Source organism: Muntiacus reevesi, chromosome 19 (assembly GCF_963930625.1).
Source record: "Muntiacus reevesi chromosome 19, mMunRee1.1, whole genome shotgun sequence".
Taxonomy (NCBI): domain Eukaryota; kingdom Metazoa; phylum Chordata; class Mammalia; order Artiodactyla; family Cervidae; genus Muntiacus; species Muntiacus reevesi.
The window spans coordinates 31,188,726-31,291,047 of NC_089267.1; the positions used below are offsets into that span (position 1 = coordinate 31,188,726).

At 39.8% G+C, this 102,322-nt stretch overlaps 2 protein-coding genes and 1 pseudogene across 2 annotated transcripts; 1 reads left to right on the forward strand and 2 right to left on the reverse strand.

The window, feature by feature from the left end:
* The first annotated feature begins 13,059 nt into the window (after positions 1–13,059).
* LOC136150745 (heterogeneous nuclear ribonucleoprotein A1-like) lies at positions 13,060–14,741 on the forward strand (annotated as a pseudogene).
* A 14,819-nt stretch (positions 14,742–29,560) lies between these two features.
* NUS1 (NUS1 dehydrodolichyl diphosphate synthase subunit) lies at positions 29,561–52,564 on the reverse strand. Its single transcript, XM_065911458.1, has 5 exons — positions 51,991–52,564; positions 38,098–38,223; positions 36,546–36,695; positions 34,925–35,024; positions 29,561–32,366 (listed from the first exon to the last, which is right to left on the reverse strand). Exons 1-5 carry the CDS (start codon positions 52,403–52,405, stop codon positions 32,276–32,278), a joined length of 882 nt encoding a protein of 293 aa, XP_065767530.1. The 5' UTR covers positions 52,406–52,564; the 3' UTR covers positions 29,561–32,275.
* Positions 52,565–73,058: 20,494 nt separating this feature from the next.
* Positions 73,059–95,546, reverse strand: LOC136150738 (nephrocan-like). The gene is made up of 3 exons (XM_065911446.1): positions 95,358–95,546; positions 81,522–82,423; positions 73,059–73,506 (listed from the first exon to the last, which is right to left on the reverse strand). The coding sequence occupies exons 1-3, from the start codon at positions 95,544–95,546 to the stop codon at positions 73,059–73,061; spliced, it is 1,539 nt and encodes a 512-aa protein (XP_065767518.1).
* Between the last annotated feature and the right edge of the window lie 6,776 nt (positions 95,547–102,322).

Here is a 102,322-nt window from a genome sequence, read left to right on the forward strand (position 1 = left end):
GTAGCTTAAAACAACAGAAATGTATCCTCTCAAAGGCCTAGAAGCCAGAAGTCTGCAGTCAAGGTGTTACAGGGTTAGTTGCTTCTGGAAGCTCTGAGGGGAAACCTGCTCTGTGACTCTCTCCAAGTGTCTGGTGACTACTGACCACCCTTGGCGTTCCTTGGCTTAAGGCTGTGTGCATGTTTGCTAAGGCACTCAGTCGTGTCCCACTCTTTGTGACCCTATGGACTGTAGCCCACCAGGCTCCTCTGTCCATGGGATTCTCCAGGCAAGAACACTAGAGTGGGTTACCATGCCCTTCTCCAGGGGATCTTCCCAACCCAGGGATCAAACCCACATCTCTTATGTCTCCTGCATTGGCAGGTGGGTTCTTTACCACTAGTGCCAAGCACTGAATAAGCGGTCCCCACCATAACAATGTTAATAATTACTGTCATGATTATAATTACCATGTAAAATGAAAACCCAGTATTGAAACTATCTTAGACCCTTATACATCAAAAATAACCTCTCTCAAATCATTATCAAAAGTAATATTCCCAGCTCATATAAAAGTACTATAGATACTTTCTTGTGATCATTATGATTAAAATCAGAGTTATGGAGAGACAGTAAGTAAAATGGATAAGCTTGTTTTTTTTTTTTTTTGTAAAAGCAAATATCACAGTGGAAGCCTGCCACTGCATCTGCTTAATGTCTTCTGAACTCAGCACCCTAAGAGTTAAACATGAATTAAAGGAAGCTTCCACAAAGATGACAGTGTTCTGTCATTGATCATTTGCATTTTAAGGCCCCAGGAGCTAACCTTGTCTCCCAGGAAGATTCAGTGACATTTAGCTTTTTGACCTTTCAAAGAAAAGTCAAAGTCAAAGTCATTTGGTTGAGTCTGACTCTTTGTGACCCCATGGACTGTATAGTCCATGGAATTTGCCAGGCCAGAATACTGGAGTGGGTAGCCTTTCCCTTCTCCAGGGGATCTTCCCAACCCAGGGATCAAACCCAGGTCTCCCACATTGCAGACAGATTCTTTACCCTCTGAGCCACCAGGGAAACCCTTTGACCTTTCAAAGGAAATGACAAAATCAGTCCCCAGAAGGCTCTCTCAACCTGATTCTCTGCTTTTGCTGATGTGAAGTTATTTCCCACAGCCATCATTGACAGACTGGAATGGGACCATTCTCTCACCCACAGACTGTTCATTTGTTCACATTTTCATAAATAGTCATTAAGCATCTACCATGTGCTGGGCATTGAGGACACCCTGGTGAGTCAGACAGGCCCTGACTCTCAGAGCCCCCAGGACAGCAGGAAAGACAGGCAAGCAAATGAGGGATCCGGGATGAAACTCAGTCCTCATCCTTGGTGGTGAAAAACACATACTTGTTTTGCAAATCAAAATGACAGTGAGATACCACCTCCCACAAGTCAGAATGGCCATCATTAAACAGTTGACAAATAACAAATGTGGGAGAGGGTGTGGAGAAAAGAGAAGTCTCCTACACTGTTGGTGGGAATATAAGTTAGTGCAGCCACTATAGGTAACAGTGTGGAGGTTCCTCAAAAAACTAAAAATAGAATTACCATATGATCCAGCAATCCAACTTCTTGGCATATACCCAGACAAAACTATCATTCAAAAAGATATATGCATCCCTATGTTCATAGCATTATTCACAGTAGCCAAAACATGGAAACAACCTAAATGTGTATTGACAGATGAATGGATAAAGAGGTTGTGGTACATATATACAATGGAATACTACTCAGATATTAAAAAAGAATAAAATAATGCAATTTGCAGCAACATGTATGCAACTAGAGATTATCATACAGAGTGAAGTAAGTCAGAAAGAGAAAGACAAATACCATATGATATCACTTATGTCTGGAATCTAAAATATGGCACAAATGAACCCATCTAGAAAACAGAAATAGACTCACAGACTTAGAGAACAGACCTGTGGTTGCCAAGAGGAAGCGGGTGGAGGAGGGAAGGACTGGGAGTTTAGGACTACCAAGTGTAAACTATTGTACATAGGATGGATAAACAGGGACCTACTGTATAGCATGGGGATCTATATTCAATATCCTGTGATAAACCACAATGGAAAAGAACATAAAAAAAGAATGTCTATATGTATATAATTGAGCTACTTTGTCATACAGCAGAGATTACATGAACTATACTTCAATTAAAAAAATTTTTTTAACTATACACATTTCTGAATCTTAATCTACAACCTAACCTACTTTCTGTTTTAAGCTCCCACTCCCCCAGAGTAGCAGAAACATCATCTCAGCCCATCCGAGGCCTCCTCTTTCCACAGCTTGCATATAATTTTGCAGATGGGTCTTAATAAAGTGTTGAAGAGTCGCTAGGGAGGGGTTAGGAGGGGCAACTCTGTCCTTGAGGTCACCTGCGATTACCTGCCCGCTTGCATCTGCTGAGACATCCAGCATTCCATCTAATGCTTGCAGTCAGCCTCTGCAGTCACCAGTGACAAGCGGTGGTCATTTTCAAAGTGCCTGATAAGGAAACTCCAAACTGGTAAACGTGCCACTTGGTATATTCCCTCCACTTGTAGAGACACATAGGCGGCCCTGACCGACCACCTGGAGATGTTTGTTGAGGGCTTACCATGCACCAGCATTGTCCAGCCACTCTAGGTGAGTTTTTAAAAAGATAAAATCTCACACCCAAAGTTCTCACACTTGTAATTTAGTTGTAGAAATACTGCTAACAATCACTTAACTTTTATCTCACTGTTTCCACTGTGAGGTCCTGACTAAAAGAAGATCAAAGATGACAGAAAGCAGAGAAAGGTTTCATTGAAAGGAGACAAGCTGACCCCTCAAAAGAGAAGGGTGCAGGAGGGGAGGGAGCAGCTTCTAGGAACTGGTTTCAGTGGACACCAAGTTGCAAGCGAACACAGTGGCAAGAGGGGAAAATACGGTGGGAAGGAGATGAGGACCGATCAGGCCGCTCATTCATCATAGCCTCTGTCCCACATTCCTGTATCCTGTGCCTGAGCTGGGCTGCAAGGGGTTCGGGGACTCCAGATTCACTCCGTACATGTTCCTTTGGCAGAGTTCTCTTACCAAACTTTCCTGGTGGCTCAGACGGTAAAAGCGTCTGCCTACAATGCAGGAGACCGGGGTTCAATCCCTGGGTTGGGAAGATCCCGTGGAGAAGGAAATGGCAACCCACTCCAGTACTCTTGCCTGGAAAATTCCATGGATGGAGGAGCCTGGTGGGCTACAGTCCATGGGGTCGCAAAGAGTCAGACACGAGTGAGCAACTTCAGTTTCACTTTTACCAACCTGGTCTCCACGTTCGTTTTCAGGCTTCACCTGTTTGTATCAGGTCTTTCTGTCCCCCAGCTCATCCTCCATCCTCATTAGGCAGTTCACTGGAAGTGTGCAGCAGCGGATCTCCCACGTGGTGATTTAGGGAACTATTTTCCTTCCCTTTCATGGCTCCACCATCCTCTGGGTTCTTAGGGTCCTCTGCATGCAGCCAGCAGAGGTAGAGAGATGGAGATGGGGCTGCTAGGGAGGTTTCTTCGGGCCAGGTATGGAAGGGGCCCGGGTTGTTTTCATCAGTATTCCATAAGTCGGATTTAGCCATGGTCTCATCTGACTCCAGGGGAGTCTGAAAAACATCATCTAATTGCTGTGTCCCAGAGAAAAACGAAATGGGTTTCGGTGAGTACAACAGCAAATTTCACTATAGGGGAAGCCCTTCTACTTCCAGGATGTTGAAGAAGACTTTCGCTTTCTGCTCTCTACACTGCTCCTCTGAAGCAATCAGGGAGGCTGTGATCGATTATCCAGTCACACACATAATTTAAACGGTTGTAAGTGCTTTGCTAGCAGAAGTATGGGATGCTCTGGTAGCACACACAGGCCTTAGAAAATTTCAGCAAGTGAAAATGGAGACAGGGCTGTGACTGGGTTGGGTGTCACAATGCAGATGTTGGGCAAAGGACTGGGTTTGTTTAGGACAGAAGAAAAGTAGGGCGCAAAAGACCACTGAGTAACTTTAGCCCAGGCTTGTGATTTACATCACATCGTCTAACTAACTTGGCGCTAAATGACACCAAAGTATTCCTCATGTTAAAGAGCCTTTTCTCGCTAAAGAGTCTTAATCTACATGTGCCTGGCAGATGGCAGACCTCACCCCGTTCACTGTGTTGGTCATTTTCAAAGTGCTTGATAAAGAAACCCCAAATTGGTAAATGTGCCATTTTGTACAGTCCCTATTCTTGTATAGACACAGGCAGCCCTGACCAGCTACCTGAAGATGTTTGCTGAGGGCTCACCTTATGTCAGCATCCTGCAGCCACTCTAGCTAAGTTTTTGAAAAGATGAAATCTTGTAACCAACCTTCTTGCACTTGTAATTTAGTTGCAGAAATACTACTAACAATCACCTGTCTCACTGTTTCAACTGTGAGGTCCTGACTAAAAGGAGTCAAAGGTGACAGTAAATAGAGAAAGGTTTCATTGAAAGGAGACAAGCCGATCCCCAAAAGAGAAGGGTGCAGGAGGGGCAGGTCAGCTTCTAGGAATTGGTTTCAGTGGACCCCAAGTTGCAAGAGAACACAATGGCAAGTAGAGAAAATAAGGTGGGAAGGAGATGAGGACCGATAGGGAAGAGAATTGGGACCATGTCAACCACACCCAGGTGGCTTAGTAGTAAAAGAATCCGCCTGCCAAAGCAGGAGACACAGGAGATGCAGGTTTGGTTCCTGGGTGGGAGTAGGAGGCAATGGAAACCCACTCCTATATTCTTGCTTGGAAAGTTTCCATGGGCAGAGGAGCCTGGCAGGCTATAGTCTATTGGGTCCCAGAGGGTTGAACACGACTGACTGAACACGCACACATACAACCACTCCATCATTTGTGCAGAGAAGCCATTTGTTGGTATTGGATTGGACAAAAAGTTTGTTTGAATTTTTCCATAGCATCTTATAGGAAAATCTGAACAAACTTTTTGGCCAACCCAATACATTTTCCTTTGGTAAGCTAGAGACAATTTAATAAAACTCTCAAACTGGGGATATAGAAAAGAGAAAAATCCTCAGTAGAAAATACAACTGGTTAAATATTCTAACGTATCAACAAAACTATCTCTAATTTCTCATGCATGTCCACGTATGCATATATGTACAGAGTACCCTCCAAAGCAGTTTACAAGAGACGCAGAGAATCCATTGGGAACCACAGTGAAACTTTTAAGAGAAAAAAAGTCAATACCAAGAAAAAAGAAAATAAATACTAAATTTCATGGTACTCCCTAGTCACAGTAAGATGTAACCTTGTATAGAAGAATAATCACGGGTTTCCCAAAGCAACCGTAACTGGATTGAAATCCCTGCTCTGTGGTCCGTTGGTCAAATCAAATTACTTAAGCATTCTGAACCCTAGTGCACTTATCTAACAGGATGAAAATAATCTCTGCATCGCTGGATTATGGTGGGAATTAAAACAGGACAGCTCATATAAAGCACTCAGTTCTGCCTTAGTACCCTGTGTGATCAATGAGAGCCAATTTCCTGCATTCCTTAATAATATGAAACCAACCAACACCAGGCTTGCCATTGACAACATAACACAAGGTGTAGTGGTGAGACCTAGTGGAAGAGAGAACGTGAGAATGGCCTGACACAGATAACAAGTTCAGGAAACCCCAGCAAGGATCCAGGATAGAAGAAGAGTTACTCTGCATTTCAATCACAAGCCAAATTTAAATTACCACCAGGTGGTATTTGTCTAACAAAAATAAAATGCTCTGATACAATAAGCTTGAATTTCTATGTTAAGAATTTGAGAAATTCATTTTTTTAACTTCTTGTGAATCTCCTTTGGGGGGAAATAATGAGATGAAATAAAAATACAAGAGCTAGGGAGGAAATATTTTAACCACACTTTGGACAATAATTTAAAAGACAATTCTGAAGAAAGGGTCCTTTTACTTGTGTGGAGGTTAATATTGCTCCAAACAACTTTGCCTCCTCCACTGACTAAAGGAGGCCAAGAATCTTTATTGCTCACAGACTGTTTTCCCCACATGTTGGCCACCACCCCCATGTCACCAGAGGCGCAGAAGGTTGAGTCTCTAGGAAGTGTAGCGTCTGTCTGTAACATTGATAGCTTAAATCAAATGGTTACAGGCAATGCAGGATCCAGAAAAATAAACTAAACTGCAATTTATGTCTAGAACATACTTTTGATGTAACAAAGTTACAGGGCAAAAGAGAAACACATAAAAATAAATAATTTCATTTTACTGAAATGACTAAAAGAAAAGCAGGGTTTGTGAAGGCACTAAAAATATCACACAAGAGGAATGTGAGACTATAACTTTCAACCATTCTGCTGTTATTTCTACTCCAGGAAAGAAAAATCCAGAAAGGAGGACAGAGGCAAATGAAAGGAACCTAAAGCAGATGGGTATGTTTTGGCAAAGCACAGAGACAGGTAGAGTCAGTCAGTCAAGATTCATTAAGCATCCACGGGTACCAGGGGAAGGCAGCAGATGTTCACAGAGCTCTCCAATCGATTTTAAATTCTCAGGAACTCCCGAGGGACACTGGGTGTCCCGATACTTCCCCCAAACACTGAACAAAGATCAGGTAGTGTTCTCTGCATTGCCAGTTTCAAGTCTTTCCAAATGCTGAGCACAGTCTGTACAGTAATGATGAACACACCCAGGGTGTTCCAGCCTTCCCACTTGGGGTGATCAGTTCTTCAAATCTGTAAACACTTGCTGAGCGTCTACTGAGTGCCAAGCACAAGTCCAGACTGCCTTCAAGGGCCTCACGTGGCAGGGAAGAGCTAGAGAGGTAACCAGCTAGAAGACACAGTATCTCTTGGTAAGTGGAATGGAAGAGGCCGTCGTGAGGATGAGACTGGGGGAATTCACGTAGCCCACAGCTGCACACTGGGGATCTCAAGACAAATCCTCCTAAAAGAAATGCATACCTAGTTTTTAAAGATAAGTGAGAGCTATTCTAACAAAGCGGTCAGGGTGAGTTGGTGATGATGACAGTGGATCAGGTAGCCTAGAGATGCCGTAGAAATGGACAAGACACAGTTAGCATGACTTCGATAAAGCATCTGCCTGCAACGCAGGAGACATGGAGAAGCAGGTTCAATCTTTGGGTCGAGAAGGTCCCCTGAAGGAGGAAATGGCAAACCACTCCAGTATTCTTGCCTGGAAAATCCCATGGACAGAGGAGCCTGTTGGGCTACAGTCCATGGGGTCACAAAAGAGTTGGACATGACTGAGCGGCTAAACAACAACAAAACATCTGGTACCTGTCATCCTTCCCATCCCAGTCAGCATGCCCACTTGGACTTATGAAAGAGGTTTGGGACAAGAGGCACAGCCCAGGGACAAAGGTGACTGTGGATGCCCTGGAGGCAGGACTAATGTCAGCTGGTATGCTCTGGCATGGCTAAATCTGATGCTTATGGCCAGGATCTGTTCTGTCAATGTCCAACTGTGCCAGCTGTTAAATATTGTGACTCTCACCTCTGTATGAGATGATCCAGAATAACAATAGGAAAGGGTGGAGGACAGACCCCTGAAAAATGTTCATGTGTTTATTGGAGGAAAGGAGAAGCAGAGAGAAGAAAGAGGAGGACCAGGAGAAGGAAGAGGAGCGGGAAGAGTGGGAGACAAGGGGAGCGGGGGAAGGAGAGAGAAGGAAGAAAGGGGAAAGATTTATAGCAGGAAATACCAGGAGACGTGTTTCAAACAGAGAACACAGCCAAGAGTGTCCGGGAAGGGGATCAGCTGAAGGAGAGAAAATCCTGAACTTGTTTGTATTTTGAAAGAGACAGCAAGCAGGTGGAAGAAGGGTAAAGCAATGAAGACAGCAGAGACGGATAGTGGAATGACATCCCTAAGGAAGGATAGAGTACAGAATCTTCTGCTACAAGAGCACGTGGATCTGTATCATTGGAGGAGGAGCTGGGAAAGGACTGAGATGTGGGATATAGCAGGAAGTGAAGGAAGTTTCTTTTATGATGTAGATGGCAAGAGTGTAGGAACTCAGCAGGAACTTTCAGAGAGGTGACCTGAAGGAGGGGAATGTTGTGGGTTGAAACATAAGACATGGCTCAGCAGCTCCCAGGGCGAGGCTGAAGGCCATGAACCTGTAGATCCTCACTGAAGTGCAATTTCATTTTTCTAACAGCTCTCTGGAGACTGGGCATAAAAACAGAACAGGAAATCACCTGGTTTGATTTAGCACTAGGGATTTTGTTAGAAAGATGCAGAGGAAAGACGAGAAAGCAACTGTCAAAGAAAGCTGTTGACAACATCTTGATGTCTGCACTCCTTTGAAACATAAGAAAAGAGAGGGCGGAGAACAAGGAGGAATTGAAGATCAAGGGAAGTTGGACAGAGAAATAAGAGGGATAGAATAACAGAAAAATGTGGTGTAAAGAAGGTAGATTTTTTTAGGATCTTGCAGGAAAAAACGATTCAGATTGCTAGCGTGTAGCCCAAAGCTGAAAGTGACTGGGTGATGCGGAGGTTGACTGTCGACATCACAGCAATCCTCATAGGCAACATTTGTTTATCAGTTTCTATGAGTTGTCCATTGTGATAAGCAATTAACACGTCTCCCCACCTTTTTGAGATAAGCACCATTATTAAGTTTTACACGAGAAACTAAGGATCAGAGACGTTATGCAATGTGCCTATGGTCACACACTTGGTAGAGGGCAAAGCTGTGTTTCAAAACCAGTTGTCTTTGATTCCAAGGCTTGCGCTTCTTTCAAGAATGATGGTGGAGCCTGGGATGAAGAGGAAGATGTGAGTCCCAGCCCACAGTCATTACTGAGTGTGATCAAGTGACCAGCTAAGACAGAGATGAAAAGGAGAAAGATGAAAAGCCTGAGTTTTCAAAAAGAAAGGCTTGCATGTGAGCGTGCAGCCATGGTGCTTTTACTATGATGCTGGGCATCTGGAGAGGGTCCTTCAGCTACTGAGGCTCTGTTACAGAGGACAGTGTGTGGTGGTCAGGTTCTAAATAGTGTTGGAAAGAAATTATTGTGTTGCCTCCAAAGCAACCTGAGTCCAGATTTGAAGGCAGAAATGGGATTGGATGGTTCTATAGGCTGGACCATACTCTGCAAATATCTGGAGTCCCCAGGAAATAGACAGAGAAGGACTTGGGTTCTTTTGTTGTTGTTCAGTCTCTAAGTCGTGTCTGACTCTCTGTGACCCCATGAACTGCAGCATGCCAGGCTTCCCTGTCCTTCACTACCCCCCAGAATTTGCTCAAATTTCTGTCTGTTGAATCGGTGATGACATCCAACCATCTCATCGTCTGTCATCCCCTTCTCCTCTTGCATCAGAGCCTTTCCCAGCATCAGATTTCCAACAAGTTGGCTCTTTGCATCGAGGTGGCCAAAGTGTTGGAGCTTCAGCTTCAGCATCAGTCTTTCCAATGAATATTCAGAGTTTATTTCCCTTAGGGTCTTTTTAGAAGTGGTCAGTTGTGGCCTAAATGATCACATTTCTGAGGGAGTGGAACAATAGCTTGAAAAATAAAAAAACAAAAACAAAAATCTAGGAAGCTACTGTGAAGGTTCCATAAGGAGAACGTGCTTAGACTCCTGGGTAAATTGTTCTCATCAGTGAAGATTTTTGAAGGCTTTGCTGCTGACCTCAGTCATCTTGATTGCCATCCTTTCAGTTCCTACAGTCCCTGGTTTTGTCTTCTATCATGCTGTATATTATTCATCATTGTATACTTGCCATTATGCAGTGCCTAAATAAATGGTTTATTCAGCCTGGCCAAGTACTAAGTGCACCATAGGTGCCTAATAGGTATATCTTTCACTCTCTGGAGAAAGTGATAAAAGCTGTAAGTGTACCATTTTGTGTTTTTGTCATCTCTTAAGATACATTTCTATGGCTTATACATGGTCATTTTTTCCCTGAGAACTTAAAGTCCATTAGGCACGATGTGCTCTGAGAGAACTATGTAAGTTAGCACACAATCTCCAGGAAAGGTAACCTAAGCTTGGCTTAATTCTGTCCACCATGCAGAGACAGCTGGAAGAAAGCATACCATCGAGATGGAACTGGGCCCTACAGACTCTGCACAGACCCAGGCTCTCAGACACGACCCAAAGTTAAGGAGAGGTTAGAGTCCACTTTTGTTATTTAGCCAAAGAGAAATGATTTGCTTTGCTAACACAGAAATTGCTTTTTCCAAGAGCACTGAGAATGATTAATAACTCTATTTTCAGGATTTTGGAAATGGTGTATTTTTACCTTTTTGGGGGGCGGGGCACACCATCCTGCATGCAGGATCTTAGCTCCCCAGCCAGGGGTCCAAGCCATGCCCCCTGCAGCGGCAGTGCAGAGTCTTAACCACTGGACCGCCACGGAAGTCTTGATGGTGTGTTTTTTAATCAAGAAGATGCATCTCCTTTCTAAGGACATGGCCAATGGGGGGCTTCCAAGGTTGTTGACGGGCAGGTTATTTATGAAAACTAGAAGATTTCCACATGCGAGGACTGGTGAGTTGAAGGAGAGAGAATTTAATAACAAATTTTCCTCAGGCTCACAATCCACTGTCCAGTTCCTAAATACCATGACATATCTGACCCACAAGTGTTACTGCTAAACTTCATCAAATAGATAAACATCATCAGTCTTCTAAATCTCAACAAAAATTAGCTGAACAGCCAAACAGGTCATCTTTACTCACCTTGGAGAGAAGCAGAGAAGTCTGCATTTATCTGCTTCCCACACGAGGTTCTTAATTATATTCAGTCATTTGACAGAATGAACTAGAAGCTAATACATGAGACAGAAGCTGAACAGATCCAGGCAAAAGCTTATGGGAAAAGGTGTCTATTAAAAACAAGCAGTATGCACACTTAGACCACCTTGGGGAGATGTACTTTTTTTTTTTTTTAACTCACTTGTCCCCTTATCAGGGTGCTTGCCTCATCTGAACCAGGCTCTGGAGTTTAGTAACTCTGAGGACAGAACAAAATGCAGACAGAGAGAATGAGGGGTGAGTGGAGCGGACCCTGGAGGGCTGGCTCAGGATCACTAAGACGCTTCTGCTTTATTCAAAATTGAGTGAGAAGCTGTGGGTAGGTCTTGAGAAGGGAGTGGGGTGATCGGACTCTGTTTGTTTGACAATCACTCTCCTGCATTGCACAGGAGGGGCTCGAGGGTCAGGAGAGGCAGTGGGCAGGGGTGGTGGGGCAGCGGGGTGGGAGGTGTTATTGGGAGATTCCGGCAGGGGTGCAGCAGAGACAGACGCACTGTCGGCTCCAACCAAGATGGCAGCGGTGGGAACGGAAGGGCAATCATCCTTCCATTGAGACCCAAGACAGAGGAAACGTTAGTCAGTGTTGAATGCCTACTTTTTTTTTTTCAAATGGAAGGAGACATAGAATGAAGAATGAGACATGGATGTATCATTTTTGTTCATTTTACTCAGATTTTATCTCAAACTTGAAAATGTTTGTAATATTTTTATTTTCCAAGTCCAATAAATACCATATTCTGACAACTCAAAATAGCAAATGAGCAAAAATTCATTTGCTCTGGTCTTTTTACAGCATTTCACATATTGGAAAATAATTAAGAAAAAGAATATGAAGTCTGGTGGAAGCACTGATTATTGTTCTGGAACTAATTCTACCTAACATGATTTAATAGGCTTTACAGAATTCTACAAACAACCAATTTAAATTAGACACACCAAGATTTAAATCCATAAATGCAGTTTGTTTAAAACATTGGTATTCAGTTCAGTTCAGTCACTCAGTTGTGTCTAACTCTTTGCAACCCCATGGACTGCAGCATGCCAGGCCTCCCTATCCATCACCAACTCCCGGAATTTATTCAGACTCATGTCCATTGAGTCAGTGATGCCTTCCAACCATCTCATCCTCTGTAATCCCCTTCTCCTCCTGCCTTCTATCTTTCCCAGTATCAGGGTCTTTTCAAATGAGTCAGTTCTTTGCATCAGGTGGCCAAAGTATTGGAGTTTCAGCTTCAGCATCAGTCCTTCCAATGAATATTCAGGACTGATTTCCCCCAGGATAGACTGGTTGAATCTGTCTGCAGTTCAAAGGACTCTCAATAGTCTCCTCCAACACCACATTGTTATTAGTCCCCTTTCAATACCATATCTACTCTTAAAGTAAGCAAACATTAATAAATACCATGAGTGACTATGACTCTCAGTCCATAAATTTATATGGGTGTGTAAGAAATACCCATTTATCCTTTAAATGTACTTAAAATCAACTCTGATCCCTCACTCCATGCAAACCAAGGGCAGTAGTTCTCGACAGGTTCCTTGACTTCCAATTTCTCTACTCCTGTGGAAATCTCTCCGGCCCTGCCTTCATCACTTAAAAAGCATTCTCTTCTCTTCTCCTCTGTCCCTCAAAGTAATCAATTCAATATGGTCAGACTGGGACTTCCCTGGTGGTGAAATGGATAAAAATCTGCCTGCCAATGCCGGGGACAGTGGGTTCAATCCCTGGTCAGGGAAGATGCTACATGCTGCGGAGCAACTAAGCCCATGTAGCAAAATTACTGAGTCCACAGTCTAGAGCCTGTGAGCTGAAAATGCTGAAGCCCCTGCGTCGAGAACCCACGCTCTGCAACAAGAGAAGCTACCGCAAAGAGAAGCCTATGTACTGCAACGGAGCACAGCCCTTGCTCACTGCAACCCGAGAAAGCCCACGTGCAGCCATAAAGACCCAGTACAACCAAAAATAAATAAATAAAACTATTATTAAAAAAATAAGGTCAGACTTTTTGCAAAACGAAAGTTATTAAAGTTGACTTCAGTTTTCACCCCTAACCATGATTTCTCTTAAGGGCTGGACTTAGAGACTTCCTTTTAACAAACAGAATATCATACAAGTGTTAGGACATTATGTTATAAAAAATTGTGACTTCTGTCTTGATTATGTTACATAAGAATGTGACTTCCGCTTTCTGCCCGTGGACGCCACCGAGAAAGCATCGTTGAAGACTTCCCCGCCTCCACTGCCGTCATGTCTAAATCAGAGTCTCCCAAAGAGCCCGAACAGCTGCGGAAGCTCTTCATTGGAGGATTGAGCTTTGAAACAACTGAGGAGAGTCTGAGGAGCCATTTTGAGCAATGGGGAACGCTCACAGACTGTGTGGTAATGAGGGATCCAAACACCAAGCGCTCCAGAGGCTTCGGGTTTGTCACATACTCCACGGTGGAGGAGGTGGATGCGGCCATGAATGCAAGGCCACACAAGGTGGACGGAAGAGTTGTGGAACCAAAGAGGGCCGTGTCAAGAGAAGATTCTCAAAGACCTGGTGCCCACTTAACTGTGAAAAAGATTTTTGTTGGTGGCATTAAAGAACACACTGAAGAACATCACCTGAGAGATTATTTTGAACAGTATGGAAAAATTGAAGTAATTGAAATCATGACTGACTGAGGCAGTGGCAAAAAGAGAGGCTTTGCTTTTGTAACCTTTGATGACCATGACTCTGTAGACAAGATTGTCGTTCAGAAATACCACACTGTGAATGGCCACAACTGTGAAGTGAGAAAAGCCCTGTCTAAGCAAGAGATGGCTAGTGCTTCATCCAGCCAAAGAGGTCGAAGTGGTTCTGGAAACTTTGGTGGCGGTCGTGGAGGTGGCTTTGGTGGGAATGACAACTTTGGTTGTGGAGGAAACCTCAGTGGTCGAGGTGGCTTTGGTGGCAGCCGTGGTGGTGGCGGATATGGTGGCAGTGGGGATGGATATAATGGATTTGGTAATGATGGAAGCAATTTTGGAGGTGGCAGAAGCTACAATGATTTTGGCAATTACAACAATCAATCTTCAAATTTTGGACCCATGAAAGGACGAAACTTTGGAGGCAGAAGTTCTGGCCCCTATGGTGGTGGAGGCCAATACTTTGCCAAACCACGAAACCAAGGTGGCTATGGTGGTTCCAGCAGCAGCAGTAGCTATGGCAGTGGCAGAAGGTTTTAATTACTGCCAGGAAACAAAGTTTAGCAGGAGAGGAGAGCCAGAGAAGTGACAGGGAAGCTACAGGTTACAACAGATTTGTGAACTCAGCCAAACACAGTGGTGGCAGGGCCTAGCTGCTACAAAGAAGACATGTTTTAGACAATACTCATGTGTATGGGCAAAAAACTCGAGGACTGTACTTGTGACTAATTGTATAACAGGTTATTTTAGTTTCTGTTCTGTGGAAAGTGTAAAGCATTCCAACAAAGGGTTTTAATGTAGATTTTTTTTTTTTGCACCCATGCTGTTGATTGCTAAATGTAATAGTCTGATCATGACGCTGAATAAATGTCTTTTTTTTTTTTTTTTTAATGTGTTGTGTAAAGTTAGTCTACTCTGAAGCCATTTTGGTAAACTACCCCAACAGTGTGAAGTTAGAATTCCTTCAGGGTGATGCCAGGTTCCATTTGAAATTTATTTACAACTTGCTTGGTGGAGAAGCTGTTGTCTTCAGAACCTTGGTGTAGTTGAACTGACAGTTATTGTGTTGTGACCTGGAGTTCACCATTAAAAGGGTCACCCATGCAAAGTCGTGGAGGTTTTTTTTTTTTTTGGCTATTAATGATTGTTGGCACATCCTATGCAATATATCTAAATTGAATTATGGTACCAGATAAAAGTTATAGATGGGAATGAAGCTTGTGTATCATCCATTATCATGTGTAATCAATAAAAGATTTAATACCCTCTTGAAAAAAAAAAAGAATGTGACTTCCACCTTGCCGGCACTCCCTGGCCCTCCTGTCTATCTGCTCTGATATAAACTAGCTGCCGTGTTCTGAGCTAAGGCAGAGAGAAGCCTATGTGGGAAGAAACTGGGATCAGTCTCCAGTTAACAGCCTGTGAAGAACTAAGGCCCTCAGCCCAACAACCATGAAGGAAGTGAATGCCGCCAACAACCACCTAGGAGACTGGAGCAGCAACTCCCTGCTCCCCACACCCCTGACAAAACCTGTAAGAGACATTGGAGTAAAGCACCCAGATAAGCTGAATCCAGCTCTCAACCTCCAGAAACCAGGAGATATAAATGCTGTTGTTTTAAGCCACTAAGATTTGGTGGGTTGACTTGTTATGTATCAATGATTAATACAAATTTCCAAGTATTTGTGGTATCCTTGTCAAAGCACAAAGTTCAGAGAGTCAGTGAGAAGGTCTTACACTATTTGCACACTGCACCTACCAAATGTCCTATTCACTATAAGTATTTAAAACATTTATTGATGAATGATCGAATAAATATAAACAAAACAAAGGAACAGACACATCATACCCAAAGATCTTAAATAGGGTTTTTTGGTATTTTTGAATTTTTTAAAATAAATTGATTTAAAACATTTTTTTTAAATTCATTTGACTGTGCTAGATCTTAGGTGGGCACTTAGGATCTTTGTTTCCTCATGTGGGATCTTCGTTGTGGTGTGCAGGATCTAGATCCCCGATTGGGGATCAAATAACCACTGGACCACCAGAGAATTTCCTTTAATAAGGTCTTTGAGATAAATGATGATATATGAAAATGTATACCAGCATATAAGCAAATGCCGTATTAAAAATGAAGTAATTAAATGATCATTTATTATCAATTATCAATAAATAATAATAAGATGGTATTGTTAGTTCTTTTAACATCTTCCAAGCTGCACTTGGAAGAAACCCACCAGGGCTGATGAAGAGAAGCTTCTCTAAGTGACAGACAAGCAATGGGAAGGGAACCTACGTTTTAGGCCAAGTCAGACCTGCCTTGGGGAAATGTGACTCTGGAATCAACCACATTCCTCATATGTGTTTGACCCTAGAACAAAGTCTGTGCTGCCGATGACAGCTAATGGCCCAGGGAGTAGTTGTCAGACAAAGCAAAAATACACAATGCCCCATTAAATTTTAAACTTCAGATAAACACAAACAGCTTTTAACATAAGTATGTTTTTCCAGTAGTCATGCACAGATATGAGACCTGGACCATAAAGAAGGCTGAGCAAAAAAGAATTGATGGTTTTGAACTGCAGTACTGTAGAAGACTCTTGAGGGTCCCTTGGACAGCAGGGAGATCCAACCAGTCCATCCTAAAGGAAATCAACCTTGAATGTTCATTGGAAGCACAGATGCTGAAGCTGAAACTTCAATACTTTGACTGCTTGATGTGAAGGGCTGACTCATTGTGAAAGACCCTGATGCTGAGAAAGATCGAAGGCAGGAGGAGAAGGGGGCAACAGAGGAAGAGATGGTTGGATGGCATCACTGACTTGCTGGACATGAGTTTGAGTAAATTCCGGGAGATAGTGAAGAACAGAGAGCCTTGGCGTGCTGCAGTCCATGGGGTCACAAAGAGACAGACACAGCTGAGAGACGGAACAACAACAAATGTTCCTGCAAATAAGCATTATCTACTTGGTGGGGAAGAGTGGAGTTTCCCAAGAGAGGGTAGACTAGTCAGTGAGGAGATCTGGAGGAGGGCTGCTGAGTGAGAGGGCTGGAGAGAAAGGTAGAGGATGAGGAGGGGTCCATAGGGGACACTCCAAATAACTAAGTGGGGAGGCACCAGTGTTCTGTTATGAAGCATGAGACAGTCAGTTATATTCAGTTATAAATGTTTCACCTCTGACTTTGTTGTGCTTTGAGTTATTTACTTCAGTTCAGTTCAGTTCAGTCGCTCAGTAGTGTCTGACTCTTTGCGACCCCATGGACCACAGCATGCCAGGCCTCCCTGTCCATCACCAACTCCCGGAGTTCACCAAACTCATGTCCACTGGGTCGGTGATGCCATCCCACCATCTCATCCTCTGTCGTCCCCTTCTCCTCCTGCCTTCAATCTTTCCCAGCATCGGGGTCTTTTCAAATGAGTTAGTTCTTCGCTTCAGGTGGTGAAAGTATTGGAGTTTCAGCTTCAACATCAGTCCTTCCAATGAACACCCAGGACTGATCTCCTTTAGGATGGACTGGTTTGATCTCCTTGCAGTCCAAGTGACTCTCAAGAGTCTTCTCCAACACCACAGTACAAAAGAATCAAATCTTTGGCGCTCAGCTTTCTTTACAGTCCAACTCTCACACCCATACATGACCACTGGAAAAACTATAGCCTTGACTAAACAGACTTTTGTTGGCAAAGTAATGTCTCTGCTTTTTAATATACTGTCTAGGTTTGTCGTAACTTTCCTTCCAAGGAGCAAGCATCTTTTAATTTCATGGCTGCAGTCACCATCTGCAGTGATTTTGGACCCCCCAAAATACTTACTTCAGCCCACATCTGAGTGACACCGTTCACATTGGAGACCTAATAAAGTACATGGCTTACCACAAGTTTCCAGCAGAGGGCAGTAAAATGTCCTTGAGGAAGGAGTAGGTTATCAGCCAGGCACCTAATATACTGTACACCAACTATATTTCAATTTTAAAAAATGTCATAGACCCCATCTTAAACCATTTATATCAGAGTTCCTGGGGCTAGAGTGCTGACATCAGTGTTTTTAAATCCTCCCCAAGGGAAGTGAGAAAAAAAAGTATTACTCTAAAACTTCTTATGAGTAGTAGCAATGCCTTGTTTATTTTATAGCTCATGTATTTTATGCCATATGTACAGTTCAATATTTAGTTGAACTAACTTGAATCAAATAGCTAAAGGGGATAATTAATGAATGGGAAAAATTATAAAACCATATTTTGATTATACAACTTGGAAAGATTTAAATGAAAAACAAACAAAAAAAAGAATAGTTTCCTTAATTAACGCTTTTTTCTCTGAATCTGTAAAGGGCATAGGACCCCTATACTTTTCTCAATTAACAGTGCACACTGTTTTTCTCAAGAACCACATATTCAACAAAGCATCAGGAAACGGAGCAACGTCCATCTACATCCCATGAATAGCATGTGCATTAGAGGCAAGAAAATCATGGATAGGAAGACTTCATGAGAGGGCATCCCCGGCATGGGTGCACCCTGACTGTGACCTCAGTGATGGTAGAAAAGAGCAGTAACAATGTTTGAAGTATCCAGAATGGGAACACAGCCCTGGGGCTGCAGAGAAACAAAACGTAGGCCAAAGCAATAGAGCAAGTTGGATCACTCTCCTGTGCTCTGTACATTTTCTGACTTCCTAGGTTGAATAAACCTGTAATGTGGATCTGGGCTGAGCTAAAAGGATTTCAAGAATTTTTATGGGGCTTCCCTGGTGGCTCAGTGGTGAAGAACCCACCGGCCAATGCAGGAGACACAGATTTGATCCCTGGTCTGGGAGGATCCCACATGCCAAAGAGCAACCAAGCTCATGCACCACAACTATTGAGCCCAAACTCTAGAGTCCAGGAGCTGCAATAGGAGAAGCCACTGCAATGAAAAGCCCACACACAGTAACTAGAGGGTAGCCCCTACTCACCGCAACTAGAGGAAAGCCTGCGCAGCAGCAAAGACCCAACAGAGCCTATAAATAAATAAATAATTGTTTTTTTTTAAGTAAAGAGAATATTTTAAAGAAAGCATTTTTATGAAGTAGTGCATTTCCAAGTCTGTGATATTTATTTGCATGAGATGATCTGAATGGGGGAGGGGTGGGTGGAGAACATCTGCTAGAGGAGCTTGTCCTAGGGGGCCTCGAGATGGGGAGAGAGCATGTGTCTGTCACCAGGAGGACAGGAGTCAGAGCCCAGAGGAGGGAAGATGTGAAAGGGTGAGAGCCAGCAAGACCTGGGTTATGCTTCCTGATGGAGCCTGAGTAACACACTCACCTCATCTGCAAAACTCTGTGATTTAACACATGCAAAGATGAGATCCACCTTTTTAGGACAACCTAAATATGACCAGCTAAGCTATTTAAAGATGAAAATAAGTAAAGGAGGAAATTGGAGTTGGTGAAAAATGAGGCTAAAAATTATAATATGAAGGCAGGATTGATTCTCACACTCAGTAGAAGTGAGGAACACTTCTAAGCATCCTAGTAATCAGTGCAGAGGGAGAAACAGGATCTGCAGCCTGAACATGGATGACAGGAGAAACATCAGCCAGTAACTCAGTCTGGCAACAAATTCTTCACTCCAGAAGCCCCGTATCTGAATAGTTTCGGGAGACACCAAAGGAAGCTTTTCAGTCCTATGAAGTAGGGGCGTATATGTCTAATAAATTCCTATATTCTGATAGAAGAATTCAGTTCAGTCACTCAATCACGTTTGACTCTTTGTGACCCCATGGACTGCAGTACGCCAAGTTTCCCTGTCGATCACTGATTCCCGGAGTTTGCTCAAACTCATCTCCATCGAGTCAGTGATGTCATCCAACCATCTCATTCTCTGTCATCGCCTTCTCTTCCTGCCGTCAATCTTTCCCAGCATTAGGGTCTTTTCCAATGAGTCAGTTCTTTGCACCAGGTTGGCAAAGTATTTGAACTTCAGCATCCATCCTTTCAGTGACTATTCAGGACCGATTTCCTTTAGGATGGACTGATTGGATCTCCTTGCTCTCCAAGGGACTTTCAAGAGTCTTCTCCAACACCACAGTCCAAAAGCATCAACTTATTGATGCTTTTGATGAAGAATTAGGTTTTTCCTATTTCATGTAACATATGCCAGAGAAATGCAGTTTCTCCAAGTAAACTGCCCTTAAATCATGTGGTGGTGGTTCAGTCGCTAAGTTGTGTCCAACCCTTGTGACTCTATGGAAAGTAGTTTGCCAGACTCCTCCATCCATGGGATTCTCCAGGCAAGAATGGGTTGCCATTTCCTCCTCCAGGGGATCTTGCTGACCAGGGATCGAAACCAGGTCTCCTGCATTGCAGGCCGATTCTTTACCAACTGAGCTATGAGGGAAGATTAAATCATGTATCTGGCTATGAAAATAAAACAAGAAAAATGAATCACAATGGATATGACTCCACTCTTAATGAAATAAAGAGGCATGAAGGTGACCCCAGAATTTTATTTCAGTTGACTGATTTGTCAAATGCCATTTGACACAATATCACTGGGAAAAATAAAGAAAACATTAATATTCACTACACAAAGGCTAGCATATTCAAAACTTGCTAGTTTCCGTCTGATAAAGATCACGAGGAAGTGACTCGGCTGCATGAAGAGCCAGATATGCTTAATAACCACGATGTTGAAATCTGCTGATGCTGCAACTCTTTTTGAGAAATGGGATTTATAACAACAAGCCATGGATAGCGACAACATTACTGCATCAAAATTGGCCCTTATTTCATCTATTTTTAAAGCAGGTTGAAGTGATGTCAGCAAGATGGTGCGACAGGAGTTTCCAGCACTGGTCACTTCACAGAAACATCAATTTGAACAACTCACAAAAATACCTGCATAAGAGCTAAGGATTCAGGTGAGAGATTGCAGGACCTGGATGGAACAAATAAGAAAAGATGCACTGAAGAAGGGAGGTAAGTTTCACACTTCACCCTTCACCCTACCCCAAACCCAGGCAGCACAGCAGAGTCATCCTGCCTTGGGGGAAGGAGAGTGAAGTGAGCATGGTGGTGGACCCCAGTACCTGCTCTGGGGCACCACCAATTTGGCCCTCCAAGAGACGCAGTTTAGCTTTAATGACACACGAAGCCTGGAAGTGAAGGGATGGGAAAAGATATTCCATGTAAATGATAACCAAGAGAGAGAGAAATGACTATGCTTATGTCAGATGAAATAGCCTTTAAGTCAAAAAAGACAGATAACATCACTGTGTAACGACAAAGGGGTCAATTCATCAAGAGGATATGATAATTGTAAATATATATGCACCCCAATATGGGAGTTGGAGAAGGAGATGGCAACCCACTCCAGTTTTCTTGCCTGGAGAATCCCAGGGACAGAGGAGCCTGGTGGGCTGCCGTCTATGGGGTCACACAGAGTTGGACATGACTGAAGCGACTTAGCAGCAGCAGCAGCAATATAGGAGAACATAAATATATAAAGCAAATATTAACAGGACTGAAGAAATAGCAATACAATAATTGTATAATTATATTCTTAATTTGATTACATCTGCAAAACCGTTTTTCCAAATGTTAGGATAACATTTATATATTCCAGGGTTTAGGACTGGCTATCTTTGGGTGGCCATTATTCAGCCTAGAACACCATCACAATCTGTTGCTAAATTGTATTTTTTAAATTTCCATTTCCTCGGCATGTTATATGAATACCAAAGACAAAAGTGCCCAGTTAAAGAAGAATGACACATTCAGCTTAAGGGGAAATTGAGTTCAAGGAAATGATGAACAGTAGTGTTTTAAATTCTCCTTGAAAACAGAATGGCCAGATCATGTCGAGTCATACAGTGTTGTTGGTCTCTATTTATATCACAGATTTCGTTCCAGCAGACACATTCAAACAGGGATTAAAGTTGCCTAGGGACAGTCATTCATGAAATTTACTATTCGCCAAATACCCACTATGAGCAGGTGACTACTATGGGGTGGGAGAAGGTATAACAAAAAAGGACAAAAGAAAATGACAATGAAAATATCAAGCGCTTTCCTGGTGGCTCTGACGGTAAAGAATCCCCCTGCAATGATGGAGACCTGGGTTCGATCCCTGAGTCAGGAAGATCCCCTGGAGGAGGGCCTGGCAACCTACTCCAGTATTCCTGCCTGGAGAATCCCATGGACAGAGGAGCCTGGCGGGCTGCAGTCCAGGGGTCCCAAAGAGTGGGAGAGGACTGAGCAGCAAGCACAGCGCAGATTTTTTTAAAACTGTTGCTAAAAAAAAAAAAAAAATTAACACAGGAACCTCAGTTGTATAGAGTTGGGAGACCAGCAGGGGGAGCTCTCACGCCCTGCAACAATAGATCAATGGAAGAAGAAAGACCGCTTTCCTGACTTGCATGACAGTAAAAAGCCATGGGCTTTCTGCTACCACAGCCCTACCAACTTCCTTTGGCCTCTCCGCATAAGGCCTCTCCTTCCCTTGCTGTGGGGGGACTTGAACAAGGCTCACTGTGATTGCAGACCCAGAACTGCAATTGTTTGCTGATCCCACATAAATCTACCTTTGCTGAAGAAATACTTGTCAGTCTATTTATTTCAGGTCAACACTGTCAATCAAAGAAAAAAAAAGTCATGCAAAACATTTTAAAATAAAAAATATTATACATATATAAACTCTATATAAGTAAAATTAAATATATACAATGAGTACACGCATGTGAAGTCACTTCAGCAGTGTCCAACTCTTTGTGACACTTTGAATGGTTGCCTGCCAGGCTCCTCTGTCCTTGGGATTCTCCAGGCAAGAATACTGGAGTGGGTTGCCATGCCCTCCTCCAGGAGATCTTCCCAACCCTGGGATCAAATCCACGTCTCTTATGTCTACCTGCATTGCAGGTGGGTTCTTTACCACTAGTGCCACCTGGGAAGCCCACGCACATAAAATATAAAACCCCGGCTCTTCTAATATAAAAGTTTACTCGATATAGGTGTTCATCTATAAAAATAATACACATTATTGAAAACTTAGGAAGCATGAATTTGGAAGTCTTCGGCAAACTGTCTCCACATCAATGCACAGATTTACCGAGTAAGATGTACCAATATATGTAAAGAGGCTTAACCAACTACTTATTTTTTCCATATAGCTGAACAAAGTAAAGTCCAAGCTTATGCTGTGTCCAAGAGACAGCCCTCAAAAAGGCTAAAACTAGAGAAAGAGGCAGAAGAGACTAGGCAGTTGCAAGCAAAAGGAGAGCGGAGCTGTGAGCATAATGTCCAACAGGGCAAATTCAGGCCCCAAGCATTGATCAAAGATAAAGGACGCTGTGTGACCTTAAGTCCATAATTCATAATGAAAATATAGCAGTTTTGAGTATCTCTATACCAGATAACATCACGGCCACCTTCATAAAGCAGGAACTTCAGAAGATGCACAGACTGGCAAGGTAAATTAATAACACATCATTATTAGTCCAAGACAGATAAAGCAAAAATAAATACATCTAAGTATATAAAAGTCCTAAATATTAATGACATACCTAATAAGGTAGGTACTTATATATATGAATGTATATAAAAATTTGTACTATGATATTAAACAACCTATCTTTTTCTCAAGAAACATGAAACATTTGAGAAAACTGGCTATGTATTATGTCAAAAAGAACATTCCAAAAAGTTGTATAAAGTAGGAAAACACAAAAGATATTCTTTGATCACAATATAACAAAATTATAAGACAATAAACAAGTTTTTAAGAGCATAAATGTCACTTTACCAGGAGAATTTTAAAAACCACTTAGTAAACAAACAACTTACATAACAGCAAAAAGACAAGCCAAAATTGCCAAATTTCTTTAAAAATTATAATAAAAACATCACATTATCAGGATACGTAGGATACAACTAAATCAGTGATAGGTGAACAATTTAAAGCTTATAATATAAAGTATATATACATGTATATATGTATACATTAAGAAAAATAAAGAATAAATATACTGCATTAAATATCCACTTCAAAAGCTATAAAAATAACAACAGAGAAAGCTGAAAGAAGAAATTTGCAATAATAAAGATAAGGTACAAATAACAGTTTAGAAACAAAATGAAACAATAGAACTAACAAATTTAAAGGATGGTTTTTAAAAATTAATCAATGAAATAAATGAGGGGACTAGATAATTAATCAAAAAAGAAAAATAAAACATAAATACACAACATAGAAATGAAAAGGAAAAATGGAAACAAAGGCTGTATTTAAAAAAGAAAACACTGAAAGACAACTTAGTTCATGTCTTTCCAAACAAATTTGAAAACTTGAATGAATATACTAGGAAAATATATTTTACCACATTTAGCATCTATTCATATAGAAAATATAAACTGAAATTACAAACTTATCAAAGAACTAACCCCAGAACAAGCACCAGGTCTGGGTGGTTTCAGAGGGAAATTCTACCAAATCTTCAAAGATCAAATAATACCAACCCTACTAAACTGTTCTAAAAGAAGAAAAACATCCAGTGTATCCTTGTGAAATATAACTTTTATTCAAAAACCTGAATTATATTGCAAAGGACAGAAAACTTCAGACCTATTTATGAACATCAATGCAAAATTTGAATTAAAATATCAGCAAATAGAATCCAATAGTTCATTTTTAAAAACAGGATAATGTATCTCAGTGTGGTTTATTCCAGGAATACAATGATGATATTAGGAAACCATTAGTATAACTCACCATATTAAAAGATCTAAGAAGTAAAATCATATGATCTCCCCTATATAGCCTAAAAAGTCTTGAACAAAATTTAGCATCCATTCTTGACTTAATATTTAATCAACTGTTTAAATAGGAAATGCTAAATATTTATCATAATTTATATGTATAAACACAAACATATATATATGCTTAGCTTTCAAATCAGCATCTAATAAGAGGGGAAACAGGAGAGGCATTCTCATTGAAGTCAGGCTTAAAGCACAGCAAAAAACAGCAAAAAGGCTGTCTGAGGAGGCCTTAAAAACAGCTGTGAAAAGAAGAGAAGTGAAAAGCAAAGGAGGAAAGGAAAGATATACCCATCTGAATGCAGAGTTCCAAAGAATAGCAAGGAGAGATAAGAAAGCCTTCCTCAGTGATCAGTGCAAAGAAATAGAGGAAAACAATAGAATGGGAAAGACTAGAGATCTCTTCAAGAAAATTAGAGATACCAAGGGAACATTTCATGCAAAGATGGGCTCGATAAAGGACAGAAATGGTACAGATATGACAGAAGCAGAAGATATTAAGAAGTGGCAAGAATACACAGAAGAACTGTGCAAAAAAGATCTTCACAACCCAGATAATCACGATGGTGTGATCGCTCACCTAGAGCCAGACATCCCGGAATGTGAAGTCAAGTGGGCCTTAGGAAGCATCACTATGAACAAAGCTGGGGAGGTGATGGAATTCCAGTTGAGCAATTTCAAATCCTAAAAGATGATGCTGTGAAAGTGCTTGCTGTACTCAATATGCCAGCAAAATTGGAAAACTCAGCAGTGGCCACAGGACTGAAAAAGGTCAGTTTTCATTCCAATCCCTAAGAAAGGCAATCCCAAAGCAAGGAGATCCAACCAGTCCATCCTAAAGGAGATCAGTCCTGGGTGTTCATTGGAAGGACTGATGCTGAAGCTGAAACTCCAATACTCTGGCCACTTCATATGAAGAGCTGACTCATTTAAAAAGACCCTGAGGCTGGGAGAGATTGCAGGCAGGAGGAGACGGGGATGACAGAGGATGAGACGGTTGGATGGCATCACTGACTCAATGGACATGAGTTTGGGTAGGCTCCAGGAGTTGGTGATGGACAGGGGGGCCAGGTGTGCTGCAGTTCATGGGGTCACAAAGAGTCAGACGCAACTGAGCGACTGAACTGAATTGAACTGAACCCATTACCTCTACCACTTATTACATTGGAGGTAATGGCAAACATAATTAGAAAAGTTAAAATAATTAGAAAGGTAGAGGTAAAATTATCTCTATCTGGTGATGATATGACAGAATATCTAGAAAACCTAAGAAAAACAAAAGCAAAACTACTATAAATAATACGAGAATTCAATGAGGTAGAATATTAAAAACATACAAAAATCTATACAAAAGAAAGTGAAAGTCACTCAGTCGTGTCCAACTCTTTGTGACCCCATGGACTATACAGTTCAAGGAATTCTCTAGGCCAGAATACTGGAGTGGGTAGCCTTTCCCTTCTCCAGGGGATCTTCCCAACCCAGGGATCAAACCCAAGTCTCCTGCATTGCAGGCAGATTCTTTACTAGCTGAGCCACAAATACTTGTATGTGAACTTAGAAATCTGCAATACTTACATTAATAAAATTTTAAAATAATCCTGAAGGATTAAAAACCTCAAGAGTTAACTTAAACAAATGAATGATGTCCACTGGACCTGGTCAATTCAACACCATAAATATATCAGTTCTCTCCAAGTTAATATGTAGATTTAACCTGAAACAAATAAAAATAACAAACAGAAGTTTGGATTAAAATAAGGTCTACGCAAGGGAACTGACTGATGTCTTTTAAATCTCCATTTATAGCCCCTTTTAAACCTCTCTCTTCCCCTTCTTTGGCTGAGACCTTCCCCCCTCCACCCACACGTGGTCTCTCCAGTAAGACAGACAGACCTCGTTTATGTGATAGTTCAGCACTCTGAGAAAAAGGAGGAAGAAGCAAGATCTTTAAGATGCAGCCTTGCAAGCTGAGTGTCACTTCTGACACATACATTAACCACAGTCAGTCACGAGGTCAGCCCAGATTCAAGGAATAGGGAAATAACAGGGAAATAGACTATGTATCTCATTACGAAAAACTGTCAAAGTAACATAGTTAAAAAGTACATGAGGAAAAAAAAAAGCACATGGAATAGAAATTATTCTTGCAGCCATCTTTGCAAACACAATCTACCATAAAATGCAAATTAAAAGCACAAAAAAAATTTCTTGTCCATCAAATTGCAAAAATATAAGAGCTGGCAGCAGGAGACTCTAGGAAATGGCAATCTCATACACTGCAAGTGGAAGTAGAACATGGTATAAAGGTGCTATGAAGAGGGATTTGGCAATAATTACCCTTTGACACAGAAATCAATCACAATCTTACTTCTACCTGCATGAATAAAATAGGTACACACGCTGGTTAACTTCACTTTTCTTCTTTTCCTGGGCTGTAGGAGTAAGTAGTAGGTAAGTTATGATTTTCTTTTCTTTTTTTTTTTTTTTATGATTTTCTTTTAAAACAATTAAAAGCACCATCAAATTGACATGCTGAGCATCATAGCTGGTCTTATATTCCATCTGGTCAGCTGAGAACTTCAGAGTGTAGCTGCTAAGGACTGATTTTGCAAACTTAATATTCTGCGTATTTATATACAGATGAACTTCACCATTTTCACGTATACATACATATATCCCATGAACACCCAAATATAAGGTTTGTATCTAATTATCCCTCAGAGAAGTCCTGTGTCCAGGTCAAGCAAAATCTCTTCACAAGGGGCACTCTCAATTATTTATTTGAATTGCAGGTATTTGGGGAAATCACATTAGACTGAAACCACTTCTATCAATATTTTCAGAGGGCTAAAAAAGGTAAATTATTTAAAAACAAGAGGTAAAGAAATATAAAACCTATTTATTGTCCTTGGAGATAGGATCTCAAAAATAAGCATACAACATACATATAAGCATTTTAAAGGTAATTTTTTGTGTGGCTGAGTCCCTTTGCTGTTCACCTGAAGTTATCACATGGTTAGCTGGCTAGACCCCAATACAAAATAAAAAGCTTAAAAATACATATAATTTTTAAGAACAATATAAATGGTTATGGAGATGAATTACCTACAGGATGCATGAAAGAAATTGCTAACTTGTTTATACAATGAGTAATTTGAAGCATTAGATTTCTTACAGTATCATACCTGTTATAACACCATCTTTCAAAAAACATGACTTTCAAATAAATTTAGACAAAAGCTGACAAGCTTTGGAAAACTGGTATCTCAAAATGTCAAAGATAAGTGTAAAAATAATGAATAGAACTCATGAGTGGGAAAGTTAATATATCATCATATAATTATAATTAAAATATGCATATAAATATTTCATCTCTAAACTGTGCTCTATGGATTCAAATCTAAACAAATTGCATTTTCCCCCCACAATTACGTACAGCATCTTTCAGGCAACCCTCCTCAAAGATTCTGAGCCTCAGCACTACTGACATTTGAGGCAGGACAGTTGTTTTGAAAGCTGTCAGATGCATTGTCGCACTGCCAGCAGCAGCCTTGGCCTCTTAAGATACCAGGGGTACTCCTCTCCTCCCCCAGCTGTGATAAGTAAAACTGCCTCCAGACATTGTCAAATGTCCAGCAGTGGGCATAACCACTCCACTTGGAGTAAACAACTACATTCGACAGATGCTGTCAAATATCTCTAGTTGAGTCAACTTCCACATTTTGATGTCCCATTTTCTAATTATCTGAAACCTAATTAAAATATAGGTTCCTCTCTGGGGAAACAGTTGGCTACTATTACCATTACCCATTACTTCTCCAGTAAATTCTGTACAAGTATCTTTAAGCAGTTGTTACATACGGCTGTTACTGGGGAACGACATGGCAAAACATACTTATCAAAATAAAGGAAATGGTTCACGGACCAATTTATAAAAGATTTAGTAGCTGAAATCAATCATCAGAAAGGAAATATATATTTTATACAAGTAAAAATATTACATTGACACTTAGATATCATTCTGATTTTATCATTTTGGTCAGGTTTTCCTTCCCTGAGACGTATTTTTTTCCCTGTCCTTATAAGGGCAAGTTAAATTATTAGTGCTAATGAAGAAAAGTATAAAAATGGTCAATAGCAGATAAGCCAAATAGTTTGACCTGGGAGCACATATAGTTTTTACCTTTTTTTGCATCATCTGGATGCTACATCCAGATGCTTAATTTATAGTACTTGAAACCCTAGAAGATAGAGGGAAGGAAAATAAGTACAAAATTTCTTGAGGATTTTGGACCAAGGCTAAGTACTCATTAAGGACAACTCAATGTGGACTATAATTTTTTCAAACATTTTATTTTCATGTGATGTAACTCTTTATATCCAGACACAAGAGCCAAACACAAAACAGAATGCAACACTCAATTTGGGGTTTGCAGTTTAAAAGGAATTTATTAAACCTGTTACAGTAAGATCCATTTAGATATAAATACCAAAAAATTCTAGGATTGTCACCAAAAATGTAATCAATGAATGATGGTATTAGAAGTTTTTTCCTTTACATTTGCCTCTCTGAATTCTCTATTTTTTTTTTTTTTTAACAGTGAATGCATTTTTTTAAAGTTGCAAGCAAATTCTTTTTGCACTTCCCTTTTCCACCAATTTTATCAAGTATATGGCCTATCAACTAGGATTCTTGGACAACTGTTGACAGCATCCTTATTTCCTGGGTTTTATTTCAAACTTTTTTGAACTTCCTCTACACTAGCTTTTGTTAACCCCACTTCCTATTTACTAAAGTTAAAAGGTGACTTTTGAGAAACTTGATTTCAGATGAAAATTATGCATAAAAAGCCAACTACCTTACAATTAGATTCTCAAGTTAGAAAGTGAATACTCTATGCAACGTAAGAAAAACTATAGCTCTTACCCTTCTATTTTCTGGTTTGACGAGAACTGTCAAATTCCTTTCTAAAAGAGTACACATATACATTTTCAATTTGGCATTCCATATTCAGTAAAAAAAAAAAAAACTATTCAGATTCTATTTATTCTGGAATTTTGACAATTTTAGCAATAGCAAAGCTCAATTTCACCTTACTTTTACCTAGCAAAAAGCAAATTAACATTTTAAGATTCCAAATGTTTAATCTGGTAAAAATGAGAACATACTTCAATCAAGAACACACCATCTAAAAAAATAGTATTGCTATCCTGTCATATGAGTTTCTCATTACATTTCTGCAGTCCCTACATGTTCAGAATAAAGGTAGCATTCACATAATACTAGTCCATGAAAAGAGTATATTCTTTTATTGTTTTTGTTCATACACATTGTTTCAACCTTCAATAATAAAATTCAATAATTTGATTCCTTAATCATAAAAACTTTACACATTATTTACATGTTGCCAAAGTCTATGCCATACAAAACATCACAAGGATTTGACTCTACGCATGGTACCATCACACAGGAAGAGGGGGCTAATCCAGTAACATACATTCAAAGATTAACTTGTAGATGTGCACAGTGTATTTGGCACTGTTCATCAACATTATAACACATTCCTCTCTTAAGACAGGCACTATTCAGCCTTAGTCACAATATATCAGAATTTGCTATTCACATCAGAACCAGCTTTCAAACTTTCTAACAATAATCAGTGTTAAGAAACAAAATACAATCAGAATTGGGAATGGAATTCAAACCCTCAACCTCTTTCTGGCTCCAAGCTGCCATCCGTAAAGTAGGCTTAATTTGGTAATTTTTCCATTGTGGAGAGTGTCTAGAAGAAACAATATAAAGATGATATTCTTCAAAACACATAAAGACAAACAACACTTTAAAGTTTTCAGTTCTTCTTGGGAGTGCAAAGAGAGCCCTGATAATGCATAACCAGTAGGTGATTTTGGCAGGAATTATAGAATGATTGATGTCATTCAAATTGTGGAGACTGTACTGGCAGTTAACCTCATGGAAAGAAACTGGAATGCCTGATCTGAAATCAGAATCCTTAGCAGCTTGTTTTAAGGGTTTCTTCCTATCTAGGACAATAACAGACTCACGTCAGATTATAGATTTACTCTGATAGGTAACAGTACACTGCTATGAAATATAAGGACCAAATAAAAATATAAAAACTCAACTGTTAAACCTGTAGGGCTTTGGCTCTATCCCAGTGGGTAATTTATTTGACTAACTTCATTTCAACAAATATGAAATCCCTTCACTTCAATTGGGCCCATTAAATTCAATTCATTAAAAGCATATATATTCCAGAATGTCTAAAAAAGACACATATATAAAAGGCATAAATTCAGTCTTCAACTAAGGCCAAAAAGCCTCAATAGAACATGGATGACAGTACAGGGGGACAGAAATAAAAAAATTTTCTGGTAAAGTTTAGGGATATGATGTCGCATCACACAAAGCTTTTAGCAATAAATTAAGACTTGAAAAAAAAAAAGTCTCACAATGTACAAAGAACTATAATGTGCAAAGTAATGTCACTGAACCAAAATTTAGTTTATAATCATTTTATTTCAAGTGTATTTTTAAAATCATAAATGGAGTTTTGGAACCCAAAGTCAAAACATTTATTCTTCATAGACTCAGAATTTGACGAGCAATTCCAGACCTTGCTTTCCAAACCCAGTGTTCTCTGCTATTTTTCAGACAGAGACCTAGTCTTTAAACCTACTCCGTTCTAAACATATCATTTTGGATAACTGTTGTGCACTTGCTGTTGATAAGATTCTTCTGAAAACAGTCCATCAAATATATAAAGAATGGTTTCTGTCCAGGTTATCAACACAGAGGGGAGAACTACTAAACACTTATCAAAAAATCATCTATTCATTTTAAAAATAACAAAACCAGTGCTGTTCTCTGCATGAAAGAGAACATGCAAAATTAAATTACTTTTGTAGACTGTGGTAATATTTTATTACCTACACAGGCCTCAATCTCACTTATAGATCTTTCAATGCAAAGTCACCATCAGGATTTACTCAGTAAAAATCCTGGGTACTAACATGGCCCTACATGTGCTATTCCAAAGAGGAACAGGTTACTTTCAAGGAAAAGAGCTGCCTTGGTAACTTCCCTCAAATGCTTATTTTAAATAAACATAGTTAATGGGAATATTTTTTAAACCAACTCTGGGTACTATCTCGCAAACTGCCTACCAAATGGAAAAGGAAATCAAAACTTTCTCGCCTTATTTGGGAAACTTTCCACTGTTACTTTTCAGATTATGACTTTTTACCTTTTTTTTTTTTTTGACTGTCTCATAAAATATTTAAAATTTTTTAAATTCTGTATTCCAATGTACCAGTTTTTTTTTCAAATGATCTTCACAACCCAGAACACAGACAACAGAGCAACATTTTCAAGTCACATTGATGATAATGAAGAGATGAAAATGGACGGATGTCTGAAAACAAGTATTCCCTCTGCTCCAAAGGTGAGCAAACTTTTAGTATGTGAACACCACGGAACTCCATCCCTCAAACTCAGAATGCCTCCATTTCATGTGTCAATATATTATCCTTAAAACTTAAAGTTTGGTCACTTGGAAAGACTGAACAAAAATTACTCCCCCACCCCCCTAAACAACAAAATAGCTTTAATTGCCCCTTTCTCTCCCCACAAAAACAGGGAAGTAGTTAGGGCTGAAGCCTTTAAATCTGAAATTTCAGCTCCTAAAACATTGCTGCAATCTGCTCAAAGGTGCAAGTTCACCATGTGTCCTTCTCCGCTACTTCCTCATTTATAAGTTTATTCCCACACACACATACACACACACACGCACGCGCGCGCGCACACACACTCGCTCACACGTACTCTTACTCTCAAGTAAGACACTTTTTTGTGTTTGTTGATAAATTATGAGGATTATGAACTAGGTGTGTACAGGGTTTCATAGGTGCTTTGTAAACATCAGAGTCACTTGAGTCCTTTTCTCCAGAAGCCTGAAATCAAATCACGCAACCAGCGAAATCACTATTTCCCCAGACGCTGTTCACAGGCTGCATACTGACGAAGGGCAGAGAAAAAGTCCTCATAACTGATGTTTAGGTGGGAAGGCAAAGAACTGGAAAAAAAATCAAAGGGGAAAAAAGCAATTAGATGATATGCTATAATTTGGAGGAGGAGAACCAGGGTAATGACCAAAAAGTTTAAGAAACAGAAGAAAGATAAATTACAAGCATAGAGCACATCAAACTATTTCTACTAAATGATTATTAAACTCACTGTGAAAGAGTTCAAATAAAAAATAACCCCTCTATACATTTTTTTTTACATTTTAAAGGGACTTGTAAAAAATAATTATAATCTTAATGGAGTATAGCTGACTTACAATGTTGTGTTAGTTTCAGATATACAGCCAAGTGATTCAGTTATACATATACACATTCTCTTTTAGATTCTTTTCTCATATACATTATTACAGAATATTGGGTAGAGTTTCTTGGGTTATACAGTAGGTTCTTGGTTTACATTCTACACTTCCTAGGTACTGATAAGTCCCAAAGATCTACCCTTACCCGTGACTTTTCGTCCAAACACCGATCTTACATCTTTAACTGCCCCCTTAAGTCTAAACAGACCACGGCCTCAAAATCTTCTTATTCTTGAATTCAACCTGTTCCCTTCAAAATGAATGGTTCTTTGACTTTCCCATTTGTCTCAATAACACTGTAGTTTATCCAGTCACTTAGGCTTAAAAACTCAGGACTCATTTCATTTCTACCCTAGTTTTTACTGCAATTAGTAAAGTGCTAGGCCTGCAAGTATATTTGGTAATTAGTTCTCATGAATAAGAGAATTCATAGTATATTCCTCCTAGGACCCAGAGTTAAAATATATTTTTAGCCTCCTAAGTTTCTCCTTTTTTTTTCTTTTTTGATTTCCACATGTGCTTTATCTCATGCAGCAAATTCTATCAACAGTATTCCACAGTGTGTATTCTTTTATTTATATCTGGGCTTTTTTTCAATCAATATTATGTTTGTGAGATTCACCTGTTGACGCATATTTTTAAAATTTGTTCATTTTCATTTTTATCCAGTTTTCCCTTCTATAAATACTCCACAAAAGCGGCATGGGACAGCAGCCGGAGCACGATCTGCCCCAGATGGAGGTAAGAAGGAGGTGAAGCATCTCATTTTCTCTCCTCCTTTTCTACCCAATGGCATCCACTTTCATGAAGTAAGTATAGCTTTTAAATGTATCAAACAGTGCATATTATTTTGCAAACTTGTTTCTTTCACTCAGCCATGTTTTTGAAGGTTTATTCAGTAGATACATGTGGCTTCTACATCTGGTTTATTCAGTTTAAGTGTTACATATATCTCACTGTATGTGTGCACCATAGTTTAACTATTCTACTGATGGACACTTGGTTCTTTTTTAGTATTTATTTTTATTTATTTTGGCTGTGCTGTTGTGGCACAGCCGCTTAGTTGCGGCATGTGAGATCTGCATGTGAGATCTTCGTTGTGGCATGCAGAATCCTTAGTTGTGGCACCTGGGAATCTAGTTTCCTGACCACGAAATGAACCTGGGCCCCCTGCACTGAGCTTGGAGGCTTAGCCACTGGACCACCAGGGAAGTCCCATTGGGTTATTCCTTAATTTTCTGGTATCCCTCACCGAGCTGCCCTTCTCCTTTATTTTAAATCAGGGGTCTGCAATTACAATCCAAGAGACTGCCACCTATTTCTGCAAACAAGGCTTTATGAGATCATAGTCACACACATTTGTTGACATAATCGTCCACGCTTGTTTAGCTATACTGGCCTGTGTTTAGTTGCAACAAAGAACAGCAGTTCTGAAAGAGACACAGCTTCCAAGATCTAAAATATTTAGTCTCTGGCCCTTTATTCAAAAAGTTTGCCAAACTCTGTTCTAAATTAAATAAGCAGTTTCATTCTCATCCATGTACTCTCTCATAAATTACAGGTATGGCCTCTTCAGTTGTCATTTTAGCTCATTCTTAGCCAGACCCAATCTACTCTAAAACATAGCTGTGAAACACATCTTCCAAAATCACCATTCCTGATTTCCTACTGCCTTTCTAATAACTACACACACTCTTTATGCTTATATTTAAAGCATTCTCAATGTCAACAGTCCCAACCTATTTGATTTCACTGTATACTACTAGAATCTAACACTAAGTCTCTGCACTGGTGTGGCCAGTTACCTATTTCCTTCTAACGTGATGCTCATAACTTGCCCCTTGGTTTTTTTTTTGTTCCCTGCAGCTCACTCCCTACACTTTCTACCTTTTCTCTAATTATAAAAATTCTACCCCCTTTACACACCTTGGATCAACTTACATCTTTTCTATAGAATCAACAACTCTGGCCCACAGAGATCACTCCTGATCTCCTATGATGATTAGTTTTATTTTATTTATTTATTTTGATGATTAGTTTTAATACCAAATATCTGCACAACCACAAAAACTCTTGTGTCTGAGTCATTTATATAGGTTTTTATTTACCATTGATACCGTCAAACACCTGAGGGAAAGGATCCAGCATTACAGTAATTCTTTGGGAATTCCCACGACATCCAGTATGGTGCTGGGTTCAAGAAACACTTGCTGGACCAAACTAAAGTCAGTACACTTTTAACTACTTACATAATCTCAGTCAACCTGATGTGCCAGGGAAGAAAGCCTAGTGTGCTGTCCACAGGACCAAACTTCAATACTAAATCAGGGTCAGGGAAACCATTTGAACCTTGGAAAGAAAAAAAAGACACATGAAATTAACATACACTGCTTACCAAAAAATGACCTATGGCAAAATCTGTTCATCAAATTGGTTTCTTATGTTTTCATGTATCTGTTCTCTTCAGAAACTTTATTCACATGTTCCATACCCCAATTTCTTGGCAAAACATATACTTTTATATCTGTTATTTCCAAATGTGGAAATTTTCTCTAAAGGCTGTTTAACTGGACTGATCACCTGACAAGGAGGGGTATCCCAACTCCCACCTACTCTACAGGTAGTCCCCAAATCCCATCTATCTTTCAAGACTCAACTTATGTGTTCTCTTGGCATCCTGAGACCCGCACTGCTTTAAGGACTCAAATACTTATTCTGGCCACAGAACCAAGTAACTTCAGGGAAGAAAAGCAACTTTATAAGTTGTCTGTTCTCCTTCCCTTTCCACGTGCCGATTTTACAGAGCAAGGCCAACTCCGAGCTATACAGTACAAACGGTCTCAGTATTCCCTAGAGCCCAAGCTTCCCAGGAGGGGAAGAGGAGACTATACACCTGCCTCAACCAAGATCTGACCATTCTTTGCTCTGCAAGTTGGCTTCCATATGAGATCTGGCTTGAGAGAAAAAGGGGATAAAAATATTTCAACTACTAAAAAATAAAGTTTAAAATAAATCTTAATATAAAGAACCAATGATGTAGCAGAAAAGATGCTATAATCCAAGGGACCCAGGTTCTAAGAGTTTCTAAAACCTCAGTTCAGCCACTAACTTTCTGGTCACAAGGTAAATGGAGAATTTATCTGAATGAATCAAAAATACATCTGAAATTATATGGCTATAAAAGCTAACAATGGGCATGAATTTATTAAAATTATTGCCTTTCTTCAAAAGGATAAAGGATAAGGCTAGTAAGCAGAAGGCCCATAATGTTAAGGAAAAAAGTTCCTAGGGAACTCAGGAAAGAATAAACAAACTAAAGGCTTTTACAAGTAATTGAAGAAAAATAGATAAAATATAATGTTACATGTGGTATAACATGACAAAATCAGTGGTATAGCTGGTATAACAGAATAGAAGGAATACTAAAAAAGGAGTCACAGATGATAGTAGTATTATATTCCCGGGACTGTTTCCTAAATAGCTGTTGAGTTCAAACTTAATATCAAACTTAACAGAGAGTTCAAACTAAGAAGAAAGAGGAATGTTGTATGTCATTTTATTTCAATAAAACTGAAAGATAAAATAAAATAAGGCAAAATAAATTTGAAAAGGAGGCAGAAGTAGAAGTTCTATTTTTAAGGACTGCCCCTCAAATCTTTTTAGATCCTCTCCTTTACCAATAATTCTGAAAGCAAATGAGTTGATTACAAATTTTATTATCTCAAAACTATCTTCATATGTGGGTTTCTAAACTTTAGAAATATAATAGGTACAACAAAATCAGGCTTTATGGTAAGAATGAGACATAGATATTCTCCTTCACACAGCATCCTTGTGAGATAAAACTAAAAACAGACATATGCGACTTACTAAGTAAACTGTCTAACATATCTACATCCAAATCTGTGGATTTCTTTTGCTGCTGGGCTACTAACTGGCAGAAGTCTTGAGCAGCTCTTACAATATCTGCTTTTCCATCTTCTGGGGACAGCACCTTCACTGCCGACTGGCAATTTAAAACTGGAAGAAAAAATAAGATATTTTAAAAAAATACCCTCTTCCAAATATATTTCAAAATCAGTTTCAAGAAAAAGTACAGTTCTTATAGTAAACAAGAATCTTTTACGCCTTCAATTTTAATATCGAAGCATACCTAGCTACTCTGTTCTGAAAGAACCTGTATATAACATTTATGTATGTATTTACATACAGTCTTCTTATGAAAGTGCTCAGAATGACCTTGTATCTATGAATAAATCCTCTAGAAAACAGAAATTTTAGTTATAGTTCAGTTCAGTCGCTCAGTCACGTCTGACTCTTCTCGACCCCATGAACTGCAGCACACCAGGCCTTCCTATCTATCACCAACTCCTGGAGTTCACCAAACTTATGTCCATTGAGTTGGTGATGCCATCTAACCATCTTATCCTCTGTCGTCCCCTTCATGTCCTGCCCTCAATCTTTCCCAGCATCAGGGTTTTTTCAAATGAGTCTGCTCTTCGCATAAGGTGACCAAAGTATTGGAGTTTCAGCTTCAGCATCAGTCCTTCCAATGAACACCCAGGACTGATTGCCTTTAGGACGGACTGGATGGATCTCCTCGCAGTCCAAGGGACTCTCAAGAGTCTTCTCCAACACCACAGTTCAAAAGAATCAATTTTTCAGCACTCAGCTTTCTTTATAGCACAACTCTCACATCCATACATGACTACTGGAAAAACCATAGCCTTGACGAGATGGACCTTTGTTGACAAAGTAATGTCTCTGCTTCTTAGTTATAGGGTAACTTACAATTTATGCTCACCCAAAATGCCATCTACAATTACAGTATAGTTAGTAATAACACAGATAGAAGACAAAAATGAAGGCTGTAGGAAGAAAAAAAATTGCTTCAGTGGAAATGAACTGTCTATAGTACACAGATCTACCCTACCAAATTCTTATTCTATGAAGCTGTTTTATAATTCATAGGATTCTAGATAACTATAGCTCTGCCTAATTCTTGTTTACAGACATAAAATTCTTTGTCTGGTAGAGGTTCAATTATGTTCATTTTAATCCTATAGAAAAATAAGTTTTGTCTCTAATCACATATTTATTTTAATATTTTTGATCTATAAGTGTGTCCACTCTTTGGATTCTCTTTGAACAGGCTATAAAATCTACTGATTCCTGGTTGTTTGAGTTAAATAAAATCTTTAACATGTGTTTATATTTTAATATGTATGAGAGTCATTATTTTCTTTTTCTGAAAATTATCTTTTAATCAGATTAAGTAAGAAAAATCTAACTCTGATGATTAAAGGTAGTGATAATAAACACTAGGGCAAAATGAATAGATAAAGGAGTAACAGAATCTGCCTTGAAACACAAAAAACATTATCCACATATGTTAAATATTCAATTTTACACTCATGCTTACCTTGATCATCTTTGTCATTACTATTTGCAAACTCTGGTGAGTATTTGGAACAATCTAAGCCCAGAAGTTCTTGCTGTTGTTTTAAAATTTCATCCATCAATCTGGAATTATTTCTTTTGAAAATACCTTAAAAAGAAAAAAAAAAGTAAATGTCAACTAGGTTAATTTATCCTCATCAATAATTAATGGATGCTTGTTATGAAAACAACACTGGATCTAGAACTGAAAAAATTCCAAATGAAGCAATGATGACTAATCCTAAACCAGAATCTAAAAGGAAAACATAACAACAAAACTCTGTTATTTTAAGAGTCTGGCCTCGGACTAAAATAAAAAAAAGGACAGGAGTAGCAATTCTGTGTCAAAATGAATATGAGAGAAATTCAGACCTATAAAGAAATTTTAAGAGACCATTCACTTGACATCTTCATTTACAGGTTAAGAAACTAAGACCCAGGTCTCAGAGAGACCCTTAAGGGACTTGTCAGAGCATTTAGAAACTGCAGCAGAGGTCCAAAGTTTCTATCTTCCTCTCTCCCAGACTACTTTCCTTACAGATTCACTCTGTGCATGCAATACTGTTACCTCAATTTGATTAGTTTTTTTAACAGTAAGAATAATATGAATTATGTAAAAAGGAGAAAAACAGAAGGGGCTGAGAGCCTGGCAGGCTACAGTCCATGAGGTCACAAAAGAATCAGACACAACTTAGCGACTCAATAACAAAGAGAACAGACAAAAGCACAGAAATCAAAATTTAGTAAATTCAAGTAAAGCATGAAAATATACTGCATAAAAGTCTTTCTGATCCTCCAACCATGCACATAAAAGTAAAAACTACAGTTACTATCATATCACGGAGAAAGATGAAGGAACTATTAACAAACTTAACTAATATAGCAAGCTCTAATAAAAAACAATTTGGTTATTTTCAGAGAGGCCAGCTTTCCAGTGGCCATTGCCTCTTAGACCTTTATCAAGGGCTCCTTCTCTGTACTCTCAGTCAGCTCTGTCTTTAACAAAACAGCTCAAAGATTAACTGGGAGAGAGAACATAATAAATAAATATATATATACAGTAACACAGAATCTGCTGAATATGCTGTATAATGCCAACTTGGTTGAGTATGTGTTTATCAGTAGTTCAAAGATAAAAGCAGTCTCTTTGGTTAAGAAAAGGCTTTGCAAAACAAGCAAGACTTAAGTTGAGCTGACCTCAGAAAGTTAAGAGAAAAGAAAACAGAGAAGATAGATCGTGAAGAAAAAAAGCACTGAATGCTCAAATGACAGACAAATACTACTTTTGATTTGAGAAATCAAGTCAAATGATTTGAGAAAAGGAGCAAAGGAATGGGCCTAATTTTTACTTCATTCTGCCTACCCAATGGGTAACCAACCTTTTCTGGGCAATGTATAAACGTGTAGAAACGTTCATCTTTAGGAAAACCAATCTGGCAACAGTATCGGTAAGGACTGGCAGCAGACTACTGCAGTAGTCCACACATAATTTGATAAAGTGGTGAAAAAGAATTCATTGTAAAAGAAGAGCTGAGAGAAAAAAGAACATGACTTGAACAGAGGTAAACACAGAAAATTCCACGGCTTTAATCCTGGGAAACAGAAAATGATAATATTCTTTAAAAGTAGGGAAATTCTACAAAGAACTGGTTTAAAGGAAAAGACTAGTTTTAGATAGCTGATGACAGACTATTTAGGTGGGGTCACTGTAAAAGCGTTTAAAGATATAGGGGAGGGTGTTCGTGACAGGGGGAGGTCACACACGCTCGGTGGGCAAGGCTCTTACTGTTGCGCCTACAAGAGGCTAGCACAGTGCCAAGCACAGAAAAGTGAAAGTCACTCAGTCACAGCCGACGCTTTGCGATTCCATGGCCTATACAGTCCATGGAATTCTCCAGGCCAAAATACTGGAGTGGATAGCCTTTCCCTTCTCCAGGGGTCCTCCTGACCCAGGGATCCAACCCAGGTCTCCAGCATTGCAGGAAGACTTTTTTTTTTTTTTTACCAGCTGAGCCACAAGGGAAGCCCAGGCACAGAACAGACACTGAACAAATAAAGGTCTGCGGAAAGACCATGACAGGTCAGAGAGCTTGCTTCTCAAAACCCTATCCTCATCCCAGATTGCTTGAATTATCTTCTCCGGATCAATTCCCAATCTACTCCTTGAAGGGCCTCTTCTCACTCTGCACTGAATCTTTTTCCTCTCTCCACCTCTAAATGGAGACTACTCCTCAGCGTTTCTGCCTCAGCCCTCTTTCTGTCCATGTGCTCCTCCTCCTCTGGTTCTTTACGCGACTTTAAAACCCCAGCAACAGGACCAGGGTAAGATGAATGAGGCAAAACTGGGGGCAGGAGGCTGTGCGTTGCAAAAACCCCAGTAAGAAACCCCAGTAACTAAAATTAATAACAACTTAATTTTTAACTTAATAATAACAATAACTTAATAAATAATAACAACCTTAAAAAATTTAACAACAATGCGAAACATCCATGATGAACAAAATATAAAATTTTAAGTAAAAAAAAGGATCAGCATTTGGTTCCCAACATTTTGAGTTTATTCAAACATCTAATCCCACATTGAAGTTCTGTAAGCATCTGAAAAGGAACAAATCTAAAACTTGGTAGCTTATCTTTCAAAAAAGCTCTCAAACACTTATATTGCATCAAGTTAAAAAAAAGAAACAGTACTAAAGTGTAAAACTTATACGTACTTAGGGACAAAGCCTAAAGCAGAACAGTAAATATAGAAGGTTGATGGGACAATGGGTGATTTAAAATCACAACTGCTATAAAGCTGCTCATATAATTTTAAAAAATCACAACCAACACCAACCAAAATAAAACACAGCCCTTCTTGTTGCTGTTTTCTTTCTAATAACATCATCAGTAGCTGCCCAGTCACCCAGACATGGTCTCTGCTCTCTGGCATTACCACCACCAGCCCTATCAGAATGCAAACCTTTGACTCATCTACAGCAATGTCCCCCTGAACCTATTTCCCTTTGTCCACTGTCCCCATTGTTTCAAGCAATAGTCTTCTTTATAATATTACAACTACCCTCTGATGGGTCTTCTGCCCCTTCTAGCGTGTATCACTACAGACGGATCTTCCTTGGGTACATCTGTAAGCCTGGCATAGTCCAACTTTAACTTCTTCAATGGCTCCCAAAATGCTTACAAAAATCTACAGTATTAGGAACAAACTATGCAGATCCCCATTAACATTCCATGTTATGCTTCCACACTTGGTAGGTAAAAATAATTTATGTTTATAACATAATTGAATCTTCCAATTTCTCTATACTTCTCTACCCAGCAAATCTGATTGCTTATATTGCCCCCAAAACACCTGAAGTGACTCTAACTTTCAACCTTTGTTACCTCCCTAGCCCCACATCTGTAAAATTCTCCTAATTCTTCAGGTCAGCTGAAATGTCATTTACCCTCAAGAAGCTGCTCTGAATCTCTAGCCAGATATACCCAATTCCTCCTCTGACTTACCTCCCTCCTTGCAAATACAAACATCTGCTCAAACTCCTTAACAAACCAATATCTACTTTTATTAGTTATAGCTTAACTCTCCCCCACCCCCACCGAACTATAGTCTTACTTGTGAACTTGAGTCTTATTATCTCTCTTCCCCTAAGGTGCCTTCCACGTAGCAGGAGTTCAATGTTTATTTAATAAACTGAATTATCAGTGCACAAAGTGACACCTAAAAACAATGAAACCTAAATGGACATGACACTGAATGGAATTTTTAATAAGTTTCCAGGAACCTCTCACAATAAAAGGAGACACTTCCTTATTGCACATAGGCAGAAATGCTGTTCAAAAGGAAAATTATTACACAGAGATGCAAATACCTTTTATAAAAAAGACCTCCAGAAAGTTATTTTAAACTGAACCTTTATCTTGGCTGATTTGGATGGAAGGATGAAATTTAAAAGTAGTTTCTGAAAACTACTAAATGCAAAAAAAGTACTAAATGCAAAGACAGATCACCAGCAAAATAATTCCCGATACCCCACAGCTTAACCGCCATCCAGAAATCTGATTACACTCTATGGTTCTTATCTTGCTGATACTTCCCATAAGCAATATTCTTGGGCTACAGTTTTCTTCAGGATTCAAAGTCTACACGTAAACACTTCACATAACAAGATCTGCAACAATATATAAGAATGCCTCTGACTGAGATAGGCAGTTCCTCTGGCAATATCGTAATATACCCTCTTTATATCATAATCTTGTTTGTCTTCACAGAATCTAAACCAAAGCCAAAATGACGTAATAAAAATAAAGAAACCATAATAAAAGTCCTCTTATGCAAAATGAAGTGGCACACATTTAGAAATAACTGATCTAAGGCAAAAAAAATTAGCAAATACTCAAATTCATGAAAAACCTGTGTTTTACAGAATTAATATAAAAATGAAATGCAATAATTTATTTTATCCCATCCTTTGACAGATGGCGAAACAGACCCAACAAGGCCAAGCAATTGCCCTTGGTCAAGAGTCTAAGCCTTTGGATTAAAATCCAGGTCTCCTGACTTCCAAATATTCAGTTCAGTAACTATGTAATGCTGATAAACAGTGCTAAATTCATCTTACTATTAAATTCTGAATTTCCCTCCCTCAAAAGTTAAATGAAAGTTGGCCGTTTTACAAATGAACAGAATCTTTAAAAACAAAACAAAACTAAGACTAGAGCTCTTTTTAAGGTTTTTAACAGAGGGATGGGATGGGGAGGGAGGTGGGAGGGGGGATCAGGATGGGGAACACATGTAAATCCGTGGCTGATTCATGTCAATGTATGGCAAAAACCACTACAATATTGTAAAGTCATTAGCCTCCAACTAATAAAAATAAATGAAAAAAAAAAAAAAGGTTTTTAAGAAGTTACAGGGTAACAGATACTTGAATTCTTTAAAGATGACTTAGGAATCTAAAGTTAGGGTTTTGTCGTAATGATTTAAAGACCTTTACATTATCCTTGTTGCTCTACAACTGTATCTCATGCACAATTTCCCTCATGTAAACTATCTGGAAATATATACATATGGAACAGATATATGAAAGAGCCCCAAAATTTAAACAGACACACACGAGAGTCTATAATTTCCATGAAAGAATAAAATATTATGCTAAGAAAGCAGACCTCAGAAAGACAACAATGTTTTTGGTATTTTTGATAAACACTATGCCAAATGTAGATCTCTTCTTATATCTTAAGAAAGAGCCTTTTTAAATTCTAGTATTAAAAACTGTATAAGATGTTCAAAGTGTATACAACAAGGAAATGTCCCTTAACCTCATCATCATGAAATGACTATTTCTGGTTTTTAATATTTCCTAGACATACCTGACCAAGCAATTTTGTATCCTGCTTCTCTCACTTGTATAACATGTATCCTTCTTTGGTGCTAGTCTCAGGATTATTTTAACAACTGCATTATTTAACAAAAAAGGCCTCTGAATTCAGTAACCATTTCAAGTACAATGGGAAGCCACTGGCAAGTTTTATTTCAAGTTTGAATAACATTACCAAAAAAGTTCACTTTGTTGATGGGTAAAGAATGGATTATACAGGGACCAGCACAGAACTGAAGATAAACTAAGAGGCCACTACAGCAATAATCCAGGTGAAAAGCAATGAAAACCCAAACTTGGGTGGCTGCAGTGAAGAACCACAACCAGGTGGCAGACTCGGAATATATTCCAGAAGATCAAGGAGCCTGAGGACAGAGGAGAGGCAGAACATATAAATTTTTAGCTTGAGCAGTTGGTGGGAAGGTAGTGGCTTCCCATTTTCTGAGATGAGAAAAAACCCAAGTAAGGCAGGGTCTGGTGGTGGGGGCGGACTCAAGAGTACTGTCTTGGACATGTTAAGCTTTTGAGATGCCTAATAAAATAAACACGGAGATGTTAGGTAAGGAGTTAGATACAGGAGCCTGGAATTATAGAAAAGATAAGGACTGGAGAGTCAAACCTGAGTGTGAGCATACAGATGATATTTAAAGCGAAAGGGCTGGGGAAACTACCTGGGTCAAAGGTCAGCAAACTACTGCTACTAGAACACAGTCACACCATTCATTTATGGCCACTTTCTGACTGTAGTGGCAGAGCTGAGTGCTTGTGACAGGGAACACATGGCTCGCTAAGTCTAAAATATTTACTAGCTGGCCCTTTAAGAAAGTCTTCTGACCCCTGATCTAGGAGATAGGTGAACATCAGAAAGACAAGGGCATATATACAGCACAAAATTCTAGGGCATCCCAACTCTCAGAAGTGGAGCCAACGAACCAGAAGGAAAAGGCAGTGAGACAGGAAGATATCCAAACACACGTGATGTCATGGAAGCCAAGAGAGAAAATGTTTCAAAGAGAGTGGAATTAAGTATGCCCTACACAGATTATGAAAAGCTATAACCAACCTAGACAGCCACAGTAAAAAGCACTACTTTGCAGACAAAGGCCTGATAAGTCAAAACTATGATTTTTTCCATTAGTCATGTATGGACATGAGAGCTGGACCATAAGGAAAGCTGAGTGCCGAAGAACTGATGCTTTTAAACTGTGGTGCTGGAGACGACTCTTGAGAGTCCCTTGGCCTGCAAGGAGATCAAACCAGTTTATCGTAAATCCTTAGCACATTACCAGTCAAGAAACTGAGATTCAGAAAACCAGGAACCCACATATAGTAAGAAAAGAAAGTGAAGTCACTCAGTTGTGTCTGACTCTTTGCGACCCCATGGACTGTAGCCTACCATGGTCCTCTGTCCATGAGATTTTCCAGGCAAGAGTACTGGAGTGTGTTGCCATTTCCTTCTCCAGAGGAACTTCCCAACCCAGGGATCGAACCTGGGTCTCCCGCATTGTAGGCAGAAGCTTTACCGTCTGAGCCACCAGTGAAGTCCTTAGACTACATATAGTAAGAGACGGATCTTAAATATTACTTCTTCTAAAATTTATATGAACTGAATAATCAATTTTAGAAAGTGACGCTTTCAAAATACACATGTATTTCTTTTTTTAATCTGAAATCTAAACTTGTGCTGTGACTGTTGCTTGTCTTCAATAGAAACAGACTTTTAAAGAAATATCTAACAGCAAGTGTTTATAAGGACATGATAAAGAAAGAAAAGAAAAGCGAGATAAACACTCAACCAATCTCTCTTGTTATAATCGCCCTCTCATCTCACCAGCTAAGGAACTAAAGTAATACTTTTTTTTTTTTTAATAAACAAATACCCATCCTTTGAAATAGTCTACCTTTCTTTTTAAACGAGATACCTAAGTAAGTTATCTGGTGGTTACCCTCATTTAATTCTCTAACAATCCAATGATAACACTATTAGAGGCAATCTTCAGAGAAGAAAACATATACTTATAGGACAATTTCTTTTTTAAATGTACCAATAAAATTTTACATGACTGAAGTACTCATAACAAAATAAATCTCATAAGCCAGTAAATAATTTTGGTTCTGGAGAAAGCCCCAGGATACCTCCTAGAACAACAATTACCCTGGAATGAGCATGCTGTAGCAAATGGAGAGATGCGTGTGGCAGTTACGCAGCACAATGGGGTGAGGGCTGGGTGTCAGTCCCAGCGCTTCAGCGAGAGACAGACAAGCCGCGTGGGTCTTCTAAGCCTCTGGCTGTACATCTTAAAAATGAGAATACCTTCACAGACTCTGCTCATCTGACAAGGAAGAGTTCAACCCAGAGCAGGAGCTCCATAAAATTAAGTTCAGTTGATTAAAAAAAAAGTCAAGTGTGTCCTACAACTCACAGCATGAACGTTTATATTAGTGGATGAAGAAAACTCTATTTAGCTTTAGATACCTTTTACAAATTATCTTTATCACCTCTAGATAAGTAACACTTTACCAAGGCTTTAAGATGACCCAACATAACCAGGAATAGTACTAGCGTGCCTGGATTATGGTTATACTCTCTTATTAGTGGAAGTTGGTACAGCATAATGGGTTAAGTACAAAAACTTTGGAATAAAACCTGGTTCAAATTCTAGATCTGTCCCTTACTATATGTGGGTTCCTGGTTTTCTGAATCTCAGTTTCTTGACTGGTTAAAGTGCTAAGGATTTAATGCACTTCTTTGCACAGCATCTTTACATAGTAAGAGCGCAACAAAGAATAATTATTACTATTAAGGAAATGTTTGTTTTCATACATAAATCCAATACTATGGTTAAATAGAAAGCTACTCAGAAAACAAGGTCATTTCAAAAACAGGATAGAGCTTTTCAAAGACAAAGCAAACCTGGGATAGTCAAGAGAAGCTACCTAGCAGCTAATAGTGAGAATGATTTACAAGGATCTATTGATAGCTTTTGACAGGTTGCTAGCCCTTTGTAGAAAAAGGGGAGAGGACATCACAGGATGTTAAGGTAAATGTGAAATTCTGTATTATATTTGCAACGTATTATATGAAGGTGAAGATTAGAAATAGAATCCCTTAGAGAGAAGACAAGTACCCTAGTGTGTACTGTCTGTTTATCAAAATTTAATCACATTTATATTTAGACTTTCAACACTTCTGGCAACTCCGTATTTCAGCACAAGGAGCACAATACTTGATAAATTTATATTTCCCAACAGCATCTGTGTCAGTGTGCCAAATAAGTAAACTAGGGCAAACTATGTTCATTTCCCTCCCACTATTTTAAGGCTTCTGGGTATTGGTCCTGGAAAACAAATTACAATTCATCATCCTTAACTATTAAAAAATGCAGCCTCTTCTTTCAATTCAAAGAATACATACTGACCTACTCATTACATGCAAACGCCAACCTACAATTTGTAGGAAAACCAACAATGAGGATAGATACTGTCTGCGGAGCTTACAAACTAGTACGAAAGTTTGAGCACATATACATACAACTGCTACTTCCCAAGATGGAGAACTTGGAGATATATAGTATCTAAGGAGATTCAAGGATACAGCAAGATTAGGAATGGGATAGTTGAGAGAGAGTACCTAAGCAGTGATAGGACGGACTTAAAAGAGCAATGATAGCTTTTTGACAGGTAGAGAGCCATTGGCAAGAAAAGGAAGAGAGGACACTCCAGAAGCGGGGACATCAGGTACCTGATCATGGATAAAGTAAAAGGCATATAAGAGAATGAGAGATGGGCTGGGAAGGCAGATTATTTTTAAGGATAGTGTGAGAAATCTGAACCCCAAAACCATTTCATAAGTATCTAGTATGGATGTACAATCATGGAAATAACACTAAAGAGAGTAATACAAAAGATTTGTTTTGTTGCTAAATTCTCACAGAGAAGCAAATGCCTTATTCCGGATGACTCCAATTTACAGCAATAGTAAGTAACAGTTAACCGCAGCACTAGTTACAACTGCCGAGACAAGGAAGCAATCTAGATGTCCGTCAACAGAGGAATGGCTAAAGAGAAGATGTGGTATGTGTTATACACAATGGAGTACTACTCAGCCATAAAAAGGAATGAAACAGAGCTACTTACAGAAACAGGGATGCACCCAGAGAGTGTCATACTGAGTCAAGTCAGTCAGTCAGAGAAAGACAAACATGATATCACTTACATGTGGAATCTAAAAAACACGGTATAAATGAGCCTATTTACACAACTGAAAGAGAGCCACAGCTGTAGAAAACCAGCTCACAGGGGGAAGGGTGGTGGGAACGGATAAATTGGGAAACTGGGATTGACATGTACACTCTGCTATATATAAAATAGATAACCAATAAGGGCCCGCTGTACGGCACCGGGAACGCTGCTCAGTCCTCTGTGAAGACCTACATGGGAAAGAATCCAAAGCAGAGTGGATCTATGTACATGTATAACTGCTTCACTTGGCTGTGCGCCTGAAACTAACAAAATACTGTAAACTACCTATACTTCAAAAAACTAAAACAGAAAGAAAAAATATTAACTGAAATATTAAGACCCACCCAAGATCATCCTCATTTATGAAAAGGAATATAAAAGATGAATGAATAATCTGATGTAATAATAAGTAGTGGCATGTCCTTACATCTGTGGTAGGGTCAAACTTCAATGTGTAAAAGTATCATGTAAGTAGCTTAATAAAAATAGAGGTGCTCAGGTCCCATTCCCCTAATTTGGTCTGACCAATAACTCTGCTGAATCTGTACTTTTTATAAACGCCCCCAATGACTCATTCACAGATGGCCCACAGACCATGTTTTGAAAATACTGCCCTACAGCAAAGTTCTCAGCATGGCACCAATACAGTTGAGCAACATGAACAGGTTCCATCCCTGAAGATAAATGATACACCTCCAGGTACCTTGGATCGAAGCATACTTTTAGGGAGATCCAGGCAAGTACAGCATCCCTAAAGCTAAAGCACCAAAAGCTCCAAACTCCAATTTTTGTTCCAACCCAATTATGGTCATTGCTTAAATGATAACAGTGTAGACAAAATTGCCAAATTACCCTGCTAGAATTCTGAGCTCAAGAAATTCTTGAGAAAACAACTCAAATTTCTTACAGGTGAAAGAATTATTGTAGAAATTCTTGATTATAATCAAGAAGTAGTGCTGGTACATGGAAATGAAACGATCAGTGTGTTTGCAGAGTCAAACGAAGGTAAGGAATTCCCCATTCTCTCTGTATGCGTCACATACTGAACACTGTACTGATTATGGTAATCCAAATTCTACCTATTTTTGCAAGGTCCGTCTCCGATGTCACCCCCTTCCTTACTATGGACAGGGGTAAGGAAGTACCGTGTTCTTAGGAATACTTCTCAAGCATGCATGTTGAGAAGTAACCCTGTTCCTCATGGATTTTTCTCTTTCTCTCTTTAAAGTTTCTGTCATCCACTAGCATTTATACATTAGCTTATAATAATGTTTAGTAACTATCCCTGACTTTAGAATAAACTCTTTAAGAGACACAATCTCTTGTACTTCTTTGTATCCTACTGCTTTATATCATAGCAGGTACTCAATAAATGTGACATTAAAGAGTATGCCAATAGGCTTTTTAAAATAAGTTAAATATTTACATAGAAATAGGCTCAAGTGAAAGTTTGAGAAAACTGAATAGAGCTTAAGTATCTATATAGTTCCCCAGAAAAAGGATACGTTTTCTTACATAACCACATGGCTTGCTCACTGACCTCCTTCATGTCTACTCAAAAGTCAATGAGGCTAAAGAGGAAGGGGACATACGTATACTTATGGCCAATGCATGTTGATACATGGCAGAAACCAACACAATATTGAAAAGCAATTATCCTTCAATTAAAAATAAATAAAAATTTTTAAGAAGTTCATGAGGCTTTCTTTGGCCACTCTTTTTAAAACTGTACCCCCCCCGCAACTCCACCATTGACTTTCAACATTCCTCTCCCCCTCCTCTGCTTTACTTTTCCTCACTGCATTTATGATCTAATACATTTTCCTCATTTATACTATTTGCCACACTTTCACCAAAATGTAAGTTCCAAGAGCATAAGAATTTTTGTCTTTTTCACTGGGACAACCTCATGCCTAGAACAGTATCTCCCAATTTGTCGGCTGTTAAATGAATGAATCAGTCAGTCAATACCAAGGATGAGTAAATTCAAAGTCTCTTATTTCAAACAATGAAATTAATCCCTATCCCATTAAAAACTCATCAAAATTGCTTTTACAGTAGGACAAAGAGTGCTCTGAGTCCATGCACTGAAAATGCTCCATAAAACTCTTTTTGATTATCAGTCAAGACTTGGTTAGCCTGACTTCTTCCTTTTCATTACCATTGGTTTCTTTAGCAAATATGATAGGATATTTCTGAATCACACCAGCGATTCAAGGACAGGAATTTCCAGAAGAAGGAAGTGTGGCAATACTATAAACTGTGTTCTATTTAATTACTCATTTTCTTTCTCTACTAGAACATAATGGTACTTGCTTTATAAGAATTACTTGAATATAAGTGATTCACTTAAAATCAATTCACCACATTGCTCAACGGCTTTAATTAATTTCCCCCCTGCTTCACTTACTCTTCCCTCAGACAATATTTCTGTTGCATTGCTCAAGCAAAGACTGTGTCGCCTTATAACAGTCTAGTGATTTCTATTGGTCTTTTGGCAAGTTCCATATAATCTCAGTATCTGAGTACATCAACTTTAACCTTACAGGGTAAACTATCACTTGATGATGATGGGCTATGAGTCACCATGTTCCTTGCTGGCTGCAAGGAAGGTGATTGGTCAATCAAAGATAACCTGCAAGAGTTGCTGTCTGACCCCAATCTACGCTTTCTGACAAAACAAGACACGTAAACCTGCCTATGTGGTAAAGATTTAAAGGCTAAAAATCAAGTTGTAGTGAGCATACCATTAATTTAAGGCATTGAACGGAGACTAAAATATTAGTTTTCTTTCCTTCATACCAACATTCCTCATTCTATTTTTTTTTCCCCCTCAATCATTCTTAGTGAAGTGAAGTCGCTCAGTCGTGTCCGTCCGACTCTTAGCGACCCCATGGACTGCAGCCTCCCAGGCTTCTCAGTCCATGAGATTTTCCAGGCAAGAGTACTGGAGTGGGGTGCCATTTCCTTCTCCACAATCATTCTTACTTGAAAGGAAATGCTATTGCTTTCGGCATTTGACTGAGACCCAAACAAAATGTTTATCTCCTACTCATTCCTCAAAGCCTGGCTTAAATACTATCTCCTCTGTAGGAACTTTGGGAGTTCCTCCAATCAGAATTTCTCCTCCTAAAGGAGATCACTCCTGGGTGTTCACTGGAAGGACTGATGTTGAAGCTGAAACTCCATACTTTGGCCACCTGATGCAAAGAGCTGACTCATTGGAAAAGACCCTGATGCTGGGAAAGATTGAGGGCAGGAGGAGAAGGGGATGACAGAGGATGAGATGGTTAGATGGCATCCCTGACTCAATGGACATGGGTTTGGGTGGACTCCAGGAGTTGGTGATGGACAGGGAGGCCTGGCGTGCTGCGGTTCATGGGGTCACAAAGAGTTGGACACGACTGAGCGACTGAACTGAACTGATCTTCTCACAGCATTTACTAACTCTCAACATCTGTTGCTTACCTTGCCACTCCTATGAATGTGTCTACCCCCAACAAGCCTGAGTCTATGGAACTAAATGTTAAGAATCCAAAGAATATGCCTAGCACTGGGCTTTAACTTTGTTGCTACCCAATAAATGTCCAAATTCTGTACCTATAAAAATTTCCTTAAGTGAAAATTTCCTCAATCAAAACTTATGGGGGGGACAAGTACTGTGTTGGTCCCTGAGGATCAAGGATCGTACAACATCCCAGGCAACTGAAAAAGAAGGTGACCACTTTCCTGGCCGCCTATCCAGGCTCTCAGGTACTTTTCATAAGCCTACTTCAAATGCCACTTGTCCCCAACCACTGAGCTGTGACTTAAAAACAGTGCTTTGGGCCTGCCTCTCTGAGGAACCACTGCGGTGTAACAAAAAGGTAAACCAGAAGGAAAGTTCAGACTGGCTAAAATATCAATCCTCCTCTTACTACCTCTCAAACTTTGGACAAATTTGTAAATGTTAGCGACCTCAGCTCCCGCATTTGTGAAACAAGGGTATACAAACACCATCCACTTTACTAGGACGTGATAACGAGTAAGAAATAATTTTAAGTATGTAGAAGGCAATGAATCGAATTCAGAGATTTAGCAGGCGTTCAACTAAGCCTATCTCCCCTCCTCGAAAAGTGCTAGCACCGTAATTTGCACTTACGGGCCTCGGGGCACAGAAACTCGCGAAGCCGAGAGGCGCGCTCCGATACACCTGCCGGATGTGCGGGCCCCACGGCCGGAGAAGCCCCGGTCCCCCGACCCACTCCGGGTCTCACCTTGATGGTCGTAGACGCTAATGTAAGAGATGCCCACGGCCATACACCACACCACGAGGCTTGCGATGTCCGAGAAGCTGGGTTCCTGCTCCTCCTCCGTGATCACCAGGCCCATGTGCACAGGCAGCTTCTCCAAGGAACGGCCGTCCGCGCGCCAGCGTAGCCGCCGGTGGGCGGCGGCCGGGGCCGGTCCCCCGCGCGGATGCCGGTGGTGACGGCGGTTCCTGCCGACGGTCGGGGGCTTGCGGAGCGTGAAGCCGAGCGGCGCTAGGACCGCGGCGGAGGCGGCGCGACAGCAGCGCCGCCAGATCCAGTTCCAGGTGCCGAACCGAACGCGGAGCCAGGAGGTGAGCGTGCGGTGCAGGCAGAGCAGAGCATGCAGCACCCGCCACACCAGCTCGTACAGCCCCGTCATACTCTCGCGGCGCCCGGGCGCCCTCCTCTCTCCCTCCCACACCCGCGGCGCGACCGCTTCTTATCCGGCCCGGCGGCCGGCGCGGGCCATCGCTCCGCGTTCCCCCGCCCCCTGCACCCGAACCCCTTTCTACTGCCAACACCTCACCTCGCCCCCGCCGCCATCTTCCTCCTGCCTCGGCAGCCCCGCCCCCGCTAGTACATGGACAGTCCTGATTGGTCGGCGTGGAACTCTGACGCGGCCTTTGAGTCCGAGGATGTGGCCCAACCCGGCGCGGGGAGGGAGGGCATGGGCCTGCGAACGAACTGGGCCGAAGACCGAGGGCGCCCCCTGTTTGTGTGGAGGCCGAGGGGCGGTCGCCCGGCTGGCGCGCGTCTTCTTGGCTGGAATGGGCGATTCCTGGAACCCCGCTACCCTCGGATCTTGGACGTTTTGTGCGGTCTGTCTCTTCTCACAGCCCCGCCAGAAACGGCTGCCAAAGAGTAAAAATGGCCCAAGTGCATTGGAAATTACCAGAAAGAACCTAGGGGTAGAAAGTAGCCCTCAGCAAGTGTTGATGCTGGAGGTCAATCAGGGTCGCCAGAAGGACGTGCCTGAAGAGGCGGAAGGGTGCCCGGTAGAGAGGTCTGGCTATTGTTCTTCGGTCATCTTCTAGCCGAGGCTAATTCTTCCAAGAGGGACAATGAAGATATTTAGTAATACCCCTGAAACTCAATGCTTTCTGCCCAGTTATTCCTCTCTAGACTCTATCCTTACAGGCTGTTCATTGCTTAGCACAATACATAAAAGAGGCTCTGTCGCCTGGCACTCCGGTCATTTTTTATTCATTCATTTTTTCAACGATTAACTACCAGCATAACTGAGCTCAATCACCACCTCTATTTGCTGTGAACTGCACATGCAGCAGGACCCTCCCGCTCACACAGGCAATCTGGACTGCAGAGTGGTCCTCCAGGCCAGTTCTGTTCTTCCTTGCAGCTCTCTGTACCATTTTTATCCTGTTAGGTCTTGCCTAAATCCCAGCCCATTTCTCAAGTCTCATCCTCCAAGCTGCCTCCTCAGTGAAACTTCCCTGATTGCCTAGCTTTAAGTTCTCCCTCCCTCCTTGTAAATCTCAGGGCTCATAAATTTTATGGCACTATTAATAGCACTTCTCATTCCTATATGTGGATCTAGATATAGTATTATTACATGTTATGTATTATATAATTGCATAGTATGTATACATGTAAGTAAGCTGGGTCGTGAAGCTCCCTGGACTAGGCAATGGCAACCCACTCCAGTATTTTTGCCTGAAAAATTCCATGGACAGAGGGGCCTGGCGGGATACAGTGCATGGAGTGGCAAAGAATTGGAGACGACTGAATGAATAAGCACGCACGCGCGCGCACACACACACACACACACACACACACACACACACGCACAGCCTATATATGAAATCAAACAGTTGTATTTTGTGATAGCTACCTAATCTTTGTTCTTTCAGGCCCCCTTTTCCTACTGGGAAACATCTGTTAACATCTTGGCTTCATGACTTAATGTGTCAGTCATTATCACTTTTTCAACTCATCACATTTTCATTTCTAAGACTCTCTCCATCTTATTTTAAAATTTGAACCTCCTATTCATCTAAAAATTTTTCTCCCTTTGTCAGCTCAGCCCAAGGAAGTGAGGGCTGGGCAGCAGGCACTTCCTGCTTTGCCGTCTCTTGGTCTCCTCTGCACCCGCTCCTCAAGTGATGGGCAGCGGAGAAGGAGCGAGGAAAGCTTGCAGTCTTCTTCCTCGCTGGCCACGCTGTCGAGTACGTGCCTCCAAGGTGCCCTGCTAAGGAAGCTGTCCGCGCACCAGTGTCCCTTTGAAATCTGGCTACATAGTCCACAGGACACCTGCCACATTTCTCTGCTGTACTCACCTTTTTGCCCTACCGTTTGCCCCTTCTGCCAAGATGAGAGCCATCAGTCTCATCTCCCCATGGCCAGCTCAGATGTGAAAGCACACGCAGGCTGCAACTTCTTGGAACTGAAACCTTTAGCAAACTGTCTCCATCTGACAGTCCCCCCGCCACCACCCCCAATATGCAGGTCCAGCCATCTCTCCTGTTGTTTGTTTCCTCCTAGAGAAGCCAGAGGTAGGTTAGCAGGTCTCCTGGCTTAAGGGGTGTTCAGCCACCTAAGAGGAGGTGGGAAGAAAGGGGGACCCATTTCTCTCCTTTGGCACGTTTTAGTGGGCTAAGAATGAAGGTGGCCGGTGGTTACTCCCATTTCTGGCTGCATTTCTGGAGGTAGATTCAATTGCCTTTTCAGACACAAGTCTAGGACAACAGGAAAATGGCACTGCATGTCCTATTATATATATATATATATATATATATACATATATATATATATATATATACATATATATATATATATATATATAAAGCCAAAGAAATTTATGAGCTTCTTTCCTAAATGATTTCTTATTTTGACATTTTCCTCCCAAAAGGGAGTAAATATGGCACTTTCAGAATGTGAATGGTTCAGAATACAAATTCTGGGCTTCTTACGTATATCTAAACTCAAATTCTACCATGGAGAGAAAAAGGCAGAAAGAGTTCCACAGTCCCAGAAAGATGTTAAGTCCAAAGTATTATGGGAACAGTATTTGATTTCTTTGCAGTTTAAAAAAAAAATATTTTAAGTTTAGCTTAATCTTCACAACCAAACATATGATATGTGTAGGTCAGGTAGAAGCGTCTGTAAAATTTCTAATTTTACAGAAAAGGAAACTGTTAGAGATGAATGATTCAGGATAATGTGTAAGAGGCTAGGCTCTAAGGAGGGTCCTTTCGGCTTGCTCATCCTCTTACTCCCTTCACTGTATCCTTAACTGTAGTGTGGTGATGGTGCCATGAAAGTGGTGCTATTCCAGTCCTCATCTGATTGTTGTAAGGATCAGAGCAATAGTGGGCTTGAATGATTTAGCATAATGTCTGGTCAATAGTGAGAGTTCAGTCATTTAATCTACTGTGGGGAAAAAAAATCAAGACAAAGTTTTGATTTTTTTTTAAGAATGTTATTGTTTACTACAGTTTTCATTATTGACAGTTGTCACCATATGGTAGAGTTCATACACATAGCCCTTTAGATTATTTTCTAATAAAAAGTGAAAGTCTCTTTAAGTAAAATTACTGAGGCACAGTCCAAGTTCAGCTGCTGGATCTTGAAGCATAAAGAATGACAATATTAAGAGAAAAATGTTGACTCAAAGGGTAAACTTTGATTTCCGTTGAGTCACTTTCCAAGAATAGAGCTAGATACGAAAATTTTAAATGAAAATTATTTTAAAATATATTTTTGTCAAATACATGAGTACCAAGAATGAGACCTTGAACTTTTAAAAATATTTGTAATGATACTTTGCAAACAAAAGTCTAAAACCTTCAAAAAAATACTTGGAAGCATGCTGAATTTTTCAATAAGGTTCTTAAAATTAAACAAAGGAAAGAAAAAGACAAATAGTTATGAGAACAATTTCTTAGCCATTCAAGAGAAAACTTCAATATCACCACATTTGGTAGCATATCTATTATAGAGCAAAAGAGAAAATGATCTATACAGCTATTGGAAAGTTATTCTTCAAGCAATTATGGATCTAGTACATAGAATTTATACGATCAATCAACTGATAAATTAAAAATTAAACCTGTTCATCTGAAGAGCATTTAGAAGCAGTGCTTAACATTCCGTTAAAACCTATTATGGAGAGTGCAGACCAACATGACAGGATGGATTTTGCAAGCTGTATAACATTTCAATTTGTGTCAGATAAAAGAATGTGGCAAGGCATTTTTTTTTTTTTTTGGCAAGGCATTTTTATGTCAGATGATTGTGTTGTCTATATTTAATCCCACATCCAACTAAATTAGATATATGTGTTTAGCTTGAAAAAGTGCACTGTCAGTACATATTAAACTGAAAAAAAAAGTAAGGAAATTACAGGTGACAAAGAAGCAAATATGACTGGAAATATAGTATAGTGGAGTTTGTTTAACTTTTACGTGAACAATTTCAAATATGTTAAAGCGTGATGAACTTCCATATATCATCACACAGCTTAAACAGTTACTGATTCATGGGCAAACTTATATCCTCATTCACTTCTCCTCAAATATAAAGTTAGTTCAGTTCAGTTCAGTCACTCAGTTGTGTCCAACTCTTTGCAACCCCATGGACAGAAGCACGCCAGGTGTCCCTGTCTGTTCATCACCAACTCCTGGAGTTTACTCAAGTTCATGTCCATTGAATCAGTGATGCCATCCAACCATCTCATCCTCTGTCATCCCCTTCTCCTCCCACCTTCAGTCTTTCCCAGCATCAGAGTCTTTTCCAATGAGTCAGTTCTTCGCATCAGGTGGCCAAAGTATTGGAGTTTCAGCTTCAGCATCAGTCCTTCCAATGAATAGTCAGGACTGATTTCCTTTAGGATGGACTGGTTGAATCTCCTTCCTGTCCAAGGGACTCTCAAGAGTCACCTCCAACACCACAGTTCAACTGGAAAAACCATAACTTTGACTAGATGGACCTTTGTTGGCAAAGTAATGTCTCTTCTTTTTATTATGCTATCTAGGTTGGTCATAACCTTTCTTCCAAGGAGCAAGTGTCTTTTAATTTCATGACTGCAGTCACCATCTGCAGTGATTTTGGAGCCCAAGAAAATAAAGTCTGTCACTGTTCCTATTGTTTCCCCATCTATTTGCCATGAAGTGATGGGACCAGATGCCATGATCTTAGTTTTCTGAATGATGAGTATTAAGCCAACTTTTTCACTCTCCTCTTTCACTTTCATCAAGAGTTGAGTCACTCATAATATTTTAAAACAAATGCTACACATCATTAATTTTCATCCTACCTCAAATAAGAGCTCTTTTCAAATCTGTCACCATAATAGATTATCCTACTTAAAAAGTTAAGAATATTTCCCAAATGTCATTAAATATCAAATCAGTGTTCAGATTTTGAACTGTTTATATAATCCTCAAATTTTTAAAATTTTTGTATTTTTGCAGTTTGAATCAGGATCCATGTGAGATTCACATTTTGTATCTGATTGCTGGGTCTCTTAGGTCTCTATCAGTCTGTTCATCTCATCTCCTTCCCTGTTTTCCTTTCCAATTTATGTTAGAAGAAACAGGATTGTCCTGTGGAGTTTCCCGCTGTCTGTATTTTGGTGCAGTTTTACATGTTCCTCCATTGTCTGAAGGATATTAACAATTTAGACCAAGGGTCAATAAACCATGACCGTGGACCCACTCTGCCTGATTCCATGTTTATTTCTTTCTTTAATTGACTTTAGAGTAATTTTAGGTTCACAGCAAAATAGAGCAGAGAGTACTGGGGGATCCCTTCTCACTTTAATGTGTTTGAAATAGTCTACATAAATGGTAAAACAACAGCAGCAACAAACTCCATTCCTTCTGGCATTCCAGATGATTAATATTTCATTATCCTTTAGTTACAAATATTTTATTTCCAACATGATGTTTTTGAGCATGCCTTTTTTCAGAAACATATTGCTTAGTTTCCAAGCATTGGGAACAAAGGAAAAGCTCCCAAATGCTTGGAAATTAAGCAATGCTTGCATGCATACTAAGTTGCTTCAGTCGCGTCCGATTCTCTGAAACCCTATGGACTGAAGCTCACCAGGCTCCTCTGTCTATGAGATGCTCTAGGCAAGAATACTGGAGTGGGAGGCAACTTAATTACCACGTTAAGAACACGTTGTGAATGATTTCCATGATCTGACGTGCTTTGACCTAACATGCAGTCAATCTTGATAAATATCCCATGTGCATGTGAGAAGCACGTGAGATGTGCAGTTTGATCCGACAGCTTTCCTGTCCTTCCCCAGCTTCCTCCCTATGTCCCCTCACAGGCCATGACCTCATGGTTCTCCTGCGTGGCTACTCCAGTCTTATGATCTGCTTTTAGAGGACCTGGACTAACATAAACCCGCTCACTCCCTACTGCCTTTCCTGCAAGCATGCAATGTATTCACTTGCACATATGTTTTATATCCCACAAGACATTATTATATTTTGCATTATTATTAAGACTATTTTTACAGCAGTTTTAGGTTCACAGCAAAATTGAGAGGACGGTACAGAGATTTCTCATCCACTTACTGCACTCACACATGCACAGCCTCCTCCATGACAACAGCCCCACCAGACTGGTCCATTTGTTACCAGTGATGAACATACGTTACCACCCAAAGTCCATAGTTTACATTACAAGTGGCTCTTGGTGTACATTCTGTGGGTTTGGGCAAATGAATAATGACTGTGCCTATCACTATGGTATCATACAGAGGACTTTCACTTCCCTAAAAATCCTCTGTGCTTTACCTGTGTATCCTTCGCATCCCCCACCCTCAGCTCCTCACAATCGCTGATCTTTTTACTAGCTTTATCAGTTCAGTCGCTCAGTCATGTCCAACTCTTTGCAACCCCATGGACTGCAGCACCAGGTTTCCCAGTCCATCGCCAACTCTCAGTTTGCTCAAGCTCATGTCCATAGAGTCGGTGATGCCATCCAACCCTCTCATCCTCTGTCATCCTCTTCTCCTCCTGCTTTCAATCTTTCCCAGCATCAGGGTCCTTTCAAATGAGTCAGTTCTTCACATCAAGTGGTCAAAGCATTGGAGTTTCAGCTTCAGCATCAGTCCTTCCAATGACTATTCAGGACTGATTTCCTTTAGGATGGACTGGGTGGATCTCTTTGCAGTCCAAGGGACTCTCAAGAGTCTTCTCCAACACCACAGTTCAAAAGCATCTATTCTTCAGCGCTCAACTTTCTTTATACTCCAATTCTCACATCCATACATGACTACTGGAAAAACCATAGCTTTGACTAGATGGACCTTTGTTGGCAAAGTAATGTCTCTACTTTTTAATATGCTGTCTAGCTTGGTCATAGCTTTTCTTCCAAGGAGCAAGTGTCTTTTAATTTCATGGCTGCAATCACCTTCTGCAGTGATTTTGGAGCCCAAGAAAATAAAACCTGTTACTGTTTCCATTGTTTCCCCATCTATTTGCCATGAAGTGATGGGACCAGATACTGTGATCTTAGTTTTCTGAATGTTGAGTTTTAAACCAACTTTTTCACTTTCCTCTTTCACTTTCATCAAGAGGGTCTTTAGTTCTTCACTTTCTGCCGTAAGGGTGGTGTCATCTGCGTATCTGAGGTTATTGATATTTCTCCCGGCAATCTTGATTCCAGCTTGTGCTTCATCCAGCCCAGCATTTCACGTGATGTACTCTGCATATATGTTAAATAAGCAGGGTGACAATGTACAATGTTGATGTACCCCTTTCCCAATTTCTAGATCATGTGGTAAGAATATTTCTAGCTTTGTATGTTTCAAAGTGGCTGTGCCATGCTGCATTCCCATCATTTAAGATTGAGAGTTGCTGTTGCTGCACATTCTTTTTCTTTTTTTGGAGTATAGTGGATTAATAATGTTGTGTCAGTATCTGATGTACAGCAGTGTGATTCAGTTAGACATATATATCTTCTGTTTCATACTCTTTTCTTTTGGTTTATTGTAGGATCAATATAGTTCCCTGTGCTATACAGTAGGAGCTTGTTGCTTATTTATTATATATATAGTAGTTTGTATCTGTTAATCCCAAACTCCTAATTTATTCTTCCTCAACCCCGTTTCCCCTTTAGTGACCATAACTTTGTTTTCTATATCTGTGAGTCCATTTCTGTTTCATAAATAAGTTTATTTGTGTCATATTTTAGATTCCACATAAAAGTGATATATATGGTTTTTGTCTTTCTCTTTCCGACTTATTTATTTAGTATGAAAATCTCTTAAAAAAAAAAGAAAATGTCTAGGTCCATCTGTGTTGCTGCAAATGGCGTTGTTTTATTCTTTTTATGGCTGGGTAGTATTCCATTGTGCTTATATGCCAATTATTTCTTTTATGGATGGATGGTAGTGTTGCTCACTGTCTAAACAGTCATTGCCATACACAAGTTTCACTATGTTTTCTCTTGCGTGATATTCTAAGCATGTCTTAGCATTGTGTTTTAATTTAGGTTTATGATATATCTTGAGTGATTTTGGTGAAGGGTGTGCAGTCTCTTTCTGTATTTGAATTTTGCATGTAGATGTCCTATTGTTTCAGCACCATTTGTTTAAAAGACTATCATTTCTCCATTGAATTGCCTTTCCTCCTCTGTCAAAGATGGGTTGACTATATGGGTTTATTTCTGGGTTGTCTATTTTGTTGAAGAGGGGAATGGCAATCCACTCCAGTATTCTTGCCTGGAGAATCCCATGGACTGAGAAGCCCAGTAGGTTACAGTCCGTGGGGTCACAAAGAGTCGGACACAACTGATGGACTAACACTTCTCTATTTTGTACCATTGATCTATTTGTCTATTCTTTCATGATTGCCACACTGTCATGATTACTGTGCTGTAAAATTGAGTGGTATCAGTTCTTCAGTTTTGTTCTTCTCCTTTAATATTTAGGTGGTTATTCCAGGTCTTTTGTCTCTCCGTATAAACTTTAGGATTCAGTTCAGTTCAGTCACTCAGTTGTGTCTGACTCCTTGCGACCCCATGGACTGCAGCAAGCCTAGCTTCCCTGTCCATCACCATCTCCCAGAGCTTGCTCAAACTCATGTCCATTAGTAAATACATATTTGGATATATTTTTATATAAAAAAATTGACTTACAAGGATTTTTACTGGGATTGCACTGAATCTATAGATCAAGTTATGAAGAACATCTTAACAATATTGAGTCTTGCTGTACAAAAATCAGAGATATTACTTTGCCACCAAAGGTCCATCTAGTCAAAGCTATGGTTTTTCCAGTAGTCATGTATGGTTGTGAGATTTGGACCATGAGGAAGGTTGAGCACTGAAGAACTGATGCTTTTGAACTGTGGTGTTGGAGAAGACTATTGAGAGTCTCTTTGACTGCAAGGAGATCCAACTAGTCCATCCTAAAGGAAATCAGTCCTAAATATTCATTGGAAGGACTGATGCTGAAGCTGATACTTTGGCCACCTGGTGCAAAGAGCTGACTCATTGGAAAAGACCCTGATGTTGGGAAAGATTGAAGGCAGGAGGAGAAGGAGATAACAGAGGATGAGATGGTTGGATGGCATCACCGACTCAATGGACATGAGTTTGAGCAAGCTCTGGGAGATAGTGAAGAACAGGGAAGCCTGGTGTCTTGCCGTCCATAGGGTCACAAAGAGTCAGATACGACTGAGCAGCTGAACAACAATGATACATGGACCTGGAACACATCTCCTCATTTATTTAGTTCCTCTATTTCCTTCATCAGTGTTTTGTGGTTTCTCTCATAGAGATCTCATATGTACTTTGTTAGATTTATACCTAAGTATTTCATTTTGGGAGTGCTTGAATGGGCAAGAGTTGGGTAAGTCATCCCTCAGTATCCCCAGGAGTTTGGTTCCAAGACCCCCTATGGATACCAAAATCTTCAGATGCTCAATCCCTTATGTGGAATGGCATGGTATAACCTAAGCAATTCTCCCATACACTTTCTCATGTCTAGATTATTTCTAGTACCTAACACAAAGTGGTGTTCTGTAAATAGTTGTGAATACAATATAACTGCAATGCAAATAGTTACTGGAATGCAGCAAAGGGTCAAGTTTTGCTTCTGGAACTTTCTGAATTAAAAAAAAAATATTTTCAATCTGCAGTTGGTTAAATTCATGGATGTGGAATTGGTAAATACAGAGGGCTAACTGTATTTCCCTTCCCCCATGTGAAAGGCTGGAGTGGGCTGGAGTTGAGTATTTCCCTTCCGCCAGGTCAGTTAGGTTCTGATAAAACCCCAACAGTTTAGGCTCTGGAAAAACAGCCTGTTGAGAGCAGGTCTTGTTAGAAGTAGAATTTCTGGCACATTTCAAAATGGTCCTTTCCCCCTCCTCTTGCCAGAAGTATGAGGGACTATTCTTCTAGTATTCAGTTGTGAACCTGGTTGAGTTCCTGAAGGTAAAACTCACAAAAAGAGGGGCCTCCGTATATCTGGGCCTCCCCCACCCAGAGTTTTTAATTCTCAGACTTGTCCACTCTGAGTCTCCAGCAATTCATCAATTACAGGCCAGGTGTTCCTACCAAAGGACTGGCTCCCGTGGAGGTGTCGGCTCTGATAAATTGTAATTCTCTGTTTTCCCTTGTCTGTCTCTTCAATTTGGGGGCAGCAGTTTGCCCTATGACCTCACTGCTCTTGTGGATCTAAGAAGAGTTGTTGATTTTTTCAGTTTGTTTAGCTTGTCACTTGTTGTTACAAATTCCAGACACCCTGTATTCTGAACTGTAAACTGGAAGTCTACCACCGTTTTTTTTGTTGTTGTTTTATTGGAAGGTAGCCACGTCCACTCATTTATGAATCGTCTCTGGCAGAGTTGGGTAGTTGCAACAGAGACCATATGGGCCACAGCATCTAAAATTTATACTATCTGGTCATTTACATGAAAAGTTGGCTAATACCTGACTTAAATTATAAACTCTCTTAAGTAAAAGGAGCTTTATTCTGATTGGTTTACAGAGGCTAAGAAGTACTTACATAAATCTAATATTACTAGAATTTCCAGAACATAAAGAAAGTAAACTATGTACTAGTTTTTGAAGGGAAAAAAAATTCACTTTCTCACAGAAACTGCTAAATCCTAATCATTTTTATACAGGAATCCAAAATCCTTGGGGAAATTATCCTTGACAGTTTGGAATTTTTTTTTAATCTGTAAATTTATTCTCTGGATTTGTCTTCTCATAAAGAGACTAGTTAATCTGAACTTCCTGAACTTTTTATACCATGTTATTGATTAAATAAGTTTACCACCACATAATGTGGAAATCAGGAAAAATGTAAACTTGTATGTTTAACAACTTAGAACTCAAGTCATCTCTCGCTATCCATGGGGGATTGGTTCCAGAACCTACCATGGAAACCAAAATCTGACAGTGCTCAAGTCCCATAGTTGGCCTTCCATTTCCATAGTTCCACATCTGTGTATTGAACCAACTACCAATCGTGTAGTACTGTATATATTTGTTGAAAAAAATCCACATAAAAGTAGACCCACACAGTTCAAACCCATGTGGTTCAAGGGTCAACTGGCTATAAATTTTGATGAACTTATTATGTCAACATTTACTGTGTCATTTTAAATAGAATTTCTAAGACTCTTAGTTAACTTTAGCAGTTGGAAATAATATTAAATAGGGTTAGTGATGAATCCATTTGAATTCCATAGATAATTTCTAAGTAATGTAGAATACTGAAATATAGGTCACTATGTTTCATAGTAATATATCTATACCATAGATACAGATTGTAGATATACATACTATATATATGTGCATATATACAATATATTTGGAGAAGGAAATAGCAACCCATTCCAATATTCGTGCCTGGAAAATCCCATGGACAGAGGAGTCTGGCAGGCTACTGTCTGTGGGGTCACAAGAGATGGACATGACTTAGGACTAAACCACCACAACCATACAATATATTACATATAAACACACTAAAATATATCTTAGTGTATGTATATGTATATATATCAATACATATAAGTGTATACTTTATATATGAAAGATTGACTAATTTGACTATCTAAAGGTTAAAATTTTCTGTAAGGTAAAATATACCATAAACCAAGCTGAAAGAAAAATGATGGTCTGGGAGAAAATATTAGTAATATAGCTGACAAAATAGAGGGAATATTTCTGCTATACAAAGAAACCCAACACATTGATTTTTAGAAAAAACAAAGAACTGAATGTTAAAAAATGAGTCAAGCATATGAGCAAGTCATAAATGAGGAAATGCAAAGGCAAACAAATATATAAAAAACATGCTCAACCTCACTAGTAGTCAGGAGAGTGGAAATCAAAACAATAAGATACAGCTTTTTTTTTTACCAGTCAGACTGGCCACATGTAAAGACTGAGGATAAATGCTAGTTAGAAATAAGTATCTATAAACATTGCTGATAAGCTTATATGCCATTCAAAGGAGGTAATCTTTGTAAAATAATCTGTCGGTATTAATTTTAAGTAAAAATACACAGTCTATCTTACACTCAAAAGTTTGTGCCTCCCACCCCTATATTGCCCCTTCCCTCTCCCCACTGATAACCACTAATTTGTTCTCTGTATCTGTGAATCTGCTTCTTTTTTGTTACATCCACTGATTTGTTGTATTTTTTAGATTCTATATATAAGTGATATCCTACAGGACTTATCTTTCTCTGTCTGACTTATTTTACTGTAATGCCCTTCAAGCCCACCTATGTGCCACAAATGGCCAAATTCTATGCTTTTTTTAGTGACTGAGTGGTAAGATAGGCTCAAGGATGTATTGTATAACTAGGGAAATACAGCTGTTATCTTGTAATGACTTTAAATGGAAAGTAACCTTTACATTAAAAAAAAATTGTTTAAATACACATAGCTTGTAACACAAGGATCTTATTTTGGAATTCCATTACATTTCCAAGTGAATAATTATTACGAACTACTCTTCATATGGGCTTCCCAGGTGGTGCTAGTGGTGAAGAACCTGCCTGCCAATGCAGGAGACCTAAGAGACACAGTTTCCATCCCTGAGTCGGGAAGATCCCCTGGAGGAAGGCATGGCAGCCCACTCCAGTATTCTTGCCTGGAGAATCCCATGGGCAGAGGAGCCTGGCAGTCTACAGTCCATACAGTCACAAAGAGTCAGACATGACTTAGCATGCCCTCTTCATATAATACATGTACTATATTTTGACTATTCAGATAGTATTATTTTCAGTGGCATTTGTGATTTCTAAAAAAGGAGTGGGGGGAAAGAGATTGATAAGTCCTAAAGCAGAAATGAATACTGTAAGCCTGGATAACAGTGATCCAACACTGGGTCAGGGGGCTTGGGAGGGTTTGTGTTGTGGGGAGAGAGGAGGGGAGAAGGTGGGAATATATTAAGTATTTTCCAGGAACTAAAATAGATTGGGATAAGAACATTCTTAAGGCAACTGTCACTTACTGTTCTGAACATTGAATAACATCTATTAGGTTAAATCCTCTATATTAGGTTCCTTAAAAAAGTGTTTTGTGAAAGCTTACAGAGAAACAGTATTTTGCCTTAGAGAGAAAAAAGATAGGGAAATCCATCATACCAGCTTTTTTCTGTCAAAACCAGATACCATCCACAATATAGGCAATCCTAGTACTCAGAGATAATGCTAGTAACATTCCTCAATCAGAATGTTAAGATAAGCCATTATTATTACTGGAATGACATCAGTTCCACATAAAACTGTGCTTTTGGACACTTTAACCATCTTGTAAGGTTTCAGACTGATAATCTGGCAAACATCCAATTTTTAGCATTCACAACACAATTATTGATGGGAAAACATCAAGCTTCTGGCTGACTTCTAAAGAAAGTAGTTATTTCATTTGGGTACATACATCCTCTGGATCATTGAAAAAGCAAGAGTGTTCCAGAAAAACATCTACTTCCACTTTACTGACTATGTCAACAATTTTGACTGTTTGAATCACAACAAACTGTGGAAAATTCTTGAAGAGATGGGAATAACAGACCACCTGACCTGCCTCCTGAGAAATCTGCATGCAGATCAAGAAGCAACAGTTACAACTGAACATGGAACAATGGACTGGTTCCAAATCGGGAAAGGAGTATGTCAAGGCTGTATATTGTCACCCTGCTTATTTAACTTATATGCAGAGAGTACAAGGAGAAGGCAATGGCACCCCACTCCAGTACTCTTGCCTGGAAAATCCCATGGATGGAGGAACCTGTGGACTGCAGTCCATGGGGTCGCAAAGAGTCGGACACGACTGAACGACTTCACTTTCACTTTTCACTTGCATGCTTTGGAGAAGGAAATGGCAACCCACTCCAGTGTTTTTGCCTGGAGAATCCCAGGGACAGAGGAGCCTAGTGGGCTGCTGTCTATAGGGTCGCAGCTAAGCGACTTAGCAGCAGCAGCAGAGAGTATATCACGCAAAATGCCAGGCAGGATGAAGCACAAGCTGGAATCAAGATTGCCAGGAGAAATAACAATAACCTCAGATACACAGGTGACACCACCCTTATGGCAGAAAGTGAAGAAGAACTAAAGAGCCTCTTGATGAAAGTGAAAGAGGAAAGTGAAAAAGTTTGCTTAAAACTCAACATTCAGAAAACTAAGATCATGGCATCTGGGTCCCATCACTTCATGGCAAATAGAAACAATGGAAACAGTGACAGACTTTATTTGGGGGGGGGGGGCTCCAAAGTCACTGCAGATGGTGACTGCAGCCAGGAAATTAAAAGACACTTGCTCCTTGAAAGAAAAGTTATGACCAACCTAGACAGCATATTAAAAAGCAGAGACATTACTTTACCAACAAAGGTCCATCTAGTCAAAGCTATGGTTTTTCCAGTAGTCATGTATGGATGTGAAAGTTGGACTATAAAGAAAGCTGAGTGCCGAAGAATTGATGCTTTTGAACTGTGGTGTTGGAGAAAACTCTTGAGAGTCCCTTGGACTGCAAGAGGATCAAACCAGTCAATCCTAAAGGGACTCAGTCCTGAATATTCATTGGAAGGACTGATGTTGAAGCTGAAACTCCAATACTTTTGCCACCCAGTGTGAAGAAGTAACTTATTTGAAAAGACCCTGATGCTGGGAAAGATTGAAGGTAGGAGGAGAAGGGGATGACAGACGATGAGATGGTTGGATGGCATTACTGACACGATGGACATGAGTTTGAGTAGGTTCCGAGAGTTGGTGATGGACAGGGAAGCCTGGCATGCTGCAGTCCATGGAGTCACAAAGAGTCGGACATAACTGAGCGACTTAACTGAACTGAAGAGTGAAATAGCTAATTAACCAAGTAATGAATGATATTACTGAAACATGACTCCTGGTAAACTAGACCTTAACAAAAGTTACTATTATTATTCAGTTTCTCAGGGCTGGTGAATTCGATATAACCTATATATAAAAGGGATGAAACAGTCAAATGTCAATGGATGCCCGTATCCAACCTTCACCACCTAAACACACACACACACACACACACACACACACACGGCTGTTTTATGAGAAGGAACATTTTTGGCTACAGCCTCAATACCAGAGCATTTTTTATTTTTTGATGATGGGATCTAATAAAACAAACAAACCTTTAGAGAAAGAAAAGGACACCTTCAGGGGAGGAGGCTTCCCTGATAGTTCAGTTGGTAAAGAATTCGCCTGCAATGCAGGAGACCCTGGTTCGATTCCTGGGTTGGGAAGATCGGCTGGAGAAGGGATAGGCTACGCACTCCAGTATTCTTGGGCTTCCCTTGTAGCTCAACTGGTAAAGAATCCACCTGCAATGAGGGAGACCTGGATTCAATCCCTAGGTTGGGAAGATTCCTCTGGAAAAGGGCAAGGCTACCCACTTCGGTATTCTGGCCTGGAGAATTCCATGGACTACAGTCCATGGGGTCACAAAGAGCTGGACACGACTGAGTGACTTTCACTTTCAGAGGAAGAAGGGTTTTCTCAGCATCAGCCTCGAAAACGTGTGTGTGTGTGTGTGTGTGTGTGTGTGTGTGTGTGTGTGTGTGTGTGAGATAGTCTCTCAGTCATGTCTGATTTTTTGCAACCTCCATCAACTGCAGCCTACCAGGCTCCTCTGTCCATGGAATTTTCCAGGCAAGAATACTGGAGTGCGCTGCCATTTCTTCTCCAGGGGATCTTCCGGACCCAGGGATTGAAGCCCAGTCTCCCACATGGCAGGGGGATTCTTGACCGTCTGAGCCCCTGGAAAGCCCTAGTTCCTTGTAAGACCAGGACATAGTTCCCATCTAAAACCAGGACATAGTTCCCTTCTAAAACCAGGACATAGTTCCCGTCTCAAACCAGGTTCTCCATGAGTCTCCTCCTTCGGAAGTGAAGGAGGCATTCACAGATGTAACCAAACCAAAGATTTTTGAAAGCCTCGTGAGCCCCTTTGCCATGGCATAGACTGAAATCCTACACATCAAAAGAATACAAGTATACGCTCTCCTGCTATTACACATATGGCATAATAGAAATTTATAAAATCTGTGAGGGAAAACTCTGTAGCGTTTATGAATTCTAAGCAATTCTGAGTAGAAACTAGAAATGGTCCTGAATGAAAATATCAGCTGTGATAAAAAGCAGTACATTCACGTGTGACCTTGTGAGTGTGTGCCGGAGAGGAACACTATGCCCTCTTTCCCTCATTTTCAGATTATTCACTTCAGTCTTTCCTTCTCGGGTTCCAAACTAGGATGAACTTCTCACCGCCTTCCCAAGGGCTGACCGGGAGACTGGTCTTCCTCTAAAAACAGTCAAGCCCTTACCAGGTACATTAAATTGCACCTTTAAATAGGATTTAAATAGGCTGCCACCATGATTTGTATTACTGAGGTCGTGGCCAGTAGGAGGGGTGTGACCGGGCGGTGAGTGGCTTGGTTCTGAGGCTTGGTAGGACTAAACAGGTGTGTTTTGAATTGTTGGGAGGATTTAGTGAGGGAAGAGAAGGGCCTGCAGTATGGATACATGCTGGCCACTGCAAAGCCCTAGTGGACGGATGCCATTTACAAATGCCACCATATGATTGACAAGTTGGGGTGTAAAGCAAGGTCTCCATTTGCAGAGAGAGGCATATTTGCAAATTATGGGGTAGTTATGAAAATATATTTCTTCCATATATTAGTTTTAATTTGAAAGAACTAACTCTGGGAGGTTGTATGTAATTCCCATTTTATGCATGAGGAAACAGTCTCTGAAAATTAACAGAATAAAAACTGGTCTCTGATAGTTTATCTACCTTCATCTACCAAGTAATTCTTTCTTAGGCATTGAATGTACCCCGTGCTAAGATGACCACCCCTTCTCCAACTCCACTTACATTCACCTTACAGTTGAAGCAGTCTCTTATATTCCATATTTTGTCTTTCTTTCCCAATTTCACTCATCTTATATCTCAATCCTGGTCACTAGCTATTTTCCATGATTAATACATAATTGTCTCATCTCTTAAAATGTGTACATTAAGTGCAAATGTGTAATAATTGGGCCTTAGAATTTTCCTTTCTTGCCCTTTCAACCTTTTCTTTTTTACATAAATTCATCAACAAACTTAATCAAGAGTCAGAAATTGAGATAAATTGACAGGTAGATAGGTAGATAGAAAGTTAGATACTGTCATGGACTGAATTGTGTCCCCAAGTTTCCTTCATATGTTAAGCCTTAACCTCCAATGAGATTGTATTTGGAGACAGGACCTCTAGGGAGGTGGTGGTGGTTTAGTCACTAAGTTGTGTCCGACTCTTGCGACCCCATGGACTGTAGGCTGCCAGGCTCCTCTGTCCATGGGATTCTCCAGGCAAGAAAACTGGAATGGGTTGCTATTTCCTTCTCCAGGGGATCTTTGCGACCCTGGAATCAAACCCAGGTCTCCTGTATTGCAGGCAGATTCTTTTGTCAACTGAGCTATGAGGGAAGCCCTTAATTACTGTTAATTGAGGTCACAAAGGTGGGGCCTAATTTAATAGGACTGGTGTCCTTATAAGAAGAAGGGATGTCAAAGATGTCTCTCTTCCCCTGTGTATGCACACAGACAAGAAGCCATGTGAGGACACGGTGAGAAGACAATCCTCTTCAAATCAGGAAGAGACACCTCACCAAAACCCAACCCTCACAACACGTTGACCTTGGGCTTCTAGCCTCCAGAACAGATTTTCTGTTACTTAAGTCACCCAGCCTGTGGTATTTTGTTATGGTTGCCCACACAGATGAATACAGAACCTATCACCACTCAAGACATTGTGAGTAGAATGTGCTAAGGGAATCTTAACGTAGTTTTGAATGCTATAGTAGAAACAGTACTGGCCTGAAGTCAAAAAGCTGGATGCAATCAAGTTCTGGTTCTGCCACTTCCTATATGTGTGGACCCAGTAGTCACAATGTCCATCTGATGTGAAGAGCTGACTCATTGGAAAAGACCCTGATGCTGGGAAAGATTGAAGGCAGGAGGAGAAGGGGACAACAGAGGATGAGATGGTTGGATGGCATCACCAACTCAGTGGACATGAGTTTGAGTAAACTCTGGGAGTTGGTGATGGACAGGGAGGCCTGGCATGCTACAGTCCATGGGGTCGCAAAGAGTTGGACATGACTGAGCGACTGAACTGAATAGTCACTTCACCCCTATGAGCCTGAATTCCCTCACCTGTACAAGACTAGATTCTTTCTCAAGGTCCTCATTGCGTGAGACTTCTGATTATCAATATCCATGCAATCAGTGAGTATAAATCATTACACATCAAGCACCATTCATCTTTGTTAGAGAGAACTGTGGTCTAACTTATTAGAAGAATTGAAGTTCCACACAATAGCAAGGAAAACCATATGACTTTCCTGATTTCTGCACATCTGTGCACATGTATTTGGGATACCTGTCAATGTGCCAAGGAGTACTAGAAGTGACAATATTAGTAGGCTCTTCTCCAAGGAATATCAATGTTATAAAGATCTGGGAAGAAGAAAATATGGATATAAAGCAAGTAATGCAAAATTTGCCAAAAGATTAACTTAAAACATAGCATTCTGGAGAAAGTTTTAGCTTCTTATGGGCATCTTTGCTCATTCACTCAGTCGCTACAGTTTCTTTCTTTGTCATTTTGATGAAAATCTTTGTAGACTACTATAGCTGATAAATTTTATTGATTAGAACAGCAGCTGATTTTGATGGGTTTTAAATTTATTTGCAAGTAGATCATTTCACAAGTCCCCAGAGGAGAAAATGGCAGCCCACTCTATTGTTCTTGCCTGAAAAATCCCTTGGACAAAAGAGCCTGGCAGGCTGCAGTCTATGGGGTCACAGAGTCGGACATGACTGACTGACTAAGCACACGGCACATTTTCACAGGTAGGTTGATAGAAGATTATCCCACATCACACCTATATCCTCTGTCAGGCAGCTCTCAAATGCATGCAGTTAATCAAAAGGGAGGCACAGCAGAGACTACGGTCCCCGGAGAAAACTGAATGTAACTAAAGCGTGATCTTTTCAGGATGCCTGGTATAGGGAGATCTGCAGTAATTACAGTGCCAGTTTACATTTCCCTTTCTGATTTCCCTTTGGCTGTAGGGAGACTGTCAAAGTACCCTTGGCTTCCGTCCCTTAGTTAAAGGCAAACATGTGACTCAAGCTAGAACAATTAGTCTCTCCCTCTGAGGATGTGACTCTTGAGAAGAGAGGAGCTATTAATAACTGATAATAGTGGAACACTGCGTTCTGCAGAGAGAACCCTGAAAAAGCTCAGGGACTCTCCATTACGTAGAGTAATGGGGTAGACCCTGGGGTAGACCTGATCTCCATCCTTACCATATGTTCCAGTTTTTCCTTTGATTCTGTGAGCTAGTCCCAATCTTTCCAATAAGTTCTTTCCTGCTTGAAGTTAGAGTCAGTTTTTATTTCTTGTAAGCAAAAGTGTATAGTGTAGGCCTTTAGGTACCAGCTTCTTATATGAAATCATCACTTTTTATTTAATAAAATGATCTGCTCAATTTGCAGGAAGTTAGATTGCAGTTTTATTGGGCATTACTGTTTGTCTAGGTTTCAGTATAAAACCCAAATTACTTTTAACATGGTAGGAATTTACATCTTCTTCTGACCATTGATCTTTTCTATGTTACTCCTCCCACCTCAACTTATCTTAACTGTCATTTCATTCATTAAACAAAAAAGAAAAACTTATTTAAAAATCTTGCATATCTAAATGTATTATCTATTTCTGCTTAAGAGATTGTACATTAAAAAACATTTTTGGTGGAGCAAAGAGGACATTTAGGGCAGTGAAACTACTTTGTGTGATACTATAATGGTGAATACATGTCATTATATATTTGTTCAAACCCATAGTATGTACAGAAGAATTGATGCTTTTGAACTGTAGTGTTGGAGAAGACTCTTGAGAGTCACTTGGACAGCAAGGAGATCCAGCCAGTCCATCCTAAAAGAAATCAGTCCTGAATATTCACTGGAAAGACTGATGCTGAAGCTGAAACTCCAATACTTTGACCACCTGATGTGAAGAACTGACTCATTGGAAAAGACCCTGATGCTGGGAAAGACTGAAGGTGGGAGAAGGGGATGACAGAGGATGAGATAGTTGGATGGCATCACTGACTCAATGGACATGAGTTTGAGTAAACTCTGGGAGTTGGTGATGGACAGGGAGGCCTGGCGTGCTGCAGTCCATGGGGTCGCAAAGAGTCGGACACGACTGAGTGACTGAACTAACTGATAGTATGTACAACTCCAAAAGTGAACCCCAACATAAACTGTGGGCTTTAGGTGATTATGATGCGTTGATACAGGTTCATCAACTGTAATAAATGTTCCGCGTCTGGTGGGACATGTTGTAATAGGGGAGGCTATGTTTGTGTAGGGGTAGGGGGTATACAGGAAATCTCTGTACTTTGCTCTCGATTCTGATATGAACCTAAAACTGCTCTAAAAATGAGGTCTACATTTAAGAAAGAAAGAAACAAAACCTTTCTCTAAACTGCAAACAAAGTTCATCCTTAATCTATCTCATAATCATAATAATCATCATCCACATTGATTCTGATGCTGGCGTGCTCCTCCAGCTTTGGTTTCTTTTTGGTCTCTTTGCTTCTCTCGGTCAGACGTAAGTGATGCTCACATTGCTTCATGATCTTCTTGGAAGACATCCAGCTCTCCCCTTGTCGCTCAGCTGGTGCTGCGCACTGTCCTCCCCTCACATCTGTGCCCTTGGCCTTCAGGACCTCCCTGGCCCTCAGGAGACTGCAGGTGCAATTCCACGGATTTCCATCCAGATACAGGTGCCGGAGGCGAGGCAGCACCTCCAGGGCTTTGAGGTCTAAAGCGGAAAGCTTGTTGTTCCTGAGGTTTAGAACCTGAAGCTGCTTCAGATCCTTGACCTCCCTCTCAGCAATGTCCTGGATGGCATTGCCTTTTAGGTCCAGCCTGGCTAAGGTTCCCGGGAGCCTGCAAAAGCATGGAAACAGGATGTGAGAGGAGGCTGTGACCGGCATTCCAAACTGCTGAGGCAACTCAGACTGAGCAACATCCACCTTTGCTGTACCGTTCTGTTCCCTCTGAAGCTAGAAAATAAGCTTTATTTTGAAAAGTTAATTAAAAGTACAAACCTCAGTCTTACCTATTGGTCTTTAACCCTTTCTCACAGAACTTATTTCCTAACTCTCTGATTTCTTCTATTTTATATTCATACATTTTTCTCCTCCAGTGAAAATCTTGAAAAAACAGCTAATTCCAAGTCTGGGGCAAAGTAAGCTAGAACATCTGAACCAGAATGCAATGAAGTGTTCAGAGATTAGTGGAACACCCATCAGGGTGGCTGCTATCAAAAATACAGAAAATAGCAAGTGTTAACAAGAGTGTGGAGAAATTGGAACCTTTGTGCACTGTGGATGGGAGTATAAATGGTACTGATGATATGGAAAACAGTATGGTGGTCCTCCCCAAATTAAAAAATACAATTGCCATGTGATCCAGAAATTCCACTCTTGTGTATATACTCAAAAGAATTGAAAGGAAGGTCTCAAAGAGATACTTATGTACCCATGTTATACTCCCATGTCAAATTCACAATAGTTAAAATGTGGAAGCAATCCAAATGTCCACTGATTGATGAATGAATAAGCAAAATACAAAATATAAGTACCTACAATGGAATATTATCCAACCTTAAAACGAAGGAAATTCTGACTCATGTTACAACATGAATAAGGATACTATGCTAAGTGGGAAAAGAAGCTAGTCATAAAAAGATAACTTCCCTGGTGACTCAGATGTTAAAGAATCTGCCCCAATGTAGGAGACCTGGATTCAATCCCTGGGTCAGGAAGATTCCCTGGAGAAGGCAATGACAACCCCCTCCAGTACTCTTGCCTGGAGAATTCCATGGACAGAGAAGCCTGGTGGGCTACAGTCCATGGAATCACAAAGAGTCTGACATGACTGACCGACAACCACTTCAAAAGATAACCGCTGTATGATTCTACTTATATAAGATGTCTAGAGTAGTCAGATTCATAGAAACAGAAGTTAGAATAGCGGTTGTCAGGGATTTAGGGGAGAGAGGAAATGAGGAGCTGTTTAATGGGTACAGAGTTTCAGTTTCGCAAGACAAAAAAGTTCTGGACCCTGGTTGCACAACAATGCAAATATAGTTAACATTGAATTGTACATTTTAAAATGGTTAACGTGGAAAATTTTATGTTATGTGTGCTTTACCACAATTTAAAAAAAAAATAGAGATAATGGTATTGTGTCCCATGAACACAGGAGCCAGCTTGGAGAGGCTCCTACTAATGAAATTTGAGCATCAAAAGAGACTAGCAAGTATAAATAACCATAACTTACTGAATGAATTAATATCTCTGGGTCCATAGTGATATTTATTAAAAAAAAAAAAAAAGAAACAGAAAAAGAGAGAGAAAAAAGCTACACAATAATGTTAAATGGGGAAAATAGAAGACAAAATTGACTGATTTGAAATACATAAAAACAACTATGGCTAGACATGGGTTCTGATTGAGCAGTTATGGATGACTCCTTTATTTCTCAGCACACAAAGTTTTCAACTTTGAACAAGTATTGCTGTATAATCACGAAAAAAATTTTAACTGCAGATACCAATTTGAAAAATTTCATGCTAGCGACTGTTGATAAAAATAAAAAAGGATCACAGTTGTGAACTGAAAATCTTTCTGTGAGTCAACAACTTTCCATTAAGTGCTATTCTCTTTATGAAGTGCAATAAGTGAAAAGGTTTTATGGGAAAAAAAGTCCCACAATACCATCCAAATGCTATCTTCATGCCGTGTGAACGTATTCTATGTCATGCTTTTTAGTATTCACTGAAATTTTTTATGGTGGTCTCGGTCATATGATTGCTATGCCAAAGAGAAAGAAACAAATGAATTTAAGCGTATTTTATAACAATATTACCTTTTGTTTGTTATAGTGTTATTTTTAGATGAATTTAATTCTAAAAGGTTAATCTTTTAGGTTACTGGAATGGGTAGCCATTTCTTCTTCAGGGGAATCTTCCCAACCCAGGGATCGAACCCTAGTCTCCCACATTGCTGGCAGATTCTTTACCATCTGAGCCACCAGGAAGCCCATGGTTACTGGCACTTAGCCTAAATTTTGCCCTTGGTTTTTTTCTTTGATATTTACATTTTATATTTATGTTTATGTATTTTATATTTGTATTCATCTCCTAAACCATATAATACATATACACACATAAGTATTTGTGCTTTTGAATATTTTAAAGTCATGCTTGTTTAAAGTGACTTTTTAAAAGTTTGGAATTAAATTTACCTAACAAAATAGGTTAATTTACCAGGGAAAATCACTTCATACATTTTAACAGTGTGGTATAAGCTTCTGCAAAGACATTTTCTCTTAATAAATTTGTTGTTAATACAATTAACAATTTTCAAATTGATATCCACAGTTAAATTCAGTTTGAAATTAATCCCTGAGAGAATGTAACTTTGTGCACACACCAGCTTATCCGGCTTACATCTCTAAAAGTTATACAGAAAATCAGTGTGTAGCTTTTTTTTTCCCCAAGAAAAAATAGACTATTAATTGGTGATGATGCGGCAACCAAGGTTCTGTAACTATTGAGGGTACAAGGGGCACAGCTGAGGAAAGAGACAGTAAAATCAAGAGTCGAGTCTACTTATTAAGACTTTGAGTTCTAACTCTAGCTATTCTATCTACTAGTATGTGACTTCAGGTAAATAATTTAGTTCTTTTTTTTTTTTTTTTGGCCACATCCACAGCATGTGGGATCTTTGTTCCCCAACTAGGGATTGAACCCACGCTGCTTGCACTGGAAGTGGAGTCTTAACCACTGGGCCACTGGGGAAGTCTCAGTTATTTAGCTTTTTAAAGCTTCTGATTTTTCAAGTGTTCACTGCACAGAAGTCACATAAAAATGTTAACTAAAGACAACGAGCAAGCCAAGCTTTTCTTTTAAACAAACACAGTTATCCAGTTATCAGCTGGGTAGCCAAAAACTGTACCTGTTCTTAGGAGTATCTTATTTTTCTTTCATGTTACTATGGAGAATCAAAATGGTATTGTAAGAAGAATCAGTAATCTCCTGCTTTTGTGATCTTTTGGCAGTCATTTAGTTCTTTGATATAATTTGTCTTTATAAGTCTGATTTTTATAAAAATGTAGCCCTGATTTTAAGACTAACCAAGTGTCTAGAAATGCTGTTTGTTCTTTGGGCACTATCCCTTTTTAGAGTAAAAAGAGGCACACCCCCATTTTGTCAGTAGATGGCACTTGAGTGTAAGAGAAAATGCTAACTAGCTTCATTAGGTTGTAGAAAGCTATTCTGGATTTGAATTATCCAAATTGTGCAAAATGAAGGAACGGTGTAACTTATCTTTGTTCCCTGAGCTGCAGACTGGTGAAATGAGAAGCAGCAAAAAGTGAGACCCACGTTCTGGGTAGTCTAAATTCTAAGCTGTTGTTGAGTCGCTTAGTCGTGTCTGATTCTCTTGTGACCCCATGGACTGTAGGCCGCCAGGCTCCTCTGTCCATGGAATTTTTCAGGCAAGAATACTGGAGTGGGTTGCCAATTCCTCCTTAAGGGGATCTTCCCGACCCAGGGATAGAACACGTGGCTCCTGCATTAGCAGGCAGACTCTTTACAGCTGAGTCACCACGGGAGCCCAAGGAATAAATAGTATTGTGTTTTAATTCTTTATAGGAGGGAAACCATGGAAAAACTTTTTTGGGTCCTTCCAAATTTCCAGTTCAAAGAAAAATTGCAGAGTAGGGGTTTAGTGGTCATGATGGGGAATTTAAAAATCACTTTCTATAAGAACACAGGCCAAGTTCTCTGACAGAGTAGAGAGTTGTGTGGCTTCATTTATGCCTCATGGGCATATACCCTCTGGCAGCTCATTACTTGCCCCATTGTCCTTTCCCAGTGTTCTCAACCTGGGTTATGCCTTAAATTTATCTGGGGAGTTTCTTAAAGACACTGATGCCTGGGGTGATGATGTAATTGGTTTGAAGTGAGGTCTAGGCATGAATGGGCTTTTAAAAAGTTATCCAGATAATTCAACTGTGAAATCAGATTTGAAAATTAGAGTTAGCTCAGGCTTGCAAGGGCTTCCCTGGTGGATCAGTGGTAAAAAATCTGCCTGCAATGCAGGAGACCTGGGTTCAATTCCTGGATTGGGAAGATCCCCTGGAGGAGGGCATGGCAACCCACTCCAGTATTCTTGCCTGGAGAATTCCATGGACAGAGGAGCCTGGCGGGCTACAGTCCATGGGGTCACAAAGAGTCTGACAGGACTGAAGCGACCAAGCAGCAGCAGCAGCAGGCTTCAGTTCAGTTCAGTCGCTCAGTCGTGTCCCACTCTTTCCAACCCCATGGATTGCAGCACGCCAGGCTTCCCTGTCCATCATCAGCTCCTGGAGTTTGCTCAAACTCATGTCCATTGAGTCAGTGATGCCATCCAACCATCTCATCCTCTGTCGTCCCCTTCTCCTCCCGCCTTCACTCTTTCCCAGCATCAGGGTCTTTTCCAATGAGTCAGTTCTTCACATCAGGTGGCCAAAGTACTGGAGCTTCAGCTTCAGCATCAGTCCTTCCAATGAATATTCAGGACTGATTTCCTTTAGGATTGACTGGTTTGATCCTCCTGCAGTCCAAGGGACTCTCTCAAGAGTCTTCTCCAACACTACAGTTCAAAAGCATCAATTCTTTGGCCCTCAGCTTTCTTCATAGTCCAACTCTCAGATCTATACATGACTACTGGAAAAACCATAGCTTTGACTAGACAGACCTTTGTTGGTAAAGTAATGTCTCTGCTTTTTAATATAGTGTCTAGGTTGGTCATAGCTTTTCTTCCAAGGAGCAAGTGTCTTTTAATTTCATGGCTGCAGTCACCATCTGCAGTGATTTTGGAGCCCAAAAATATAAAGTCTCTCACTGTTTCCATTGTTTCTCCATCTATTTGCCATGAAGTGATGGGACCAGATGCCATGATCTTAGTTTTTTGAATGTTGAGTTTTAAGCAGCAGGCTTACAAACCCATTATACACTCTGCTGGGTAAAAGCACTGTGCTTTCTGTAGTCACTTAAGAAAACACAGATACTCTGTCAGAAGTAATGAAGAATAATTATGCTATTTTTCACTCATTAAACTTAGCAGGATTACTTCCCCAAATGCTTTTAAAAGTCACCTGAATAGAAAAATTCACTAAGTTCACAGTTTTGTCCATGGCTGTCATAGACCACTGAGAATCCTTAGGTGATATAGTCACTCCCTAACCTGTTTTGACTTTTTACTTGACTCATATTTTTTGGAGGAGCATGTAGTAATCAAAAATATAGTAGAGGAATTATTTAAATAACAAGAATGTTGTTGTTCAGTCACTCAGTCATGTCTGACTCTTTGCAACCCCATGAACTGCAGCACGCCAGGCTTCCCTGTCCTTCACTGTCTTCCAGAGTTTGCTCAAACTCATGTCCATTGAATTGGTGATGCCATCCAACCATCTCATGCTCTGTCATCCCCTTCTCCTGCCTTCAATTTTTCCCAGCAATCAGGGTCTTTTCCAATGAGTCAGTTCACATCAGCTTCAGCATCAGTCCTTCCAATGAATATTCAGGACTGATTTCCTTTAGGATTGACTTATTTGACCTCCTTGTTGTCCAAGGGACTTTCAAGGGTCTTCTGCAATACCACAGTTCAAAAGCATCAGTTCTTCAGCATTCAACCTTCTCTATGGTCCAACTCTCACATCTGTACATGACTACTGGAAAAACCATAGCTTTGACTATACAGACCTTTGTCAGCAAAGTGATATCTCTGCTTTTTAATACACTGTCTAGGTTTTTCAGAGTTTTTCTTCCAAGGAGAAAGCATCTTCCACTTTCATGGCTGCAGTCACCATCTGCAGTGATTTGGGAGCCCAAGAAAATAAAACTTGTTACCATTTCCATTGTTTCCCCATCTATTTCCCATGAAGTGATGGGACCGGATGCCATAATCTTGGTCTTAAGAATGACAGTCTTGAAATACTGCCCACATGCTCTAGCCTTAGGGCCTTTGTACTGGCTGTTGTTTCTAGAACACTCCCACTCCCCCCACCCTGCCCACTGCCTGGCAAATAGCATTACAGCTAAATCTGTCAGCTTCTTCCAGTCTTTGCTTAAAGCTTACCTTTACAAGGGGAGTACTATTCTTACCTTATTAGAAATTACAACCAACTACCCCCAGTCTTTACAGTCTTGAACCTGGTAACCCTGCTTGTATTTTGTTAATTAGAACACCTAACAATATCTAAATGTTATATAGTTTACTTATATATTATGTTGTCATTCTTTCATTTCTAGAATTTAAGAGCAAGAAGTTTTATCTCTTTATTAGACTGATGTATCCCAAGTACCTGGTAAAGTACCTGGCACATGGTGAATGCCAAAACATACTTGTTGAATTAAATTGAGTGTATATGCATGCTTATTCATTAAGAGAAATTGATTACTTTCAAATCATTCTCAATATAGAATTTTAAATACAAATTTCAGTTTGAAAAATCACTTTTTGCTGTTTTGCACTGGGGATAGCTAACATACCGTATACTTTTTAAATCTCTTTTTGAACTAGAAAAAAATGAACATCTATCTATATAAAAGATAATTTTATTCCTTTCTCATTGATAAGAAAATTTATCATAATGAACAATGACAAAAAGTAAATCTAGTGCCACAGGATCCTACAGAAGTCTGAAGTTGATATATTAATGTGAGAAATTTGATAATGATAATAGGGGAGGAAGCCTTTTTTCTATAAAGTGCTGAAAAGAAAAAGAATCTGCTGATAGGCACGTTTAATAAACAACATAGTATGTTTTTTAGGAGAATAATAGTACTTACTCTTCTATTTTTATTCCACTTTAAAATGTGAAACATGGGATAAAAGTTAAATAAATAGAGTCAATTAACATAAACATATTAGTTACAGATTATAACTTGGTTAGAGGGGAGCAAGAACAGTGGGTTGGGGGTAGAAGTAGGGATATTTGGAAAAAAAATTATTAAGTGCCAGAGTATGAGGATATATGTGTGTTTGTGTGTGAGAGAAAGAAAATAGAAGCAGCAGCTGAAAACACCAGTAAGAGCAACACAAACAGACGCACACTCAGACGGGTCCATAGCAAACCACGCAGCACCCCACAGCTCTGAGAAACACAAGGTCCTAAACACATAACTCAAAACAAACACAATGCTAGATGTCAAGGTTTTGATTTTTCCCTTAGATACTATTTCAATGCTTTTAAAAATATAAATGTCATACTATATGTCCCCCCTCAGTTTTTCCTGGGGTCCTTGCTTTGCTAGTGGTTAAGCACCTGTCTTGCTTCCCAAATGGTGCAGTGGAATCTGCCTGCCAGTGCAGAAGATGCAAGAGACACGAGTTCCATCCTTGGGTCAGGAAGATCCCCTGTAGTAGGAAATGGCAACCCACTCCAATATTCTTGCCTGGAAAATTCCATGGACAGAGGAACCTGGCGGGCTACAGTCCATGGGGTTGTAAAGAGTCAGATAAGAGGAAGCATGCACCCCCTTAAGCACATGCCTAGTGGGCCTGTTGCTGGATCCAGGCCATAGTTTAGAAAACCAGAACATATTTCTACAAGTAATAGCCCTCTGTGATGTTCCTTAGCATACTTCCCTGAAGCTGAGTTGCTTCTAATACAGATCTCCTTTTGGTATCTTGTCCCACAGGCAAGGTAAGTTAGTGCAGGAGTCAGCTTGAGGGCTGGAGATTCCAAACCCTTGTTTAAAACTTCTGCCTCTGAACCTTTGGATAGATTTAATCAGATAAATTACGTTTACTTGGGCTACTTTTCTTTCTTCTGTAATGTACTCAGTTGCCCCCATCTTTGGAAGACTACTCTGGTGAGTTCCACAGGTGATGAGGCTCACTTACCGCAGAGGTATAGACAGGAGGAGGTTCTGCTCCAAGGCCAGATTGGAGAGCTGGGAGCACTTGTGCAGGGCTCCAGCTTCAAACAAGCTGACAACGTTGTTGTCCAGAAACAAGTGCTTCAGATCTCGGAGGTCCCGGAAATCCTGCGCCGTAACCTTCCGAATCAGATTACTGCTGATATCCAGCTTTTGTAGCCGGGCTGGCAGTCGGAGGGGCAACGTCTGAAGCTGGTTTTGGGACACCTCGAGAGTGGTTAAATTGGCAAGAAGTTGGGCCCCCTCGATGGAAGAGAGTGAGTTTTCTGACAGGTAAAGGTGGGAAAGATTCTCCAAGTGTTTCATATCGCGAAATCTCACCGCTTTGAGCCGGTTTCTCTCCATTTTTAAAGAGAGCAAAGATTTGGGCAGGTTAATCGGAATTTTAGTCAGAAAGTTGCTACTGAAACTGAGAAATTGCAGAGACGGAAGGGAAGCGAAGAAGCTAGCCGGTATGAGATGCAGCTTGTTGTTCTCCATGCTCAGATGCTTCAGATGGGGAAGGGCCAGCGGCCCCTGCACATTCTCGATGTTGTTGGCGTCTAACGTCAAGCTTTGCAGACTGACAAGGGAGGACAGCATGCTGGGAGAGACGGAAGAGATCAGGTTGTTCTTCAGTTCGAGGATTTTTAATTTCTTCAGTCCTTCAAAATCAGATCCGTGAAGCACATATATTGAATTATCATTTAGTTTTAACACTTCAAGGCTGGCCGGGAGAGCACGAGGGACCCGTCTTAACTTATTTTTCCAGAGTTCCAAGGTCTTCAAAGTACTCAGAGTTTTGAAAGTGTCATTTTCTACTGATTCTGTGCCACTGGCCAGCAGAAGAAAATCTTCTAGAACTAACATTTGGGTAAAGTTAGATAGCTATTAAAAAAAAAAAAGAAAGAAAGAAAGAAAAAAAAGCAGGAATGGGGAAGAGAGGAGAAAAGCAGTAAATTAGGATTATTATTTTTAAAAAGGCATATATGTTATCATTCAATACTAATGATGCTTCAGTTTTTTCCTTCAGGATCTATTTTATCTTATTTTATTTTTTTACTAGAATTACTTAAAAGTTCTTTTAATTGGAGGAAAGTTGCTTTACAATATTGTATTGGTTTTGCTGTAGAACAACACGAATCAGTCATAATTATATACATATATGTTTACATACCCTTCCCTCTTGAACCTTGCTCCGCACCCCTTTCCCTTCCTCAAGGTCATCACAGAGCACAGGCTGGGCTCCATGTGGTTTTAAATTATCTCTTGGAAAAGGATAGAAACTCAGGTCCTAACCATTTTTATTCACAACTGCTAGCAGTATAAGAGGTCTAAAATATTTTAAGCATTTTCATACACTATTGGTAGACATAAAACTGGCCAACTTTTGCTATGTATTCTTTGATCCAGCAAATTTACTTCTAGGTAGAAGTGCTTACAAATTGCACAATGATGTGTGGGACAGGATGTTCTTTGTTGCATCATCTTGTAACAGCCAAAAAGGAAACAATCTGGAAATTTCACCAAACTGTTAACTAGAGTTGCTAATTCTGAGGGGGTAAGGTTATAGGGAATTTTCATTATCTATCTACATTTCGCATTGTTTAGATGTTTTAAAATTTTAAATTACATTTAAACAATTTTAAGCATTAAAAGTAAAAAAAAAAATTAATGTCATATATACTGCTATCAGTTGGATGAGCCTATCAGAGAGACATTTTCAAGTATATTATAGTTTGGAAAACTAGTCTCCTTGTTCCCACTCCCCAATTTTTGTTTCACTGATGAAAAAGATTCATGAAGAAACAAAGAGGATACATGTGTCTCTATGTCTGTAGAGCAAGGAGTCCCTTCATGCATATAACCCAGACCTAATGCTATTCCTCTCCTCTATTTTAGGAATTACCCAAATCTGATACACTTTCTCCATGGTTTGCAAGTTCAAGCACCCCTATCTTTACACATATCCTCCTTTGGAGGATTCCTAGCTTGACATCTACCGCTTTTTTAGGATGATGTAATTTTTGGTATTTGTTTCTCAGAGTAAAATCATGGTTAGGTAAAAGAAGAATTGTTCCAGATATTCCTCAACTTGATAAATCTTCACAAAATTGTCAACCTGATTTAGAATTCAGTTAAGCTGGAATTTTCAATGCACAATTTTATGTCTTACTGTCTACAGCTTCTAAATGTTTGATTTAATTATGCAGTTGAGAAAGAGACACGTGCACCCCAATGTTCATCACAGCACTGTTTATAATAGCCAGGACATGGAAGCAGCCTAGATGCCCATCAGCAGATGAATGGATAAGGAAGCTGTGGTACATATACACCATGGAATATTACTCAGCCGTTAAAAAGAATTCATTTGAATCAGTTCTAATGAGATGGATGAAACTGGAGCCCATTATACAGAGTGAAGTAAGCCAGAAAGATAAAGAACATTACAGTATACTAACACATATATACGGAATTTAGATAGATGGTGGCGATAACCTTATATGCAAAACAGAAAAAGAGACACAGAAGTACAGAACAGACTTTTGAACTCTGGGGGAGAACGTGAGGGTGGGATGTTTTGAAAGAACAGCATGTATATTATCTATGGTGAAACGGACCACCGGCCCGGGTGGGATACATGAGTCAGGTGCTTGGGCCTGGTGCACTGGGAGGACCCTGAGGAGTCGGGTGGGGAGGGAGGTGGGAGGGGGGATCGGGATGGGGAATACGTGTAACTATATGGCTGATTCATGTCAATGTATGACAAAACCCACTGAAATGTTGTAAAGTGATTGGCCTCCAACTAATAAAATAATATTTAAAAAAAAAAATAATAATTATGCAGTTGAATCCTTTTGTAATACCAGTATATGGTTAATACCTTCAAAGTGGGTTAATTCTGCAGCACATATTTGTAATATGTTTTTATATATAGGAGGACCTGTGATGTGAATTATGGTATATTTTAAAGCATCTCCTAAAATGGTACACTAGTTGAAGAATCTCATGTTAAAAATGCAATAAACAAATATTTTTAATCATAAATTTTTGGCAGCTGCCTTGGCTTATATATTACTGCTAACATTTGATATTTTCTTAATGATTAACCAGATGCATTAATTAGTCATAGTCTCAAGAATAATACCTTTTTTTAAAAATGTGTTGAGCATCTACAAGTTCCATGTGCTTTTCTATATGTTATCATTAGTTCTCCTTATAACCCCGCAAATTTGAATTTCAGCAAGGTCTACAGAACTCCAAAGCCCTTTCTTCCTCAAGTTATCATTTTCTAATACATTTTCTGCTGCCTGTGGTCTATAATTAATGTTTTTCAAACACGTCTCAAGATCTGGACACAGATCGTATTTTTGGAAAAGCAGAAATTTTAGAAATTATATAGTACAAATCTTCCATACAAGGGATGATTTGAGCTGGAATCAAGATTGCCAGGAGAAATATCAATAACTTCAGATATGCAGATGACACCACCCTTAAGGCAGAAAGTGAAGAAGAACTAAAGAGCCTCTTGATGAAAGTGAAAGAGAAGAGTGAAAAAGTTGACTTAAAACTTAACATTCATAAAACTAAGATCATGGCATCCGGTCCCATCACTTCATAGCAAATAGATGGGGAAACAATGGAAACAGTGAGAGACTTTATTTTGGGGGGCTCCAGAATCACTGCAGACGATGAGTGCAGCCATGAAATTAAAAGACACTTGCTCCTTGGAAGAAAAGCTATGGCCAACTTAGTCAGCATATTAAAAAGCAGAGACATTACTTTACCAACAAAGGTCTGTCTAGTCAAAGCTATGGTTTTTCCAGTGGTCATGTATGGATGTGAGAGTTTGACTATAAAGAAAGCTGAACACCGAAGAAATGATGTTTTTGACCTGTGGTGTTGGAGAAGACTCTTGAGAGTCTTGGACTGCAAGAGGATCAAAACAGTCAATCCTAAAAGAAATCAGTCCTATATATTCATTGGAAAGACTGATGGTGAAGCTGAAACTCCAATACTTTGGCCACCTGATGCTAAGAACTGGCTCATTGGAAAAGACCCTGATGCTGGGAAAGATTGAAGGTGAGAGAAAAAGGGGATGACAGAGGATGAGATGGTTGGATGGCATCACTGACTTGATGGACATGAGTTTGAGCAAGCTCTGGGAGTTGGTGATGGACAGGGAAGCTTGGCGTGCTGCAGTCCATGGGGTCACAAAGATTCGGACATGACTAAGCGATTGAACTTAACTGAACTGAAGGGATGAGGCCAAAAAATTTTAAAAAATGTGCTGTCCAAGACTCAGGGTGTTTAATCTATTCTTCATTCTAAAGTGCCTTTTTCTAGGCTTTCTTTCACATAGAGTCACAAGTGACTCTCCACATAGATTTGCACCTCTGGGACTGTTGATCTCCCCCAAAAAGACCTTGGTGTTGCAAATGCTTCCACTTCTATCTGCATGACGACAAACCCTAAAAGACTGCTGACTATGCAGCCAGTCTCAGAGATGACGTGGATCTGAATGGACAGTTTCTTTGAGGACAAAATGTGGTGTGGGAGGTTCAATTTGTCTCCATTTTTATTTACAAAGTATATAGACTAGCCTACATAGTAAATATCAGTCATATTCTTAGCTGAATCCAGGGAATAGTCGTTTTCTGTTATTAAGCATAGAGAACCTTTTCTCTTTATCGGGTGAATGCAGATTACTTTTGCCAAAGCCAAAACAACACCCAGTTGTGGATGTGACTGGTGATGGAAATAAAGTCCAATGCTGTAAAGAGCAATATTGCATAGGAAGCTGGAATATTAGGTCCATGAATCAAGGCAAATTGGAAGTAGTCAAACAGGAGATGGCAAGAATGAGCACTAACATTTTAGGAATCAGCAAACTAAAATGGACTGTAATGAGTGAATTTAACTCAGATGACCATTATATCTACTACTGTGGACAAGAATCCCTTAGAAAAAATGGAGTAGCTATCATAGTCAACAAAGGGTCCAAAATGCAGTACTTGGATACAATCTCAAAAACGACAGAATGATCTCTGTTCATTTCCAAGGCAAACCATTCAAAATCACAGTAATCCAAGTCTATGCCCTGACCAGTAATGCTGAAGAAGCTGAAGTAAACAGTTCTATGAAGACCTACAAGACCTTCTAGAACTAACACACAAGAAACATGTGCTCTTCATTATAGGGAACTGGAATGCAAAAGTAAGAAGTCAAGAGCTACCTGGAGCTACAGGCAAATTTGGCCTTGGAGTACAAAACGAAGCAGGTCAAAGACTAAAAGAGTTTTGCCAAGAGAACACACTGGTCATAGCAAACACCCTCTTCCAACAACACAAGAGAAGACTCTACACATGGACATCACCAGATGGTCAATACCAAAATCAGATTGGTTATATTCTTTGCAGCCAAAGATGGAGAAGCTCTATATAGTCAGCAAAATCAAGACAGAGAACTGACTGTGGCTCAGATCATGAACTTCTTATTGCCAAATTCAGACTTAAATTGAAGAAAGTAGAGAAAGACACTAGACCTCTCGGGTATGACCTAAATCAAATCCCTTACAATTATACAGTGTAAGTGACAAATAGTTTCAAGGGATTATATCTGATAGACAAAGTGCCTGAAGAACTATGGACAGAGGTTTGTGACACTGTACAGGAGGCAATGATCAAGGAAAAAGAAATGCAAAAAGGCAAAATGGTTGTCTGAGGAGGCCTTACAAGTAGCTGAGAAAAGAAAAGAAGCAAGAGGAAAAGGAGACAAGGAAAGATATACCCCTTTGAATGCAGAGTTCCAAAGAATAGCAAGGAGAGATAAGAAAGCCTTTCTTGGTGATCCATGCAAAGAAATAGAGGAAAACAATAGAATGGGAAAGAGTAAAGATCTCTTCAAGAAAATTAGAAACACCAAGGGAACATTTCATGCAATGCTGAGAACAATAAAGGACAGAAATGGTATGGACCTAGCAGAAGCAGAATATATTAAGAGGAGGTGGCAAGAATACACAAAAGAACTAAACAAAAAAGATCTTCATGACCCAGATAACCATGATGGTGTGATCACTCACTAGAGTCAAACATCCTGGAATGTGAAGTCAAGTGGACCTTAGGAAGCATTACTATGAACAAAGATAGTGGAGGTGATGGAATTCCAGTTGAGCTATTTCAAATCCTAAAAGATAATGCTGTGATAGTGCTGCACTCAATATGCCAGCAAATTTGGAAAACTTAGCAGTAGGCACAGAACTGGAAAAGGTCAGTTTTCATTCCAATCCCACAGAAAGGCAATGCCAAGGAAATGCTCAGACTACCACACAATTACACTCATCTCACACGCTAGCAAAGTAATGCTCAAAATTCTCCAAGTCAGGCTTCAACAGTACGTGAACCATGAACTTCCAGATGTTCAAGTTGGATTTAGAAAAGGCAGAGGAACCAGAGATCAAATTGCCAATATCCATTGGATCATTGAAAAAGCAAGTGAGTTCCAGAAAAACTCTACTTCTGCTTTTTGACTATGCCAAAGCCTTTGATGGTGTGGATCACAACAAACTGTGGCAAATTCTTCAAGTGATGGGAATACCAGACCACCTGACCTGCCTCCTAACAAATCTGTATGCAGGTCAAGAAGCAATAGTTAGAACTGGACATGGAACAACAGACTGGTTCCAAATCAGGAAAGGAGTCCGTCAAGGCTGTATATTGTCACCCTGCTTATTTAACTTCTATACAGAGTACATCATATGAAATGTCAGGCTGGATGAAGCACAAGCTGGAATCAAGATTGTCAGGAGAAATATCAGTAACCTCAGATACACAGATGACACCACCCTTATGGCAGAAAGTGAAGAACTAAAGAGTCTCTTGATGAAAGTGAAAGAGGAGAGTGAAAAAGTTGACTTAAAGCTCAACATTCAGAAAACTAAGATCATGGCATCTGTTCCCATCACTTCATGGCAAATAGATGGGGAAATAATGGAAATAGTGAGATACTTCATTTTGGGGGGGTTCCACAATCACTGCAGAAGGTGACTGCAGCCATGAAATTAAAAGATGCTTGCTCCTTGGAAGAAAAGTTATGACCAACCTAGACAGTATATTAAAACACAGAGACCTTACTTTACCAACAAAGGTCCATCTAGTCAAAGCTCTGGTTTTTCCAGTAGTCATGTATGGATGTGAGAGTTGGACTATAAAAAAAACTGAACGCTGAAGAATTGATGCTTTTGACCTGTGGTGTTGGAGAAGACTCTTGAGAGTCCCTTGGACAGCATGGAGATCCAACCATTCAATCCTAAAGGAAATCCGTCCTGAATATTCTGATGCTGAACCTGAAACTCCAATACTTTGGCCACCTGATGCAAAGAACTGACTCATTTGAAAAGACCCCAATGCTGGGAAAGATTGAAGGCAGGAGGAGAAGGGGATGACAGAGGATGAGATGGCTGGATGGCATCACTGATGTGATGGACATGAGTCTCAGTAGGCTCCAGGGGTTGGTGGTGGACAGGGAGGCCTGCTGTGCTGCAATCCATGTGGTCGCAGAGAGAGGGACAGGACTGAGCGACTGAACTGAACTGATTATTGGTGAAAATGGCCTACCATTTTCTAAATATTTACTATGCTTATCTTTTATCTTTTTATTGAAGGATACTTACTTTACAGTGTTGTATTGGTTTCTGCCATACAACAACTTGAAACAGCCTTAAGTATACTTATATCTTCTCCTTCTTGAACCTCCCTCCCATCCCAGCCATCTAGGTCGTCACAGAGCACCGGGTTGAGCTCCCTGTGTTGTTCAGCAGCGTCCCACTAACTACCTGTCTTACATCTGCTAGTGTTTATGTGTCGGTGCTACTCTCTCACCCTTGTCCCACCTTCTCCTTCCCCTGCTGCGTCCACATGTCTGCTTTCTATGTCTGCGTCTCTGTTCCTGCCCTGCAAATAAGCTCATCAGTACCATTTTTCTAGGTTCCATATATATGTGTTAATACACAACACTTGTTTTTTCTCTCTAACTTACTTCACTCTGCATAACAGCCTCTGGGTTCACCCACGTGGCTAGAACTGACACATATGATGCTTACATTTACAAAGCTCTGTGTGTAAACATGATTATTTCCTTTTCAATGAGCGAAACTAAAGCTCAAGAAGGCGAAACAATCTGTCCAAGTATTTCATGCTAGGAAGTGGAAAGACTGGGCTTCCAATCCAGGTTTATCTTACCCTAACACATACATTAAAAAAAAATTAATCTATTTATTTTTATTGGAGGCTAATTACTTTACTGTACTGTGGTGGTTTTCACCATACATCGACATGAATCAGCCACAGGTGTACATGTGTCCCCCATCCTGAACCCCCCTCCCACCTCCCTTCCCACCCCATCCCTCTGGGTTGTCCCAGAGCACTGGCTTTGAGTGCCCTGCTTCATAAATTGAACTTGCACTGGTCATCTATTTTACATATGGTAATATACACGTTTCAATACTATTCTTTCAAATCATCCTACCCTCGCCTTCTCCCACAGAGTTCAAAAGTCTGTTCTTAACATCTGTGTCTCTTTTGCTGTCTTGCCTATAGGGTTGTAGTTACCATCTTCTTTCTAAATTCCATAATATGTGTCAATATACAGTATTTGTCTTTCTCTTTCTGACTTATTTCACTCTGTATAATAGGCTCCAGTTTCATCCATCTCATTAGAACTGAGTCAAATGTGTTCTTTTTTATAGCTGAGTAATATTCCATGGTGTATATGTACCATAACTCCCTTATCCATTCATCTGCTGACAGACATCTAGGTTGCTTCCATGTCCTGGCTATTATAAACAGTGCTGCGATGAACATTGGGGTGCACGTGTCTCTTTCAGATCTGGTTTCCTCGGTGTGTATGCCCAGCACTGGGATTGCTGGGTCATACGGCAGTTCTATTTCCAATTTTTTAAGGAATCTCCACACTGTTCTCCATAGTAGCTGTGCTAGTTTGCATTCCCACCAACAGTGTAAGAGGCTTCCCTTTTTCCCACACTCTCTCCAGCTTTTATTGTTTGTAGACTTTTTTCTTTATATAGGAACTCAGATGTTTATTTCTTTTTTTTTCATTTATTTTTATTAGTTGGAGGCTAATTACTTTACAATATTGTAGTGGTTTTCTGTCATACTGGAGTCCATTATACAGAGTGAAGTAAGCCAGAAAGATAAAGACCAATACAGTATACTAACACATATATATGGAATTTAGAAAGATGGTAACAATAACCCTATATGCAAAACAGAAAAAGAGACACAGATGTACAGAACAGACTTTTGGACTCTGTGGGAGAAGGCGAGGCTGGGAAGTTTCGAGAGAACAGCTTCGAAACATGTATATTATCTAGGGTGTTTGTAGACTTTTTGATGGCAGCCATTCTGACCGGTGTGAGATGGTACCTCATTGTGGTTTTGATTTGCATTTCTCTGATAATGAGTGATGTTGAGCACCTTCTCATGTGTTTGTTAGCCCTCTGTATGTCTTCTTTGGAGAAATGTTAACACATATGTTTTTAACTTTACTGTTTGTGAAGTGTATAGAGTTCTGGTGCCACAATGAAGAAGACACTCATTGATTTTCAACTTATCAGTTGAGTTTGCAAAGCTGACAAAAGGAAAAGAATCTGCCAGACTTGTTTTTTCCATTTCTGTGGCCTGAGCAGGGTTGTGCTCAAGAGATATGGAAAGAGATGCTTTTGCCCTGGAGCTAACCTTGGGACTGTTGGCCATTTGTCAACATTGGTTAAAAAGCAAGGCAAGTGTGGCTTGGTATTAACAATTAGGCTTAGGAAAAAAGAAAAAAGAAAAACAGGCTTAGAAAGCTTAGCTAAGTAAAATGCCTGCCATCACATTTTTATAGTTTGGTGAACCTAAAGTTTATGGAGATAAAAGTTGCCTTATAATATGAAAAGTTAAAGAGAAAAAAAAAGGCAAACCAAGTAAAATGAAAGAGAGCAGGGGGGCCAATTCTGCTGATCTCTCCGTGAAAAGGCTTTGTTTTGTTTCAGTTTTCAGTTCTGGGAAGCCCCCTCTCGAAGCACTAGAGGATCACAGAACTTCCTTAGGCTCTGTTTAGGTCAAATGCACACAGGAAGCTGACACATGTGCCCAGTGACTGCCTCAGACATATGTGAACCAAGCCGGCAAGGAGTTTTCTAAACTATGTTGGAATTTTTCCTGATCATCAAAGCAGCATTTGTTCTCTGTAAAAAATTTTAAAAATTCTGGAAAGTATGGAGAGAATATAAAAAGAATTCATAATCTCTCCCTTGTTGATAAACTGTATATTTCTTTTTAAAAAATATGTATTTATTTATTTGGCTGCAGTCGGTCTTAACTGGGGGCTTCCCAGGTAGGGTAGTGGTAAAGAATCTTCCTGCCAATGCAGGAGACCCAAGAGATGCAGGTTCATTCCCTGGGTGGGGAAGATCCCCTGGAGGAGGCAATGGCAACTCACTCCAGTATTCTTGCCTGGAAAATTCCATGGACAGGGGAGCCTGGCGGGCTACAGTATACGGAGTCGCAAATAGCCAGACACAACTGAGGGGCAGCACTGAGACTGCAGTTGTGGTACTGGTATCTAGTTCCCTCACCAGGGATCAAACCCAGGCCCCCTGCGTTGGGAGCACAGAGTCTTACCCGCTGGGCCATCAGGGAAGTCCCTATATATTTCTTACGCAAGAAGAATTTGAAGTACCTTCTTCTCTTCCACAAAAGATGTAAAGTATAATTATTTTCACTGACTGCCACCAGAAAGACATTTCTGTGTGCACGCTAAATTGCTTCAGTTGTGTCCAACTCTTTGCGACCGTATGGACTGTAACCTGCCAGGCTCCTCTGTCCACAGAATTCTCCAGGCAAGAATACTGGAGTGGGTTGCCATGCCCTCCTCCAGGGATCTTCCCATCCCAGGAATTGAACCTGCATCTCCTGTGGCTCCTGCATTGCAGGCAGGTTCTTTACCACTGAGTCACCGGGGAATCCCAAAGACATTTCTATTTGTCCTTTATATGTTAGAGCTAAACCTGTAAAACTCTCAGAAGAAAATACAGGCATGCATTGTCATGACCTTGGGTTTGGTAAAAGTTATCTTGGGTATGACACCAGATAATGAGCCTCTCCAGCAGCACCAGCTGTCCAGGTATAGGAGAAACAAAGGAAAGTGATCATGATAAATAGAGACTGAGGCTTTGCTGAGTAAGTGTTGAGATACTTAATTGTGGGACGCAAAAGGGGACAGGGTAGGGAAAGAAGATAAATAAGAAATGAACTGATTATCTGAGAGAATGTGGGTAGATCTAGGATTAGAAGTCTCCATGAGGTAGAATAATAAGTGCAGCATATGGCGGCTGAATGGAAAGGAGATAATGACAAGAGAGCACATATGGGAATTCAAGATTTTTGATTAGAGAAATTTCAGGTATAACGAGGATTATGATATAAACGAGAGTAGACAGCTGTGGAGAACTGGAAATGTAGATAGATGATTTTTATGAGTTCAAGGAAGTGTGGGACTGGGATATTAACACTAAAGGCACCCCAAAAGATGCAGAACTTAGGATGGAGAGGAAGGAGACTTAGGATGAGAGACAGGGGCACAGTACAAGACTCACAGAGGAACAAACGGAGTGTTTATTGTCGGCTGGTGTGCACCTCAAAGAAGTAGGGATTTTTACAGATAAAAGGATGAATAAAATCCCTCTTTTCTTGAGGGCAAGAACTGTGAATTTTTAGTACTTTTTCTTTTTTATTGACTGTACTGTGTGGCTTGTAGGATCTTTGTTCCCCGACCAGAGAGTAAACCTGGGCCACATCAGTTGAGAGCCTAGAATCCTAACCACTAGGCCACCAAAAAACTCCTGGAACTGAATTTTTCATCTTTTATCTGCAGTCTCAACCACAGCATTCATGGACCCAAAGACAGTTGAATCATATGAACAAGTAACAGAAACATTTAAAATTGTGGTATATATACACATACATATATATTGTATATATATATAAATGTGCTCTGCATTCATACATATATATGTTGTGTATGGGTATATAGGTATGCATATGTATGTGTGTGTGTGTGTGTGTGTGTGTGTATAGTTTCTATTGTTATTAATCTGTAGATCCATTTTAAGGCTTTTTCTTTAAAATACAGGCACCCAATTCTATAGTTCAAACCAGATAAACAGAATAATACTGCATTCACTAGATGCAAGTAACCTATGGTCATTTAAAGCCTAAGGATTTTTAAAAGGGAAAAGAGAAGTATTATTGCTTGGAACTTTCTACTTCCTTCACCAAACAGTCCTCTCTTTCTTCAACTTTTCTGCTGCAAACAGTCCTTCCTAGAGATAATTAACTAGGTTAAAGTCAGGGAAGTGGCAATATTGCTATTCAATGAACCTAAACCAATTAATATTGCTGTTCAATGAACCTAAACCAATGACAAATGAACTCAATCAGTAAATGAATTTGAGGAGAGACATAATTTCATCTTATTGACCGCAGAGCAACAGTGGGGGATCATTACCAGGGTTAGTTGACACTCCACCTCTCAGTATCTCAAGTCCTCAGGACAAATATTTAAGCATTTTGCCCTTTAACCGGGTGTCTTGCTTGAATGCTGAGACCTGACAGGCATAAGACACTACGGGATTAGAAGAGGAAAGTAAACAGATGATGACTAGGCAATGGTGTTTATGAACCTTGACATAAATACCATGCCACAAATTTCAAACTCCCAGTGTTCGCGTGCACCTACATTAAAATTTCTTGTCCAAATAAAACAGGGGGACAGGGAGGTGTCTCTGAAGGAAAAGTACATTCACCTGCTGACTCTCTGCACCTGGATCATAGACAGGTATTTCCTTATCTTAAGGTTTGGATTGATGAGGGAGAAGCGGTGACCAGAGAATGATAGGATTTTCCATCTAGAAAATTCCTGGGATCCCCAATCTAATCCAGCCTTCTCATGTCATAAAAGTAACAAATAAGGTCCAGAGATTTTTTTTTTTAACTGCTTGTCTAAGGTAATTCTATCTCTGGTGAGAAAACTAAAATGAGAACTCTAGTCTCTTGATACCTTTCAAAATACCAAAGGTCAAAAACAAGTTTCTTCATGTTATACAAGTCAGACAGATCTATAGCACTCTTTTCAAGTGCCCGCTGAATAGGAAAGCATGAAAATAAAAGCCATAATTAAAAGCACATAGATCAACTAAAAATAAATTAAAAAATAAAAAGCACATAGAATGAGAATTTCAGTTATGTGGCAAAACAAAAACGTGTATTTCTATTGTATAAGTTTCTATAAAGACATTAATGCCCAGCTGGTTTGTAGGGTTTGTATGAATAATTCTCACATGCTGTGTTTATCTTGATAGCCTTATAATGTTATAAGTATCATCTGCCTTCTATGGCATAAACAAAAGTATGTTTTTTTCCCCCAAACAAATTCTTTTTAAAACCAGGACATGAAGGAGCCATATGCTCTCAAACTCTTTTTGTTAAGAATCATTACTCTGCTTTTACTCTGCAAAAACATAATTAAAATTTTTAAAAACTAAAACAAAATATTATTTTATTATGGGGGGGGGGGCTCCTTCCCTGAAATGAAATATCCAGAGGCATATACCCATCTCAGTACACAGAGCAAACAGGTAGCGAGGGCAGCGACACAATTTCATAACCATCGCTTTTAAGTTATTCACATTAAGTTTAACAACCCCACAGTCACCCCTTCACCCTGTCTCACAAGATAAAGTTGCAGGAGAATGAGTGATTACCTGAAGGTGTTGGATTTTGCTATGGCTGATGCAGAGCTTCTTGGTGGTGGCAGGAATGCCCGATGGTACCTCCGTTAGCCTGTAGCATTGCACCAGGTGCTCTGAGTCACAGCTGCATCGTCCGGGACAGCGAGGATCGAGGCCATAGCAGAGAGCGAGCAGAGCAAGGAAGGCGTAAAGCAGACACATCTCCCCAGCAGGGCCTCGCACGTAGCCGGCGAGTGTTCAGGCGACGGCTCACTTTTTATACCGTGAAATCTGATCATAGAACCTTATGAATGTGTACTCTGTCAATGTAAGAAGACAAGAGAGAAAAAATTCCCAATTTGCCTGGGTTAAAATGTTAGCAACTATTTCAAAGAGGAAGGCACTTAAACATTGATAAGCTGCCTTAATATTTATAGGTGAGCAACACCCTATGTTATTTATGGCTTGAAAGGCTAATCTGCAAACACCTCTATTATCTGGAGTTTCCTTGTTTTGTTAAATGTGACACTCGGGAATTAGGGGCAAAAGACAAAGAGCTGTTTTATAGTGGGCTATAAAACCATTGCGTTTTCTGTGACCCTATATTAAAACCATTTTTGTGGGACTGCAATGGGCAGGTGTTTTTTCCTCACGTTAACCAGAGTGGGAAAATAGACAGGTTTTTTATTTATTATTGTTGTTTCAGTATTTTACTGCTAGTAAAACAATGGGGGTGCAATGGAGAGATGTTTAGAGCCACAGGTAACTTGTTTGATTCATCTGCCACTGGATCACCCTCATATCACATATAGAAAATACTTTTGTTGTTCAAAACTATTACTGACTCAGATGAAAATCAAACATCACACTAGGTCTTTGTTTATCTTTACAAACAAACTTTATCTTTGTTTGTTTGTAATAATGGAAGGAAAGTCCTTTAGGGTTTTTTCAGAGGAACTTGGTCGGGAATTCCTACCAGTGAGGGAAAGCTTCCTATGTCCTGGGGGCCCCACAATTGTGACTTCTTGTCTTGCTGCGTTCATCCCTGCTGAAGGAATTTGAAAGCATTTTAAGCAAAAAGATTATCTAGAGAAACTCTTTCCTCCCAAATGGAAGACCTAAATTTCCCATATGGCTTCAGCAGATGGCTCTTAGAAACCCTTTCTAATACTGAAAATCTTCTCTGATCTCCTCTTCAACCTTAACTTTGCTACAGTTGTCATTTCGAAGGCAAAAGTTTCTTGGCTCTAATAATCAATTCATTCTACTTCCAGAGTAAGGATTTTGTGTACTTTTCCCAAGAGACTTTTCCTACTCCCCTTTTCTGATTGTTTGTCCTCTGTTTTCTTTTGCTATCAGAGACAGGAAGTGATAAGAGATTTCTGTCAATATTCTGATTTTCAAGAAGCTTTACTATTTATTTCTTTTGTCCAGTAATAGAATTTTTTTTAATTTTTAGAAATTTCAAATAGAAAAGCAATGCTCAGTAAAAGAAAATTTGGAAAAAGGAGCAAGGAGGGGGAAAAAACTTTAGTCCTATCTCCAAAACAAACCTTTTTTTCCATTTTTTTTCTCTGCCTAGGCTTTGAAATGGCAAAAAGAGGGTCTCAATAAATGACAGTTGTGGGAATTCCTTGGCAGTCCAATGGTTAGAACTCTGTGATTCCACTGCAGGGGGCACAGGTTCCACTGCTGGTTGGGAAACTAAAATTCCAAAAGCTGCTTGTGGCCAAAGAAAAGAAAGAAATAGTTGTCTCTGTTTAGGTTATTAGTTGCAAGCAATGGAAACAAATTCTGACCAATTTAAGAAGAAAGGGAATTACTGAAAGGAAGTTGTGTAGCACTCAGAATTGTAGGAAAATCTGGAGAACCAGATTTTAAAGTGGACAAGAATAAAGGAAGGCTACGTACCCAGAGGGCTTCCCAGGTAGCACTAGTGGTAAAGAACCCGCCTGCAGGAGATGCAAGAGACCCAAATTCGATCCCTGGATCCCTGGGTCAGGAAGATCCCTTGGAGAAGGGCATGGCACTGGATCGCAAAAGTCAGATACAACTGAAGCGACTTCGCATGCACGCATGTAGAATCACACACTTCAGTATAGTGTCGACACAACATGGATGCCCTTGCTTCTACCACTGAACTGGAAATTGGATATGCTTGCTGACCCTGTGGCTACTGAAAAAGGATGCTGCTACCCTCACCTTCTCTCTACTCCCTATCAGCAAGAATTCTCTCAAGCCCTGCCTCACAATCTCCATGTTAAAAATTTCAGGTGGATAATTTTTTGGTTAGGGGAACCTGGGTCATATGCCTATGCTGTAGCTGTCACAGAGCTGGGAAAGTGTTATCTGATGTTTTCAGTTCATTATGGAAGGAGGAATAAATTTCCAGTATTCCAGTCACATAAGGAGACAATTCCCTAACCAAAGGAAAGTGTTAGTCATTCAGTCGTGTCCGACTCTTCGTGACCGCATGGATTGTAGCTCACCAGGCTCCTCCAGCCATAGAATTCTCCAGGCAAGAATACTGGAGTGGGTTGCCATTCCCTTCTGCAGGGGATCTTCCCAACCCAGGCATCAAACCCGGGTTTGATCTGCATTGTAAGCAGGTTCTTTACTATCTGAGCCACCAGGCAAGTCCTGGGGTTCAAATATGGACAGCCCCCCATTTTTAGTGGCAAATGTCCACACTAGAAGTCTTTTCACCCTCACTCTTGCTCATCATGACCACAAAAGTCAAATGAGTTTTGAGTGAGTTGCAACCACCTGAGGGTCAAACAAATTATACTTCTAACAATGGTTGTGACATGGCTTTTTGTGTCATTGTTCACTATACCTTTTTGATTTGTTCATTTAGAAGGCTATAAAAATTCTAATGAGATCATTTTTTTAAAAGTTTGTTTTTTAAATATACATACAAAGAAAAGATAATTAACATTAAGTGGTGTTCAGAATTGAGTTGTTTTGGGTTCCTTTTAGAACTAATCCAAAAGGAATATAAATGACAGGCTGATGAGGGGGTAGTCTGTTTGATCTGTAAAGTCTGACAATCTGAGATGTAAATAGTAACTTGACAGTGGATGAATGAGGAAGAATCAATGATTAGTAAACTCTGATAGCGTTGTTGATAAATGGTGGTTTTAGATAGTGCTCACCCAAACCTGGAACTGTGGGAGAGGGTAAATGAAGAATGTAGATCAGGTAACAGTGGGAAAGCAATTACAGTGAGTCTTTGAGCATGTAAGGGAATAGAAATATAGTAATATGGATTTTTGTAAACTCTATTGAAATATAGTTTATTTACAATGTTGTGTTAATTTCTGCTGTACCACAAAGTGATTCAGTTATACCTACATATATTCTTTTTCATGTCCTTTTCCATTATGGCTTAGCCTAAGATATTAAATATAATTCCCTGTGCTCTATAGTAAGAGCTTGTTATTTATTCATCCTGTAAATAATAGTTTGCATCTGCTAATCCCGAACTTCCCATCCTTCCATCCTTCATTTCCCTTCGCCTTTGGCAGCCACAACTCCATGTCTGTAGGTCTCCTTCTCTTTCATAGGTCTGTTCGTTTGTATCATTTATTTTTAGATACCACATGTAAGTGGTATATGACATGTGTCTTCCTCTGACTTGCTTCACTTAATATGATAATCTCTAGGTCCATCCATGTTGCTGTAAATGGCACTACTTCACTCTTTTTATGGAGAAGTAGTATTCCATTGTATGTATGTATGTGTGTGCTGAGTCGCTTCAGTCACGTCTGACTCTTTGCAACTCTATGGACTGTAGCCCACCAGGTTCCTCTGTCCATGGGCTTTTCCAGGCAAGAATGCTGGAGTGGGTTGCCATTTCCTTCTCCAGGGGATCTTCCTGACCCAGGGATTGAAGCTGTGTCTTTTACATCTCCTGCATTGGCATTTGCAGGCAGGGTCTTTACCACTAGTGCCACCTGGGAAGCCATGTATATATGTGTGTGTGTGTCTATATATTTGATATATGTATCACATCTTCTTTATTCATTTATCTGTAGATGGACATTTAGGTTATTTCCACGCCTTGGCTATTGTATTATAAATAGTGCTGCTATGAAAATAAAGGTGCATGTATCTTTTCAAGTAGTAGTTTTGTCTGGCTATATGCCCAGAAATGGGGTTGCTGGTCATATGGCAACTCTATTTTTAGTTTTTTAAGAAGCCTCCATACTGTTTTGCATAGTAGCTGCACCAATTTACATTTCCACCAACAGTGTAAGTGGGTTCCCTTTTTTCCCACACCCTCTCCATCATTTTTTTTCATTTATTTTTATTAGTTGGAGGCTAATTACTTTACAATATTATAGTGGGTTCTGTCATACATTGACATGAATCAGCCATGGATTTACATGTATTCCCCATCCCGATCCCCCTCCTTCTTCCCTCTCTACCCGATCCCTATGGATCTTCCCAGTGCACCAGGCCGGAGCACTTGTCTCATGCATCCAACCTGGGCTGGTGATCTGTTTCACCGTAGATAATATACATGTTTCAATGCTGTTCTCTCAAAATATCCCACCCTCGCCTTCTCCCACAGAGTCCAAAAGTCTGTTCTGTACATCTGTGTCTCTTTTTCTGTTTTGCATATAGGTTTATCATTAGCATCTTTCTAAATTCCATATATATGTGTTAGTATGCTGTAATGTTTTTTATCTTTCTGGCTTACTTCACTCTGTATAATGGGCTCCAGTTTCATCCATCTCATTAGAACTGATTCAAATGAATTCTTTTTAACGCCTGAGTAATATTCCATGGTGTATATGTACCACAGCTTCACTAGTACAGCCGCTATGGAGAACAGTGTGGAGATTTCTTAAAAAAACTGGGAACAGAACTGCCATATGACCCAGCAATACCACTTCTGGGCACACACATCGAGGAAACCAGATCTGAAAGAGACACGTGCACCCCAGTGTTCATCACAGCACTGTTTATAATAGCCAGGACATGGAAGCAACCTAGATGCCCATCAGCAGACGAATGGATAAGGAAGTTATAGTACATATCCATCATTTATTATTATAGACTTTTTAATGATGGCCATTCTGATTCATGTGAGGTAGTACCTGATTGTAGCTTTGATTTATATTACTCTATTAATTAGTAATGATGAGCATCTTTTCATGTGCCTATTGGTATCTGTATGTCTTCTTTGGAGAAATGTCTATTTAGATCTTCCAGTCTAAATAGATGGCATCTATTTAGGTTGAATGGCATCACCAACTTGGTGGACATGAGTTTCAGCAAGCTTTGGGAGGTGGTGATGGACAGGGAAGCCTGGTGTGCTGCGGTCAATGGGGTTGGAAAGTGTCAGACACGACTGAGTGACTGAACTGAACTGAGTCATTTTTTGATTGAATTGTTTTTTTCTTATTGAATTGTATGAGCTATTTGCAAATTTTGAAAATGAATCCCTTGTCATTTGCATCATTTGCAAGTAGTTTCTCCCAGTCCGTCAGTTGTTGTTTTGTTTCACTTAACAGTTTCTTTTGCTGTGCAAAAGCTTCTAAGTTTGATTCAGTCCCATTTAAAAAAAAAATATTTTCTTTTATTTCTATTGCCTTAGGAGACTAACCTAAGAAAACATTGCTAAAATTTACGTCAGAGAATGTTTTGCTTATGTTCTATTCTAGGAGTTTTATGGGGTCATGTCTTATATTTAAGTATTTAAGCCATTTTGAATTTATTTTTGTGTGTGGTGTGAGGGTATGTTCTCATTTCATTGATTTGCATCTGGCTGTGCAACTTTCCCAACACCACTTGCTGAAGAGACTGTCTTTTCCCCCTTGTGTATTCTTTCCTCCTTTGTTGAAGATTAATTTCCCGTAGGTATGTGGGTTTATTTCTGGGTTCTCTATTCTGTTCCACTGATCCATATTTCTGTTTTTGTGCATATACCATGCTGTTTTGATTACTGTAGCTTTGTAGTATTGTCTGATATCTGGGAGGATTGTGCTTCCTGCTTTGTTCTTTTTCCTCAGGATTGCTTTGGCAATGATGGGTCTTTCATGGGTCCATGTAAATTATCAAATTATTTGTTCTAGTTATGTGAAAAATGTCATGGGTAATTTGATAGGGATCACATTAAATCTTTAGGTTGTTTTGGGTAGTATGACAACATTAAAAATAATGGGAATTTTTTAAATTACTTTTTGCTATGTTTTGTTTTAGATTTAGGTACACCATGCAAAATTAGTATCTTATAAATTTAAACTATAGAGTAAGTAAAATAACTTTTGAAGCCTAAATTATGCTGGGTTTATTAGTGAAATCATCCATCACTGTTAAATGAACTTTTCTCTTTAGGTTGGGAAAACTATTCCTTGGATTTTAAAGGAACATATATTTTATAGATATTCCTAACTGTTGAGCTAATATGAAAATATATTTAGTTTTACTCTCTAGCAGGTGTCAAAGGTATGTGTTAAAAAGTGACCGTCTTTACAATTTTCTAAATAGACCATTGTAATGTCTTAATTTTTGAACTGATCACACACATTTTCAGCATTCCTACTAGATTCAAGGCCCTGTTAGGATCTGGGATTCAAAAATAAGCAAGATACCATTATTGTTGCCAAAAAATGTATGGTAAATGCTATAACAGGTATTTGCAGAAAACTAGACAGCGAACACGTCCACAGCCCCACATGAGAAAGAAAAGAAGGTTCTTCTTGGAAGAGCTTTCTGAGATAATCCTACATCACTGCATCAAAACTCTCAAGTTTTAAAAACAAGAGGGCAAACAGTTGTTCCATTTGTGTATGAAAGAGAAATAACCAGGAGAATGAGGTTAACAAGTCACTTTGGAATGCCCAAACTCCTTCAGCATGTGTATCAAAGAGTTTCAGATTATTAGCAAATATGAATAAATATAAATAATACATATGAGTATGTATGTACTTTCCTTCCACTGCTCAACTAAAATGCTAGTGGATTTTCCCCCTTATTCATTATACTAC

Excerpts from the sequence above, each read along its gene's own strand:
- NUS1 (XM_065911458.1), bottom strand. The coding sequence starts at position 52,405 with ATGACGGGGCTGTACGAGCTGGTGTGGCGGGTGCTGCATGCTCTGCTC. Across the intron at positions 38,224-51,990 it reads TAGCGTCTACGACCATCAAG|GTATTTTCAAAAGAAATAAT; the intron begins GTGAGACCCGGA and ends TTTCTTTTTAAG. Across the intron at positions 32,367-34,924 it reads ATCAGGTTGACTGAGATTAT|TTCTTTGCCTTCCCACCTAA; the intron begins GTAAGTAGTTAA and ends TTTTTTTTCCAG.
- LOC136150738 (XM_065911446.1), bottom strand. The coding sequence starts at position 95,546 with ATGTGTCTGCTTTACGCCTTCCTTGCTCTGCTCGCTCTCTGCTATGGC. Across the intron at positions 82,424-95,357 it reads GCAAAATCCAACACCTTCAG|CTATCTAACTTTACCCAAAT; the intron begins GTAATCACTCAT and ends TTTTTTTAATAG. Across the intron at positions 73,507-81,521 it reads CTCCTGTCTATACCTCTGCG|GCTCCCGGGAACCTTAGCCA; the intron begins GTAAGTGAGCCT and ends ATGCTTTTGCAG.